The sequence below is a fragment of the Amphibalanus amphitrite genome, unplaced genomic scaffold (genome assembly GCF_019059575.1).
Source record: "Amphibalanus amphitrite isolate SeventyFive unplaced genomic scaffold, NRLGWU_Aamphi_draft 000375F_arrow, whole genome shotgun sequence".
Classification (NCBI taxonomy): Eukaryota; Metazoa; Arthropoda; class Thecostraca; order Balanomorpha; family Balanidae; genus Amphibalanus; species Amphibalanus amphitrite.
This window is the reverse complement of record NW_024881869.1, coordinates 257,280-369,496: the sequence shown is the minus strand read 5'-3', so window position 1 is coordinate 369,496 and position 112,217 is coordinate 257,280. Positions and strand designations below refer to the sequence as shown.

Here is a 112,217-nt window from a genome sequence, read left to right as displayed (position 1 = left end):
CCCGGTTTGCGAAACACCGGTGTCGCCATGCCCGTTTCTGGTCAGCTTCAGAGCCTTATTTCATGAAGCGAGCCAGGAAATAGAGTATTGAATCTCCGAGGAAACATAAGCAACATAATGATTTACTGATCAGAAAGTCTCCTGACATGTTTGCACCGTGCACGCATCCATTACGAAAATAAGGCTCAGCTGCTTGAGCGCGCTAAGCAACAGCCCGTTGTAATCCTTTGATTCGTCGCATTATTATGGTGCAAAAACAAATTTCAACCCGTCGCAAATATATGTCGCTAATATTATGTCGCTCACTTCAGGGAAAAAGACTCTGAAGCTGACAAGAAACGGGCATGGCGACACCGGTGTTTCGCAAACCGGGAGATCTTGGCGGCAGCGAAAGACGTGATCTCTCGCGCTCGTTCTTGTGCGACTCACAACGGGGGGCCACCTGACTAAAGTGGTGCTCTACGCATAAAAATACAAAATTTCAGTTCATTCTCTTTCGTTTGAGGCATGATTCGCCTTAATCGGTGGCATAGCAAGGTCACACGACAAAAATAAAAAAGCTTCAAGACTTCTGGGACACCCTGTACTTGTCCGAAAGTTAACGGGTGACAGCATTCTACCACCAATTTTGACGGCTATAATCTTTTAACTCAAGAGCCGCCTGTCTTGGCCGATCGAAACGAAAGTGTCACGTGATCTTAGGTCACGTGACCTAAGGTCAACTTTTGACCTTTCGACCTTTCGAGGTCAACATACATATGTTTCGATGCGGATCGACGAGAGGATCACGATGGTGCTATTAGTTTGTTCCTAGCTGGGATACTTTGAAAGTTATTCGAGAAAAACTTCATATATATGTAGAGCCGCTATTTTGACTTCCTTTTTGCTCCTGTGACGTCATCTTTGACCTGACCTGAAAATGGCCTTGGTAAAAATTATAGACCTTATCCGTGTGTACCCTGTACCGTTTACCGCTTGTCGCTATCTTGCTTTATTCTCGAGATCTCGCTGTCGCTCCCGCTCGTAATAATGGACAGGTCATAAAAATGACCTGACCTGAGGTCAACGCAGGGCGATAACCACTTTTTTATTATCGCATATGAATGACACTTGAACAGGCTTTAATCGTCATCAGACAAAATTTTAACTTTCAGTGGGGAAAATATCAAGGTCACTCTTCGAAAAATATGTCAAAAGGTCACGTGATCAAAATTTTCAACAATTGAAAATCCGAGATAGCCAAAATGTTTGTTGGTTGATTGTGAGTTCAACCATATAAAGTTTTTATCGTAGAAAACCAATAGTTTCTGAGTTATAGGCCGCCAAACATAGGGCTGCAGCGCGACCTCCAGGAATTGCCCGAGGCTATATCTCGGAAACCGTTGTTCGAAGAAAAAAAATCCTTGCCACAGCTGGCCTCCCCGCCCATCACAACCCATTAGACCAATTTTAAGCAAAAATAAAATATGACGGTGCAGGGCACTTGTCGATTTGTCGTCACTGGCGGATCCAGGCTTGCGTTTTGGGGGGGGGGCCAACTCATGCAGGAGCCAAACCTAGGGTACCCCCAAATCCTGTTTTCTCATCGGATTTAGGCCACTTATTTTTCGTCACAGCCCTGACACTATGAATTTTTTTAACTAAAAAGAAAAATATATAAATGGTAGCCCACCCGACCCATGCCTTTATATTACTTTGTAAACACTTACCATTGTTTTTATCGACCAGTTAAAGGGACCCTCCCACCTTAACATTAGATTTGAGCTGAGATAGCCAAAATTGGGTCCCTGGCTCACAATTACCGGTTTCGGCACGCACTCACAACATCGAGAAATGCCTTAAATCGGAAATATTGAATTTCAAAATTGCAGCATTTTGATTCAGAGGGGCTAATGCTTTTGGATACCCCTCTGAATGTGTGACGTCAGCGGAGATCTAATGATTTTTTAATATTTTACTAAAACGTTTGGTAGCATGCGGTGGCTGCTTTGCGCGCAACAAATGCCGCACTTTCAAATAAAGTCGCTAGGAACAGCAGCGGATATCCCAAAAAGTAAACAAAAATAAAAGTCTAATCTCTTGAAAACCGGTGAATATTTTTCGATAAAATTTGGTAGATATTCGTTTTCGCCCTTTCTGAACCTAGCGACATCACTTTCATGCCAATTCATTAACTTTTTTGAAGGTGGGAGGGTCTCTTTAACCCGCTTCGAGTCAGTGCTTGGGTCCCTTTGCGGGCCGGGAGGTGGTAAAACAGCCCTGTCTAACTCGGCTCCTGGGCCACGCCCTGATTGAACTATGTTTCATTATCGTTTGGGGGAGGGGGGAAACGGGCCACTTTAGGCCTCTGGGAAGGGGGCATGGCCCTAAATGCCCCCTCCCTGGATCCGCCAGTGTAAGAAGAGACCATTGGAGCTGCAGTTGGGTACCTCAGACATCAGGGTACGCCCTCAGATGTATGTATAGGACTCGCATGGAGACCTCTTATGCTATAGTGTACTGAAAGGACCCAAAGGAGCCTGTCTATATGGGCTCCCGGAGATAGACGTGGGCCCTCAGGAGCCCGCCAGAGCCCCAATGAGGGATAAGTGAGGGATACCAAGTGCCTGCAATTGCATATTGCATAAGCCATAACGCCTTTACAAATCAATATATTATGCATCAGTGGCAGATCCAAGGGGGGCCACATGGGTCATGACCCCCTTGGTGCCCGGGGGCACCACAGGCCTGTCAGGGGCACCACCGGCCTAGTAGGGGCACCACCAGCCCGCCAGGGGCACCACAGGCCTAGCAAGGGCACCACGGGCCTGTGACGGGTCCCACAGGCTTGTCAGGGACACCCCAGGTCTGTCAGGGATACCAGAGACCTGCCAGGGGCGCCGCCGGCCTCGCAAGGGCACCATGGGCCTGTCAGGGACACCAGAGGCCTAGCAGGGGTACCACAGGCCTTACAGGGGCACCACCGGCCTTGCAGGGGCACCTTGGGCCTGTCAGGGGCACCACAGTCCTGTCAGGGCCCAGGGGCACCAGCGGTCTAGCAGGGGCACCACAGGCCTGCCAGGGGCACCACCGGTCTAGCAGGGGCACCATGGGCCTGTCAGGGGCCCCACCGGCCTCGCAGGGGGCACCACCGGCCTCGCAGGCATTACGGCATCACGCAGGGGCACCTTGGGCCTGTCGGGGGCATCACGGGCCTGTTGGGGGCACTTTAGGCTTGTCAGGGGCACCACAGTCCTGTCAGGTCCCAGGGGCATCAGCAGCCTAGCAGGGGCACCCTAGGCCCGCCAGAGGTACAGCCCACCGCTAAAGTAATGTAGGGTTTTACCAAACTCAACGGTTGGCTTTGACTGGCGATTGTTTAATGCGAAGTGATTGAAAAGAAGATGTCAATAGCTAAAGTTGCAGCTGCAAGGGTGACGATACATATAAGCTACATTCAAAGTTTCATTGTAGTCTGGCTAATCGTTCCTAAGCTTCAGAAGCAGAACATACCCATGACTGAAACCCCACATTACTTCTGCTGTGGACTGTACCACAGGCCTGCCAGGGTCCAGGGGCACCACAGGCCTAGCAAGGGCACCACGGGCCTGTCAGGGGCACCTCAGGCTCCCGTGCCCCCCCCCCTCCCCCCAGATCCGCCAGTGATGCCACACCACGCGAAACACCGCCAACTACCAGCTGCCGCGCCATAAACACGTGCCAACAACAGTCTTTTTTTTTAAGGTCGACTCCGCTCGCGCAACTTTTGACTGACCCTCACTGCTACTATATTGCTTCCATATTATGCTGTGGAAAGCTTTACTTCACCAAGTGGCTAAAAACCTCCATCAAGGTAAATTTTCTTAGCAATTTTTCTGGCGTTTTGGGGGGGGGGCCAAACAGGCCACTTTAGGCCTTTGGGGGGGGGGGGGGCCATGGCCCCCGTGCCCCCCCCCCCTGGATCCGCCAGTGTTTGTCGTGGAACGCCCCAGTGGCGCCATCCGACTGTACCATATGCTTTCGTCAGGTCAGCGGCCAGCCGCTATGATATGGTGATCTGGGGTGGCCTCGGTGACATGGAGAGGTCTGAGGTTAGGTTAGGCTAGAGGTTAATTCTGTATTGCAACCAGCTAATAAATCGGCAGACGGCAACTATAGGTAGGGACGGTCGTTCGAAACGAAAGTGACGCAATTCGATAGTTACCACAGTTTAAAGGGACCCTCCCACCTTAACATTAGATTTGAGTTGAGATAGCCAAAATGGGGTCCCTGGCTCACAATTACCGGTTTCGGCACTCACAACATCGAGAAATGCCTTAAATCGGAAATATTGAATTTCAAAATTGCAGCATTTTGATTCAGAGGGGCTAATGCTTAGGAATATCCCTCTGAATGTGTGACGTCAGCGAAAATATCTAACGATTTTTAAATGTTTGACTAAAACGTTTTGTAGCACGCGGTGGTATATGCTATTTGCGCGCAACATCTGCCGCAAACGCCGCACTTCTAAAATAAAGTCGCTAGAAACAGCGGAGATCCCAAAAAAGTAAACAAAAGTAAAAGTCTAATATCTTGAAAACCGGTGAATATTTTTCGGTGAAATTTGGTAGATATTCGTTTTCGCTCTTTCTGAACCGAGCGACATCACTTTCATGCCAATTCATAAACTTTTTTGAAGGTGGGAGGGTCCCTTTAAGTAGGGGTAGCCGGTAGGGGAAAGTGGGATGAGACGGCCAGAGTAGGTAAGACGGCCACCCCTCTACAGACCTAATCAGCGGCGCTATGGGCCTCGGGCGAGAAAAAAAAACTAGGAACAATGCTGCCTTCCCCATCACACACCACCTTTGACGCCTGGTGAATTTGTGTTCAGCCATTTATTTTTATTTCGATATCTTTAAAAACACCCATTTCATTGACAACATCGAAGTGTATTGTTTAAGTTTTTGTGAGCAGCACCATGGAGTTAAAAACTCGTGATCCGTACACCCAATACCCATATGCCACCATTGTCCATGCACTGTCGTCTGTTCTGCCTCCATCAAATTGTTCTCGGAGAAGAGTCGCGGCCGCGCTGAACTTCTGACATTGAGTTTGAGCCGGTAAAACGGTCAAGTAGGATCAAATGGGTTAAATTGATAAAACTATTTGGGTCTGCTGTGAAAAAGGAAGGATTTTTGGTGAAAATATGTTCGATTTTTATGCGTAGGTATACAGACATATGTATGTACATACATACTCATAGTAGGAATATTCCTTCGGTATAATTTATCCTAAAGCACGGAAAAATACGGCTATGCAGAGCTTCTAAACGATATGTATGGCCTATACACATTAGGTAGGTATACAAGCATGCATGCTTATTGCTAATCCCGCACGAATCTTTGCTGTTCCCAAGGCACTCCATGGACCAACGAACGACGATGCACCAATGCGGCTAGTCTTGAACGTTTATTACCAGCTGTGCAGGTCGGGGAAAGAGTTTGGCCGTCTTGCCCAAACTCTTGTTTTGATGAATATGGCCGTTTTATCCCATAGCGTGGAGTAAGCCAATTTTTTGCAACGTTTTGTGAAAATTAGCTACAATTCATTTGCTGCATCAGTCTCATATCTTCCTGCAATTGGCAGTAAAATGTCTAAAGAACGTTTCCACTCAGTTTCACGTATCCGTGTTATTTCAAAGTAGCCGTAAATGGCTCAAAAGTTACGGTGGCCGTCTTATCCCACTTTCCCATACGGTTGCATACATGCAATTTCATCAGCCGTCCTAAAAAAGAAAATGGTGGCCTCACGTAACCTCGGCGTCCTTTAGAGGTCATTGGAGAGTCCTACATAAAACCCAGTAGCTAGCTTGGGCCAAGAGAGACGAAAACGTGACTATTCAATTCGCCGTATGGATTTCGTCGTGCGTTCTAAACATGTTGGCCTCCAGGATTCAGTGACCTCCAGTGTCACCGAGGTGTGCCTGGCCTACATAAAGTAGGTATGCTGAGAGACCAGAGAGAGTATGAACAATACTCCTTGATGGGATGACCTTGATACCAATAATTGATGGAATCTATGACTTTTACGTCACATCACATGGGTGATCAGAGCCCCCACCACGTGTGGCTATACGGCCACTAGTCACCACCCCACGATGTCCGTTCCGCACGTGTTGTGATGACACCCGGACTGTCACACGTGTAGAGGCTGCTGGCGTCACCATACGCTACACACAGTTACACGCGCCTCTATCCTGGAGGATGTGGTTGCACCGTCTGTCACCCCCCCCCCCCTCCCCTCCGTCGAGACGGTGGTTATCTCTAGGCTGCCCTCCCACTCGCGTGCAGCTGCTCGCTCGTGCTGGGCCGTTATACGGTGTTTATGGTGTTTATATGATGACTGAGAACGAAGACGCAATGGTGACAGACGACCTCCAGCAGATGTCAGTGGACCGTGACCTATGACGTCATAATGGGCTACCCACGGACTGCAGGTCACTGGCCTCAGCTGAGTGAGCAGCAGGGGGTGACAATGCACATTGCACACACACAGCGGTTTTTTTCTTCGAGATGACCAGGAAACACTGGCAATTTGCATAGCATTTTAGCATTTGCAGTTATAAAGATACCTGTAAAAAGTCATTTTATTCGTTGACTGGATGAGGCTGCTAGGTAAATGCTAAAACCTAACTGTCACCGGAGCCGGACCATTCAGTTTTCTACATACGTCCCGGTCGAGCGAGGGGAGGGGGATGCCCAGCTAACAGGAAACGTTAGTACAACGTTGTCACAACGTCGTGTTTCGGTAAGTTACGAAATTACGTTTTAATTACGTTGTAGCAACGTTCTGAACGTTGTGAAGCCATGGTTTGGTCCGAACGTTGTGGTAAAACGTTGTGACAACGTTTTATTGCTACGTTGCAGCAATCGCGCACTTGCAACATTATATTTTGATAATGCATGGTGACATATAAGGCCATATAATGCATTTCCTTTGACTTTCAATGCGCATTTTCAGTTTTCATCGCTAAATTTGACACGTTTTAACACTAGGACTGTTCACGTTGTCAGCTGGTGGTCGCCAACACGTTGTTAAAACGGTTTGTCACAACCTTGACATTATAGGTACTGAATAATTAGCGGTGTTTTTACAAGTAAATTCTGATACCTCTCTCTAATATATATATATATATATATATATATATATATATATATATATATATATATATATATATATATATATATATATATATAACATATAGTTAAAAGGCGGGTGGGTTAATTTGATGGTGACTCCGGTAAGCCAGTCTTTGCCGTACGCTCCGGAGGTATGGTTTCGGACCGCCAAGTCCGGCACAAATCCGGCCCCCTGCCATCCAAACAATATGCCCGGTTACATAGCCTTTTTGTCGGGGCCGTTGCTCACTTCTTCTGCGATAATTTTAATGCAGTACTTTTCGTATACCTATTCAGATGAGATCATTGTGTTAATTACAAAGCGTCATTGGTATGTTTTGCAACATCACAGGCGGAGCTAGAGGCTTGCAACTATGATCCCTATGTAAACGCGCCTGTTATCCGCGGCTGCCAGCGAGCCACGCCGGCCGCCAGTGTCGAGCGGTGGCTCGCCCTGACCTCGCCGGAGGGGCCGTGACGTCAGTGTCACCGGTCGGCGTTCAGAGCCAGCCGGCCGAGCCGCAGTCTGCGCGGCGCGAGCGAGCAGTGAGGGCCGGCGGAGGGCGCGGTTGAGATAGCTGGAAGATGAAAGATAGCGCCAGTTGTCTGCGTTTGATGTGATTATTGCTTTGACTGGTAAGTCAAAGTACCATTTACGAGTAGCATTTGCAAGATTGTGCCTTGTAATATCGTGCGGTCTAGGCTATAGTTCATTGTAGCTCTAGCCTCTAATGTGTTGACATGTTTGATCTAGCCTGTCGCACTGTTACGGGAAGACTGGTGCAGGTATTTTTTGTGATTTTTTTCATGAATTGAATGTCTGATTTTCCCTCATGTCTTCCCGCAGACGTCCTGCAACTCGTCAGCGCGCCTTGTGGCAGGCGCCAGGCCTACTGTCGGCAAGGCGGTAGCCAAGTGGCTGTTCGGAAGCTGCGACCGGAACGGGGGGCGCGCAGACCGTCTGGTCAGGCACTGCCAGCTGCCTAGTGACATCGAGGCCGCAAATGAGCCGGTGCCTAACGGTCCGCCGAGTGATCAGCGAGGGTTAGTGAAGAAGTGAACTTCCACCAGTTCTGGCGTGCTAGCGGCTAGCGCTAGAGCCGGTAGAACCCAATTCCGTCCCACGCCCCCATGGGGGCGCCCCTGGGCCCCATGCCCATCACCGATGCCGCCGCTGTCGTTTTTTTTTTTTTTGCAAATTGACCTGTGTGATGTATTGAAATATACACTTCTTACATGCCTTTTTTACAAGTCTAGAGAACGGGAAGAGAGCGTCGGAAACACATTCTGAGTATGTTGCGAACACGTTGAGAGGACGTTGCGAAAATGTTTAGGACGTTTACTCAGGGTCGCAAAAACGGCAATACGAAGTAGCGACAACGTGGTGCGCACGTGATAAAAACGTTCAGAAACGTCGCAGAGACGTTGCCAAAGCGTTCTAAACTCCTTGTAGTCACGTTGTGGAAACGTGGTGACAATGTTCCAGAAACACTGTTGGCACGTTACAGAAAACATTTCATAACGTTGGCGGGACGTTGTGAGAACGGTTTTGGGACGTCACTGTCACGTTACAGAAACGTTGTGACGACATTCAAATGCATGGTCGGATGACGTTGTCACGCCGTTGTCTGGAGTCTACAAAATTACGTTGTCACAACGATAAATCGGAACGTTGTGGTAACCATTTGACAACGTTTAAACGACGTTGTAACAACGGCAAATTGTTAGCTGGGTGAACTCCTCGCCGTTTTGTCCATAATTGAGCAAGGAGCGTGAGGCTGTTACGATCTCTTAACGTTGCGTCTCGACGCAGCGACTGATACACTATTTTTAGGTCTAAAAATAGCCAGTGACCTCTGAGGTCAGGTAATCGAAGTGCCTCAAGGTAAGACGTTCGGTTTTTGTTTTTTGATGAATAAATTCGCCAATAAATGGTTACAAAGCCGCAATTCCAACATCATCATGATTCAGGGCGTATTTTAAGGGATTTTCACTGGGTCGGCAATCACAATTAGGGGCGGCATTTTGCACTCATAGGGGCGGCACTTGGCATCTGAGGGGGGCGGCATACCTACCTACTGATATTTAATGACCAAAAAAGAAACGTTCGACGGTTCTTTTATAGCTCCTTCTAAGTAATGATTTCAGATTCAACCTAAGCTCAGCGGTATTATGTTTATTTTCCGGGATATATGTATCTCTCGTCATAATGCGATAAATGAACTATAATTTGACTTTACAAATATTAATTTAAAATTTTTACCTGAGGTCAAGTTCATGACCTCACCAGAAATAAAACATGTTGCATACCAGTCGATTCGTATCGTCAAGCTTAAAACATTCGCGGTGTTTTATGGCTCTATCTATACATAGAACAGTGGTCGGCAGGTCGCACGAGTGGTGTCCACTTTATGGGCGCTGGACGGGGCCATTACCCCCACTAATCATACCCCATTGCTTACACAGCAAGGGTCGCTGATATTCGGCCATACCCTTTGACGCATCTATTTTTCTGCATATAAATAAAATGCAACACAATTAACTCTTTTTTATGGAGAGGGAGAGCGGGTGGAGTAAGGATGAACTCATACATTTTTTATTTATTAGTTACTCGCGTGATGAACAGCGTATTGCAACGATACGTTCATCCCCCCCCCCCTCACGTTAATGAATGGTATACCTACCTACTCAAATATTTTCGTGACCCCAGTGACATTTTCATTGAGTTTTTGAAATTTGAATGAACTTCACTCGGTAACTTTCTCTCCGGCTCGGCCGGCGGACAAAACGCAAGCGAAGACAATGCGGGGAGTCCGGTGCTCTACCAACTGAGCTACGGAACAGGCAAATGCTCACTATAGATACACCGACTGAACGATCCCTTTATAACGTCAGCGATTGATAAGACAAACAGTGTGTAACTGTACATATATATAAAATGTAAGTCTCGAAATTGCTATGTCTTTGACCAAAGGCATGGGTGGAGAACCTGCCCCGGCCACCCCGGCCGTGGCCGGGGTAACTTTCAGCCGACCCCGGCGCGGCCGGGGTAACTTTTTCCACTTTTGTAAATCCTAAAAGCTGTCTCCATACGAAAAAAACTGCCATCTATAAAAGTGTCTCATTATTTTTATCTACCTTGAAAAGTTCTTGAAAATTTACTTTACTTTCATTTTGGAGCTTATGTTTTTAAGTCTTTTCATCGCGGAGCCCGACATGTTTCATCGAACAGAAGTAAATCATATTTAAGGGCCGTTATCGTAAGATGGCACTGTAATAACATCACAAGACAGGACGAGGGTAATATCAGTGAGATGGAAGGACGAGCTGCTGGGGCTCAAGGCTCCCCCAACTTGACCCGCGCCAGGGTGGTGGCCCTATCGTAACACGTTGAGTCGAGAGGTGGGCTTTTCACGCTCCTTCTAACTCGGCTACTGGGCTACGAGGCGAGAAGCGGAACGACGTTTGAAAGAGCGACAAACGTGATCAGAGAAATCTGGTCATGTTTTAGGCAAGCTCAATAATAAAATCACCATAGGTCATCAAAAGCCAAATTTCTCTGATTTTAGCGTTCTCCGACAACTTTTCTCACAGTTCATGAACATAACGGAGGTTAACTCGCGCCCGGCTGGGGGTCCTGGATTTCCACGCCCTGCTGGGGGGGGGGGGGGTGTTTGAACACCCCCCCCTTAACACCCCCCCCCTTGTAACTCGGCTCCTGGGCCACGTAGCGATACGCGGAAGGCGGCGTTCGAAAGAGCGTCAAAAATAATGACGAAATCACTTCGGTCAATTTTTTGGTCAGGTCAAAGGTCAGGTCACCAAAGGTCATTGAAGGCAAAATTTCGCCGATTTCCAGGTCGAATGTCGAAAATTTCCAAGAAGCCAACGCATAACTCGGGAACCAATAGAGCTACAGCGCCGCGGAAAAGCGCATTCGATAGCCCTATTAACGCCCTTTCTGAGTAATTCTCTCAGATTTGACCTAACGTCAACGGTTTTGCCTGCAGGGGGCAAAAACTGCAAAAATAGCCGATTTTTTTCAGAAACAGTTTTTCTGCAATAACTTTTGACCCAAGCCCTGTACGAGCTTACTTTTACCGGCATCGTGTTCCTCTTGTCAAGACGCATCGAATGAACTATAACTTGACCTTGAAAGGTCAACTTGAAAATTTGACCTCAGGTCAAGGTCATGACCTGACCGGCAAGGGTCATGTTGCATATCAGTCGATCCGTATCGTCGAGTTGAACACATCTAAGGCGTTTTCATCGCTCTAGCATGCCTCTATCAAAAGTTATTTGCGAAAAACTGTTAGATACCATTTATGACCTAAGATGACCTCAGGGCATAAACAAGGGTCACGGACACCATTTTCATGTTCAGTGTATCTAAACCACTTGTAATTCGGTGTTTGGGATTGTTTATAATGTCTTTTGTCCAAAAGAGGCGCATTTCAATTTTCTCCCATTGACTTATAATGGGAGGTCGCAAAATTGACCTGACCTTAGGTCATCGATATCGAAATTCTGAGATATACATTTTGTACATGCTATTGCTCTTGACAATCGCTAAAAGTTTCAAAGCGATCGGTCGCTCGGTGTAGCTATGACAGACATTGAAACTTTTTATGAGGTGAGGTCACTTCAAGTGACCTGGTGACCTGACCTTGAATGACCTTGGTCTGACATTTTCACAACATGTGTAGAATTGATGTATGATAAGGTGTACCAAAAACGGCGGCACTCCGCGCCGCCGTTTTTTGAGATATTCGCGAAAAACCACAAGGGGGGGGGGGTGTTCAAACACCCCCCCCCCCCCCCAGTAGGGCGCGGGTTAAACACTGCAAACAAAACATTCGATTACTCGTTTAAGCCTCGGTCGCGAATAATATTTCAGGTGCGAGCTCAAATCAATGTTCAATAAGAGCCAAGAGGGTCAAAACGGTCAAATTTGACATTTTGTTTTGTGTGGGAAAGGTTGCAACTTCCACGGAATAAGTTTTGCAAAGGGCATGATTACATTTTTAGCACGGTCATCCAGCAAATTTGACCTAATGACCTGACCTATAGCACTAGGTGACATGCGTCCGAAATTTTACGTCGTGTTGCAAAATTGTTGTTACAATTACGAAATCTTCCGCACCTGCGTACAGCAGTTTTCCCTAAAAACGTACAAGCGGCAGACATCCATTATTCTATGCCACAGAATAGGGGTTTGTTGATAACCGTTGACAAATATTTGAGCATTATTGTCTTTCTGACTTTCGGTCGCCGGCCGGGGTAACTTTTTCAAACATTCTCCACCCGTGACCAAAGGTAAGGACAATTTTGCGACCCTTCCAATAGGTATAAGGAAATGGGAGAAAATCAGGGCATGTGCCTCTTTTATAGGTAGAGAAATGTCAAAGACAAAGTTAACGAATTTAAACATCATAAAACAATTAAAAATGACATACTTAATCGGAAAATTGCCACCCACGACCACGACCCCTCGTTATGTCCTTGAGGTCATGTCAGGTCATGGAAGGCCTCCAGCAGTTTTTTCAATAACTTCTGATAGAGACATGCGACATGCCTGAGCGATGAAAACACCTTAGATGATTTCAGTTTGACGATACAAATCGACTGATATGCAACATGACCTTTACCAGTCAGGTCATGACCTGGACCTGAGCTCAAATTTCCCAAATGACATTTGAATGTCAAATTATAGTTCATTCGACGCATCTCGACGAGAGGAGCACAGTACTGAAAAAACAATGTCATAACTTTCGTGAGTCAATAATTATAATAATAATAATAATTATTATTATTATTTACTGTAATAATTATTACAGTAAAAAGGTTCTTCATTAAAACAGCTCAGTAGAGGGGTGGAGGGGGGTCCACTGTCCACTCCAACCCTCCCCGGCCCGGCACGGGTTAAACTAGTTGTGCTCTGGAGGTTAAGCCGTTGATGTTAGGTCAAGTCTGAGGACTTTATAGGAACGTTGAAGAGCTATCGAATGCTTTTTTTCGCGATGCTGTAGTTCTATTCTTCCCCGAATTATACGCCAGTTTGTCAATAAATGTTGAAACAGACAACATTTCACCCACATTTCACCTTTGATGACCTCTGGTCACCTGATATTTGACATTTGACTTGACCTAACCAAAGTACGGTTAACCACCAACCCAAGTAGTTTTTGACACTCTTTCGAATGCCGCTTACCGCGTGTCGCTACGTGGCCCAGTAGCCAAGTTATAGGGGTCGGGAGGGGGGTTCAAACAGCCTCAGCCCGGCGCCGGTTAAGGGAAGGCACCATCATTTTGGGGGCGCTGCAGATATGCTAAGGGACGACAGCATCATTTTGAGGCGCGCCACCAACTTTTTTTTAGGGCACTTAAACCACTTTGAGGGGCACCACCGACACTGTGAGAAGCGCAATTATCTCTTTGAGCGTTGGGGGTGGCAACATTACATTGGAGGGCGCCATGTGCGTAGTGATGTGGGGCAAAATGACAATGAGGAGTGCCTCCGATACTTAAAGAAGAGACGCCAACATTACTCGGGGGGCAACATCACTTTTATTTTGAGGACACCACCACATTGTAAGGGGCGGCACTGTAACTTTAAAGGAACTATCCCACCTTCTAAAATGTTGTTAAAACCAGTTAAATTGTGCCCGACTTTATAGATTGGATGACCAGGAACACGGTTCTGGCATTTATTTTTCATTAAACATCTTAGGCTTCCCATATTCCAAACACAAACTTTCAAAAATGTGACGTCACAGCCCAAAATTACCTCCTTCCTCAGGCCACATTACTGTCATAAAGCTGATTCTTTTTACTCTGTAGGCACCACAACAAAGTTCAGACCAAGTTTTAAGCGATTTTTCAACGAACAAACCCATTTAAATCAGAATGACTAAACGAGGTGACGTCACACTAACGGTCGCTCCATGTTGAAGATAGGGCCTTGTACAAGGCCCATTTTCAAATGAAGGGAACGAATTTCTTAAACACCAAGAGGCCGCAGGGGTTGCAACCTAGATAGATAGTGGTTTCTGAACCTCGCCGCAAACTTTGCTATCTCAACTCAAACCCCATGTTAAAGGTGGGATAGTCCCTTTAAGGACCACCGCGGATACTTTAACCCGCGAGTTGCTGGGGGGGGGGGGGCGTTGAACGCCCCCACTTTTTTCGCCGGGTCATACCATAAAAACGGCGGGCCGCAGGCGCGCCAAATTTTGGGTACCTGTAGGGAATTGATTGAAGGTCATTTTGAAAAGTTTCAAAAAAATCGGTCGGAAATTTTTGAGATATCGAGGTTTTAGTGACGTGATGATTTATGAGTTTATGACCAAAAACGGCATATGTTCAAAAAATCATATAAAATCACAAAATAGACATACAGACATGTCGTAAACGCCATTAGACTGCCAATACCTTGAACAATGAAATAGCTATTTTCGATTATTGATTATCGTTCCGCATTTTCCAAAATCTTGAACTGAACCTTGGCAATTTCTCGTGACTTCTTCACGACCATGATACATGCATTTCTCGAACTGAACTTTTTGAGCCAAACACGTACACATATGACAAAATGAATGTCACCATCGTGTTTTACGCCCCAAATTACCCATAAAACATGTGTCACAGGCTGCGAATATCAGTTTAGATTTTCGGGGATATGTGCCTACCCGGTTGACCTGACCTTGACCCTGACCTATGCTTGACTGACCCCTACATGGAGCTGACACTCTTGTAGACCTTATTTGATGGCTTGTGCACCGTTTTGACAGAGTTTATGACGAGAGGCGCCCATTGCGAAGTCCTGAAGTCCATGCTACTGAAAGCCCGATTTTAGGTGTTTAACCTGACCTTGACCCGATCTGTGACTTCAAAATTCAACTTTAAAGTACTCAGCTGAAGCTTCTCGTCGCGTTTTTTCGTTTGCCGCCTCGTGCAGTTCGCTGCGCCTATTGGTTCTCCAGTTATCGGCTGGGGGCGTTTAACGCCCCCCCCCCCTCCCCCCAGCAAACGGTGGGTGGCGAAATACCCCAGCAACTGCCGGGTTAAGGGGCGGCTCCATCATATGGAGGGGCGCTACAGATCGTTAATGGGCGGCAATAGGTATGATATTTAGGAACTCCGATACTTCGAAGGGCGCCACCCTTTGTTTGAGCCTTGAGGGTGACATCATCACTTTGAAGGGCACCACCGATACTGTTCGGGGCGCCATCGACGCTATAAGGGGCGCCACCGACACTGCCAGGAGCACAGTCATCACTTTGACCGGCGCTTCTATCACATTTAAGGGCGCCGTGAGCATATTGGGGGGCGGCACCATGACGTGGAGGGGCGTTACGGAAGGTTTTAGGGGCGGCAACATGACATTGAGGAGCGCCTCCGACAATTCGAGGGACACCAGTATATCTTTGAGAGGCGGCGCCTTGACTTTTGAGGAGACACCACCGACACTGTAAGGGGCGGCACCATCACTTTGAGGGGCGTCTCGGATGGTTTGAGAAGCGGCACCATTATGTATGTATATGGAGGGACGCTACAGAAAGTTAGAGGGCGGCAACATTGTATTGATTAGTTCCTCCAAAACTCTGAAGGGCGCCACTGACACTGTAAGGGGCGGCACCAGCACTTTTAGGGGCGGCAGCATCATTTTGAAGGCCGCCACCGACTCGTTGACAGAAGACACCATCACATTTAGGGGCGTCACTGGCACTTTGAGGGAGGCATCATCACATTGAGGGGCGCCACCGATACTGAAAGGGGCGGCATCATCTTCTTGAGGGGCGGCATCATCTGCTTGAGGGGCAGCTCCATCACAATGAGGGGCTATGTGGATACCTAGAGGGGCGGCACCATTATATTGGTGGGTTCCTCTGACACTTCGAAGAGCGTCACTGACACCATCAGGGGCGGCACTAACACTTTAAGGGGCGGCAGCATCATTTTGAGGGGCGCCACCGACTCGTTGGCGGGCAGCACCATCACATTCAGGGGCGCCAACGGCACTTTGAGGGCGGCACCATCACATTGAGGGGCGCCACCGATACCGAAAGGGGCGGCATCATCTTCTTGTGGGGCGGTATCATCACATTGAGGGGCTCCATAGATGCTTAGAAGGGCGGCACCATTACATTGAGTGGGGCTACTAACAGGTTTAGGGGCGGCACTGTCACATTGAGTTGCGGGATCATCACTTTCTATAGACGGCTGCTTCACTTTAAGAGGCGGCATTATCATTTCGGAGGGCAGCAGCCTCACTATGAATGAAGGCAACTAGCCTGCATGTGCGTGCTGCATCCTAGAGGGGGCGGCAACTGGGTCGGCAAACGGCTGTCACTGGGTCGGCATTCTCCGTGACTGGGTCGGCAATTGCCGACCCAGTTAACATGTTAAAATACGCCCTGTCATGATTTTAATGACCAGACGCGTCCAATAATATACCTTTTGGTTAGGACTGGTCAGCTTAGGGTGTTGACTGTTGACCTCAGGTCAAGGTCAGGTCACAGCCTCTCAGGTCACGATTTTGGCCAAAGCAGGTAAAATCGCATAGCATTTGATTCGGCAGGTCATCCTGAGTCCACTGGTGACTGTTCGGACTTGCTAGCTCAATTTGATCGGGAGATATTGCCAAAAATCCCCGATGACCTTAGGGACGTCATATATGACGTCGCTATAGTCAACGTAACAAAATTCGAGCATCGGACCTCGCAAAAAGTGCATAAAATCACGATTCCACGTGATAGTCCTAGATCATTTCCGGTGACCCCCCCCCCCCAAATAACAGCTTTCCCATTGATTGATAATGGTGAGGTGATGATCGTCTGATCGTCCTGATATCGGGTAGCACTAACTAAGCGGAAATTCAAGATGTTGTGAGGGCTTGGGAGGCTACTATTTTCCGTAATTTTCATCTCCTGTGAAAGAGCCTTTGGCACTGGGAAGTGCGACCGTTGTGCTGCGACATTTTAGGACCGTGTAGAGACTCACTTTTAACTTCAAAGGTCAGTGACCTGACTTGACCTGAAAATGCCGTTGGCGTCACAAGATCTGTCGGGAATTAAAAGTCAAGTGTGCGACCATTCAGCTCACTATTGCCGGCACGTTCCGAGCAATCGCAAAAAGTGACCGTTTGATACCAATGTGCTATTTGGATAAATCGACATAAGTATAGGTACATATGCAGCGCTGACGCAGATGAATCAGGCGACAGTTTTGACACGGCCTGGGGCGGCGTGAACCTGGCCACTGAAGGAATCAGGTATTTGTACGAAGCTGGTTTAACCCGGCAGTTGCTGGGGTATTTCGCCACCCACCGTTTGCTGGGGGGGGGGGGGGGGCGTTAAACGCCCCCAGCCGATAACTCGAGAACCAATAGGCGCAGCGAAACGCACGAGGCGGCAAACGAAAGACCGCGACGAGACGCTTCAGATGAGTACTTTAAAGTTGAATTTTGAGGTCACAGGTCGGGTCAAGGTCAGGTCAAACACCTGAAATCGGGCTTTCAGTAGCATAGACTTCAGGACTTTGCAATGGGCCCCTCTCGTCACAAACTCTGTCAAAACCGTGCACAATCCATCATATAAAGCCTACAAGAGTGTCAGCTCCATGTAGGGGTCAGTCAAGCATAGGTCAGGGTCAAGGTCAGGTCAACCGGGTAGGCACATATCCCCGAAAATCAAAACTGATATTCGCAGCCTGTGACACATGTTATATGGGTAATTTGGGGCGTAGAACACGATGGTGACATTCATTTTATCATATGTGTACGTGTTTGGCTCAAAAAGTTCAATTTAAGAAATGCATGTATCATGGTCGTGAAGTGGTCACGAGAAATTGCCAAGATTCAGTTCAAGATTTTGGAAAATTCAGAACGATAATCAATAATCGAAGATAGCCATTTGATTGTTCATGGTATTGGCAGTCTAATGGCGTTTACGGCATGTCTGTATGTCTATTCTGTGATTTTATATGATTTTTTTAACATAAGCCGTTTTTGGTCGAAAACTCAGAAATCATGACGTCACTAAAACCTCGATATTTCAAAAATTTTCCGACCGATTTTTTTGAAACTTTGGCACAATAAACTTCAATCAATTCCCTACAGGTACCCAAAATTTGGCGCGCCTGCGGCGCGCCGTTTTTATGCTATGGCCCGGCGAAAAAAGTGGGGGCGTTTAACGCCCCCCCCCCAGCAACTCGCGGGTTAAAAAAAACTAATTAAGCACTTGACGCTTTAGGTGCCATGCGGCTCAAGTTGTCCATGGGAAGGGGTTCACTTAATTATGTAGCTAACGCTTTGAACATCGTACCTTTCAGGCACGTAGCCAGGATTTTTCTCAGGGAGGGGCCACAGGTCGCGGCCTAGTGTCGCACGCCTTCCAAAAAGGAAAACTCCTCGGATTTGGCCCACTATTTTTGGGGATGTGGTGCAGCTGTTTTAACACGCGCAGTGGAAGGGTTGCGAGTACTACGCCCAGTGGAAGGGGGGGGGGGCGGATGTCGCCCCCCCATAAGATCTCGGCTCCCACTGGACCTAGAAAAACGAAATTTGGAGGGTAGGTGGGGGCCATGGGGAACTCTGTTGTGTGTGAATTTCATGACCCTAGGTCAATATCTTCAAGGTCAAATGAGGTCAAATGTGGTCAAATCTACCATATTAGCGACTTTTTTGCGTTTACACGCCGATAACTCAAAAAGTTACCGGCCGATTTTTTAAAATCTTTCACTATACGAAAGAACAAACATTTGTGAGTATTTATAGAGAATTTCTAGATAATCCAACAATAAATATGGCAGTTAGAAGCCTGCTAAGGGTAAGATGTCGCCGGCTGAAGCGGCATCGGCCGACGCGGGAAACGCGGCAATCACAATTTTGTGTTTACACACTCATAACTCAAGTTGTTACCGGCCGATTTTCAAAATTCTTTGATCATATGATTGCCTGTACATTTCTCAGTCTTCTCACCGAATTTGACGCAAATCTAATATAATCAGCGGTAAGGAGCGCGATGTAAAGACGGAACCGTCCCGCCCCGGCACAGTCTACAATTCAGGCGGCGCGTAACGGCTAGCGCCGGCCGCCGCGCCGCGGCGCCGCCGCGGCGGCAGGATGTTTGACTTTACACCGCTATTACTAGAAAAGTTGTGAACCGATTTTCTTACTTCTTGCACGAGAAGATCCGCAATTCAATTCTGGACAGGTAGCCGAAATTTCACATTGATATTATGCTTGCGGCGCGAGTTATTGGCGAAAAACAGGAGGGGTGGGCGAAATCCGCCCCCCCCCTTCCACTGCGCGTGTTAAGTTATTTTATTTTTCAATTTTATTTCATTTTATTTTATTTTTTGCCCTCGGGAGGGGGGTCATGGCCCCCGTGCCCCCCCCCCTTTGGCTACGTCCCTGGAAGCTTTTGCAATTTGTTTACGTTTTATCTATTTTTAGTCATGCTGCAAAACGTTCGCTTCTTATTCATGTTATTTGTTTTATTAGCTAATTCAGGAGTGTGAAAAACATCTTCATTTCCTGTTGGCCGTCGATCAGGCACACTAATTTAGATTCCTTCCTTCCCGCCATCCGTTTTAATCGTCGTACGCATCTCCTAGAAACAAAGCAGAAAATTTCGGAGCATGCCTGAGGAGCTCGCGCAATGAGCAGCACGTGCCGCGATGCGGTCTCCTCCCTCGTCACCGCCGCGGAACACGCCCCACCCTTCCTCACAAAGACGGAGAGCGGCCGCTCCCCTTCCGTCGGCGCCGACGGCCTCGTCCGCGGCTCCTTTGATGTCGTCGACGCGCGGGGACGACGGCTGTTTTTGCCTCGGTACGGCCTCTGGCGCCGGGTCGGAGTCGGTGTGAGGCGGGTTGTGCCGCGCTGTGGTGCAGGATTTCTATGCCGGAGGGTGTATGCCGCTGCACGGGTGTAGTGGGGGTACAAGAGGTCGGTCGAGTCACTCCGCGGCTGAGCGCTCGCGAGCAGGACGCACAGGCGGTGCATTGCTGAGATCTACTACGATCTCCGACGGCACGACACAACTTCAAGGTTAGTCTAGCATCATTTTTCCGTCTAAGATAAAAATATTTGTAGGAAGAAACTCTTCAGCAGTTTCCGCATTTCCTGTATGTTTGATGCAGTCTTGCAATGCAATCCAGCCATCCAAGAAACTTTGCGCGAGACGTTTTCTTGGATGGTTTTCTTGGATAGCTTGATTTCATCGAGGGCTTCTGTTTTAAAGAAAATTTGTAAGCTTTGCTGCACTGTTCAGTAATTAGAACTGCCAGTATTTCAGTACCTAACGTGTAGTTAATGTTATTGTATTTTATTTATGCATATTTCGGCCTTTTTTAAGCAGATAACGAGCGATATTAAGAAACATACAGGAAATAATATCTAGGACTCTACCGCGACCAACCGCGACGAAATATTTCTATCTCGAGTTTTCAAAGAATTTCATGCACTCGGCCAAGGCCTCGTGCATGAAATCCTTTGAAAACTCTCGATAGAAATATTTCGTTTTCGCGGTATCGTCCAAGAATGTATATTCGAGTTCAGAAATTTACTAGTCATTTCACTTCATATTTCTTTGTAAATATTAAGCTTAAACGCCATTATTTTCTTGATATTTAACTTTGGTTTCTCAGCTAAATGATAGTCGCAAAATATTGCTAACTTCTTTGCTAGTTTATAATGATAAGAACAAATAAAAGAACAAAAAAAATGCAGCATTTTGCCGATACTCCTCCATATACCTAATGAAGCGAAGGGCTGCATGGCGCAATACACTGAATAGATTAGCACTGTCTCTAGCTAAATTAGCCCGTCGACGTTCAAAACACTCCAACTTAATTTCTTAGTAAAGACAATTAATGGCAACACGAAATTTTTAAACGGCAAACTCAGCATTGCTTTCGATAGACATGGAAAGTGTAAAAAACATAAGAAAGCAAGGAAAATGATTTTATAGCTACATCTTACTCACTCACGATTCTTATGAGCAGGTGTCGGTCATTTTCTTCATTTTGGCTTCTGCTCCATGGACCTCTGGTTCACATGTTTTCTGAATGGTTTGACTTTTGACAGACATAACTTGAACCATAAGCTGCCGGTTATTTTCAGTCCTTTGTGATTTTCATCCCGAATGTTTTATGCACGTCATTTTATGTAATGAGTTTTATTATGTATATCCCACATAACCTTGACTTCCTTTGCCCACAGGTCAACGTCTCGGCACCACTGAATCAAGATGCTGCGCTCACTGCTGGTGCTGGCCGCGCTGCTGCACTGCGGAGCGGCTGTGACCTCGTAAGTACCGATCACTGACACCGCCCGTTACATCTCGACACTCAAAACAAACCAGCATGCACCTACAACAAACCGGTGTGTGATCAGACAGTGCACCCTCTCCAGTAAACCGATAAACCGGGGCACTAACAGACAATCGAATGGACACAAACCGACACAAACTAACATACAATCACATGGACAGACAAGTACACGAAGTGGCTAGGACGGCAGGACGGAACTGTCCACTATGTGGTCCTTCCTTATCAGCCTGCCGGATGCGTGCGTCCGTTTGTCGTTGAAAATGAGACCGCTTCCATCTGTCTGTCTGGCACCGACAGTCGGCCGACCAGGGTCGGAGATGGGGAGGGGAGGGCAGGAAGCTTGTGTTCTTTTTATTTGATAATATTTTGATGTATAGAGTTGTTAATTGTCTTTTATTTTTTTCGACAAATCTTTATAACTTTTCCGATTTAAAAGATGCATCGGGTTCTTTTATAAGAAAATTGTTTTGAATATTGGCCAACGCATTTACATATTTCAGTTGCACCCGATGACGGGCTGAAAGTCAGTACCGAGATATCAATCTATTTACTAAGATATACGCGGGTGCTTCATAATTCATTTTTGTTTCAGAGTTATGAGTTTACATGAGCTTGAGCCCACGTTTTTAATTTCTTCATGTTTTGATAATGCCATGCCTACATTCAGAAGTAGACATTGGGTCATAACTACATGAGGTTTTACCATAAGCAATGCGTCGATCCAAATGTTTAGAACGAGACTGATCTGTTTACCAATAAAGTCCGGGACGGTAAGAGTAATAAGAACATGCAAATAACAATCCACGATCTCAGTGTCATTCATGTAAACGGATATTATCATAAAACATACCTCATGCACTATTTATCCTACCACGGCAGTAGGAATAGCACGCCTGACCGCGTTGGCCTCCTTTGTGTTCGGCGGGTCTGCCTACCTCCGCAGGCCGTGCATTGCGGGCCTGCCTACCTTTACGGCGTTCGCGGCGGTACGAGAATCACGTTGACATTCGATGCGTCAGTGGTATTTAGGTATCGAAGTTCGGTAATTGAGGTTGAACAAGGCATCAGATCCTGGCTCGCAAGCCGTAACAGCTGTTGTTGGCACATGAGCTGTGAAAACAGCCGGCTACAAGAGTTCCTTGTGCGGTGCGCCAACAGGTTATTCAAACGGACATCATCTGACCGCCCTCAGTCACATGAAAACAGTCTGTTTTTAAGCATCAGTAGTATCAAGCTTGATGGGTCATCTCTTCGAAGTTGTATGGGGCTGTCGGAAGCAATTACCGTTCCATAAAGACCATATCTTTCTTGAACGTTTTTCGGGGAGTCCGTCTTTGTGACGTCACGTACCCGGTCCATCAGTTCTGACAGACGTCAGCTGGCCATTAGTCGGGGAAGGGGCGCCAGGGGGCCAGGGCGAGGGGAGACACCTCTCTGTCTTTCTCTCACCCTCCCTGAAAGGGTCAGTGGCAGTACGGTAAATATTTATCTCCGCTCCCGTCCGGATATGGCTGCATAAACAGCAACTCGGGAAGAGGGCGGGTACAGGGGCCTCTTCCTTGCAGCAAGAGGGAGACATAGGGGTGTCATTCGTACGGGGAATCACACTTCGGCTTTTAGTTTTCGGGAGGAAAATGTTCTCAAAAAAAGTTCTTAGAGAGTCTGTTCCTGTCTTGATGTCTTATTTTAATCCGCTTGAAAGAAAAGCTGTTTCGCTTTTCATGAGCAGCAAAACAATGCGAAAATAAACTCACCTCATTATACTCCAGAGGCGGATCCAGCTCAGAGGTTTGGGGGGGGCAAACCATAAACATTTATCGACTCTTTCCATGCATCGTCCATATAGTCAGGGGAAGGAGGCCCAATTTCGGGCCGAATAACGCAAAATTGGGTAGAGCTTAGCAAAGGGTGGTTTCTGGGACAAAAATGACCGCTGAACCCGAATCTGACCGGTGCGCACCTCTAACTAATGTTGCACCACTTCCAGAGCACGTGCAACTGCGTGAATCTTCTTTTTTGAAGAATGGTACCCTTTTTATATATTTTAAAATAAAATTAATAGTGTAGTTGTGTTGTATTCCAAAACTTTAATGTTGTAGTCAAAATTCATTGCATAAATGAAAATCCTAGTTAACACATATCGCAGACAATCTATGACGTCACTGTGACGTCATTTATTCGTAAACTGACGCGAAAATGAGGTGTGACAACAAAACATTTAACTTTATTTACAGGATACGCTCATTGACGGGTTTAAAATGCATTGAGCATGCTCAGAAAATATCTCGCCGTTGCAAAAAGTAAAAATCGTCTGAATGGAGGTACCATTTTGGCCTACAGGGGGCGAAATCCGCGGAGTGTGCGTTTTTACCCCAAATAGTTTTTGTGCAATAACTTTTGATACAATGCTTGCATTTCGTCCATTTTACCATCGTTGTGATTCTCTCACCGAGACGCATCGAATAGTATGCAAATTGGCTTCGATTGGTCAATATTATATTTTACCGCAGTTCATGAGCTCAGGTCGATTATCACGCTAGTGAAGGTTATGACCTGACTGGAATCGGTCATGTACTTTACCAATCGCTTTGGATTATCAAGATAATCGCATAGAAAATGCTTTCATTGCTCTTATGTGGTTTGATCAAAAGCTATAGCTGAAAAATTAGCGGTGGCTCTGTCCTTGTGAATCCTTCCTATCAAAAGGTTCGGACTAAATTAAAAAAAAAAAATGCTGATGACGTTTTCAGGACGTCACATGACAAAATTCAAAGGTAGGTATAGAAGTCGTTCATAAATGTATTGGCGCCGCAAAGCATTCGTAAGGCATGCAGTATGCTTGCGAGATTTTAGAATTAGATGTGTGCTAACAGGCGTAGTTTTAGTTTATTACGTTGGCATACGTACCTAATAAGGTGGGCGTAAATTTCGTCACAGAGGGTTTCACATGTGTTATGTCCCAAGTTCTCATCAATGTCTTGTGGTTATTCATGTTCTTAGACGTCCCATACCCGAGCATTGAAGAACACGCAACAACTAACCGGAGAGAATTTGATTCATCTCTTCTGTAACTATACACACACACGCACAGGCGAACACACATATTTTAGCACGGCTATTATCGGGAGGCGTTCGGCTGCCGGCCGCCGGCACGGTGACTCTGTGCACCCTGGCCGGTGGCCTTCGCCCAAGACGTCTGCCTCGTCCATCCAGCGGACGCGTCTCGTCGTAATGGTACAAAATGTTCCGTCCCATTCTATACAGTGTACAGTACACGGCATATGTACGCACATAGGTAGTATCCCGAGTGATTGGCACCGCCGTTAAGTTGTACGACGCCAACCAGACGGTACACTCGGGGGCAGATGGATTTCCACCACTCCCTACCCATCGGGCTCTCATGCCTCAGCACTGGCTGCTGCCAGTGTTGCCTGCCCTCAGCACTGCTCAGAACTGCCTGCCAGTGCCAGTGCTGCCAGTGCTGCCACTGCCAGCAGCCAGTGCTGAGCCATGGGAGCGCGATGGGCGATGGGTAGGGAGTGGTGGAACATCAATCTGCCCCCGAGTGGAAGTCGCCGGCCAGGTCGACGGAGCAGAGCGACTGGTTGTTCTCGACGCAGGACTCGGATAGATGCGCCTGTTCCGATGCGTCAGCCGGCTCTCCCTTCTTCTTCCGCGCACTGCCGGTCGTGACCTAGGGCGCGGCAGACCGGGGCTGGTCCACAGGTGGCGTGGTCCACCCCACTCGATCGAGGAACTCCGTGACGTATTTAGCCGGCCCCGAGAGCACATCCTAGAGGGTGGGGAGCGGCCCCCAGAGCCGGGTTCGCGTTCTTGCGCGGCCGGGCACTCGCATAGCAGGTGCGCGACCGTGTCCTCTTCGCCGCACTGTCCGCAGAGAGGGCTGGTGGCCAGGCCAATCCTGAAGAGTGTGGCCCGGACCAGGGGTGAGCAGCCGCTGCGGATCTGCGAGACAGTGGTCTGTCCCCATCGGCCGAGGTCGTCGTGGCCAGGGGTGTTCTCCAGATGTGGGTGGTGCTTGGAGTGATCGAGGGTGAGCAGGCCGGTTCAGTGTCTGATGGCGATGCGCGCACAGGCCAGGTCAACTGGGATCCGACGCTGGTCGCCTGATGTCGCCGCGATGTTTGCTAGGCGGTCCGCTTCTTCATTACCCTCGACCCCCGCGTGGCCCGGGATCCACTGGAGGCTGATAGCTCTGCCCCCGGCCGCGGCAGAGTGCAGGAGAGCCCAGATGCCGTGTCAGGGCCGATTCCTGCGCTGCCGGGCCTCGGCTGAGCAGTTGGAGGCCAGACAGGGAGTCCGAGTAGAGCAGGACAGACCGAATGGCAGCGGGGGATGGCTCCGGCTGTCCCAGGAAACATTTTAACGCCTCCGCCATCGCCGCCAGCTCCGCCTGCATGCTGCTGCATACGACTTCTGCCGGTGCGGTACATTCGATCTTGCGCCCCTCACGGTGCAGTTCGAGGAGGGCTCCTCCGCCGCCTTTCTAGGTACCGTCTAGGGCAGAGCCATCAGACCAGATTGTGAGGTCTGGATTTGGGTAAACGGCCAGGGCCTCCAGGGTTGCAGCCTTCCGTAATTCTGGTGGGTCAGTCCTCTTGGTAGGTTTCGGAAGCTTCAAGCCGAAGTGGACGTTGGTGTTGTACTGCTTCCACGGCGGTTCTCCCTGGTGCAGTGTTAGTGGGGCTACGGGCACTCCACCCAGTCCAGCTTCCTCACACACCCACTTCCCCACTCGTCGGAAACAGGGTCGATGCTGGAGGCCAGCAACGTCCTCATCTGGCGGCGACGGCGCCGGCTTTCCCACCTCCTGGGCTTCCTGTTTCTTCCGCATCCAATGGAGGTGGGCTCTGTACTGCAGTCTAGGTGGCGGTGTCTTATCAATGAGCTTCCGGGCGGGATCGTCCGGAGGGAGTCGCGTCAGGCGTCCGTACTCCCGGCCTGCCAGCTCCTTGGCCCGTACTGCCAGCTCCGGCTCTCCCTTCTCCAGCAGCCGCATGCTGGTACTATTCAATCTCTTTTGGACTCAGACGGGCGAGTCGGGAGAGCTCCATATTCAGCTCGTCGTGCCCGTCATCATCAATCTGCAGCTTTGTCTAAAACGGTTCCATGTGTGCACCAAGAGCATCTGATAGTGTCGAGCCGCATGCATGCTGAAGGTGTCGCCAAGCTTCAACTTTATAGGGTAATCACGAATCCATGCTCCTTAACCCGCGCCCCGCTGGGCTATTCAGCCATACGCGCCCTGCTGGGGGGGGGGGGGGGGCAGATTCTGCCCCCCCTGTCTAACTTCCGAACCGATGGTCGTAGAAAGACGGGGAAAACGGCAATCGAAAGCTCTCAACAAGGCGGACCTAAAGAGCCCAAATTTTTTTGCTTAAGTAGGTCAGAGGTCAGGTCAAGGTCAGGTCAAGGGTACAAAATGCAAGTTTCTACAGTATCGGCCTTGCACCGTAGTTGCCGAAGAATGGACTGAGACTGATTGCCCAAAACGTGTTCTTAGACTACCAAGACAATATTCGTTGCATGCGATGTCATTCAAAGGTCAAGGTCAAGGTCAGGTCAGGTCAGGTCACCAAAAACAAAATATAGAAAAGGGCATGTGCGACACATGTTTTATGGGTCATTTTACTCATAGAATTCAATAGGCACACTCAATAAGTGATATGGACCACCTCTGGATGAATTTCAGGTCGAGGTCAGGTCAAGGTCAGGTCAAGTGAGGTCAAATTTTGAAGTTGGTTGTTTAGGCCTAAAAAGGTGTCTATCCGATGCAGTTTTTCACGGCGAATCGAAAGGTGCTATTTTTGTTTCCGTACGAGGTCTAGAACTTCCAAAAAAATCATTTTTCAAAATTTGTGTGTGTCGTGACGTCATAAAATTTTGAATAACTCCCACATTTTTGAACCGATGCTTCTAAAAATTGGTATGTAGGTGCACATGGACTACTGCTCTGACATATATTCCGGTTTTTTCGATACATTAAAAATTTTCGATTTTATCATTATTTTCCCCAAAAAGTCAGTTTTTTGAAAAAATTTGGGCCAAAATCCAAAATTTTCAAAAAACCGAGATAGCCATTTGATAGACAAAGTAGAATCACGTATAACCTTTTTTGTTGCGTCTTGATTCCTTTAAAAATGAAGATGTTAGCGGCGTTTGAAATTTTGCCGTTTTTGAGGCGAAAATGGCGAACATGACGTCACAAAAACGTCAATTTCTCAAAAAAATTCCAAAGGATTTCGCTCACATTTTCAGGGAACGTGTCAAATTGATGTATGATAAGGTACTGAAAGTTTGACGTCGCTGGCGTAACGCGTTTAGAAGTTATTGGCGAAAAACGGGAGGGGGGGGGGCAGATTCTGCCCCCCCCCCCCAGCGGGGCGCGGGTTAAATGAATTTTCACTTGCAATGTAGTCCCAAGAAAATGCACTTCACGCAAAACAGGTTTACGAGGAGGCATTCGGTTGTCAGATCATTTTTGTAGGTACTGTTTTGTTCCTGCATCGTCTATCGTGTGGTCTCGCTTCGATCTTAGATTGTTTTCCTCAAATATCCAAGATATTTCACTTTCGTACAAAGGTTATTTTTGCCCTTTTGATAAACCACAGCTGTTTATTTTCTTTCCCAGTCTTCATGACAAGCACAATTCTGGATCATTTTTTATCGCTTGCCAAACGCGCGTAACGACTAGGCTGAACCCACGCTGACTTTCCGTTATTCATAGGAATGGTTATTTACTTGAAATAAATAAAAAAATATACAGTTTGAACTATAAATAAGACCAAAGGAACGATATTTAGTCAATTCAACGCCAACAGCATTTTTATTTAAATGCCGTCGCAGCGCCAGAACACGGTAAAAATGAGATAAAGATATCCTGTTTCACGTGATTTATCAATCTGCTGTACTACTTCATCCAGTTTGACCAAATCTGTCAGGTGGTGACTTGGACTGTCACGTTCTCAACGTGACTCACATGTACCTCTGCGAAAACGATTTTAGCATGATTCGACTCAGAAATGTTCATAGATCATGTTTGATTATTTTCCCTTCTCTGATTTGCATACGACTGGAATAAAGTTAAATGCTTTAAGGACAAGACGACTTTTTCAACTCATTTATAGGTAAATGACGTCACGGTGACGTCATCGGCTGTCCAAACATTGCAAAACTTCAGCTTCCAATTACGCCATGTGTTTTTAGCACAGGGACAAAATCTCAAAACAATATCTCAAATATCAACAGCGTTACACTGCAATTCATTAAAAAGGTACCATTAACCAAAAAAGATGAACCACGCAGTTGCACGTGCTCTGGAAGTGGTGCAACATTAGTTAGAGGTGTGCACCGGTCAGATTCGGGTTCAGCGGTCATTTTTGTCCCAGAAACCACCCTTTGCTAAGCTCTACCCAATTTTGCGTTATTCGGCCCGAAATTGGGCCTCCTTCCCCTGACTAATAGGCGTAATGTTAAAATCATGCCGTTTGGGGGGGCAAATGCCCATTTTGCCCCCCCCCCCTGGATCCGCCACTGTTATACTCCCCGTTATACGGCTGCAAACGAAACATTGCGTCGCTTTAGTCGGGAAATTTGTCCGTTACTGGACGGAGACACATATGCACATTTTTTTTTGTGTGCATTTTTGTGAAAGTTTAGTCTCGTCGTAATCTTTGTTTGGAAGCTCATATCTTGATCCTCGCACTTCATGTGAAGGGATTTGCACCGAACATAAACAAGCCGTTCGTCAAGCCGTCTATGCAAATCATGTAAGTTTATGCAAATCATGACGGCTGTCTGTCATGATTAGCGAGCGTCGAGCTCCACAACTAAAGCGAAGTCCTTTTGTTAGGTCTAGGCGCACTTTACGTCTTTACCTCACTTTGCATGTGCGTATTGCGACTATTGTGCAAGACGACTATTGCGACTGTTACCTATCAACACAATTCCAAAATATTTGACAATACCATACCTACCTTTGAATCTGTAGCTAGGTGGTCAATGGGACCGATGTGAGTGCCAAAGGCACGCGCTATACAGAGCGCTGGACGAGGGACTCCATGTTTAACAAACAATGGCGATTAAGTGCCTCAAAATTGCCTTTAAAATCGGTCTCTAAGCCATCAATTTATCCTTCGATAGCTAAAAAAGAACGTCAAACCGGCAGGGGTACACAGCAGGCTGAAGATACATTGCATTTTCCAACTTAGCGAATCTCTGCCCCTTCCAAGTTGCTGGCCACCAAGATCATTCACCATCTCTATCTCAAACCGAGAGACCGGCTGCGCCCGTTGCTGGGCGTTACACTGACCGTTGACCCCGGGTCTTTGTTTCGACACACTGCTTCCCGTGTCAGACCGGTCAAACGTGCTGCTGTACCAGTCTGCAGAAAGAGAAACTCCGTCAGTCAAAACGGGACAGAAAGTGCAGGTGTGAGGGTTTACTGAACTGTTCTCTGCAGTCTGCATGCGTGTTCATCTGTCTGTCTGTCTGTCTGTCTGTCTGTCTGTCTGTATGCTTGTCTGTCTGTCCGGGGGATGATTATGATAAGGACGTGGTCGAGATTTTCGGAGTGTTCCGAGACTTATTTCACACATGCAATGTCAAGAAGTTATTTTGATTACAACAAATCAACTTTATCGAAAGCCGTGGCACTGTCTGGCGATTGGCACCGAGCTGTTTGGTGTTGCTGCGGTCTGGACTACCGTCATCATTGACAGCAGTGACAGAGCACTGACCTACTTCAACTGACACGGTGTGACCTGTTGCTGTTGCAGTCTGCAGGACATGGAGACTGCCATCGTCGGATTGGACACAAAGATGCGGATGGTCGCCAACAAACTCCATCGCCACGAAGCCAGGTAAGCAAGGCCAGTGTGCCAGTCGCGAAGCCTATCGGAAGGCCAGCCACATTCATTACTCTGAAGCCAAAGTTTCATCTCTCAGCCTACAGCACAGGATCACTAAAATCCTATATCCCGCCGTTTGTCTGCAGATCACGACAGGTGAATGACGTCACCACCAAAACACTGCGTGCCATCGTCACCCAGACCGCCGGTCAGAGCCGAAACGTGGAGAGCATCGCCGTCTACATGGCCAAAATGGAGGCCAGGCTCATCAAAATGGAACAGGCCCTGGTCAAGGTGAGCTAAAAACATAGACATTTTTACAAATGCGCTGTTTATGCCTGGACATTCACTAGTCCCGATAGGGATCATGTCGGCGAGTTATAACTTATATACGTACGAGTCGTACGGTTACTTCTTTTCCTTTATTCGTGTAGTGCGTATTTGAAAACTGGATTGTCAGCTTTTATTTATAAGATAACTCAGCGAATTGATATTTAGGTGTGACAGGGCATTGGGGGGCGGATATGTGAAACGGCATTGAAGCCATGGATGGAAATACAGGCAAACAGACAGGCACATTCAACTTACTACCATTCGACAGAACAACATTCATCCGTTCAAGCCCCAATTCTCTGTTCTGCAATCACCAAAAGGGACTGATGCCCAGTGCCTGTCCGTTAGCCACCACATGATGCTAATTGGTAACACGAGAAGACACCTAACCGCAACGACCAGCGCCCTCGCTATCAAGTTTCCAAATCCTGTTCGTCCGCCCGTCTTCACGGGAACTGCACATCACTCACTGGATGCAGCGTCTCTTTGTTGATGTGCCGCTCGCCCTGTGGCACGTGCCGCAGGACACAGAGGTGACCTCGGTGACCCCTGATGACGTCAGAGTGCGGTGACGGTTGAGAGTCATGAGCAGGAGTTGTCGGGACAGGGACGGCCACTGATGTCAGATCTGAGAGATGAGAGGCGCCGTTATCTGCGGACATGAGGTGATGATTCACACAGGATGAGTCTGTTTGTGTAGCTGAAGAGAGTAAGGGAAGGCGGGCGCTAGCTGACATGCAGAATGCAGATGATCTGGTGGTCATAGAGAACACATGACCTCAAGGTCGTTGCTTAGGAGTTTATTTTTATTTGTGCTTTCTGCGGCTCAATGACTCAACCGTGCACCGTGGTGTGTTTATTCGATGTTAGTTATGCCACATGATCTCAGACTGACAAATTTGTTATATAAGTTTATTGCCCGGGGCTCCTTTACAAAACAAATTTATGAATGTGTTCGCTGAGAATTAGCTTCCATGACACGTAAAACGGTATTACAAGTGGAAACGGACGATTTTCTTTCTGCGACGGCTCAGGCACTTATCCAAATACGGGAACTAAAGTCAGGTAATTACTCGGGATAATTCTTCTAAGCCTGCATGAATTCTGCTGGACTTTGATCTTGCTGCATATACCAATAGTATGAGCCGTTTCTGGTTTTTATTATGATATGGGCTCATATAGTTCGAGCATAATAAACAGATATGCATCACTGCAGCCCCACTTCGGTGGGTCACATGAGACGAAAGATGTGGCTGTCATGGTGTGGTCACATTGTTCGTTGACATGGTATGCAAACAAGACGTCAAAACGGCGTCAACATACTCCGTCATCGAACGGCTCAACCGTGACACTCAACTTTGCAAGGATGACATCCGAGTTTGTCCTTTGTGTCAGGTTGTTTGTGTTTGTTGAATGCTGCTTTGCTTAGCTGAACACGTTGGAAGACTGAACTCTGTTCCACTGTTTGACAACAAGCCTCGTGTTGACGATGCCTCACAATTTGCAGCGTCTTATTTTCATTTCCATTTTTCCATTTTCAGAACGACCGTAAGATGGACCAGCTGTTGGACCTGGTGAGGGAGCAGGGCACTGGAGCGCTGCAGGCGAGGGCCGGCAGGGGCTCTGACACCTCGGATGAGGTGATGACCAAGCTCACCACCCTGGACGGCAACCTCAACCACAGGTTAGACTGATAAAACGGCTCGGAGATCTGTTAGACAGCTTCCGAATTCATGAAGCTATGGGAACTTTGGGTATCTTTTAATTGCTACGTTATATCGAGAGGGCATTCGAGCAGTACTAGCTGGCTATAAATATTCAGTTTTTGTCATTATTTTTTTTTAGTGAGATTTATTCACGAATTCACATCCAACATATCTAATTACTTGGTTTGGGTCACGTTCTTACGTTAGTTTTAGCGTGATTTTTAGACGTTCATCCTAGCTTATTTTTTTACGTCTCTCCAAAACAGGATGACGGCTCTGTTCAACGAGGCCATCACGTCGCGGGAGACGGTGATGTCGCACCTGGAGAGGCAGGACGTCATGATCAACGACCTCAGCAACAGCCTGGGCAGTGCGTCCGGCTTCAGCTCGAACCTGCAGAAGACGTCTACCTCCCTGCTCGACACCGAGGCCAAGCTGGCCAAACACACCAAGGTAATGGGGATGAAATCAGGAATGGGTCGCCAGCATGTCGAGTTCTAATGAGCTAACGGCGGTATGTTTAAAACTTGATTAAGGACGATTAATTCGAAGGATTGATAAAAATTATCGCTTAAATTGTGCAATTCAAGGGATTGAAGAAATGACGAGCAGCGCTCATTTTCAAGCGGGATATTTGAATAATAAAATCAAATTTCAAATTTTATGACATGACCAGTGAAACGACCCTCACGATACAAGTATCAAAATAACTCGCCAGGTCCAACTCCGTTGACTCCAACCCGTCCCCTACCGACCCTCATTCAGCCCGACCGCCCCGTTTGACCCGACCTGACCCCGGTCACTCGCAGGACGCCGAGATGATCCTGACCCAGTTCTCGGTCGGCGTCGGGGTGCTGATCGACAACTCGCACAAACTCGGAAACGACAGCCGCCTGGTGGCTGACGACGTCAGCGCTATTCGTCAGGACCTGCAGCGTATGGAGGAGCAGATGGACGCACGACAGGTCAGTCAGTCTGTCTCTGTCTCTATCTCTGCCTCTATGTCTGTCTCTGTCTCTGTGTCTGTCTCTGTCTCTGTCTCTGTGTCTGTCTCTGTCTCTGTGTCTGTCTCTGTCTCTGTGTCTGTCTCTGTCTCTGTGTCTGTCTCTGTCTCTGTGTCTGTCTCTGTCTCTCTGTCTCTGTCTCTGTCTCTCTCTGTCTCTGTCTCTCTCTGTCTCTGTCTCTCTCTGTCTCTCTCTCTCTCTCTCTCTCTCTCTCTCGCTGTCTCTCTCTCTCTCTCTCTGTCTCTCTCTGTCTCTCTCTCTGTCTCTCTCTGTCTCTCTCTGTCTCTCTCTGTCTCTCTCTCTCTCTCTCTCTCTCTCTCTCTCTCTCTCTCTGTCTCTCTCTGTCTCTCTCTCTCTCTCTCTCTCTCTCTCTCTCTCTCTCTCTCTCTCTCTCTCTCTCTCTCACTTACAATTTTAAATGTCTTAAATAGTTGCGAGGAGTTGGTAAAAAAAAAAACGCTCATGTGATACTGATCACTAATTTATGATTTCTTCTCTAGGTGGAGCTGTTCAGCAGCCACTACCAGACGAGCAGCAGTCAGAACGGAGATCTGCAGTCGCAGTTGCAGCAGGAGATCGCCACGGTCGTCAATTCAACCTCATCCGAGCTGAGCCAGCTGAAGACAGAGGTGAGCTTCAGAGCCTCAGAGCTCCAGATTCTCAGAGCTTTAGAGACCTAGAGCCTTCAGTTTTCATATCATCTTTCAGAAGAGCCACAGATCCTCTTTGAGTGTCCCGTGATTTTCCTGCCCAACTCCTGCCTCAGAGTTGCGGTGGCTGGCGACGGGGATAGGTATGCTGTGCCGGAAAGCACGCGTGTCGTGCGGAACAGTCTACCTCTCCTGCACAATCTGCTGAGTGCTGAATCGGACCGGGTCGAGAAAATATTGTCTCGCTTGCCCGGCTCATGAGTCAACTCATAAGCCATGTCCGGATTCACTAACTATAGTAAACTAGAGAGTTGCGGCAGGTCAGCCGAGGCGAGCGGACGTGCGCGCGTGCGCTCCGCGCGTGCCGTCAAGTGAGAGCAGTGAGCGCGAGGCAGAGTGAAAGAGAGTAACCAAAGTGCTGTGGTTTTGGTTACATGTTAAAGTGCCTACGGTGACTGGCCGTGATGACAAAACAGAGGAAAAGAAGACACGAATCGGGAACTCCGGAGAAAGAGGAAGGAACGATAGAAGAGCTCAAAGCCTTCATAGAGGAGAAAACCGGTGAGGCTGTAACGGAGATCAAAAGAGCTCTTGATGAAAGGATAAAGGCAATAGAACAATCTTTGAGCTTTGCATTGGAAACGATTACGGTAACGACACAAAAGGTGAACTCGCTGGAAAAGGCGCTAGCTGAACTGCACAACGATTGGCAAAATCTCGCGTACAGAGTGGCCAAGCTAGAACAGGAAAAAGAGGATAGTGAGAAACTGAGAAGAAGAACACAGCTCATTTTCTCAGGGAGGGACTTGCATATCCCACAAAATGAACGCGGAATGATAGCGGCAATGTCAGCGATGATAAATAGAATGCTGGAGCTCGAAGTACACCCAGCTCATATCATTTCCGCAAAAGTCCTGCCACGAAACCGAGTGCTGATCACTTTTGCCAGTGACGAAAGGGGATCAATCAGAGATGAGATATTTCGCAACAAGTACAAGCTGAGAGGTCACAAAGTTTTCATTAATGAAAACCTGACCCCGATGAGGCAGGAGGCGTTTCAATTACTCCTCCAAGCGCGAAGGGAAGGAAAAATCTCAACGGTTATAACCAGAGGAGGAGAAGTGCTGTTTGCAAGATCAAAAAATGAGCGACTCATGCGGGCCAAAAACAGAGAGGAAGCAGAACACTTCCTGGCACAGCTGGTGAGAAATGTCTCTACAGAGCCGGTGCCTCCCCCAGCGGCGGGTCCTGGGGTCGCCCCTGAGACCGACCGGCCTGGGTCACGTGACCCTGGGCGAGCGGGTGAGCTGCCCGCGGTGTCCGGTCCCTCCGTGCTGGGAGAGAGCGTGGGAGCCGAGCGGACCACGACTCTGCCTACGTGCGAGCTGGGTAGCGAGGCCCGGGAGCCGCCTCTGCCGGAGCAGACGAACGCCGCGGCGGGCCCCCGGGCGGACCAGCGGGATGTCGACATGCCTGACCCGTCTGACGGGACCGCTGGGGCGGCGTCTTTGGTCGGGCATAGGAGGAACGGCTCGGGGTCGCACGGAACCCCTGGCCTGGAGTCGCCTCTGGCACGGCGTCCCGGCGGCCAGGGGGAGGTTAACCAACGAGACGCCGACATCGACAGGAGAGAGCAGCCGGTGGTCAACGGTGAGCCGTCCGGCCGGGGCAGCGCGCGCGCCCTCCCAGTGCACCTGAACTCACCTCCGTGTGGGGATGGGAGCTCGGGTCAAGCGAGGGCCAGAGGTGGGGTGGCTGGGGCAGGGAAGGGGAGGGGGACCGGTGGTGTGCGCGATAGAGTGGTGAGGCGGACTACAAGCGTTCCTCCGGGACAGAGGGACGATGGGAAGGCGCAGGCAGAAGTAGAACGACATCTTTCGAGAGAAGGAAGAAGTGAGGGTCAAGAGGGCGCCTACCAACGGGCCCTTCTAGCAAAACAGGTTTATCAGACTGATAGAGATAAAGAACAACGGGAAGGTTTGGTGCGAGGGGAATCGGGTTTGAGGAGAGGAGCATCTGATATACGCTCCTACCTGAAATGAGGTGCCATTCCAAGTCAATCAAGGCGGTTAGGCTATATATGGATAGGATAGGGATTACCTGTATAGAGTTGTGGGCTAATGGGAACGAGGGAACGAGGAACACATGTCAGTTGCTCTTCATACAACCTTTGCCATGGCATACACTTTCGCATGTATATTGTATTTGTCTTAAACGACAGGCTACAAGGTTTGTACCATGTTTGTTTGCTACCATGTTTCAATGTACCATCGCGCTTAAGCGGAGTCTCTGTGGGTCAAGGCAAGTTGTGCAAAGGTCTGGAAATAAGAAAGGAACGCAAAAACTTCACCATGAGTGCAATTAGATTCGCATCTTTTAATTGCAGAGGGTTAGGTGATTTCAAGAAAAGAAAGGATGTTTTCCAATATCTAAGAAACCAGGACTTTCATATTTGCTTCCTACAGGATATCCACTGCAAAAAGATAGGGGTGCCTTATTTTAGGAACGCTTGGGGATCATCAGTCATAGTAGCACCATACACGCACAATGCAAGAGGAGTCGCAATACTTACGAAAAACTTAGACGTAGAATTCGGAGAGACAATGATTGATGAAGGAGGAAACTTCATCATTACAAAGGCAAAAATCCAGAAAGAATTCGAATTATGTCTGGTAGCAATTTACGGCCCGAATACAGACGAGCCCAATTTCTTCGAACTTTTGAGCGAGAGCATTAATGCAACCATAGAGGACGCAGATACACCAGTCGTTATCGGGGGTGACTTTAATGTAACTCTAAATCAACAGTTAGATAACTTTAACTATAGAAGAGAAAACAACACTCGAGCTAGAGAAGCAGTAAAAGCAATGATGGTACAAAATGAATTGATAGACATATACAGAGAAAAAAATCCTGAAAACCGAAGATATACTTGGCGGGTTGGAAACCCAATAGTAAAGCAGGCGAGACTGGATATGTTTCTTACTAGTGCTGCTCTGGAAAGTTATGTTGATGAGGCGGACATTCAACCAGGTTATAGATCGGATCACTCCATTATTACATTGACGGTGGACTTCTCAAAGCAGCCGAGGGGAAGAGGACTCTTTAAATTCAATGCATCATTGTTAAGAGACAAAAATTACGTCAAAATGATAAAAGATACAATAAAGAGTACGGTAGTAGAATACGCTCTTCCCGTATACGCACATGACTACATTTTGGAGACCTCAACAAAGATAGAAATGACAATTGATTCATCTTTGTTTTTTGAAACTCTGATGCTGACGTTAAGAAGAGAAACAGTCTCTTTCGGCATTAGGAAGAGAAGGGAGGAACGAAGGCGAGAAAACCAATTGGAAAGAGATATACTTCTTTTAGAGAAAGAGCTTGACGCTTTAGGTACTCACTCATTGTACAATCAGATACAAAACAAGAAAAAGGAATTGGAAGACGTAAGGAGGATCAAGTTGGAAGGGAGTTTGGTTAGGGCGAGAGCTGTATGGAGGGAAAATGCGGAAAAACCAACAAAGTATTTTCTTACATTAGAAAAAAGGAGGTACGAAAGTAAGAGGATACCATGCATCAGATCGTCAGCAGGCTGCACAAGGAATCAAATAGAATTTCTTGATCTATTCCGTAGATTTTATCAAAAAACGTTCAAAAGTGAGGATGAGTTTTTAGAGGGAGTTAATTACGATGAATATCTATCAAACATGGATATTAAAAAAGTAAATGACCATGACAAGCTCAATCTAGATAAGCCGTTGAACATGCAAGAATTAGGATCAACGCTACAGAGAATGAAAAATGGAACGTCTCCAGGTAGTGACGGTTTTTCCGTAGAGTTTTATAAATTCTTCTGGGCAGACTTAAAACACTTTTTTCATGCTATGGTAGTTGAGAGTGCCACAAAGGGTACAGTTCCTCTAACTTTAAAAGAAGGAATAATCGTGTTGTTACCTAAGCCAAATAGACCCAGAGATTTGATCAAGTCATATAGACCAATAACACTCCTAAATACTAGCTACAAAATCATTTCAGGTGCTATTGCAAATCGATTAAAACTCGTGCTAAGAGACATAATCATTCGAGGATTGCCAGTCTGCCTATTTAAAAGGGAGATTTATTGGGGACAATCTATATTATCAGGATGATTTACGACGTTATCCAACTCTTGAATCAAGAACAAAAGAACGGGGTCTTAGTAAGTCTGGATATAGAAGCAGCTTTTGATTCAGTCAGTTGGACTTTCATTAAAAAAGTCCTGGAGCAGAAAAACTTTCCGCATAGTATTACACATTGGTTCAACACACTGTATGCTGGAGCTTTTTCCAGAATTTTGTATAATGGTCATTTGTCGAGTAAAATAATGCTAACAAGGTCTTGTAGACAGGGGGATGCGCTAAGTTGTTACTTGTTTATTCTTGTGATGGACGTTTTAGCGAAAAAGATACGAGGAAATGCAGCTATCAAAGGAATTAAAATAGACAATGAGGAGCACAAAGTGCTCATGTATGCAGACGATACGATTTGTTTACTCGAACCAGAGAAAACAAGCATGATGGAACTCTTCCAAGAGATAGGATGGTTCGCGAAGTATTCGGGACTAAGTCCAAACCTCGATAAGACTCAAGCTATGTGGATAGGGAAGGCATGCAGAGAAAATCGTTTTCTTCAGAGAAATTTAGCTGTAAAGTGGAGTGAAACGATTAAAGTCCTAGGGGTCACTTTCGATAATGAACTGCAAAAAGTAACAGAACTGTACACAGAGAAGGTAAAGGAAATCAAAAGAGAAATAACGAAATGGAAGTTCAGAAACGTATCACTGGAAGGAAAAGTGGTAATAATAAAATCGATGCTGATCTCCAAGATTAGTCACCTGCTCACAACGCTCCCTGACCCATCAAAAAAAAAATATCAAAGATCTTAACAAGACTCTTTTCAGCTTTCTGTGGCATGGAAAAGGAGAAAAAATCAAACGGGAGTCTTTGATGAAAAACCATCTCAATGGAGGAGTGGACATGGTTGATTTAACAAGTTATATGAGAGCCTTGAAGCTATCTTGGATTAGGAGGTGCATTGTAAAGCAAGGAATATGGAACGCAGTTGCACAGAAAAGTACGGGTAAAAATATATATTTCTGGCAAATGGGTCAAACAGCTTTGAAAAGAAAGGCATCTCGTACTAAGAATCTATTCTGGAGAGACGTGATGATAGCATTAGCAAATTTCAGGGAAATATGCTCACAGAAGCTAGGTGTCGTGGAGCTAAACTCCACAGCTATCTTTTTTTCTGATACTACTAAGTTCAAAACTTCATGGATTGAAGAATGGTATGTCAAAGGCATCAGATCGTTGAATGACTTATTAAAAACAGATGGATCTTTACTAGGTTTTGAGGAATTAAAACGGACCTACAACATTACAACCACTTTTCTGGATTATGCAACACTAATAAGTAGCTTACCTAGAGAATGGAAGGAATCGGGAGAAAAGGTGAAGTTATTTGGACCAAGTATAGATCCATTAATAAGCTTGATTATTTCTAGAAACACGGGTACATCACATTTAAAAAATGTCTTCAGACAGGAAAGAGTGAGAGATGTCAGAAACATATGGGAAATGTCCTGGGAGAGAAGGCTGGGTCAAATCGATTGGCAGCAAATATACAGAAGTCTCAGGGGCACTCCACAGCAGTATAGAGCAGTTAGGTATAAAATCATTACAAGAACAGTAGGAACAAACAGCTTTCTGAACAAAATTGGATTAATGGGAACCGATTCATGCAGTTATTGTACGGAGCGTGAAAATATAGAACATAAATTCTGGTATTGTTCGAGGATTAAGGCTTTCTGGGACAATGTTGAAGCGTGGTTGACCAGAATTCAGATAAACACACCAGAAAGGATAACCAGGGTGAAGGAGGTAATTCTAGGCGGCACAGAAAATGCGATTATAAACCATATTGTTAGTGTAGGCGTGTACATGATTTACTCTGGGAGGAGACTTTCGGTAGACACACTTATAACCATACTTACGATAGATCAGACAAGTGAGATGTATTGGGCAAAGGTGAACAATAAAATGAACTCTTTTAATGCTAAGTGGTCGACAAGAATAGGTCAGAGAAGGGGCGAAACCAACTGGCTCCTTGGCTCGCCTCGGCCCACAGAGCATACCGCAAATATATGATAGTGTGTGTGTGTGGTTCACGGTGATTGTATAAGAAATGTATGGAAAAAACTGCAAAAAATCAGCCACCGCTCCCATGACCCATCCGGGCCAACCCGGGACCGGCCTCTTTGACTGGGGCCGGTCGGCCGGCCGGGCGTGCGGGGCGCCGGCCCTACAAGTCGACGGCTCGCATGCCCGGCCGGTGGATAGGGGGCGCCGCCCGCGATACCCCTTCGCCGGGCGGCGCGGGCGGTGGCTGATGGCCCGCCTGGAGCGCCGGGGAGGTAACCCACAGCTCTCCCCGGCTGGGGAGGTATCCCCCAGATCTCCCCGGGGCCGGGGCGTTTTCTTTAGTCCATGATGGGACAACGCCCCGGCTTGGCCAGGCGGGCCACACCGCGTCGCGTGGTGGTGGCGGCGAGCTATAGGTATTTTTATAGCTCGGCCGCCGCCCAGTCAAAATGCAGCTGAAATGTGGCTTCCGTTTTTGTGTATATTGCCAACACTGTATGTATATGCCAGCGTGTACGCTTGCCAAATATTACTCGCACGTTGTGGGGGTTTTGAAAGCCCTATTGTGTCGGTGCATATCAGGCGTTTGCGAGTTTAAACGCCTCAATCTGGGGCGCTTGTTTAGCATAGACGGAAAACCGGCGTCAGAAACCATGACATGAGATTGTCCTTGTTGGGCTGGAGAGCCTTCGATTATTATAGATGTACTTGTGTCATATTTGTACGATTTGTCAATAAAAGTGAAAAAAGAAAAAAAAAACTATAGTAAACTAAATTGTCATACATATTAAACGTTGTTACAACTAATACACAGGATGGTGTAAAAAAAAACGTTTTAAATTTTGACCGACTGTATGGTCTCCATGTCTTGTTTCAGCTGAAGGAGATTGGCGAGGAGCGTGACCGCATGGTCAACACCCAGGTGGAGACGCTGAAGGAGGGCCAGGCGCAGCTGACCAACATGGTGCAAGAGTCGATGGTGATGGCTGAGGGCCTGTACGACAGAGTCAGCCAGGGATACGACGAGCTCAAGGGAGAAATCCAGGGTACGTATCGGCTCAGTGGGCGTGTGGGCCGGTCAACCGTCAGTGGCGGCGGAACACCTCAATTAAGGGGGGGGGGGCACTGCCGACTTTTGGTCCCATTCTTTCCATGCAACGCCCATAGGGCTAATGTTAAAATGCCAAAATCAAAGGGGGGCACGGTGCCCCGGTGCCCTCCCCGTTCCGCCGCCTATGTCAACCGTTCTAGGATTTCAGTTAAGTTATTGAATAAGTATGATTTTGTGACTCCGCAAGAGAAACTTCAACTTTTATAACGAACTCCCTGCAAACGTTTCTTTATGTTTAGTTGTCTATCCGCAGTTGAGTGTACTCCTTCCTCTGCTCCTTGCTCTGTGACCGCCTTGGATGACCTTTGATGACCGTTTCCCCTGCTCTGCGGCAGGTCTGTCCAACCTGGAGGAAGTGATGGTGGACACGGCTGACAGCGTGCTGGACACCAAGCGGCGACTCGAGTACGGCGTCCAGCAGATCCTGCTGGAGGTCGAGGCTGCCGTCCGGGCGCAGGGCATCAAGATCAACGGCACCTTCTCCTCCAAGTTCGGCACCATCTCCGAGGAGATTCTGGCCAGCCAGTCGGTGGCGCTGAACAACATGACCAAATCGATTGAGTCAGAGATCGCTCAGGTGTGGCGTCAGATTGGAGTTATGTATCAGACCCTCTCCACGTCTGCTCAGGTGCTGGACAAGATTGACGACAAGACGACGCAGTATGTCAACGGCACACTCGAGAAGACCGAGAAGGTAAGATATAATGTATATTATAGCAGCATAGCTAAACGGCAGCGAAATTATAGCGGAATTATTTAATCATATCTGCTTGAATGCTCGAGCTGTTGCTGAGTCTTGAAATCGGTGAACTTAGATATTCATATTTTTTAGCTGTTTCGTTGAGATTTTATATCACAATGAATATTAAGATTATTCAATAAGCAATAAAATTGGCTGAGACCGTTGACCCGTTAACCGATGTAGCCCCTCTCTGCGCTTGCCCAGGTGGACGGCACTGTCGGCGACGTGGCCAAACGGGTCGGCGAGGTGGAGGAGAACCTCAACTTCCTACTGGGTCGTCTCTCGCTGGTCGTCTCCGAGTTCAACCAGATGAAGTCGGGCATCGGCGCCGAGCTGGACCTGCTGCGCACCAAGTTCAAGTCGTTCGGCCCCGGCAAGGAGGGCGAGTCGGAGCAGGCGACTCCCGACGTACCGGGCCCGGGCGATGAGCCCAGAAAGGTGCCGATCGTCTGAGCCGGCGGCTATAGAAGAGCTTCCAGCGGAGCAGAGCGTGTAGCAGGGCGATGGTGAGGTATGAGTCGTTGAACCGCTGCAGTTTGCCGGTGTCAGTGTAACTCGCGTGCCTTATTTGGCTGGCTACATCGAGCAGAGGTCAGTGTCAGGGATTGCGGCTTGCGAGAGGCCGCCGGCTGGTGCGCCGCTTTTACGAGGTGCTTTTTGTACATCTGCTGGGCGCCAGATGGTACATTTGTAGATTCTGGACTCGGTGAAGCGTGGTTACGGTTTTAGTTGCCGAGGCCTTAGCAGCGACCGTTTGTGCCTTATCTCGTTATTTACGTAAGTTGATGCAAGCGTGCACCACTTTGCTAGACGTTAACAGCTTCAGTATTTTTCCTGTAAGGGATACGACGTAACACGATCTTTTCTCGTGCTTTTAGGAGGCAGTCTCTAGACACATGTCTCGTTTTCACGGCTGCCTAGCATAAGTGTGTGCTGTAATACGAGTGCCATATGTTTTGCCGTGAGTCAGTAGTGTTTGTGTTTCTGTGTCGTTTTGGTAGAGAGTGCGGTCGTTTGAGGTCACCGAGCCGTTTTGTTAGTTCGCTTCATCTCGAAGGCTGTCGTTTTTCTTGTTTCTCGTGTCATTGTCCTGAGTTTGGTAACAACGTCCCTTTCCCTCTGCTCGAACTACGCAATGCGGAGGCTGCAACTGGGCACTCGAATGGCGTCTTATTAAAACCTTCCCCAAACATACGCCAAATAGTTAACTACTCGTGGGCATGATCTTCAGTACTGCAAGCAAGCCTGCCGGCTGCCGAGCTGTCAGTGCAGGACGTTTACACTGCAGCGAGTGGGGAGCGGTCTTGCGGAGCGGAGGGGCCCGCGTGCAGTGTCCTCTCTTTGCTAAACTGTGTATATACAATCATTGTCGGTTGTCGGTCGGCGACCCCTCTGCCCGTGTGAGATGAAATATACACAACCATGGCTCGTTGTCACGCCAGAGGGTTTGTCTGGACAGAGACGACGGACGAGACGGCGGACCGAGACGAGGCCACCAATGGATGGGGCTATTCAGAAGGCATATAATCAGTGGCGGATCCAGGATTTCGTCAAGGGGGCATACGGTATTGTGGTGCCCCCTGGCATTTGGTGCCCCCCCCCCCTAAAAAATCCACGAATTTCGGCCACTTACTTTTCGGGATGGTGCCCGATCAGACCCGGGGATAGTGCTCCTTCAGATCTCGGAGTTCGGAATGGTGCCCCTGGAAAGTTGGAATGGTGCCCCCGGAGACAGACTTCAGGATGGCGCCCACGGAGACTTCGGGATGGTGCCCACTCTGCCCTCAGACCTCGGGATGGAGCTCCCGTCGGTGACCTCAGTGATGAATTAAAAAAAAAACTCCGTGATGGTGCCCCCGGGAGGCCCAAGGGGGGGGGGGCATCAGGCATGGGCCATGGCCCCCATGGCCCCCTCTGGATCCGCCACTGCATATTGATATGATACGCCCTAGGCTGGGATGAAAATGCAGGAGGTAAGCGGACCGGGCAGAGGGGGATATCAGGGAACGGATGGAGAGAATAGACGGAAGGGGAAAGCTGGCTAAATCGGTAAAACTGCCTTGGCTAAATCTAGTTAGGCCCGAGTTTATCGCCTATCGGAGACATTTGCCTTACCTTTTTTTTTGAAGGACCCTCCCACCTTCAAAAAAGTTAATGAATTGGCATGAAAGTGATGTCGCTCGGTTCAGAAAGAGCAAAAACGAATATCTACCAAATTTCATCGAAAAATATTCACCGGTTTTCAAGATATTAGACTTTTACTTTTGTTTACTTTTTGGGATCTCCGCTGTTCCTAGCGACTTTATTTGAAAGTGCGGCATTTGTTGCGCGCAAAGCAGCATATACCACCGCGTGCTACCAAACGTTTTAGTAAAAGATTTAAAATCGTTCGATCTCCGCTGACGTCACAAATTCTAAGGGGGCATACGAATGCATTAGCCCCTTAGAATCCGAAAACTGCAAGTTTGAAATTCGATATCTCCGAATTAAAGCATTTTTCGATGTTGTGAGTGCCCAAACCGGTATTTTCAGGCCATGGCCACCAATTTGGCTATCTCAACTCAAATCTAATGTTAAGGTGGGAGGGTCCCTTTAAACAATAAACATGCTGAGTTCCCACGACCTTGAAACCTATCAAATCAAGGCATTTGAAAAGGATGTTTCAAATTAGAGCACATAGCACAGACTCTAAAATACACCATTGAAATAGCTGTAGAATCTAGCTCAGCTCTGTGTCTGCATGGCTGATTGCTGAAGCAATATCGGTTTGTTATTGGTTCGACAGTGTCGTGTTCACTTGTTCAGGGTAGTGGGGCTGTAATTTTCTAAATTTTGAAGTCAAAGCTGCTCTGAAGTGATTCACTTGAATGTTGTAGCAAAATTTTAAAGCAGGGGCGGATAATTGTCATAATCCCAGGGGGTGCTTTTCTAGCATCTGGCGAGTGGAAGCTTCGAATTCTTGCGTAGAAAAGCACGTGTAGGTACGTTTTCCAAGCAGCATCACTCACCTCGCGGCTTACGCAAAGCAGTTTGTGTCTCAGACGTAAGCTAAGCACTCCTGGAGCACTATTGCACGGTGACTGTTGAATTTCAGGGGGTGCTTGAGCACCCCCAAAACCCCTAATTCTCCACCCCTGTTTTAAAGCACAGGTTGCGATAAAATGTCAAAAATATTAATTATGAACACTGTGCATACGTGTCGAATCCTCTATGGTGATTTGCTTGTGGCGTCTTATTCTTTTGAGGAAGACGCTCTCGCCGCAGCTGTTTCGAAACGCGCCATCGCCGGTCGACGCGCTCGACGCGCTCGTTGACAGTACACAGGGTATATTGAGTGAAGACAGTACACACCCAGTACACACCAAGGCCCTAAAACATACACACGTTGCCCGGGGGACGTGCGTGGAAGTAAACGATTCGATACTTCTATCCGGAAAAAAACTCTGATACTTTTAAGAACTTCAACGAAGTCAGCATAATGCTATTCTTCGAAAAGCTGAAGATAACCTCTTGTTAACGCTGGTACTTCTTTCTGTAAACGCGAGGGGCTGTGGCCTCTCTTTACTGTCACTGGCACGGTTCTGCATCAGCATCGCTGCAATTTACTCGAATAAATAAGTTGGTAAGAACTGTATTTAGGTCTCACCATGGCAGGAATGGATAACAATCGTCTAAGATAAAAACAAAGTATCCCGTTATCCATAGGTTTTGGTGTGCTTGCTGGTTACTTCTGGTTCATTCAGTTTGAGTTTGTCTTCCAAATCGTTCTTTTTCTGTATCTAAGTGAAGGAAGATTATTTGCAGTGAGCTGGTATTAGTGTCAACTGTCAGTCCAGACTGAGCTAGCATTGCAATTTCTCTAAGATTTTATCAATGTTGAGACAATTGCAATCAGCTGTTGCACAGACAGTGTGGATTTATTGCGGTATGTTGTGGATTTTGCACGGATCTGCCATTTGTGGCTTAAAGTATCAAACATTGGCACGTTGGGGATGGCTAGAGTTTAGGGTATGATTGACATTTGATTGCAGTTTTTATTAGCATTGCCACAGGGGGCAAGCAGGACAGCTTGCCTTACCCCCCCCCCCAACCTTGGACCAGGCACCCCCTGAGAGCAATGCAGATGTGATGAGATTTTGCAATCCATAAAAATGGGGGTACCTTTCTGAGAATACCTGTGAAGTCGGTCCTGGTTAGGGCATGTAGTTCCTATCAGAGTTATATTTGGAGTTGCCAAAATCTTCAAGATTCCTACTCATACTCCAGAGTAGAAAATGTCAACATTTTGATTCAGGTTTTTAAATTAAAAGTGTAAACATTTATTTTGTTATAAAAACTGTGAGTTAGTCTTATTCAGCACAGACTGGTGCAGATTTCTTGTCCAGTGCATGACGTAAGCTGGTGCACATTTGTCACTTAAGCTGGTGTGGCTCATCAACTGTTGCCACACTTCAAAATCTGGGTGTCAGTTGCAGTATATATATTTGGTGCTATCGTCATTTAGATCGTTTGACCAGATGGAGCAATGGAAGTACCTATTTTAGCCTGATCGTGCGCTCTCCCCTTTTTCAGGTCACTAGGACAACTCTCCAGCCATGTCTGCCATGTATTCGATCCACAAGACGATGCACCCTCCGACGGGCATCGAGCTGAGCCTCTACTGCAACCTGATGGGTCAGGGGGACAAGCAGCTGGTCGTGGCCGGCTCCAACATGCTCAAGGTGTTCCGCCTGGTGCCAGAGCCAGAGGAGCTCCAGTCCTCAGAAAAAGGTGAATTGGTTGAAGACTGGAGCTGGTATTTGTATGGGCAATGACTAATGACCTCATAAGCTGTTCTTTTAGTGTGTTTTTGGTCTGGAGATTGCAGTTATAAGCATTTTGAAGACCAGGATCCTATTTCATAATGATAATGCTTCTTCAGAATATTTTTCATTTTTCTTTTTTTTAGCATTTATTTCTAATGCATTACTCATGAGTGTTCATTTCCACTTTTCAGGCGAGTGTCCGAAGACTCGGTTGGAGTGCCTGCTGTCGTTTCCTCTGTTCGGCCGCGTGGCGGCGCTGGCGTCGGCGCTGCTGCCGGGCAGTCGGCGCGACTCGCTACTAGTCGGCTTTGACGAGGGCAAGCTGTCGATCTGCGAGTACGACCCGCTGCGGCACGACCTCACCACCGTCTCCATGCACATGTTCGAGGAGGACGAACTGCGGGTGAGCACGGGAGAGGTTGGGGCGAGAGTGGAGGAAATGGGGAGGGATGGTTTGGTGAAGAATATAGGACAGATGAGGCAAAGAGCAAAATCATTGGTTGCAGACCAAGAATTACAGAAGTAGTACTATGGTGTGCATTTTTTTTTTTTGCCTAAATAATGTTAGGAAACTTTCATGTAGCTCGTAAATGTTGACTATTAGCAGTTGAATTCGATCTTGTTTGTTTCACCGTGACTGAGTTTTTCTCTCCATTTGTCGCTCAGGGAGGCGCCACTGAGACCATCGGAATGCAGATGCGGGTCGACCCGGAGAGCCGGTGTGCCGCCATACTCGTCTTCGGAAAACGCATCGCCATTCTACCGTTCGGTAGGGAGGTGAGTGTACCATTCTACCGTTCGGCCGAGAGGTGGGTGTGCTATAAAGAGTATTGTTATTCTTTCGAAAATGTTGGTGTCCGTTTCTAAACTGATTCTCCCCACAAGACATAGTACGGTTTCACGTACAAAATTATCTCGATTATTTTTTGATTTTACTTGTTTCATGTAGTTCGGTCTTATTCCAGTTCTTTTTTTGTCATTGTTTAACAACCCTAGACTGTAATTGTTGCAGAAGCTCTATGTAGGAAGGACACTGTATATCCGCACCCTCCCACCCGTGCCCACCTGGCGTGCCTCAGTAGTTCCCCATCTCTCCACCAGGCGTCGGTGGACGAGGAGACGGGCGCCCGGCGCGCGCCGCTGCTCCCCTCCTACGTCATTAACCTGCGAGAACTGGACGAGAAACTGTGCAACGTGGCCGACCTGCAGTTTCTGCACGGCTACTATGAGCCCACGCTGGCCATCCTATACGAGCCCATCAAAACGTTCTCCGGGTGAGTCCGCACTTAGCTGCGACTGTGGACTGCTTCTGACAATGGCTTTTACGGTCGTAGTTCGACTATCACTCATTGGCGTTAACCGAAAAAAAACTTTGTGAGTTTTGCAGCCGGAACGCCGTTTGGTCAGTTGCGTAGCTCTTTCGGCGCAGACCAACTCGTACTGGACCTGCTCCTTACCAGATAGCTTTCTGTGGCATATCAGTCGGTCAGATCTTCATGTTTTTACGTTTCCTAATGATGAATGCTTCTTCTAGTTTTTTGATTGCTCTTTTTGAAGTGTGAACTAGGTTCAATATTTTTCGTAAATGAGCTCATCCCCACGTCGTCTTTACCTTCTCTCGCCCCTGTTTTACTCACCCCTCTCCTCCCCCTCACAGTCGTCTGGCAGTGCGGCGCGACACCTACCAGCTGGTGGCCATCTCGCTGAACGTGGAGCAGCGCGTACACCCCGTGATCTGGACGGTGACCAACCTACCGTTCGACTGTCTGAGGATCGCGCCCGTGCCGCGACCCATCGGAGGCGCCCTGGTACTGGCCGTTAACTGTCTGCTCTATCTGAACCAGAGCGTACCGACGTACGGCGTGTCGCTGAATACGCTCACTGAGACTAGCACACGGTTCCCGCTCAGTGAGTTGGGGAGGGAGTTGGGGAATGAGGGGTGACCGAAAGACGTGCTCCAAATAATACTTTGTCAAAGTACATATATTCTAGAAATTGTGAGCAAATATTGCTATTGCTGATGATAAGACGACGTCTGTGAAATATCGTGTAAATGCTTCACTGTCACTATCCAGTTTTTCATGGCCATTTTTCCATTTGTCGTACTTCTCGTCATAATTAAAGGCATAATGCATATTTATGCGCCACTTTGAGCACTACATACTATTCTGCGCTTGCTCATCGTCTGCTGGCGTCTGTCCCGGCTAATAATAAGCCACCCTACTCCGCCGCGCTCTATCCTCACTCGTCTTCCCTCTCTCAGAGCCCGCCGAGGGTGTGAAGATGTCTCTGGACTGCGCTCAGTCGGTGTTTGTCACATCTGATCAGCTGGTCGTCTCACTACGCACCGGAGAACTCTACGTGGTCACCCTGGTGGCTGACAGCATGCGGAGTGTGCGCGACTTCAACTTTGAGCGGGCCGCCTCCAGTGTGCTGACCTCATGTGTGAGTAGCGATGGGTGTACTCATTGTGTTTGCGAGTAGGATGCTGATTGAATTATCAGTGGGAGCTAAACGTCGGGTTGGAGTTGGCTAGGCAAGGGATTGTTCTCTTGTTTTTATAAAGCTCTTTTTCGCTTTTGCTTCAGACTGTATTTCTTCCTTTTGTGCTCATTTTTACTAGAGCTCTTTGAAGCTATTCAGTGACTTTTCATGAAAGTCAGTGCCATTGGCTACTGGGTAGCCACTCCTTCATTTTGAATGTTTTTTTTTTAGGCCTAGCCAGCTCTTTTTATATCTTAATGGCTCCTAAATAAAACATATCTTTAGGCATTTTTTTTTTTTATTTGGACAGCCTTCCATTTACTAGCTGATGCTGTCGCCTCAATGTTTTGCCACCTAAATCTATCGCTACTATTATATAGCTTTAGTTTTCTGCTGCCGCTGACCCGTCCCCTCCCCTATGTCTTTATCAGATGACCATGTGCGGCGACAACTACTTGTTCCTGGGCTCCCGGCTGGGCAACTCTCTACTGCTGAGAGTCCAGGAGAAGAAGGCCGCCGGCGAGCGGGACGGCGAACCGTTCGGGAAGAGGCGCCGCACCGACGGACCGCTGGGTAACGTCGAGAACCTCGACCTCGAGGAACTGGAGGTGTACGGCAGCGAGGACATGACGCAGACACAGATGAAGCAGTACACGTTCGAGGTGGGTGGATAGGGCGAGAGGGTATGTACCAAGGGGTGGGCTATCGGGGTGGGCGGCTCTCGCAAGGGACTATGAAGATACGTGTCTGCACTATGCAGTTTCTCTGTAGTTAATCGGTTTATAACTAATCATATGCATTATTATTGAATGATTGCATTGCTAATTCCAATCTTCATTGAGATGTTCAATCAAAGATAAAGGATGATGTGCGATGTATACATAATTATGCAGCCTATTAGTTATTCTGAATATGTAGTGGTCATGTGTGTTGAAGTTAGACTGTAGTGTAGACAAATTCTTCTTAAACGTTGCTACGTTTATTGTGGCTCACTAACGATTTCCCTTCATATCCGCTCTCTCGTCAGGTGTGTGACAGCATCCTGAACCTGAGTCCATGCGGCCAACTCTCCATGGGACAGCCGGCCTTCCTCTCGGAGGAGTTCACTCTGGAGGATCCGGATATCGAGCTGATCACTACCTCTGGTCACGGGAAGAACGGCGCACTGTCCGTGCTGCAGCGCTCTGTGCGGCCCCAGGTGAGCCGGGTAGGGAGAGACGATGGTCAAGAGGACTAGCGTTTGGGTTGTTAACAGGTCATTAATACATCGCTTCTCGGCCTTTTGGCTAAGATCAAAGTGTAACAGCTCGTCATCATTTTTCTGGTGCTATGATCGTTCGCTTTCTATGTTATTTAAATTTAATTCACTTGATCTTGCTTTTTCTGCTTGTTTACTCATTTGTTCCTTTTTTTGCATTTTGCTTTAAAATATTTTTGGTCGGTATTGGCTTTTTAGTTTGATCTTTCATTTCTAAGTTCATCCTTCGGGTTTCCGCACGCTCGTTCGCTTTTCATTCAGTCATCTGCTCTAGTTCATTTATGTGTTTATTTGTTTATATATTTGTTTGTCCCATGTTACCGCTATTCAGTTTTCCGTGTGTGCATCGCTGTTTGTAACCGTAAGAACCTTTTACGTTTACATTTATTCACCATCTATTCCCAGGTGGTGACGACGTTCCCGCTGCCGGGCTGCCTGGACATGTGGACCGTGCTGGGTGCCGACTCGGGCTCCGCCAGCTCCGGAGACCAGCACGCCTTCCTGCTTCTTAGTCGAGCCGACTCCACAATGGTCCTGCAGACCGGCGAGGCCATCAACGAGCTGGATAAGAGCGGCTTTCAGACGGCAGAGAGGACCGTGGTGGCGGGAAACCTGGGCAGCAGGAAATACATCGTTCAGGTGAGGAAAGCCGTGGGGTGACTGTCTGAGGTTAGCTGGAATAGGTAGGGAGTTAAAGTGCCAGAGGTTTATAGTATGTTTAGTTGATTTTGAATCTGGGCAATGAAGTTATGTTATCCGTGATATTCGGACGCTGTCACAGTACACGAATGAAATTTAAAAACGGTATCAAAGCAGAAACCATGGAAGGAGAAATAATGGATGAATATCGAATAGAATATTGCCTTAAGCACCTGCACCCAGCATTTAGGGATTATGATTTTTGACGACTTGCCACCGCGACGATTCGCTGCTCGAAAACTGCTTTTGAGAAACTGCTTTTTCTACTCAGCCATGTCTAGCATCACACTTGCTATGACTACCCGTCGCGACTCTATGGTCGTGACTCGTCTCTCCATCCACCTAACTCATGTCCTGTCCTTCAGGTGACCACGTCGTCAGTGCTGCTGCTGAGCGGCTCAGTGCTGGTGCACTCGCTGTCCGTCAGCCTCGGATCGCCGCTGGTGGCGGCATCTATAGCGGATCCCTACGTGGTGGTCACCTCTGAGAGTGGACAGGTGGCGCTGGTGGCGCTCTCCGGCGACCGACTACGGCTGAGTGTGCCGAATGTGGATACTGAGGGTGAGTGTGACACTGAACGTAGACTAACGTAATATATCGACTCTAGTGGTGTTTGGCTCTAACTAAAAAACTTTTCTATGTCACAAGAAATCGGCATTACACATTGGTACCGGGTGCATTACTTAGTACGGAGGTATCTTATCCTCCATCCTGTCGACATGACTGACCCTTTGTTGCTGGCTGCTGAGTGCTGGGTGCCTTGGTGTAACTCCTCTCCCTCCGACAGACCTGACGCTAGCCACAGCGTTCGTGGACCGCAGCGGCCTGTTCACCTCCACCGTCCCCTCGTACGTTCGCGACACCGAGGAGTCTGGTGACTTGTCTGCTGAGCGACTGCAGCGTCAGCGACAGCAGGAGCTGGACGAGGAGGACGAGATGCTGTACGGAGACTCTGTGGCCTCCATGTTCCCCGCTCCGCCGGCCGCCGACAGCGAAAAGTCTGCCGGTGCTGAGGGAGAGCCGCCCAGGTAAGGCGGGGAGAATGAATAATGGACTGGTTGGGGAGTAGTCTGGTGGCGATGACACGTGTGGAGACATGCTTTCGTTCAAGGTCGGCAAATGATTTTCGCTGTACTTTGATTTATTCTGGATAAGTTGTGCGCTTTTTTGAAGCCATGCTTTAAACAGACTTACAACGTAGTCGGTTTGTTTTGCGAAGTTGGCTTATTTGAGGAGTGTTCACTGATAAGTATGACATAAAACGCGACAGTTATAATATTTCCTTCGAAAATGTATGTCCCGTCTGCCACCCGTGACCCCCAGCTGACCCCACCTTCTCCGCCCTCAGCTGGAAGCGTTGGCGGGAGCCGCCCCCCGCCTCTGCCTGGCTGCTGCTGGCCTACGGCTCCGGCGACGTCTCGCTCTGCTCCCTGCCCGACTGCCGACCGTTACTGGTGCTCCGTGGTCTGGCGCAGGGATGGACTGTGCTCGGACACGATACGGTGCCGCCACCTGTCGAGTGAGTCGGGAAACTACGTCATACGTGCACATTTAGTTGATATCTAGATGAAAGCGCTCTCTCGATCTACTCTTTGTACAATATAATCCGCTTTTGTTTTCTTACTCTTCCTTGTGATAGCCTCACCGAAGGGGCGTTAAGCATTTGAATGATACTTCTCAAAACCGTTTTGGAACATGCATCCTTGCAAATAAAAATCACTGGCATTGAACGCGTTTCTGAAATGCATATCAGCTGTAGGTTCATGTATCTACCGTTTCCTCCTACATCATGTAGGCTAGTCCGTGAAAACATCGCCTAAGTCCCCAGCCTCCTATTCCCTCCGTAACCTTCCCCCTCTCGCTGCGTTTTCTCCACAGAGGTGAGCCGGCGCGTCCCGCTCCGATCCGCGAGCTGGCCATCACCTGTATGGGCCACATGCTCTCGCGTCCCGTGCTGACGGCCGTGGTGGCCGATCAGCTGCTCATCTACGAGGCGTTCCCCTGTTACGGGCTGCCCGAGAACCAGCTGAAGCTCAAGTTTCGACGCGTGTCGCACGATGTCATCATACGTAGCAGGAAGAGGTAGGTGGAGTGTGGACGGATGGTTTTGGAGAGGGGGCAGGGTAGGGATTAGGCTGTTGCCAAGCGGTGCCACAAGGGCGAAGGTGGCGGTGGGACGTTTTTATCGAGAAGGCTTTGGTTCGTTTTTACTCTTGCTGGGTTTTTGGTACGTGTTCTGACGTTACTGCCAAGCCCGACGATAATGGGAGAGCAGCCTATTGGTTGTTTGTATAATGTTACCCGGTACATTTATGTGTTTTTATGTTGTTTCTTTGACCATGTTATGACTGAAACTGACTACCAAAGCTTCTGTCTATCAAGGCTTATCAAGGCTATGCATCAATCACGTCTACCCTCTGCCAGGAATGTTAATTATGTTGACCAAAGCCCTGTGTAGTAGATAGTGGGTCAGGTACCTATATCGTTCTGACCATGTCCCGACCTGCCCCGACAGTAAGACCCGTCCCAGCTCGGAGACAGTCGAGCAGGGAACGCCGCTGCTGCTGAGGGAGTTCCACAACGTGGCGGGATTCCACGGCGTGAGTTTGTGGAGGGAAGGTCCGACGTGTGAGGATGGGTTAGTGTGAGTGTATGTCTGTGTGTGTGTGTGGGGGGGGGGGGGGGGGGTATTGGGAGGAGAGGAGATAGACTTGCTCTTAGCATGATGTGCTGCAGTTCTCTAACAATTTCACCTGGCCTGAGTGTTGAACTCATCGGGCCTGTCATTAATATGTCTATCCTTCAATTGACGCGTCTGATTCCTGGTGAGTGGTGAATGCCCCGCTGATGACCTCTGCTGACCCATCTGACCCCATCCCCCACCAGCTGTTCCTGTGCGGCCCGAACCCACACTGGATCCTGATGACGTCACGCGGCGAACTGCGCTTCCACCCAATGACCATCGACGGCCGGCTGAAGAGCTTCGCCAGCTTCAACAACGTCAACTGCCCGCAGGGCTTCCTCTACTTCAACAAGGAGGTAAGTCAACAGCGTAAACCCTGTAGCGGTTCCTCTACTTCAACAAGGAGGTAAGTCAACCACGTCCCGTAAGGGTTCCTCTACTTCAACAAGGAGGTAAGTCTTCAGCGCCAAGTGCACGTAGGAGTTCCTCTACTTTAATAAGGAGATAAATTGATACGGACCTTGTGAGCGGATTGGGGATACTGGAAAATCTGTTCACTTGCTGAGCTGATAAACTTTCAGGTGACGGAGTGTCTTCACTGAATCGCTATCAGCTACTACACAGTTCCAGCTACCATTAATTTTTACCAGTTACCAGTTTGGTAGCGATGCAGTGACATTTCGTTGGCAGTCGTCACACCCCAAACAGCCCTGATTTTGATTGTGTGATGATCAGAGAGCCGTTATTCGTCCGTGGTCCATTAACACTGATGGTGTCCGAGAGTGTTCCTGTTTTTGAGTTGTGTTGCTGCTCTACTATCGTAAAGTGGTGGTGATTTTGCGATAATGAGTGTAGGCGAGACAGTTGCTAACAGCTCAGGCGGCACCGACGCACAAAAAAAAAGGTACAAGGTTAGATCCGGTTTGAAGACAGTGCAAACCGATTTATGATGATTTGTCATTGGAATATTCTCGGAACATGATCATTTAAGTTGCATATTAACAGACAGAGAACAACAACATGCACCAACGTTAGAACGAGTTTAAAGGCATAAAGCATCCAGCCACACCCCACCCAGCCGGTGATGTCCTGTAAATTGAACGTGTAGAGCACGCACGATAGTTCGAACTAGCTCGGCCATGTCATTAATCTCCACCCGGGTCGACGCTTTGGGCCCCAATCTAAACATAGGCGCTGTTTATTTCGGTTTCCCGTACTCGCTAGCGATCGCCGGATCAAACGGCGAGTGTGGCATGTGTTTATTCCCAGTAACTCTTCTGCGCCTTCTCTTGGAGCGTCTCTGCGAGCATTTCTTAAAGTATTTTACGCCGCTTTGGAAGGCGTTATGTCTTCACGGTCGTGCGCACGTTGTAGCCGGGCCGATCATATTCATACTGCAAAATTCATCATTATGAAGATTGTTTAGTTGAATGCGTTAGTTGAATGCGTTTGGGGATTTTGGGTACAATAAACACTAGACATTTGACATGGCATTTGGAGAGATGTTTTCATTTTAATTTCGATTGCCATCGCATATTTCCTTCACATGAAAATAACTCGATATAGATCAGAGCGATACATCCAAAAGGAGTCATGTTCTCGCCTGTTCATTGCTCATCCCACCATTCTTTTACCACTTATGGGATGGTCCATGGTCAGTCAGGGCATAATCATTATACTCATATCACCATTCAGCTAAGCCCGCCGGCAGGCCGTGGCGAGCGGGAGCTTCGCCAGCTCTGTGCCGGTGCGGCGTAGATCCCCTTGGCAGGGGTGGTCGCTCTGCGCTGGCCCACGCCCACCAGCGGCACGGGCGGCGCCAGGAACCGAACTGGGACGGTGGTCCCCCGTTCCGCTGGCCTACAGCCATTTATGGCAGGGGCGCTTTCAGGAACTCGGATAGAGGTGCATCAAAATGGATTCAGTCCACAAAGAAAACTGTATGATGATGAATATCGGAGAATAGTTTTCACAATATATCTTTTATCAGAGTTTTATTTCAGCTAAGTTCCATTTCGTATGTATAGCCTCTCTTCATTCTCAATTCCCCGCCCATTTTCCGATCTGTTGGCTGGGCTCGCGATGACCGCTTGGCTCCCGATCTGGCTCCCCCACCTCCAGTGCTGACACGGGGCCAACATACACCGACCGACCGACGGCGTGCCGGAAACCGGCGGGCGCCAGAGCCGCCGCCGGCCAGCCGGAATTTCAGAAATTAATTTACAGTAGCCCGAGCTGAGCTAGCACATTGAGTTGGTAACGGGTGCGGGATGCGAGTTTTTGTGAGGTTGAAATGGGTGATCTGGCATGAGTTAGGCTTCATGCTTTTAAAAACAGCTCGGCGAGACGATTATGTCAAGGAAAAGTGCACAGTAGGCAGTCGGCATAATTTTAACGCCCTTTTCTGAGAAAGCGTATAATTACGTTGGCACAGCGCCCTTGGTATTGACGTCATGCCTGTCGCGAAATCTTTCATCTTCTTGTGGTTGTATTTGACGTGATGACATTTTTGGGAAGTCGTCAACCATATTTGTCACCACGCCTGGTAACAGTTATCTTTAGAAGACGCACATCAAACCTGGCCGCAGTCACTACGCCCACCGAGCACTCTGTCTTTGCAGGCCGCGTTCGGCTGTTACTTTTAAGTGCTGGTTAAATGTCAAATGGTTCACCTTAGTCATGTCAGAACGGGTCTGTGAAATGGGAGTTCAGGCTAGAGCACTTTTGCTTCCATGCCGAGAGTAGGTCAGCTTAGGCTGCGTGGGCGCATTCTAGGAGCAACTGTTGTAACTCCAAACTGTAAAATTTGCAATAAGCATCAACAACTTCAATCTAAAAGGCGAGCAGTTTCGACTTCAGAGAGGAGGCGTTTCATGAATAAAACTTAAACGATGTCCGGCACAACACTGGCTGATGTGCAAAGTGCGCTCCCTGTACCATATCCGTGCAGCCGCCCTGCAATCTGCATTCGGCTACAATCTGCACCACCTACTGCGTCGCAGCGCGACTGAGAAATACCACCCGTCTCTCGAACGGTTCGTGTATTGGCACCATGGCTGGCCAGTACCCGCGCCCCTGGCACGTGGCCCCGACACGTGCGGCGGCGCCAGGCCGGCAGGACACGTGCGGGATACACATGCGCTCACGTGTTGCTTCTGTATGTGACGCCCGGGCTGCACATGGGTACATGACCGTTCGCAATGCGCAGTTTCTGTTCAAAGTACGGTCAACTCCCTGGTTTGTACCTGTCGCACACAATCACAGCAACATCAGTGGTACCGTAAGCGCCCCGCCCATCCAACCTCAAACACTCAAAGCGACTATCTTGGCTACGAAAAAAAACTGAAACCCGGTCTACTATGCATTAACCCATCCTGTGTTTATTCAGATCGTGCTTGCCCGCTAACCACCATTGTCCCGCATCAGTCACAGCCTGGCCATGACCTGGCCACCGACCCTACCCACGCCCCCGCGATATGTGCCCCTGCACTCAACACATCACCATCCGTACTCGATATGTGTCATCTCTTCATTATATACATTTGCACTGACATGAGCAGTGTCGGTTGACTTCGAAGCTGGTCGTGTCCGGCACAGACGCCACTTTGTATTCCGTTCCCGTCTAGGGAATTATATTCCCGGTGTTGAATATCTTCCCGATGCATGTCAAGAGGTTATCACTTGCAGAGGACGCCTCTCCGGCCAAAAGTAGCGGTACGGGACCGTTTCCTTGCACAAAACCATGGCCTATGGAGGGTGTGTTCGCTGGCGTCGACCTCAGCCACGTGCCAGTAGGCCCACAGTGACCTCATCGCGTGTCCACGGCCTCACAACTGACGCCAGTCATGCTGGCAATGTTATTGAACTGAAGACGTGCAGAGGCCCGCTCTCCGCCGCCGCCCTGTGCAGGTATCTCCGACCGGAGTCGCAGCTCACGTGTAAAGCGTCTGCTCGATGTAACAGGAAGTCATCACCACGCCGTTTTGGCCCAGCCGCATTCTGTTGCGCGCCTTCTTGGCCCGACTGCCGCTCGGCTCATCCTCAGTCCTCTTGGCCCCCTGTCCGCCGCCGTAGGACGGACAGTCGGCTCCTCCGAGGCTCGGAGAGGGCACGCTGAAGCTGCAGGAGTGGTTGACGGCGGCGTAGCTGCCCCGCCGCGGCTCGGGCGCCGCCTGAGCGGCCGCTGCTGCTGCGGCCAGGGCGGCGGCGGCGGCAGCGGCGGCGGAGACGGCCGGGGCAGTTAGAGCGCGACGCTCCGGCAGGGGCGTGGCGTCCGGGGTGGGCGGCGGGTCCGGCGGCCGTACGTCCAGCACAACCTTGCGCCGCGACCATGGCAGGTCGCCGAGACTCAGCGAGCGCATCTGGTGGACCAGGCTGCGCAGCCGCTTACTGGCCGGCTCCCAGGCGGAAGAGCTCTGTGACGCAGAGAAAACACTGGTCAGGGTGATGTCTAGGTGTAACGAAGCTGAGGGTACGGCGCTAAGAACTAAGAAGAGAGAGCTACGAAACGTATCGCCTCTGTGCTCACTGCTCAGCTTAGCAGCGGAGGGCACCAATGCGCCTTCCATTGGCGTTTTTCCTGGGGCACTGCATAAGTTGCACAGAGAGCCGCTTCCGACAGGCGAATTACGCCGCAACATTAATCTGTTTATATTCATCTGCATCAATATCTTTCTGCAAGGAGCTCAATCTAGGATGTCAGTGTAGGATATTTAGACAACATTGGACAACACGTGAGGCATTCCGGGGCTTTGAGATCGGCTGCAAAAACACTGTGTCATTAGAGACGTGGGGCCCAAAGACCTTCATGTTTGGAAATCGTTAGATATACAACTTCTCTGGTATGCCGGTGTCATGGCGAAACTGTTTTTCAAATGTGTCCCGGCTGACCGCTGGGTACAGGGTTGTATCCAACTGAGGGGTCCTCCCTCCCCCCCCCTCCCCGCCCAGTGACATGTTTTCTGCGAACCGGCGCGCCTGTCGCTGAGGCAGACTAGGTCGATGACCAGCCGAGATATGCGTTTGTTGATATTTCTCATGTAGTCTAGTGAAGTAATCTTGGTCTAGTGCTGGTGAGCGGGTGCTCGAATGATCACAATTCTTGAAGTCGCGAACGTCTGCCGCGATTTACGTAGGTGCTTGGTTCTAATTTCGAACTTTACAGGCGCGTCTTTTAATAGACGGGTTAGCTTAATTGCATCAGCCATAGTGACAAGTTGCGTCAGGACAGGTAGTTTGAAGACTCTTATGAGGCTGTCTCTCTCCCTTCGAATGGCTGACGTTCAGCCCCTCTGTCCAATCTTTGGACGGAATGCCAGACGGTTTTATTCTGGGCGATGACGCTACTGGGGCAGATGTGGGGAGGGGTGTTAAGAAGGGGGGGGGGGCTCTTGGCTCTACCATACCGGAGCTCTCACACCACTGATTCGCAGCGGTTTTGAAATACGCTCGATGTGAATATGGTTCAGGATGTGTGCTATTTTAGTCACAGTGGTTGGGGTTATGGCATTTGCGTATTGCCATTTACGGCTTAGTTCTATTGTTGGCACGTAAGCATTGCGAGTAGGGGAGAGTGGGGTAATTTGGCCGGTGGTGTAAATTGGCCGCCCCCACCTGTACGAAAGCTCATAAAAGTGAATGAAATAACTTTAGTCTCTATTCATTTGTCATCGGCAGAACTAACTCGAGAACAAATGTCAAAACTTTCCCCCTCTTAGTTTTATTCAAAATTAATAAAAGGTGAATTACGTTAGAAAATGGTAACTTTTACTTCCGTTTAAAAATTTGTATAACATGTAGTATTTGGGCTGTAAACGAATTCGAATATTATAGCGCCATTTTTGAGGGTGTTCTGCGGTTCCAAGAGCAATTTCATCTAGTTCTGTACAGCCATGACGACTTTATAGACAAAGATTTTCAGAATGGCAATGTGGGGTTATTTGGCCGGGACTAGCGGGGCAACTTGGCCGGTGCGCTCAGAGTCACTATGCTGGGTCGGCCGAGTTGTCATGGTCAATTATACCATAAAGGACATAATTCATGACCAACTTTGACTACCTTGATGCCATATTTCCTATTGGACAGCTGTAAGGGCATGTGACGTCATCAAAGGTTACCTAACGCTTTTTTGCTAATAAATACTTACAGAAAAAAGATACAGCCGCGCAAATGGTCTCATTGTGTTCAGCTCGTCAAGGCGCATCGAATGATATACATGATGACCTTGAACTCACGTAACCTTGAGGTCAAGCGACCTGAGGTAACGTGACCTGAAGCCAACCATGACCTTGACCTTGACCTTGACCTCTCGAGGTCAACACATACATGTTTCGATGCGGAATGACAAGAGAATTACGATGGTACTTTTAGTTTTGGCCTAACTTGATTACTTCAAAAGTTATTCGTAAAAAAACTGTCATCGCATCTAGAGCCGCTATTTTGACTATTTTCGACCCCTGTGACGGCTGAGTCAACCTCCAAAATGCTTCAAATGCGTCGTAGGACACGCGTCATTGCTGAATGTGAAGCTGACTCGCCTATAACAAAAATCATGGCCTCAAACTAACACCGGCCAAATTGCCCCACACCTTCGGCCAAATAACCCTGCTAATGGGGTAATTTGGCCGCTTTGCAGACCTTTGTAATACGCCACAATTTCAATATAAGTAGTTACTCAATCATTTCAAGTTTACAGTCCAAGAAAGTAGAATGTATGCCACACCTGTCAGCGTTGAGAAAATGCAGAAATGTGTTGTCGATTTTTAGTTACATCGTTTTCTAAAAAAAGCGGCCAAATTACCCCACTCTCCCCTACCTATCTTCGCCAAAAATACAGGTATAATTCGTTTTTTTCATACACTGGTAATAACTAATAATATAGTCCAATGCTCGCTAGTGAGAATACTTTACATGTTTGTGCATTGTGCGAAGCACGTAGAGCATTGAGAAGAAACAAATATCTGCCAGCATTGGCGTGGAAGGTGTTTGCTCGACCATTTTTCTGCACGTGTACCAGTTTTATGTGGCATGCAGTCCGAGCGCCCTTTAAACTTGCATTTTTCGATCAACGATCTTTGGCATTTCGTCTGCATTGTCTTTGCTCTGTAGCATCTGTCACAATCACTGAATACAATGTCTCCGATTCGAATCCTTTCTCACATATGTTCTCCATTCTCTAAAGCTCGTCGCACCGTCTTCTAGCTATGGTTATGAGACAATGAGTTACAGCCATACGACCTCGCTGCCAGCTGACGGAGGTGAATGTCGGGTCATTCCACCCCACCATTCCACCCCGCTGTTATGACCTCGCACGGCTCTAGGTCAGGGGGACGGAAACACTGCGGGAGAGGGGCGGGGCGGGGCTTACAGTCGTGCCTTATCAACGCGAGCCGTCAGCAACAGTGGTCTATTCTCCGCCATTGTAGGGGGGGGGGGCGTGTCAATATTGAAATGCTACATTGTGAACATACTGCGCAGTGGATAACGTGTTAGTATTATGATGTTCACACCAAAGAAGTACTATGGATTTGCATTTTAATCGCGGTTGGGGCTGGAACGGGCTGGGTCGGAATTGGTTATAAAATTACCATTACTTCTACCCCCTATGATGTAAGGGTGAAGCTCCCCGGTCCCAATCCTCACCTGGGTCTCCTCTCGGCAGCTGGCGCTGCGTTTTCGACCGTACTGGCTCATCGCTGCCTTATCAGAGGCACTCGCGCTGTATCCGGGGCTGTCAGACCTTGGTCCGCCTCTACTGCGCACCAGTCGCCACCGTCACTCCTCGGGTGCTCCCAACTCCTCGTCGTCGGCTCTGTCTGTCCTGACGACCAGCGTCCACCGTCTGTCTGGCGCGGCGCACTGTCTGACGACGACACGCCTGCGCGTCGCCGCCTCCGCTGCGCGTCTGCCGTCGTCTCCGGCCGCCGCCGCCGCCGTCGGCTGTCGCGCCGTGCAACAGGCGCTGCGCCGCGCCGCCGAGCCGGCCGCCAAGGTCAGAGCGGTGCGCCGCCGGTCGGCCCGCTCGCCCGGTGACATGGCTGGTGCCACTGGTGGGCCCGGCCGGTCGGTCGGTCAGCGAGGGGCACTCCAAGGGGCAGCGCGCTGCCGCTGGTGGGCCGCCGTGGCCCCCGGCCAGCCCCCCGGACACCGGCCGCCGCCCCCCGACTATGTTTAGACTTTGGTGGCCGGCTGCAGCGGCGGTGATCGGTTCAGGGGGCTGGCCGGGTGCCGAGCGGGGCGGTAGGGCGACTGCTGACTGACCAGCGGACCGCCTACCCCTGGCCCATACTCCGCCCCCGGTGCGGGAGGCCGGCCCGAGTCCCCCCCCCCCCGCTGCCCACTGATCGTATCTGGGTTCCCCGTCCAACCAGTCCCCCCACATGCACCGTTCACTGCCATTATCGCCCTGCAGTGAGGCGCGTCACTCAGTATGCTACTTGCAGCTTATGCCCCTCAGGGTGACCGAAAGCCACATCATTTCGAACCTCATAACAGCCAATCGAAGAATCCTTCACATTTTTGTTTGCTTCCGCTTGACAGCAGTAAAGTGATGTTGGTTCCGCATAGCTCATTTGTATAATTAGTTTCACATCATTTTCGTTATATATAGCTTTTCCTCTGTGGCCTGATTTGGGCCCCATAAGCCCCTATCTGCCCTTGCCCTTGCCCTCGTCTTGTCCTGTCAACCTCGTCCCCTAGCTGAACTGCTCAGCGTCAGACCCCCGACAGTGAAAGTCCGGGTCTGAGTCGCTCCGAGCTGTTTCGTCGCTCGATACATAAGAGCTGAAAGTGCCGCGGGGGGCTGGTTTGCGGTTGATGGGAACGTCTGCGGCCAGGTTCAGTCAGTGAGTGGGACGGACCGTGTCCGGCTGCGTGGGAATGCTGAACTTTGACTCAAAATTCTCCCGAATATCCATAAGTCTCGGATCGCAGTTCAGAGTCCGTGGCCTGCGCAGCAAGCTCGATTGGCGCCCGATCTGGCGTCGTTTATCTTTGCATGCATGACGTACATTTCTGCTAAATTTATGAATCGAATTAATTTTGGTCACCATTCCGCTCCGTATTTCCACCTCAATTTTTTCATGAACTTCTCTGCTCCCGTCTCGCCTGCTTTGCTCTCCTATATCCCTTGCTCCTCTCTGCCTTCTTCACCGCGCCCTGATCTCTGTTTGCCCCGCTCTGGCCTGGTCTCTTTCCCGGCTAGCGGGACGCTGAAATGGCCCTGGCCCAGTGAGGAGGGATGGACTGTGGCCTGTGCTGGACTCACTAGATTGGCTGCTCAGTGCACATTGCACGGAACGAGGCTTCCGTCCATCTGGGACAAGGTTCTGCAGGCTTCCTGGTCTGAACGTTTACGAACAGTGCAGACCTCTGATGGAATGTCGATGATTTCTTGTTTATTATGAAGATATGCTGTAAGTCAGCAGACCCTGTTAAATTAATTGGAGGGCAGTAGAGAAAGACATCAACGATGTCATTTTTGTAAGTTATGATGCATTGCCGTTTATTTCGCGTTTGTTTCCGATTGATTGAACTTTTGATGTTGGAGCGTACTGAACAATTACACAGCGTCATGTATGACACACTCACTCTCTTCCTCCCCCTCTCTCTCGCTCCCTCCCTCTCTCTCTCTCTCTCTCCCTCTCCCTCTCCCTCTCCCTTTCCCTCTCCCTCTCCCTCCCCCCTCTCTCTCTCCCTCTCCCTCTCCCTCCATCAGCCGCTGACACGGTCGGTAACTTTCCGCCCCGTTCCACGTATCGCGTCCGCCGGCCGGAAGAGCACAGTGCTGTTTGTAGCTGGACCTGACGGTGCTCTGGTGCTCCATCGGTGCTCCATCGGTGCTCTGCCGATGCTTCTGGTGCTCTGCCTGTGTCGTCACATCCGACAGAGCCCTCTGGTGGTCCTGGCATCGTGCCAACTCAGCAGCTCATCTCGCACCTCCCTGTTGTCAGGGACCCACGGCCTCACTGAGTTTGTTTGGTTTATTTTTTCTTCTTCGCGGTCATCATTTGTGAGAGGATGTATCGCTCCGAGGGCTCAGGATCCGTCAAGCTGTTGGCTAAGAGTGTTTCTGTTTTTGGAAGGGTCACCAAAAACCCGAACACTGGAGATACAGTTGCGAACACGATACAAGTGATCTGGACGCAGAATGACATTGATTGGCGCAATCCTCCGCAATGTTGGTTATAAGCAGCGGCAGACTTGGGCTCAAATCACACATTAGCTTCGTTGTTAGCGTTGTATACTGTAAGAGCGAAAGTGAGCTCTTTGTTTTCGAAGCAAGTTGAAAAACTGAGTCGTTTTCTTGGGGAGAATGAATATATCGTCGACATGCAAGTATGTGTCGGCAAAGTTGGCTTAACCAGTAACCTAATAGTGCTGTCCATGAGCGAGATGCCGCTTCCATAACGGATTACATTACGCTTTACTTAATACCAATACCAACGAGGCTAATGCTTTACCACACTTGCGATCAAGGTGTGATCGAGCACCCCTTGATTGTCATTCCTGGATTGCCATTGACTGAATATGACAAAAGACTTTCTTTTCTCCTGATCCACCCCGTCAAGAGTGAAGGTCTGGTGGATCCGCACCTAAAACGGATCAACGAATACGTGGCCGGCAATGTCAGGAGTACTTTGACCAGGCGGAAAATAACAATAGAAGTCTATGCAAGCTTGAGCACCACTATGTAAACAAGGATCTTAATTCTAATCATGTCCCATTCTGGAAGGGTGAGATGTGGACTTGCGTGTATGGATATTTTCCATAGAAGCAAGCGTGAGCGATGTGTGGATCTGCCCCTTCTCTTACAGGGTTAGCTGCGGATCTGTTTGACTGACCGCGCTCTTGTGTGGTTGATGAGTGATGTGTGGAACTGTATCCCTCGCTCGGCAGGGCGAGATGCGGAATGCGGATGTGCGTGCTGCCGCCCCATCTGTTGTACAATTCGCTGATGTGTGTATCTCTCCCCTCTGTTCCAGGGTGAGATGCGGATCTGCGTGCTGCCGCCCCACCTGCTCTACGATGCGCCCTGGCCGATCCGAAAGATCCCACTGCGCTGCACGCCACATATCATCTGCTACCACCTGGAGACCAAGACGCACCTGGTGTGCTCGTCCAACGCCCAGCAGTCCATGAAGGTCTACAAGTAGGTAACACGTGCTGTGCCCAACTCTTCTGGTTCCTGTCCTTGCCCTTAGTCCTAATTAATGACTGTGGAGTGTGGAGTGAGTTCGAGTGTGGTTTCGAACACACCAGTCATTATGTTTACACGTCTTTCGGTGCAGTTATGGTCCTTCATTTTTTTCTCACAGACATCAACAAATGCCTTTTTACAACACCAAGCAACTAACCAACGTCAGCCAAATCACTCGGTAGCATTTTTCTGCCAGCGATGGAGTTTCTTCACTGCTGCAGTCCTGTTTTAACTGTATGACAGCAAATTTTAATTCCATGCCGCTCTGTCTGGTCCGGCGTGGGAGCAGACCACGCCACCTACCTGCGTTAGAGAACCCATACGCCCCTGCTGTTCAGTTCTCCGAACATTGTCCGCATCAGTAGTGTGTTCGGGAACACTGCTGGTGGGGCCCGCGCCCGCCCGCTGTCTCCTCGGGCAGTCACCAGGTGTCTCTGCTGACGTCGATAGCTGTTTCTCTGAGCAGTCGCTGGGTGTCTCTGCTGGTGCCGATAGCTGTTTCCCCGAGCTCTCACTTAGTCTTTTACTGGTTTTTCTAGCGATCTCTAGGTGTCTCTGCATCTATGCATCTACGGTCATTGCTTGTTTTTTTTTTCGAGCTTTCAGCAGATGTACTTACATGTTCTTGTTCATCAGGCATGTTCATCAGGATTCAGAACTGTTACTAAGTAATCTTTCCCAGTGATTTTCCGACCTCTCGACAAATTGCGATGCCCCAGAACAGCGCAGCTGCTAGATACCTATCTGTCATTGCCATTTTCCACCATGTGTCTAGCTCACTAGAATACATTGTCTCGCTGTTTCCCAAATCGCTCACTAACTATCTCTGCCGTCGTTTCCCGTTGTCCCCATTGCTAACCACATGTCTCCCCTGCGGCAGGTTCACTGGCGACGACAAGGAGTTGAGTGTGGAGGACAGGGGTGACCGGTTCCCGTACCCGTACCAGAAGGTGTACACCATCCAACTGTACTCGCCCGTCTCCTGGGAGGTACGTAACATACAGTGTACAGGGTACAGGGTGAGAGGGTACTGGTACACTGTATAGTGGACAGGGGTGACCGGTTCCCTTACCCGTACCAGAAGGTGTACACCATCCAGCTGTACTCGCCCGTCTCCTGGGAGGTACGTAACCTACAGTGTACAGGGCACAGAGCAGGAGGGTACTGGTACACTGTATAGTGGACAGGGGTGACCGGTTCCCTTACCCGTACCAGAAGGTGTACACCATCCAGCTGTACTCGCCCGTCTCCTGGGAGGTACGTGCATACAGTGTACAGGGTACAGAGCGGGAGGGTACTGGGCGGTACACTGTACAGAGGTGACCGGTTCCCGTACCCGTACCAGAAGGTGTACACCATCCAACTGTACTCGCCCGTCTCCTGGGAGGTACGTAACAAACAGTGCACAGGGTACAGAGCGGGAGGGTACTGGTACACTGTATAGTGGACAGAGGTGACCGGTTCCCGTACCCGTACCAGAAGGTGTACACCATCCAACTCTACTCGCCAGTCTCCTGGGAGGTACGTAACCTACAGTGTGCAGGGTATAGAGCGGGAGGGTACTGCACTGGTAGTACTGTACTGGTACACTGTATAGTGGACAGAGGTGACCGGTTCCCGTACCCGTACCAGAAGGTGTACACCATCCAACTCTACTCGCCAGTCTCCTGGGAGGTACGTAACCTACAGTGTGCAGGGTATAGAGCGGGAGGGTACTGCACTGGTAGTACTGTACTGGTACACTGTATAGTGGACAGAGGTGACTGGTTCCCGTACCCGTACCAGAAGGTGTACACCATCCAACTCTACTCGCCAGTCTCCTGGGAGGTACGTAACCTACAGTGTGCAGGGTATAGAGCGGGAGGGTACTGCACTGGTAGTACTGTACTGGTACACTGTACAGTGGACAAGGGCGACCGGTTCCCGTACCCGTACCAGAAGGTGTATACCATACAGCTGTACTCGCCCGTCTCCTGGGAGGTACAGTGTACATACACTCTACAGACTAGTTACAGAGTAGCGTGTGTGCTGGCCCGTTGCAGGGTGGGGAAGATGGGGAGGAGTGAGGTCGATAGCGGTGAGAACTTAACAGGACACTGGTGGTCTGCATCTGAAATGAAACTATTTTGGTGTGTAACATGAATGATAGTGGATAATGCACGGTGAACAACGTCTTTATCTTTTTTCTAGGCTCCATCAAAAACAGTATCACACATGGTATACGAATTCCGTTGTTTGGAATAATCATCACATTGAATTATGTGTTGCTCCCTCACGTCACCTCCTTCATTTGGCTCCTCTACATCACCCTCCCATTTAACACTTCATTTTACAATAATTGTCCACTCTTCCCTGGATGTCTCCCTCTAACCTCTCCCCCGTCCCCCCCCCCCCCCATTTCTAGCCGGTGCCGAAGGCGTCCATCGAGTTCGAGGAGTGGGAGGTGGTGACTGTGCTGAAGAACGTCAGCCTGCAGTACGAGGGCCACCGGTCCGGTCAGCGCATGTACATCGCCGTGGCCACCAACCACAGCTACGGGGAGGACGTCGTCTGCAAGGGACAGGTGGGCTAACAGCTGTCGTGGGGAAGTTTGAAAGGGAAATGTAGGCCGCCGACCGTCGGAAAGGGGTCGTCTGTAAGGAAAAGGGCCTACGGGAGCAAGAGGTTAAGAGTAAACGGGGTAGACTGGTGTTACTTCTAACGGAAGTGGAGTAAGTACGCCCCCTGTTTGCTGCCAAATTCAGCGGCTTTAACCCTATTCCTGGCGGGCTCCGCCGGGACAAGAAACTGGCGGGGGGGGCGGATGACCGCCCCCCCCTGAGATCTCGAGAACGAAGCAAGATAGCGACAAGCGGTAAACGGCAAGGGATACGTACGGACAAGGTCTACAATTTTTACTGAGGTCATTTTCAGGTCAGGTCAAAGATGACGTCACAGGGGTCAAAAAAGTCCAAATGGCGGCGCTAGGTATGGGGAGTTTTTCTCGAATAACTTTCGAACCAGTCAATATAGGAACAAACTAAGGGCATCATCGTGATCCTCTCGTCAATCCGCATCGAATGATATATATGTTGACCTCGAAAGGTCAAGGTCAAAGGTTGACCTCAGGTCACGTGACCTCGAGGTCATCATGTATATCACTCGATGCGTCTTGACGAGCTGAACACAATGAGACCATCCACGCGTCTGTATCTTGTTCCTGTACGGAGTTATTGGCCAAAAACCTTTGGTGACCTTTGATGACGTCACATGACCTCACAGCTGCCCAACAGCAAAACAGACCTCAAGGTAGTGAAGGTTGATCGTATATGAAGTCATGTATGGTATATGGGGCCATTCCGACCCGTTTTAATGGTAAAAACAGGGAGTTGATTTTTCCCCCATTGACTTATAATGGGGAGGTCGCGAAACTGACCTGACCTTAGGTCACCGATATCAAAATTCCGAGATATACAAATTGCACATACTGGTACCCTAACTAAAGCCTGAAGAGAAGAAATTGATCGGTCAAAAACTCTAGCTCTGGCGTGATTGCAAACTTTTCTGAGGTAGGGTCACCAAACCGCCTCTGGTGACCTGACCTGAAGTCAGATCAACTCAAAATTTTCAGACATGTTGCGTAGAAGCCTTTTAGGAAAAGTCCGAAAATTTGAGCTTCCTAGCTCAACGCGTTTGGGAGAAATAACCAAAAAACCTCAGGGGGGCTCCTGAGGCCCCCCCCCCCCCGCCAGGAATAGGGTTAAGAGGCACATCTTCATCCGTCTTCTCTTACCCATTGACTTACAATGACAATGCACTGCTTCAAGTTTCCCTGTTTGAAACCGCTGACTTTAAATGTGCTTATCAAAACTTGTTATCGTTTATGTATCCTTGCTCCCCATTCCCTCGCTTCCACTGGTACGTACCACATTATTGCCTGAGTCTCTAGTCCGGTCCCGTGTTCGCTCTCACGCTTCCCTTCCCTCCCACCACTCGCTCGGTACTACATTGGTCCCAAGTCTCCGATCCATCCCCGTGTCCGTATTCTAACGCCCCTATCGCACGTACCGTAAAGTGGGGCTATTTGAAACGGATTTTAAAGTTTTTGGCCTCTCCCTTTAAGACGGCTCATATTTCTTATAGCATGTAAATTGCAAAAATGTAGTTCTCTGTGAGCTCTTTCATATAGGTGTATTTTGGTTCAGCTAGTAATAATGACTGAGGTTATTTTTTATGTTAAAGCCTGTCTCAAATAGCCCCATAGGGTGGGGCTATTTGAGACAGTTTTAGTTGCAAGGAAATTAAAGAAAATCAGTGACGCTAGAGATAATTTTTTAAACTCCAAGCATTTGGAAATTGAATTTTGATCATTTTGGCAAAAATTGTTTTTTTCAAAGACTGTTATATGACCTTTATATTCAATCTTTTCCTTTTTCGTAGGACACTTCATTTCGGTAGGGTATAAAATTGCATCACTATATGCTAAGGCTATCATAATATGATGTGACCCATAGCTTTCAAACTGACAGGATGATCATCAAGGACTATTTTAAAGTCATCGACAGTAAAATTTTGAAAGTAAGTTTTTGTATATAGCCCCGGTGACGTGAAAACAGATATACCGAAGGTCGGTGGGGCTATTTGAGACAGTCTCGCTGCCTTATGAAGCACACTGTAATGAATCAAACAAGGCAAAAGGATTCCCAAAACATTTGAGTGAATGGTCTGCATGATTGTTTGTTCCATTGTACATCTCCATGCGAAGAAATAACAGAAAAATGTTAAACGGTTTTGATTTTATGCCGATTTTCCTCGATCGCTGCATGCCGTATCAATTGGCCGGTTACCCTACCACATCAAGTACTTGTATAGGCTCACCTAACAGTACGTTCATGCGTTAAGTAACATTCGATGGTGTTTTTTGGTCAACCAAGGTAGACATATGTTGATTGTCGAATGAGTCAGTGACTGATGAAGCACATTTTAAGCACATATTCATCAGAATAACTAGTTTGGTCACCAGCTAAAGGGTTATTATGTTACACTACGAACATGTAAATATTGCTTGCTGCTAAAAGGACCTACCATGAACCCACTGCACGTTTATGACCACGACCGATTCACCGGTGTTGCTTATGTCGAACGTTCGATGCACTTCAGGTAGATGGCGGTAAGTCTTCTCGGGTGCATCGCATCACCGTTATCATCAGCTATTTGGCATATCCGTTGAGGTTTGACCAGGTGGGCATCATCGGGATTCTGAGGCAATGGGTTGCGCAATCGGCAGTACCGTTAACAATATATAATATTTTCATGAAAAATGTGCTTAACCTATAAGCAAAAAGGTAGTAGCGATAGATACAGTGGCGAAGCTGTTAAAACTTCAACTTTTTTAAGCTGCAGGTAGGGGTCCTTTTCGAGCAACTTAAATTGTGCGTTTTTCTGTATTTCGTATTTTATTGCAAATTTCTTTCAGAACTTTTCGAAATTTTCAAAAAGGTTATTCAGAGCATTCATTGTTCAATTCCACATCAGCTTAAGCAAAAATGACGAAAAAACATCAAACGGTTTTCATTTTACAGCGATTTTACTATACCATTACCTTACTGTCTCAAATAGCCCCACTGTCTCAAATAGCCCCACTTTACGGTACTCACAGCTGATGCTGATGGACGTCATCGAGGTGGTGCCCGAGCCGGGCCAGCCGCTGACCAAGAACAAGCTGAAGACGCTGCTGACCAAGGAGCAGTCGGCGCCGGTCACAGCCATCAGCTCCGTGGCCGGCTTCCTGCTGGGCGCCGTCGGACAAAAGGTGCGGACCGCAGCTAGATGTGAAATGAATGGGGCCTCAGCCTGATCAAGACAGTTGCTAATGCTGTGCATCTTTTGTTGTATTGTTAATTTTGCAAGAGTGCTATTGTATGCTGTTATTCTTTTGTGTCTTCGAACGATTACGGCCACGATGTCCACTTTTCAACTCTAGAAATGTTTATATGAATTGGATTTGAGAACCACAACGAACTACACGTCCTATTAAACAACATGCGTCTTTCTTTCAACGTCCTCCCTCTTATTTATCACGCTGACCTCCACAACGTTCAGTTCCCAACGACTGTCCTCACCCCTACCCACCCCTCCCTCGCCACACATTAATCACTGACACCTTCCCCCTCTCGTCACCAGGTATTCGTATGGACTGTCAAGAACAACGACCTGGTCGGTCTGGCATTCATCGACACCCAGGTGTACATCCACGAGCTGCATGCCATGAAGAACATGATCCTGGCCTCGGACGTCTCCAACTCAGTGTCGGTGCTGCGCTTCCAGCAGGACTTCCGCACCATCTCCCTCCTGGCCAGGGACTACAAGCCCAGGGACATCTACGGCGTCGAGTATCTGGTCGACAACACACAAGTCGGGTAAGAGTAATTAATCGAAGGATTGACTTTTGATATCGCATATGACGATGCTAGAATGATGTTCAGTTAATAAGAACAGCGAATGTGCTGCATAGGTGGACGCCCTATCACATTCAGTTTGGCTCCTTTTCCTCCGATTCTATTTCAGCAGCGTACCGGATCTATCGGAGTGCGCGTAGATTAACCCGCGCCCGGCTGGGGGTCCTGGATTTCCACGCCCTGCTGGGGGGGGGGTGTTTGAACACCCCCCCTTCTAACTCGGCTCCTGGGCCACGTAGCGATACGCGGAAGGCGGCGTTCGAAAGAGCGTCAAAAATAATGACGAAATCACTTCGGTCAATTTTTTGGTCAGGTCAAAGGTCAGGTCACCAGAGGTCATTGAAGGCAAAATTTCGCCGATTTCCAGGTCGAATGTCGAAAATTTCCAAGAAGCCAACGCATAACTCGGGAACCAATAGAGCTACAGCGCCGCGGAAAAGCGCATTCGATAGCCCTATTAACGCCCTTTCTGAGTAATTTTCTCAGATTTGACCTAACGTCAACGGTTTTGCCTGCAGGGGGCAAAAACTGCAAAAATAGCCGATTTTTTCGGAAACAGTTTTTCTGCAATAACTTTTGACCCAAGCATTGTACGAGCTTACTTTTACCGGCATCGTGTTCCTCTCGTCAAGACGCATCGAATGAACTATAACTTGACCTTGACAGGTCAACTTGAAAATTTGACCTCAGGTCAGGGTCATGACCTGACCGGAAAGGGTCATGTTGCATATCAGTCGATCCGTATCGTCGAGCTGAACACATCTAAGGTGTTTTCATCGCTTTAGCATGCCTCTATCAAAAGTTATTTGCGAAAAACTGTTAGATACCATTCGTGACCTAAGATGACCTCAGGGCATAAACAGGGGTCACGGACACCATTTTCATGTTCAGTGTGTCTAAACCACTTGTAATTCAGTGTTTGGGAGTGTTTATAATGTCTTTCGTCCAAAAGAGACGCATTTCAATTTTCTCCCATTGACTTATAATGGGGAGGTCGCAAAATTGACCTGACCTTAGGTCATCGATATCAAAATTCTGAGATATACATTTTGTACATGCTATTGCTCTTAGCAATCGCTGAAAGTTTCAAAGCGATCGGTCACTCGGTGTAGCTATGACAGACATTGAAACTTTTTATGAGGTGAGGTCACTTCAAGTGACCTGGTGACCTGACCTTGAATGACCTTGGTCTGAAATTTGCACAACATGTGTAGAATTGATGTATGGTAAGGTGTACCAAAAACGGCGGCGCTCCGCGCCGCCGTTTTTGAGATATTCGCGAAAAACCACAAGGGGGGGTGTTCAAACACCCCCCCCCAGCAGGGCGCGGGTTAACCCGCGCACCGACGGGGGGGGGGGGGGCGGATATCCGCCCCCCCCCCTGAGGTTTTTCACGAATAGCGGGAAAACCGCGGCGCGAAATTTGGTATGACTATAACCTCATCAATTTTACACATGGTGTGCAAGTTTGAACCTCCTACCTTTTAAGGTCAGGTCACCAGGTCACTTTGAATGACCCAACCTCAAGTCACTTTTTTGCAACTTTGTCACCGTGCCAGAGCTACAGTAGATGTCGGAGGCCTTTGAAAGTCGCAGGATATTATTAGGTCATTAGTAGCTACAATTTGTATATCTCGGAATTTCGATATCGGTGACCTAAGGTCAGGTCAATTTCGCGACCTCCCCATTATAAGTCAATGGGGGAAAAATCAACTCCCTGTTTTTACCACTAAAACGGGTCGGAATGGCCCCATATACCATACATGACTTCATATACGATCAACCTTCACTACCTTGAGGTCTGTTTTGCTGTTGGGCAGCTGTGAGGTCATGTGACGTCATCAAAGGTCACCAAAGGTTTTTGGCCAATAACTCCGTACAGGAACAAGATACAGACGCGTAGATGGTCTCATTGTGTTCAGCTCGTCAAGACGCATCGAATGATATACATGATGACCTCGAGGTCACGTGACCTGAGGTCAACCTTTGACCTTGACCTTTCGAGGTCAACATATATATATATCATTCGATGCGGATTGACGAGAGGATCACGATGATGCCCTTAGTTTGTTCCTATCTTGACTAATTCGAAAGGGACGCCATTTAATTGCGTCCCAGAAAAGCTATTTCTGGCACCTAAAAGCTGACTCGCCCCAAAATTGGTCCTCAGCATCTATTTGGTGGATACCAGCACCAATCATGGAAAATGACCTTAATTAGCTGTTTCTGGCACCTATTCAACGGTACAGCTTACTCTTTTTTCTGAATCTGGCACCTAAATGCTGAGCGTAGCACCAATCTAGTAGAAAAATGAACTACTGGCTGGTAGAATCATGTTGTTCTGGCATAATGACCCCTGGAGTCTAGCCTAAAGGTTGCCAGTGCAGCTTCACTCTAAGACAGCCCCGTAGTGATCTCAGCATTGTATATGACGTTAAAGTAAGCAAATAATATTGATTTGTTTGAAAAAACAATGTCATTTAAATATTTAAAAGTATTTATTTGTAATGCTTAAAGGGAAACATTTTTGTGAGTAATTGTCTCCATTTTGACCATTAAAACGGGTATTGTATTTTTTTGACGTCATCAAATAGCTCCAAAAAAGAAATGTAATGTTTTCATTCCGTTCAAGGCCGCTGAAGAAACGCGGGATCTTGCGTGGGACATTATCCGTTGTTTGCCGCGCAGAGTTGTGCCGTGGTTGTGCCTTTTTCATCCGTTTCTTACTTATGTCATATGTGTGCATGAAGCTTTGATTTTGTTTTTGGTTATTGTGTGGCCGGTCAGTCAAACGCCCCTGTAGAAACCGGATGCTGCGTTTGATCGAGATGGAGTCAGACGATGATTGCAGAAAGCTAATAATATTGAAAAGAGGGCCGGTTGCGTGGCATGTCTGTTCAGAGTTGAGATTTTGCTTTACTCCAGTTTATGACCTGAGAGCCTGGCTGGAAGTGACGGATCCAAACTTTTCACGTTAAAATGGCTGGGGGTGCAATAATCTCTAGTCTCTACATAGCGGGCTGGCATAGGAGCGTCTTGCTATGCTGCACCATAGCTGGCTAGTGATTCTCTTTTGGCTAGAAATGGCATTAACCATTATCTCCACTGGCGAAAATGGCACTTGACATCACCGAATGCAACGTTCATGTTGTTAGGATGCATAAAATCAGGAAGATTACGCGAATTAGGTAGGCAAACGTGGAATAAAATAGGTGCTGGATGTTTTGGTTTTGGTGCTGAATCAGCAAACAGCAAATACGGAGTTCAACTAGACGATCTGGCAACTTTAGGCTGTGTGGAAGCAATTAGGTGCCAGATTCAGATATTAGGGTCGAATAAGCATTTTGGGGCTGATCAGCAATTAGGTGCCAGAAACAGCTTTTTAGGGACCAGAAACAAATATTCCCCATTCGAAAGTTATTCGAGAAACACTCTCTCCATATCTAGCGCCGCCATTTTGACTTTTTCGACCCCTGTGACGTCATCTTTGACCTGACCTGAAAATGACCTTAGTAAAAATTGTAGATCCTGGCCGTGCGTATCCGATGCCGTTTACCGCTTGTCGCTATCTTGCTTCGTTCTCGAGATCTCAGGGGGGGGGGGGCGGTCATCCGCTCCCCCGTCGGTGCGAAGTTGGCGCAGACCCCCGTCGGTGCGCGGGTTAATACGTTGGGGAAACGCAAGTCGCTTAAAAACAATATCTTCCGGCGCTTGTCATGGCGTTAGGCTACTAGTTACTACCGCCACTTAGGCATATTTCTGAACCGCTCATCTTCACACTCCACGCCCCGCAGCACATGCCTACAGGGTGGAAAGTAATTACGCGAACATACTTTTTCGTCTTCTAGTAATGAAAAAACGGCGGTGACATAAACAATATATGTTTTACTTTATCCTTATCTAGTTGCGATGCATTGACATAGGCGTTCCGGCATGATTTACATCAGCATGTGAAGATCTGTTGGCCAAAGCTCAGCCCACACCTTATGGAGCTGTCCAGTGAGGTAATCGGTATTGGTGGCTCCTTGCAGCTTTTAGACGGTCTCCTGAGGAGTCATCTGGAGATTTTTAATCGAATTGAGGCCCAGGCGTTTCCCAGATCAGCTTTTGTATGTCCTGAAGAAAAACAGGTTCTCACAGCACCAGTATTGCGTTTTGTTGGCCGTGAATATAAGGATTTCACCAATCACGAAGAGCAGTTTCTTTGCGTCAGGCAAAAAAGTGCGCTCAGTCATTTTGCCCCTTTCGTTGCACGGTGGATTAGACAGAGACACTCGTCTTGGATGATGTTCCACCGGTTGTATACTTTATTTTTAGTGACCTTTTTTAGCGCTACACGCAATTCTGACACCACCCGGGGGCTCGTGACCCACTGATGTGTTCCTTTGCCGGATGTTTGAAGGTTGGGACGGACGGGACATAGGACGCAACAGCAGCCCTCAGAGCAGTTGTTCTGCAGGTTTGACGGATGAAACAGTTTCACAGATGTCTCACCCAACCACAAATCCAGCTGCCTGTCCTCCTCTGTCCATCTTTGATTGTCTTTGAAAAGCTTCAATTAACAATTCTGCTGTTAATTCGTGAATTTGGTCATCCCGAGGGTTTGTACGACTTAATTTTCGAATTTTTGCGTATTAATGTGCGAATCGTGATATCCTAGATCGGGTACCCGGCCAGAGTAAGCTATTTTGCCAGTTTTCGGGTCGACTGGCGTCGTTTTGTCGCCGACATGGTGACCACCCGCCCGGCGACAGAATTCGCCGAGGGGTTGCTGCCGCGGACGGCTTTGCTTTTTAAGTCCTCTCAAGTGTTATGTTTAAAAAAAACGTATAATTGTGCAATGCTGGTGCTGAGACCGCTACGAATCCCTTCTCCGCCAGTCCAGCGAAAATAATCACAAACGCTTTCCCTGGCAGCTCCAAATTGAGCTCTTTGCCCATTTCGGTCTTGTGCAGCGTATGGTGTCTGCACCATTTTAACCCGCGCCCCGTAGGGGGGGGGGCCGAAACGGCCCCCCCCCCTGTCCTTTTCGGTCGATATCTCCTAAACGGCTGGAGATATCGCCACCAAACTTTCAGGACCCCTCCGAGCATCAATTTTACACATTGTGACCAAAAATTTTTCCAGAGGCTATGATAGGTTGGCCACAAATGACGTCAGAGTGACGTCATGTTCTGTCATTTTCGACCGAAAAAAGACCTTCGCGAGAAGACCTGTCAGGACTACAGCTTTGAAGATACAGAAAAATAATCAGACATAAAAGGTGTAGAATTGAAAGGGCTACAAAACTGCTATCTCGAATTTTTGAAATTTTTGAGTTTTGACCCCCAAAAATCAAAAAAGCATTTTTTTGGATATATTCGCCAAAAAATCCAAAAAGTTTTTTGAGTTTCGAAAAAACCGGAATATATGTGATAGTGCCTACCGTCTTCTATCTACATACCAAATTTCAGATCGATACCTCGTTTTTTGGCCAAGTTATAGCGAAAAAACTGTTCAAAAATGATGACGTCAAATTTTCAAACTCAATTTATGGCAATTCTAGAACTCGTAGAGCAAAACGAAGACCACCATTAGACTCCCCGTGACGAGCTGCATCGAATCGATACCCATTTTATGCAAAAATATCAACTTTGAAATTTGACCTAATTTGACCTGACCTTGACCTGACCTTCACAAAAACGTGACCTAGGCTGGCCCCAAAGGCTGCCTAACCCACATAATCGCATTTGTCATGTAAAATGGACCATAAAACATGTATCACACGACACATTCATATTGTGACCCCCGGTGACCTGACCTCGCTGTGACCTGACCTGGTATCAGTGACCTCAGATAGCAAAGTATGTGTTTGACGAACAATGTACCATCGATGGTTTTCAATAAATTGCCAATTTACTCGCTTTCACAGCACATTTCTTGAATTGCCTGTGAACGGTGAAAATCTGACCTTTGACCTGACCTGTGACGTCATCGGTTTGACCTAGGTCAATGAAATTTGGTCACAAGGTAGTTCCCGGGTGGGGCTATCGAACGCCGTTTGAATTTTGAAAATCGGCCGGTAACTTTCCGAGATCTTAGGGGGGGGCCGAAACGGCCCCCCCCCCCTACGGGTGGTAGGGTCCGCCGGTAGCCCTACGGGGCGCGGGTTAAGTGGAGAGGTGTTTAAGACCTTCCAGGTCATTGTTCAAAGTTAGGTCACTTTTGGTAGATGAGGTGACAACAAACAGGACCAATTATGTTCCATGACAGCCCGTACTCATAAAAATGCTCTACTGACGGTGAAAATTGTAAGAAAATACATGTTCGCGTAATTACTTTCCACCCTGTACCTGATCGCTCTCCTCCTTCCACTTTTGACAGAGTTCTGCGTCTCTTCCTCCCCAGGTTTATCGCGACGGACGCCGAGGCGAACCTGGTGGTGTTTCAGTACCAACCGGAGGCCCGGGAGAGCAACGGAGGACAGAGACTCATGCGCAGGGCAGACTTCAACGTAGGTGTCCGACGGAGCTCCAGGGGTGGTGGCGAGAAGGGTTCACTTGGGGTGTGTGTGACGTGTGTGTGAGTGAGTGGACGTGGCAATGTTTTTTTTTTATTGAAGCTGTTCGATTCGTTGTGCTTCAACTGGAAGTTTCAGTGACAGCGTCCTTTCCCTGAGATTTATCATTGTTCAATATTCATGATGACGATTTCATCAACAGAGTGCTTGCCGCTGAGTCTGTGGGCCAGCATCTGATACCGGATCATAGTCTATGACCCGGTGTCAGATGTTGACCTGTGTGTTCGCAGGGTATTACGTTATTCTAACGTCTAATCTCGACTGCTCTGTTGACAGCTGTGCTGCCGTGTGACCACCATGACACGGGTCCGGTGACGTCTTATACTGACAATTTGTGTTCTGTTGGCAGCACTGTGCTCATGAGCTACCACAATAACTCGGGTCCGGTGTTTGATGCTGACTGCCTGTATTTTGTTGACAGCTCTGTTCGCGTGTAACCACCATGACGCGGGTCCGGAGACTATTGCTGACAGTTTGTATTCTGTTAACAGCTGTGCTCGCTTGTAATCACAATGACCCGGGTACGGTGTGCTCTGTTGTTGACAGTTTGTGTTCTGTTGGCAGCCTGTGCTCGCGAGTGACCACGATGACTCGTGACCGGTGTTTGATTCTGACTGTTCTGTTGACAGCTCTGTTCGCGAGTAACTACGATGACGCGGGTCCGGTGTCGTCTGAAGGATACTTCGGGCGAGAGGAAGCACCCGCCCATCGTGGCCAAACGACACATGACCGTTTACGGTATGTCGTGAGGGACCATTGTTGGATAGCGTCTTCATTCATACTGTCGAAATAATACAAGGGCCATACCGTCACCTCAAACCGCCGCGCCGGAGGTCTTGATGTGATTGATGGCGAAAGTGCATTATTGAGAATGCAACTGTTCCGAGCTATGAAGACCTTAAAAGCTGTATGTACATTTTTATTACTACGAGTGACCTAACTCCTCTGGGTGGTGTGTTATACGGAACCTCTGGGTTATATACTAACACACCTCTGGGTTATATACAAATTTCAATGACCTTATCATGATGAAACGACATTTCATCAAGTAACCCAAATTTGTCATGCGAGGCGTATCGAGCAGATTGCATCTACCGAACGCTGACTGCTGGATCTGCCAAACACGCATCTGCCAGATGGCGTGCCTTAGCCTACCATCTGGCGTTCTCTGTTCGGTCGTAACTTGTGAACACTTGCGACAGCTCGAGCAGAGCCGTGATATTCCTAGTCGGCTTGGCTGTGCGCGGTACATTGGAACATATCGTTTTCCTTGAAGCTGTAGTAGTGTTTTTTTAGTCATCTAAATACACTAGCTTATCAGCGGTTCTGGGCGACTAAGATAATTAGCAAGTAGCAACCTGTCTCTCACTCAGCGTCTTTACTAACTTCTCTTTCTTACCACCGGCAGCTTCGCTGGACGGCGGACTGGGCTTCCTCCTTCCCCTACCGGAGAAGACCTACCGACGGCTGCTGATGCTACAGAACCTGCTGACCGGCCAGCTACCTCACAGCCTCGGCCTGAACCCCCGCACGTTCCGCGCATACCGCAGCCAGAGGCGCGAACTGCAGCCGCCGGCGCGCGGCGTGCTCGACGGAGACCTGGTGTTCTCCTACCTCAACCTGCCCGCGCCAGAGCGGAACGACGTGGCGCGAAGAATTGGCGCCAAAACCGACGAGCTGGCTGATGATTTGATGGATATCAGTCGGTTCACGGCTCACTTCTGAGGAAAGAGGAAGACTGGGGACTGGGGAGGGATCGGGAGGGTGGAATGTATGATAGGGGAAGCGTGAGAATAGGTATGTGTGGCGAGGATGGACAAGTGCATGAGAAGGGGGATTTGTTGAGTAGCCATGCCGGGCTTTCAAGGTGTCCGCAATGGTACAAAGACTAGTTTGCTAGCACTGGTCCTGCTCCAAGTGGAGTATCGTGTAGATTGTGATACACGTGTTGTGTCCCAGGCTGGAATGGTTGTGTGAATGGTACGTTGTATTTGTATACAGTTGGTGTCAAACCGACAATCGCCGTAGTTCATGTCGCCTTTTGCCAGAAGCGTGCTCAACACGAAGGGCAGTGCCCTACGTACCCAGGGTCGTACCCGTTCGAGCTCTCATGTTTCGCATGTATGTACATACAGTCGCGCATTGTCAACAGCAGTGTATTTCATTCCGTCGTCTCAACCCGTGGCTGGAAGCGGTGCATTCACACCGGGGACAGCTCCGGACCTGTGTCCATCACTCGGCGTCCCTCCCGTCCCCGGTATAAACCATCCATAAATACACCTCAGTAATCCTCCATCATCTCCTCCGTTTACCGGGCGGACACGGCACGCGCGCGTTACAGGAAAAGCGTCCAATCGGCCACACAATCACGGTCGCGCGCGCTGGGGAATGTTAGGTAAGTCACCGTCAGTTGATCGTAATAGCTACCAGCTTCTTGTCATATCACAAACACCGATCGTCTCGCGGCGCCGCCCGACGGTCCGGCAGCTCAGTCGCAGGGTAAAACACCGTCCCGTGTCGCCGCTTGGTCCCGAAAATCGCAGCACAGGCAGAGGGAAGGGCACTCTGGAGAGAGAAATACAGCCCAGCGCGGCGGTCCTATCGCGCTAATACATGGTTACGCACACTACCAGTCAAGATTACTTCAATTAGCTGCCGAGAACGACTTCGTAAAGCTCTCCTTTCGTCCAACGCGCGCAGGTATAAACCGGTATCAACATCTCCGTCTAAATGCAGGCCTGTAACAATCTCAGACGCGAGCGGGATATTCCTAACAATACTAATTTACGGCCCTGTAGGCCCGGTACATGGATCACAAGGGAGCTAGCTGCCTCTCCTACTTTGATACGTTTATGCGGAAGACAGGGTGACCCTAGGGCCGCGGACATATGGGCATGTAACGAGCACTTTATAAGGACGGCTTTATGTGTAAGTATAGGCGACGCCACACTAGAGTGGCAGGTTTACACCGCTCGTAGCCCGGGGAGGGCTTGCTTCTATCGCGCCAACGCGTGAGGGATAAAATAGCTGCAGTTTAACACGGAATACACGCCACTGCAGCTTGTCAGTGGAGCTGCCAGTTTCCATCAAATATGCGCCACAGCCACCGGTGGCCGGTAGAGCTGCAGTTTAACACCCGAATTCACGCCACATCACCGCCGGTGGCCAGTAGAGCTGCAGTTTGCACCCCAGTACACTCCACAGCTCTGGGAAGGAATGTGTGTACCGTGCAGCCGCCACCCTCTGGCCGAGGCACCAAAAGCTCGGCAATCAACAATGTCAGTCCCCAACCCAGACGGGCTGGGCGGGAGGAGAGCTGGGGTCGACTGGGCAGTCGCACACTGGGGCCGCGTCAGAGTCGCGACCCCGTCTTCAGCTCAACAAATCTCATCACGCCGCGGGTAAAGTCCGCTAAGTCACACGTCCTGCTCACTTCGCGTCATACATTCGGACAAACACTCAGTAAGCATGGTTCACGCACACACACACTCCCACGCAGAGTGCATACCCCACATCGTCCCCCTCAGCAACAACTGTCCTCTATCTCGTCTCCTCTCTCCCCTCTCATCCACTTCTCTGTCCGTCCCTTCAACCTTCCTCCCCTTTCTCTTCTCAGAGATGCAGCACGCCGTCGTTCCTGCCGGCCAGCAGTCCGCCACTCAGATCCTCCGGACCGGCTCCTCCCGAGTCGGAACTGCGTGTGGAGCGGCCGGACTGAGCCGACACACGGCTCAGCTGGGACGTGCGCGCGCTGCTGCCCCGCTCCGCCTCCAGCGGGTAGCGCTGGTTGGCCGGTTTGACGGTGACGATCAGGTTGGAAGAGTTGGCCACCATCATGTCGGTTACCTGAGGAAGGTGCAGGGTCAAGGCATGTGACACGGTTCAATGCAAGGATGAAGGCATGGAGTCACAGACGCATAACAGAGAACGTGGCAGGGGCCGGGGCTGTCAAGGACGACAGTGTGCAGCGATGAAAAAAGATTCACGTGGTTTGCATTTGTATAAGTACAGCCCAAAGCCCCAATAAAAAGAATACCTATCACTGCGTGGTAGGTATTCTTTTTTTGACAAAAACGAGAATAACGCGAATACTGTGCTATTGGTCACTCGGAAATCGTGACAGCAAGACGCGCGAGACTCCGCACCTTAAATTGGCATCATCACCGTATTCATTTTCCATCTAGTTCGGCAACAAAACCCAAAAGTTTATATTTGCCCCCAAAACAAACTTGCATTTTGTTGCCACACAAGGCGTTTACCTTGTTTAGTGATAGACCTAATCGAAGGAGTGGAGCATGGTGCATCTATTTGCAGTGAGTTCCGACCGACTGATAGCATAGCCTTTGAGTTATTATCGCTTTTGTCGCATAAAGAATACCTACCACGCAGTCTGCTGAGGGCTGTACATTCATCAGGAGAGCAAGCTAAGGAAGCCTGAATAGTGACGCTAATTCAAAATGTGACTGCGAACAGGCTAGAACGAAAGTTAAAGACAAATTGAAATATCGTTCACTTAAAAAATATCAAACATTTTATCAGTGACAGGCCACCGGATTCCATCTCGGTCCCGGCGCGACACAAGCTTAGCACATACCTGGTCGAGTGTTTTGCCGGCCACCTCGATGCCGTTGACCTCGAGGACCTCATCGTTGACGGCCAGCAGACCGGTACTCTCGGCCAGGCCGCCCGGCACCAGGCGGGAGATGAAGATACCGGGCACCTGGGGTCACAGGGCAGCGATCAGAACGTGTAAGAACTCAGAATTCATAAGTCAGAAGAATGAAGAACTGAAGTTAAGAAGTCATAAGAAAGAAGAATTGAATAGCGGGTCATGTCGTTTTAACTAAGGCTATATCATTTTGCTTTTATTTAAGCGTCATCTAGGATTCGTTCATCAGTAAAAGTATCGCATGAATCCTATCGACAATCGCCATGAAGACAGCTCAATCCTTACCACCTTTCAAATAACCTTATTTGAAAAAAAAACACCTTCTGACATCCCAAACATTAGCAATCCCATAAACACCCCTTAGGCCAAAAAGAAAAACTTATCTCTCTATCCACACTTAGGCCCACGCAAACTATCTCATCTTCCATAAATCCTCTGAACATTCCCATATCCTCTCCCCACCGACCTTCTCCAGCCCTGTAGGCGTGACCCGGAGACTGGTGCCGTCTCGGATGTAGAAGCCCAGTGGTTTCTCCGAGCCGTGTTTGAGGAGCCGTACTCGTCGGCACCGCTCGGGCACCGTGTCGACGTCTATAATCTGAGCCACCTGTCGACACCGACGGACTGTCGTCAGAGGAGACAGAACGGAAACGGAACGGAAACTGAGGAAACGGAGCGGGAACCAGAGGAAACAGGAACTGGAAGAAACAACAAGAAACAGAGGAAACGGAGGGATAGACAGGAAAAAGGGAACAGAGAGCTAGATGTACCTACAGGGTTGGGCAGATAAATTGGGACAAAATACATATTTGCATTCAGAACGCCGTAGCTTAGAAATTTGTAAACGTAGGCATTTCAAATTTGGATCACATATTGTCACACCAATTTTACACATTTATCATCAAATATGATCACTGTGGTCCACCTGCATCAGTCCTTATCGGTGCCTGGACTGGCCGCACGCGCGGCGAGATCTCCAGTCTGAAATGGCTCGTAATTGTAGCCAACTGGCACTGCTGAGGCTCACCACAGTCACATGGGGACGTTCGTTAGACTCGGCCGCAAAAACGCCTCAGCAACCAGAACTTGTGTGGGCTGAGGTTTAATGAGGGAGGGGGCATTTAGCCTTGGGTACAGTTTGCGGGATCCTCCGTTTCAGGAGATTTTGTATTTAATTTACTGTATGCCGGGGAGCTGACTCCTCGAAGAGCATCACTCCATGCAGGATGTTGCCTTCTTCCATCTTGTTGATTCGAACTGCCGGAATAATGGTTAGGTACGCTGTAAGGGCGAACCCCCCCAGATTCCGTAAAATAAGGGGGCCCCACGTGGCCGTCAGAAGTCACCGAGTGGAATGCCATCACCGAGGTGTGCTGCATGCTTTTTGGAACTAAGATCACGTCTTCTGGGCTGGTTGCGATGTTTCATGGTGTTTGCGGTTGTTCATATGTTCGGTTATGGGGATACCATCGTCGAAAAAGACCTGCACGTGCATGCTCGCTTCTCCAAGCCCTTCAAGAGGAAACAATCTTTATAACGTCACAGCTGCTTCAACATCTATGTTAACAGGTCGATATGCATCAATGCATAAGAGTACATGTTTGAGGTGCTGGTATATCGCTTTCTCATAGCGCGGCTACCTTCGTTGTAAACTCGCGCCACTGTTTTCGCGAGGGTCCTCTGATTTAACTGAATTTTGCCTTTTAGCCCCCCTGGAAAACCGGGGGAGCGGCCGGTGTCAATGCAATAAGTATGTAAGGATGAGTCAACATCTTCTCTTCCTCCAACGTTTACGTCTGTTCGATACACACTACTTTCAGCCATTTGATGGAGCATAATTAGAGTATTGGCATGCATGTGGGCGCGGACTAAGTTGATAGTCACTTGCTTAAGCCCACGTTCTGTGATCAGCCGATTCAAAATTACAACGCAACCTGCATAACATGGAAAAGTATTCATTAGCCTATATTTACGTTCAAAAATTATCTTAATCACTCAAAAAATAGTCGTTTTAGAGGAAGTTGAAATTTGTCCCAATTTATCTGCCCAGCCCTGTAGAGCTCATGCTTAATGGATGCATGAAGAGATGAACGGATAATCCACTTGAACCCGGACTTCTTTATTTAGAACACGTGGCAGGGCATCTGAAATACAAGCTGAACGTTTTTTTGGGCATGGGAAGTGGGAATGGTGGATATTACCATTGAAGAAGAACAGGACGCTGGTAAATATCAGGTATGTGATAGTCGAGTAATCCAGCGGTGAATGAAACCGGGATATTCATAGTGGGACGGAAACGGACAATCGGAACAGATACGAGCCAGACGGAAATGTTCAGATAAAGATCAGACCGGCCGAACGATTCGAACATCAAACAACAGATTCGGCATAGCGGCAGGCCGTCACAAACAATATGGGTGCATACACGCAGCACACATGCTATTTCCTATGCCCTATGTGCTAGCTTACACGCAAATTTTTCCTGCCAAAGTCTCTGCAATGCATCATATCCCACTCTACCTGTCTGAAATCCTCCGGGTAGGAGATGGGAGGCTTGACTTTGGGCGAGCCGATCAGCTGCGGCAGAAACTTGGTCCGCTTCATCGTGTTGGCGCCACTAATGTCCCAGACGCTCTCACCCGGGGCTCCTGTGGGCGGACACGAGACGGCTTTCAGGCTTGTCATGAGACAGGGGGACTGGGGAGGATATAGATTCATGCTAAACTTGCAGCTTGTGTTTGGTTTACTCTAAAAAACATGTTTGAATAAATGAATGCCTATCTTTGAATGCATGCTGAACTACAACTGTCCGATTCAATAAAAATATAAAAGCCTTGTAGACTTAATCAACATTTTTCCCAAATAAAACTGGCTTCTAAATTTCTATGCTTCACAATCCCGCCTAGCAAGCATTCCACACTCACTGCGCTACCTCCACCAGCCTGTATGCATGTCTCGCACCGCGCCGCACCTTTCCTCTGAAGAATGATACGCAGCAGGGGCCGGGCGCACTCGAGCGACTTGGCGAAGTTGTCGTCGTTGTTGATGGGCAGCAGGTAGCCGTCGCGCGGGTCTGTGTAGCTGATGGTGAATGGGATCTCCTCGAGGAAATGGATCCGCTGAACCAGCTGATAGAGTTCATCGAATTTCTTCATCTTGCCGCGCTCTATGCTGTAGCGCCGGAATTCGGCGTCGAACTGTTCAGGGAAAGGTGGAATGGGGGGGGGGGATAATTAGAGGGAGGGCTGTGAACAATGACAAGCAGGAGAGTGCCCAAGGTAGGCGATGAAATGAAACAGCAATATCTAATAATCAAGAACAACACATCTAATATACTTCAAATATAACATTCAAAATCATATTTCCATAAAAGCTGGAAAGCAATGGTCAGGAGTGAAGGTGAAAGAAAAATATAATTATATAAGAGAATACGTGTGTCACTGACAAGTGAAGAAAAATGATGAATTGATATCCTATAAATACCTTGGATTTCACTTCAATCAATGGAGGCAGGGCTGTGTTCGACTGCATTTTGTGATTGTAGTGTTTAGACATGTCTTCTTGTAGAAAATGACTAGATGTTCAAAACCTGAAAAAGGCATTTGCATTTGTCCTAAACACATTTCAAAAATGGCAAATGACTCGGTGCACACATGCCCACCCCAAGACAAATCTCTTCCTATTAGATCTCCATTCTCACTTACAGCAAATGACTCGGTGCACACATGCCCACCCCAAGACAAATCTCTTCCTATTAGATCTCCATTCTCACTTACAATGTCTAATCAATAATGGCAATACTTCAGATGCATACCTAATGCTAATCCAAACAGCTTTTTATGCCTGGAATCAGCTGTTCCATCTCAGATTAAGTACACAGAAAAAAACTTGAAAATACTAAAAAGTATTTTAAAAGTAAAAGAAAAGGTAAAAGAAACAGTAAAAGAAAACACTAAAGTACTAGATTTTGATCATATTCTGACTTGTTTGAAAGACAATTTGATGATTCCCATCATTTCACTTATCATTTATCAATCAAGTTTTGCAGCATTTTCCTCAAATTTATTATCATGCCACACTTAATACCTTTCCAGCAAAAACATCAAAATAACATAAGTCAGTAACTTTGTACTTACCTAGCAACCAAACATTACGGTAGCAACATTTAAGATTAATTTTTCAAATTTAATTTATAGAAAATCATATCAATTTCAGCATTTTTGCGAAGGTTCGCAAAATATTAAATGCTCATAATATACGCCCTAACCTCACTTAACCCAGCCAAACCAAATTTGATATGATGTAGCCTTAATTTGACCCAATTTGAGTTTCCTGATCAGGTTTGTTCAGTTATCAAATTGCAGCTATCAGTCAGTTCCTAGAAGTAATAAAACATGTTTATGTATATTGCATCCTGCTTTGATATCCCAGACTAAGCTCATCCTATGTCTATCCTCATGCATGGAGCTCGATGCAGGGGCGGATCCAGGAAAACTCCAAGGGGAGGGTCATGAATCGAAGTGGTGCCCCTACCTATACCCAAAATTAAAAACTCAACGGATTTCGTCCACTTCATTTTGGTGGTGCCCCCATTTTCAGTTTTTTTCTTTTTATTTTTTATTTTTAGTCAGTATCTTAACTCTTAGCCACAACCACATTTACCAATTGTAAGCTATATATGAATGTGCTATGTGCATAGATGCTATGTGTATATATGTTGTGGACGCTGAGTAGTGAGTACTTAGTACTTACCAGGAACGTTATCAGGTAAGCAAATCGTTGTCAGTCCGACGAACTTGACCCTGGCGTCTAAAGGGTCTGTCCTTGACACTTCAGGCTTGTCAGGGGCACCAAAGTCCTTCCAGGGACACCACAAACCTTTCAGGGGCACCTACGGCCTTGTAGGGGCGCCACAGGCCCGCCAGGGGCACCACAGGCCTGCCAGGAAGTGGGGCACCACAGGTCTAGCAAGTATACACGACAGGCCTGTCAGGGGCACAACGGACCTGTTGGGCCCATGAGCACCCCTAGGGGCAGGGGCACCACAGTCCTTCCAGGGGCACCGCAGGCCTGTGAGGGGCACCAGCGGCCTAGCAGGGGCACCAGTCAACACAGGCCTGCCAGGGGCACCACAGACCTGCAAGGGGCACCAGAGGTCTGCCAGGAGCACCACCGACCTCGCAGGGGTAACTTGGGCCTGTCAGGGGCCAGGGGCACCACGGGCCTGTCGAGAGGCACTTCAGGCTTTTCAGGGGCACCATAGTCCTCTCCGGGCGCAGGGGTAGCAGGGGCACCAGAGGCCTGCCAGGGGCACTACAGGCCTAGCAAGGGCACCACTGGTCTATCAGGGGCACCACGAGCCTGTCATAGCCAGGCATCTCAGGCTTGTCAAGGCCCAGGGGCACCACAGGTCTGTGAGGGGCACCAGCGACCTAGCAGGGGCACCAGTCAACACAGGTCTGCCAGGGGCGCCACAGACCTGCCAGGGGCACCACCGGCCTCGCAGGGGCACCTTGGGCCTGTCAGGGGCACCACGGGCCTGCCGAGGGGCACTTCAGACTTTTCAGGGGCACCAGTCCTCTCCGGGCGCAGGGGTACCAGCGGCCTAGCAAGGGCACCAGAGGCCTGCCAGGGGCACCAGCGGCCTAGCAAGGGCACCAGAGGCCTGCCAGGGGCACCACAGGCCTAACAAGGGCACCACGGGCCTGTCAGGGGCACCTCAGGCTTGTCAGCGCCCAGGGACACCACAGTCCTTCCAAGGGCACCGCAAGCCTGTCAGGGGCACCAGAGGCCTGCCAGGGGCACCACAGGCCTAGCAAGGGCACCACTGGCCTGTCAGGGGCACCTCAGGCTTGTCAGGGCCCAGGGGCACCACAGTCCTTCCAGGGGCATTACAAGCCTGTCAGGGGCACCAGAGGCCTAGCAAGGGCACCACAGGCCTGCCATGGACACCACAGGCCTGCCAGGGGCACCACCGCCCTTGCAGGGGCGCCTCAGGCCTGTCAGGGGCACCACGTGCCTACCGGGGACACTTCAGGCTTGTCAGGGGCGTTACAGTCCTGTCAGGGCCCAGGGGCACCAGGCCCGTGGTGTCCCTGCTAGGCCTGTGGTGCCACTGGCGGTCCTGTGGTGCCCCTGTCAGGACTGTGATACCCCTGATAGGCCGGTGGTGCCCCTGGCAGTTCTTTGGGCCCCGGGCCTCAAGGGGGGGCCATGACCCATGTGACCCCCCCCTTGGATCCGCCCCTGGCTCGATGAGATCAGGACCCAAACAGACCAAGTTTGGCCATCTAAATTCCTGTACCTGGTAAGGTAAGGTAAGGTAAGATATTCACAGTTATGTTTGACATGTTAATTTGGTATTGCAACAGTTGGTTCTTTGGTAGGTACCTACCTACTTACTTAAAAAATCGTTGAAAACTGGCAATTGGCAACTGGCAGCCAGCACTCTCACCTTGTTTACTCACCTTGTGGGGTTCCTCCACTTCCCAGCCTTACAGGACGGGTGTAGGGAGGGAGAAGACTGAGAAGAGGAACCCGGAAGCACAAGACACGCCAGTTCTTCAATGCTAGAACTAATCCTGGCAGTAACTACATATAAAGGTTACAAACCAGAAAAGTGTGTCTGCATTGTGTCCATCATCAATTTGGGCTGTGTATCCCAACATACTGTCAATGTAAATGTGTTGTTTTACACAAAATCATACAGCTCGTCAGAAACGGAGCTGTATCCATAAAATCCATGGAACTCAGCAGTCCTGTTTCTTGCTACTTTCAATAAAACCCTCCCCAGTCTCTACCTCCCGTCACATTCATCCACGGATCAAGGATGTCATGGACTTACAAACACATCAAACAATCTTAAAAAATAAAAGTAAAAGCAGTAATTCACGAAACAAACCATCAGGGGGGTTCGCTCCCGTGCCTTCAGCATTACGAAAAATGGAAACAACCCGTGAGCAGCATCAGCTGCTCACGTATATGTTCAAGGAAAACAACATGTAATGGACTGCTGACGACGGCCCTCTCCACCAATCAGCGCTCGGCATCTCGAGCGCTGATTGGCTGGTAGCAAACGCGTCATATGTGGGTCTCATTTTTTTGCGATCAGTGAACGCGTTATTTAATACACAGTGGCCTATGGAGAATGGCACGCGGAACTGAAGGCCAGTGTTATATTGCTTCGTACATGCGAATGGGGATATTTGAGTGGCATTTGACACCATTTTCGAAATCTACAGTGAATTTCTGATCGACTCATGTATATATTTTTATGAGTTTGACAGTATTAGTGCTACATAGTCGGTGTTTTATGTTGGTGTTGTTTCTCTGGACGTTTGTCTTGGACTTTTATCATATTTTTTCTCGAAAATGCTTGCCATGACCAAGTCTAAACTGTATCTGTATAAGAGATAATTTGTGTGGAATATGAGGAGAAAGAAGTTATGACCATTCTGCCCATCAAACTGCCAGAAGGTGTTCTTGTAAGGTGATTGAAACTTCAGTACGGGTTGCAGATGTGGGTTTGACATTAGTATTGTTGTTGTAACACCACTTGCTCTAATAAAATGGAAACATGGGGTTATGTACCCACTATTGCACAGCCTGGTATCAAGCTGGTTGATATGTGGAGGATAATGAAAGCATAAACACTTTTCTTAAGTGAATAGGAGTGTTGCGTCTTGTGACTTTGTCAAGTCATTTTAAATCAAATGATTGTGATTGTAACTTTTACTTCAATTAATTATTGTTGCTAGTTTTGACCTTTTTAATCATCAAGTTTTATGTGTACCAATTTCATATGCTTGTGTAATGTCTGTGCGGCTTTGTGCAGTGTGGGTGTCTTGAAACAAACCAATTTATTTTGTATCTTTTTGTACTTCAACAAATGTATGTCAAAAGACAAAAATGTCATGTCTATTATCATTGACACTACTACAGCTAACTTTGCCTATATTCCTATCTTTCAGAGGCATTCAATTCAATCTGCTTTCCAGTGCAGTACCTAGGAGGCTGCAACTGAAACTCGCACAAAGAGTAAAGACAATCAAGTGTCACTTCATCAGCCTACAGTAACAGCCCATCTGTAATCAAGATATGGATGAAGTGGCATAGAAGAACAACCAATTCAAACAAGAAAAGATTGTATTTTGTTTTGGACTATTTTTAAGCATAACAGAACACTACACTTGCTGCTTTATGTTTGCCCTGTGTGCAGTTTTGAATAATTCAACTATGAAATGCTTTTGCCCACTATTCTCTTTAGATAACCTTCCTTTGTAATGCATTTTGAGCTTACATGCATGATGTAGGCATATTTCCCTTGGCTTCATAAAACTACTTGCAAGCTTTTGTTATGGACATTGGTGCTAATATGATGCTTCAAATGTGTCCAGTAGTTGGTGAAGGGAGAAGAGAAGTAGGACAGCTGATAGCTATTACCAAAAATATGTGCTTGTCTGCACTTCGGGCTGTTCCATCATATGCAACCTCTTTTTACCTCCTTGAGTTAAAAACACCTCATCTTTTGTTTCTTTCCTGTGTGCCAATTGTTTCCGTGGTGCTATAAATGTCAAGTTTGAAGTTGGTATCTAAATGAGCTCTGAGCAGAATGTGCATTATTTCAGTCCGTCTTGAATCATTCGTCTTGAATTATATCCCTAACTGACATCCTGTTATTTGTCCTGCAATGTATGTGCCTGTATCCGCCCTTACCTCCGGCTTTAGCCTCAAACCAGTCCTGCTGAGCTCTGTCGCCGGCGCGGTGTGTCGCAACGGCTGTTTCTCCACTCAAGCCGACAGCTGCTAGGAATCGTCCTGTACCATGCGCCATGCGACACAGCAATAGTAAGCTTCAGGTCACATTCGGACTGATTGGCTCCGCGTATGTGCATCCGGCCGGGTGCTAGTCGATATCAGGGACGTGGGTCGGACTGTTGTGGCGGCGTGCACTGTGGTGGTTGAAGTTGTTGTATTTCTGTCAGTGAAAAGCATTAATACATAACCGTGGCCGCAGCCCAATGCTTTGTGGATTTCAGAGGGAGTGGCCAGTCAGGAGGGCCCCATGTGGGTATGGATCCAGTGTCCACATGGGATTGGCTAAGATTTCTGGCGATTGATAAACGCTTCTATGAAAGTAAACCTATTGAGTTATGAGGGGACGTCACGTGACGGACCTGACCTTACTAAACTCTTGTGAAAACACGATACATACGAACGATAAGAAACCGACAGCTCTTTTTTCTGCCAAGTGTCATCTTTCTGTGAAGGATTTCTTGGCACTGAGTGTTCAGAAATTGCATTGTTTTCGGACTGTGCAGAGGCTCACGAGCGACAACATAGGTCAACAACCTGACGTACCTACTTTAAAAATGCGACCTGTACCAGAAGATCCAGCTTGATCAAAAGATTGGACGAGTCAAATTTCAGCTCTTTAGCTCAAAAGAATTTTGAGCTATCGTAAAAACCGTCAGTGTGGCACCATATCGCCTCCCCGCGCGGTCGGAAGGTAAAAGTTCGCCGGCTCAAACTAAACAAATACGCGTCGCATCAAAAATTCATTGACGGCGTTCGAAGCGTCGTTCAATTTACTTTCGAAACATAACCTAACATTAACATTAAAGGGACCCTCCCACCTTCAAAAAAGTTAATGAATTGGCATGAAAATGATGTCGCTCGGTTCAGAAAGAGCAAAAACGAATATCTACCAAATTTCATCGAAAAATATTCACCGGTTTTCAAGATATTAGACTTTTACCTTTGTTTACTTTTTGGGATCTCCGCTGTTCCTAGCGACTTTATTTGAAAGTGCGGCATTTGTTGCGCGCAAAGCAGCATATACCACCGCGTGCTACAAAACGTTTTAGTCAAACATTTAACGGACGTTCGAAAGCCTGATGACGTCATCAGATTCCCGTAATGGTTAAGAGATAGGGACCACGCTGGTCCCACCCTGCAAGTAAAGGGAAGAAATTTCTTGAACACCATAAAGCTGCGGGGGTTGCGACCAGGATAAATGGTGGTTTCTGAGCCTGGCCGCAAACTTGGCTATCTCAACTCAAAACTAATGTTAAGGTGGGAGGGTCCCTTTAAACTGCCTAGCGCAATCTCCAACAAGCAAAAGTTCCGTGCACTCATCCTCATACAGTGTTAGCGGCCGCCGGCCGCCGGCCGCTGACCCACATTCGCGTCATCAGGGAATGCTGCAACTAATTTATTGTTTCCAACTTTTTTCCCGGAGCGTTCTACCTGGTTTATATAGCCTTGCAAACCATACAAGTTCCGCCCACAAGGGACGATATTTGTTGACGTAGACAAAAATGGTGTGCAAGCTACAAAAATAGCGCTTTCTATGAATCACTTGCATAAAACACAGACAAACTTACTAAAGAGCAGACCAATGTGGCAGACGGGCCCGTTCTCCGAATTTGCGCAATCGATTATAATATTGATTACATTTACAATGTTGCACACGAAACATTCATTTCTTAAAGTATTTTGCGTACCTTTGAAGCAATCGATGGACCAAAGTGGCCGAAACAAACCATTGAAACATCAAACAGTGTCGGCGGGAGACGTTTTAGATGGGGTGCAAAATTGTCTCCAGGGGCCCTCCAAATCGCAGGAAGGCCCCTCACTTTTTTAAATTTAATCAATGATTGTGACAAGCCGAAGTTTGCGAAAAACATTAGCCATTACCTATACACAAAAGCCGTCGCAAGGCTCTTAGAACCAAGGGAGTGGGCCCCTGGACCTACGTTTGGTCCTGTCGTGGACCACGTTTAGAGCTGTCGTGGGGGCCCCAGAGACCGTTGTGGGGCCCTCGAAGTGTGGCCACTGGAGCCTCCGTGGAGGCACTCAGCTGTCGTCGTCAGGAGCAGGACCCTCAAAGGTCGTCGGGGAAGGGGGGCAGAGGTCGCTAGTGAAGGCCCTAGGGGTCATAGAGGTCATCGTGAGGGCCCTTGGAGGCCGTCATGGGGCACAAAACGTGGCTTGGGTCCTAAAGCCGGCATGGGGACCCCAGAGTCGATCATGGAGCTCTCCTGACGGAACTTGGGCCTCCTGTGATCCTATATCGATTTTCGTTTCCCGATCATTAGTTTTTAGGAGGAACTGTACTGAATGGCTCGACGGGCCCCTTTCACGGATTTTGGGGGTAAAAAAAGATACGTTTGCATCCCCATATTTTGGATGGGGGTGCAGTTGCATACCCTGCAGCCCCCTTCCGCCGCCCTTGAATGGAAGTAAATTCGGTTGCAGGTTTCCCATTGGCTATCGGTTTCCTCCAAACCTTCCCTAATTCCTGTCGATATGAACGATGATTACAGAGGCGCCACCACGCTCAACAGAGTGGTGCGGACAAACTGTCTTGGGAGGCACCATCCCTCAAGAGGTGTCATAAAAAATTGAATGGGCGTAAAAATGCGCTCCTTCCCCCCCCCCCCGCCCCCCATCCAGCACGGGGCGGGTAAATCGCCGGACACCTTCAGTCATTTCCCACCCATTCGATAATGGAGACGTATACATAAAGTTGTAACTTACTCAACACAGCATTTTTCAGCTACCTACTGCCGAGAGCCGAGTGGGAAGGTAGGCGGCTAGTTGGTAAATTTTACCTATTTTAAGGAATTAGGAGCGATGGCAGCTGTTTTCTGAAAAAGACGACTTTTTACCGCCTTTGACATTTGCAGCTTGCAAAGTCAGAAATATGGGCATAAGCAATTAAAAACGCAACTTAGCAAATAAAATAAATGAGATAGCTGAGCTGCATCATGCGAAGCAACATAACCAACTAGTTGTTAAAAAGTGTTCTTTTTATCTACTGGAATTAACTTCTGAATACCCCAAATGCTTACCTAAACAACAATCATGAATAGAACTAAACGTTGATTTGAGAACCGTTACAACATTCGCAATGGCGTATACTTATGTCTTATACCTAGGCTGGTGGCAGCTGCAATCGCACTGGTTAACCTTCCAGGCGGTGGGGGGGGGCAATTTTTTGCCCCCCTTTACTTTTTTCGATATATCTCGAGAACCGCTGCGCTGATCGTCACCAAACTTTCAGTACCCTCCCGGGAGCAGCTAGCGCACATGGTGACCAAAAATTTTTCCAAAGGCTATGATAGGTTGGCCGCTAATGACGTAAGAGTGACGTCATTTTTGCCATTTTCGACCCAAAAAAAGGTTTCGCGGGAAGAGCTGTCAGGCCTACAGCTTTAGAGATACAGAAAAATGTTTTAGGCATAAAAGGTGTCGAATCAAAAGGGCTACAAAACTGCTATTTCGGTTTTTCGAATTTTTTGAATTTTGACCCCCAAAAATCAAAAAATAGATTTTTTGAATATAATAGCCAAAAAATCCAAAAAGTTTTTTGAATTTCGAAAAAACCGGAATATATGTGATAGTCCCTACCGCCTTCTATCTACATACCAAATTTGAGATCGATACCTCGTTTTTTGGCCAAGTTATAGCGAAAAAACTGTTCAAAATTGATGACGTCAAATTTTCAAACTCAATTTTTAGCAATTCTAGACCTCGTAGCGCAAAACAAAGACCACCATTAGACTCCCCGTGACGAGCTGCATCGAATCGATACCCATTTTGTGCAAAAATATCAACTTTGAAATTTGACCTTTTTTGACCTGACCTTGACCTGACCTCCACCAGAAAGTGACCTAAACCGTACCTGATGGTCTTATGACCAACACCATTGAGTTGGAAATGAAAAGCTGGCCATAAAACATGCATCACATAACCTTAGTAAAGTTGGGCTCATGTGGTGACCCTTGGTGACCTTTGGTGACCTGACCTGTGACCTGACCTGGTATGACCAGTGACCTCTAATAGCAACATATGTACTAGACAACTGACGCCTTATCGCTGATTTTCGACAAAATGCGTTTTACTCGGTGTTATAGCGCTTTCCCTAGAAGCCCTGTGAACGGTGAAACATTTTATCTTTGACCTGACCTGTGACGTCATCGGTGACCCCGAGGTCAATGAAATTTGGTTTCCCTCGACAAATTTGACAGGGCTATCGAACGCCGTTTGAATTTTTCGGATCCGTCCAGTAGTTTCGGAGATACGGGGGGGGGGCAAAAAAGTGCCCCCCCCCCCCCCACCGCGTGGAAGGTGGCTGGTAGGCCCACCGCCTGCCGGGTTAAAGACTAGCATTTATTTTATGATGCATTATTTTATGGTACTTTTACCGGTAGTACGTAAAATATCATTCGTAAGCATCGCCAAACTCAGGAAACGTCAAAAACATTGTTGCTAAGTGCTAACAAATACCTACGTAACAATGCACGGCAAGGAATCCGTGCAAATTGCATTCGGGGCTATCAGCGTATTGATACCTAATAGCCGTTTTCACGACGGGCTATCCGGCGAATGCACCTGATTTGACCAAATCTGCACCTAATTTCTTTTACAGCAAATATCTTCATTTTATGAATTTATATTAGTGTTTTAATCGATGATGCTCTCTGATAATATGAATGACAAAGCAGGCATATAAGCAATTAGTGCAGCCCTAGCTGATAGCTGCTAAGAGACACACTGAACCTGATTTGACCAAATCTGCACCTAATCTATACAAGATGTGCACCAAATGTGTACCAGATGGCCGTCGTGAAAACGGCTAATGTAGCCGAAGCGGAGCCTGTAAGTCTAAGTACGAAATTAAAAAGAGCAGACACCTAACCAGTACGAAACAGCCATTGCAAAATACATGGTGGATCTTGACACAATACAATTGCACTATAAAAAGATACCTTGATAGTTGATATTGATCGGTAAATCTCATTCATTCAATATCAAAGTCCACAATGCCGGGTGAGAAGAGAGGCGTTGTAGCGTGGGAACTGAGAAGCGCAACGTTCAATGTGCAATGTCCATTGTCCCGCGGAGCCTGAGATCACTGTCATATAAGCTATCGATGAAGTACCGTTCATTCTTGTGCGCCTCATAGGCGTAAATAAAACATCACTTTCCGTTGGCACTGTGCCAGAAGGCGCTATCAATTTCGAGCGCGCACTCGTTGCTTCCCGAAGAAGCATCTGTGCATTGCGCAGTGGCCTCAGCAACCGACCCCCCCCCCTCCCCTCCCCCCCTGCAGCCACCCCACATCATATCCCGTACAGCGCTCAGCTGTCCGATAGCTGCACTACCGACGCCAGCCCGGCCGCCACGCTATCGCATGCCATGCCGGGCACTTGGCACCATTTCAACACGGCCGACCGAGATGCCGCCTGCCGCCGTCGCGGTTCAGGAAGTGTTTCGAAATCGTCGCGCCGCGCGGGTCTGCAGTTTAGGTTTGGGAGAATCATCCCATATTTCGACACAGGCTGTTGAACCGATAATGTATCGATCAAGTGAAACGCTCATTTGTACGAGTATTGCTTGTCTTGTTTCCAACCCAACCCGATTTAGGCACTCGTGATCCTGTCATGTTATTGCATATTAACCCACGCCGGACCGTGGCCGGTTCTTGAACCCTTTTATGCATCTTCCCTGCAAATGTTGCGAAAAGTTCAGACCCAGGTCGCCTTAGGTCAGGTCACCAGGTTACGTCAATTCAAACTTATCTACCTCAGAAAAAGTTTAAATGCTCACCTCACCACAGCTACACCGACTGAACGTGATTGCTTTTTTATAAGTGACCTTATATATCCTCGGCCTCGCGAGGAGGAGGCTCTTCTGAAACTTGCATTGATTGATAAGGCTAACAATTTGTATGAAACGTTCATAAATACCTACATCTCGGAAGTTAGATATCGGTGACCTAAGGTGAAGGTCATGTTAATTTTTCGACCTTTACATTCGAACTTCTTTGAAAAAATGAGTTTGGAAGTTCTCTTCTCTTCCGTTTTGACGAAAGTCAGGAAACACTCTACATAAAACATCGAGTAACAGGTCAGCATAACTTAACCCTCGCCGGCACAGGGGGGGGGGGTTGATGCAACCCCCCTAAGGTTTTTCGCAAATAACTCGCGTAAAAAGCGGCCGATCGCGACGAAACTTTCAGTACCCTCGCATTGCTCAATTTTACACCTACCCTGAAAATTTCATGACCCTGACCCAAATGACCTTTGACCTGTGACCTCTTTTCCGAGACCATGTTTGGCCGGAATCGCGATTCCGCGTATGTCGGCTCGCATTAGCCGCGCGTTTGCAAGCTTTTCGTGGTTTCAAACGTTCAAATGTGATTTGATGTTGCTCCCATACATTAGGGTGGGTGTCAAGGTCACCTGAAGGTCAGGTCAGGTCATTGACCTTTGGTGACCTCGGGTGACCTCGGTTCACTTTTCGAGTTTTACATGTTTCTAAGCTAGTTTTTGGAGCTGAATTCGAATTTAGCAACCATTTGAACATTTACGAAGTAGTTTTGGTGCCTTCGTAACATGTTACGAAGCTGTCAAAGGCGGTTGACACGTATTACGAATACCCGTCACAACCCCTACCGGTTGACCTGACCTGACCTGACCCGACCTGGTCTAAATGCTTAAAGACATCATCTCTGATCAAAACTAACACGATATTCGTGATCAGCACCCCGGAAAACCACATAGCAGCCACACTTTACGACTTTCTAACATGTCCCGATTTTCCCGGTTTTCGGGTCATTGACCTGACCTGGAAGGTCACCCGATGACCTAGGACCTTAAAATTGGGTATCATCGGTTTCGTCTCCTGACGGGCAACACGCTCGTTTTTTCCGCGAAGCTCTAGCTCGATCAGGGGCCAAACGCGAGGGGGGGGGGGTCGTACCAACTTGTGCCGTCGAAGGACGCAAAATGGCCTGTGCCGGCGAGGGTTAACTTTGAAAAATTGCACCTGTGACCCCCTTTATGCCCCTGAGGTCATCTCAGGTCAGGTCATGAAGGGCCTACAGCAGTTATTGAATTTAACTTTTGATAGACATGCAGTAGCGATGAAAGCACCTCGGACGTGTTCAGCTCAACGGTACATATTCACTCGTATGCAGCGTGACCTTTTCCAGTCTGGTCATGACCATGACCATGACCTGGGGTTAAATTTAAATTTAACTTTTCTCGGAGCAAGCATGCTTTTAGTTGCTAAAACGTTTAGGCATCAGGCGAAATCATGGCTTACGCCAAGGTGTTTTGCTCTGCGTTGCGAAATAAGCACGTATTTTTCCGCTGCTCATATCCCCTTGGGCGATGACAGCATTTCAATTCACACGCTGCCCTGCAATCTGCAGCTGATCTGCGTTCCTCTCGGCCAACTGCGCAGTTGAAGATTGTACACACGTCAGGTTACTACGCGGGGTGTACAGAATCAGCTCTTCACAGGGTCCAAAGTGCGGCACTGACGTGAAATACAAACCCTGGCTCGCGCTCCGTATAAATACAAGTTGCGCAGGCCCGCCGTCTGTCAGGGCATGGCACGTAGCTAGTTTCTAAACTGAAATATTGAACGCAGTTGCCACTTGAGATATGCTCCTTCAAAGAAATATAAAATCTTTCACAGACCTATCAGTCATATTAAGAAATAATAAATGAATCACTATTGCCTCGGTCAACAGAAACCTTACTGTCCAGTGTCAGGAAGTGGAAATAATGAATTAATCCCGAATGGCACCAGACACCACAGCAACAAGCAGGCCGAAGTGTCCTCGAAAATCTGCATGTGTCTCTCCGTCGCTAACCAGCAGAAGTGCAAGCCTAACATGTGCAGTGCGCAGCTGTACCGCTATCTAGTCTCCCAAAGTCGTGCAGGTCAGTTACGTTCGCACTTGCCAGGCCTACAGCGCTTGACCATTGGTGGTTGCAGGGCCCTGAGCCGGCCCAGTTTGAACGCCTGCTGTGCGTCTTACATTGAAAGCATGTCTAACTTTCCCCAGTTATATAGCCGTCTATTGACCAAGCGTGGTACGAATACTTATTATTCAAGACAAGCATATTGCATGGTCACTTAGAATTATTTTCTGGGCCTACCGCCCGAGGGTCGTTAGTTTTTTGACGGGCGAAGCTGGGCCCAAAAAGTGTCGTAGTACATACTCCATTCATGGTAATTGTAACATTCATTTAAAGACATCAGTGTCTGCGAATGTTCGGAGAAATTGATAACCTTATAAAAAAACGACCTCTTTGGCCATAAAAACACGATACTTTGAAACGCGTAAGAACATTTTGCGTTTGGTAGCCGCTTTCTCAGCAGCCGAACTTCAACCAGTGCTGTCAAATACCGAAGGCGCAATGCAAAAGATTGGGCTCCGCGCCCAGTTCATACATAAAGAGCCCCTTTGCTGCTAAGTGACACTTATTGAAAAGCGCGAGCCGCGACCCTACAGATGAGTTCATATAGCCACCCTTACACACCGGTACCAATGTTCCCAAAAGTGTCCCTTTGATAAATGACACTTTGGCAAAGTGACACTTGCCGACTGGTTTTTCTATACGAACTGGACCCCGGTCCCGGAGCTGGATTTGGTGGAAGTCAACAGTGGTGGCCTCAGTCTGCGTTTCAGGTGCGCTTTCCTGTGTGCTCCGTGACCTGTACGGAGACCTGAGTGCGCCTCTGCGGTATAGCCCCCGGGTCGTTTGGTCACGTGGCTCGGTTCGCTCCGCATGTGCCTCTCGGCGGGAGGGGAGCCACGACAGAGCTTGAGCTGGGACAGGGTCGGCTGGCCGCGTCAACATGACGCTGTGACTGTGACTGTCGCGGGCCGCTTGGCTGAGGGCACGGATAAGGGGTGTCAGACATTACTCATTTTTGGTGACTGCGGCTGAACGGCGCGCTCTTAAGACTTCGTTGTGCTTGCACCGGCTGTGAGTGTGCTCCATGCAAAACCGGAGAGGAACAATATCTGGTACGCATTGCTTTGATTTGTTTGACGCATTGTTTTGAGCGTTGTTGAAAGGCGGGGGTAGGGGAGGGGGTGGCATTAAGCGTCTTTCCCTTTCAGTCAATGGTGGGTTTAGTGCTCCAAGATGGGATTTAACCTTCGAGTTGCTGGGGGGGGGGAGGGGCGTTAAACGCCCCCACTTTTTCGCCGGGCCATAGCATAAAAATGGTGCGCCAAATTTTGGGTACCTGTAGGGATTTGATTGAAGTTTATTTTGACAAAGTTTCAAAAAAATTCGGTCGGAAAATTTTTGAGATATCGAGGTTTTAGTGACGTCATGATTTCTGAGTTTTCGACCAAAAACGGCATATGTTCAAAAAATCATATAAAATCACAGGATAGACATAAAGACATGCCGTAAACGCCATTAGAATGCCAATACCATGAACAATCAAATGGCTATCTTCGATTATTGATTATCGTTCCGCATTTTCCAAAATCTTGAACTGAATCTTGACAATTTCTCGTGACTACTTCACGACCATGATACATGAATTTCTTAAATTGAAATTTTTGAGCCAAACACGTACACATATGATAAAATGAATGTCACCATCGTGTTCTACGGCCCAAATTACCCATAAAACATGTGTCATAGGCTGCGAATATCAGTTTTGATTTTCGGGGATATGTGCCTACCCGGTTGACCTGACCTTGACCCTGACCTATGCTTGACTGACCCCTACATGGAACTGACACTCTTGTAGGCCTTATATGATGGATTGTGCACCGTTTTGACAGAGTTTCTGACGAGAGGCGCCCATTGCGAAGTCCTGAAGTCCATGCTACTGAAAGCCCGATTTCAGGTGTTTGACCTGACCTTGACCCGACCTGTGACCTCAAAATTCAACTTTAAAGTACTCATCTGAAGCGTCTCGTCGCGTTCTTTCGTTTGCCGCCTCGTGCGTTTCGCTGCGCCTATTGGTTCTCGAGTTATCGGCTGGGGGCGTTTAACGCCCCCCCCCCGCCCAGCAAACGGTGGGTGGCGAAATACCCCAGCAACTGCCGGGTTAATATGTCTGTCCAAATTTCAATCTAGGGAATACATTGCCTCTGCGCTCTGACTTCAATAGACCCATTCGGAATGAAATCGTTCACTTTTTCATAGTCGGCGGAACGGGGAGGGCACCGGGGCACCGTGCCCCCCTTTGATTTTGGCATTTTAACATTAGCCCTAAGCCCCTATGGGCGTTGCATGGAAAGAATGGGACCAAAAGTCGGCAGTGTCCCCCCCCCCTTAATTGAAGGTGTTCCGCCGCTACTGCACTTTTTATGACTACTTAGAAGCAAAATGTTTGTTTCCTCTGAATATTTTCCCGGAAATATTCCACTTTCAGTATGCCTTTTGAACTGACATAGCAAGCTTTTAGCTTGGAGCTGAAAAGATTATTAAGCAGCGCGCCGGGCCGGTGCTCCGCGACTTCCGCGCCGGGCCGGGAGTGTGTCTGAACACCCCTTTCTAGCTCGGCTCCTGGGCCACGTAGCGACACGCAGTAAGTGGCATTCGAAGGAACCTCCAAAAAAGGAAGAAAACACTTCAGTCAGGTCAAAGGTCAGGTCACCAGAGGTCACCAAAGGTAAAATGTTGGCTATCTCAGCATTTTGGAAACTGCCAACGGCTAATTCGGGAACCGATAAAGCTACAAGCGCCGCGGAAAAGCGCATTTGAGAGCTCTTTTAACACTCCTTCGCTAATGGTCTTCAGATTTGACCTCAGGTCAACGGTTTAGCCTCCAGAGGGCAAAAACTCCAAAAGTAGCCGTTTTACGAAAAGTGTTTTTCAGCAATAACTTTTGACTAGAAAAAGCCACGACATTTCTGTTGCCAGCATCGTGTTCCTCTCGTCGAGACACGTCGAATGAACTATAATTTGACCTTGAAAGTTCAACTTGAAAATTTGACTTCAGCAGGTCAAATTTTGATTAACCTGATGATCGATTAACCTGACCGGAAAAGGTCATGTTAATTATCAGTCGATCCGCATCGTCGTGCCCAATACATCTAAGGCGTTTCCGTCGGTCTAGCATGCCTCTATCAGAATTATTAGCGAAAAACTGTTAGATACTATTCGTGACCTGAGTCCTGAGATGACCTCGGGGACATAACGAGAGGTCACAGTTGCTATTTTCCGGTTCAGTGTGTCAATTTTACCTGCATCCCGATGTTTGAGAGTGTCTAAAATGGCAGAGCCTATTTTAAGGGAATTTGACTGGGGGGCAACCTGGAAAATTGTCTTTAATAATCCATTAACCCTCGCCCGTATTGGTGTTTCCAGTAGCGAGCGTATAGGGGGGGGGTCCGTTGGACCCTCCCCCTTGCCGTTTCGCCCCTGATCGAGCTAGAGCTTCGCGGAAAAAACGACCGTGTTGCCCGTGATGAAAGGAAGCCGATTATACCCAATTTTGAGGTCCTAGGTCATCGGTTAACCTTCCAGGTCAGGTCATTGACCCAAAAGTCGGGAAAATCGGGACCTGTTAGAGCGTCGTAAAGAGTGGCTGCTATGGTTTTTCGGGGTGCTGATCACGACTATCATGTTAGTTATGATCATAGATGATGTCTTCATGCATTTAGGCCAGGTCAGGTCAGGTCAGGTCAACCAGTAAGGGTTTTGCCGGGTATTCGTAGTAGGTGGCAACCGCCTCTGACAGCTTCGTAACATGTTACGAAGGCACCAAAACTACTTCGTAAATGGTCAAATGGTTGCTTAATTCGAATTCAGCTCCAAAAACTAGCCTAGAAACATATAAAACTCGAAAATGTGAACCGAGGTCATCAAAGGTAAATGATCTGACCTGACCTTCCGGTGATCTTGACACCCACCCTAATGCATGGGAGCAACATCATATCCCATGTTTGAACGTTTGAAACCACGAAAAGACTGCAAACGCGCGGCTAATGCGAGGCGACATACGCCGAATCGCGACCTCGGCCAAACATGGTGCCATGGTGCTAGGCCGCCGGTGCATCTGAAAAAACTGTGGTGCCCCTGACAAGCCTGAAGTTCCAACGACAGGCCCGTGGTGCCCCTGACAGGCCCATGATGCCTTTGCGAGGCCGGTGGTGTCCACGTGAGGCCGGTGGTGCCCAGGGGCGCGGGAACTACTTTCCGACTGGGGGGGCACACCATAATAGAGATTAACCTAGGGTACCCCCAAATCTAGTTTTCTCACCGGTTTTAGGCCACTTATTTTTCACCCCTCGGCTTTTTCAACAAAAAAGAAAACATTTGCAAAAAAAAGTGTGGTATTCCGTCTCAAAGCTATGGGGGCACCGCCCCCACGGCCCCAGAGTTGGGGGGGCAAGCTGCCCCCACTGCCCCCCCGGCTCCCGCGCCTATGGTGGTGCCCCTGGGCCCTGACAGGACTGTGGTGCTCCTGACAAGCCTGGAGTGTCCCCGACAGGCACGTGGTGCCACTAACAGGCCCAAGGTGTCCCAGTCCCTGCGAGGCCGGTGGTGTCCCTGCCAGGCATGTGGTGTCCATACTAGGCCTCTGGTGCCCCTGACAGGTCCGTGGCGCCCTTGCTAGGCCTATGGTGCCTCTGGCAGGCCTATGGTGCCCCTGGCGGGCCTGTGGTGGTACCCCTGACAGGCCCAAGGTGGTGCCCCTGCGAGGCCGGTGGGGCCCCTGGCAGGTCTGTGGTGCCCCTGGCAGACCTATGGTGCTCTTGCTAGGTTGATGGTGCTCCCAACAGGCCTGTGGTGCCCCTGACAGGCCGGTGGTGCCCCTGGCAGGCCTGTGGTGTCCCCGGGCCCCAAGAGGGTGGGGGGTCATGACCCATATGACCCACCCTTAGATACACCACTGGTCATTACTTACAGACTGACTCACTTGACATCCATTGCAAAACAAGTCACAGTAGTTACGTAGTATGTTTGTCACCCTGTTCCTTTATGCCCATTTTTATAGTGGGCAAATCTCGACGACTAGGGGGGCAATTCTGTTGAGTGCGGGGGCATTTGCCGCCCCCCCCCCCAGTTAACATGTTAAAATAGGCCCTGTAAAATGGCGTCCGTGCAAAACATACGCTTTTCAATATTCTCCCATTGACTTATAATACCTAATGGAGAGGCCGCAAAATTGGCCTGACCTTAGGTCACCGATATCAAAATTCCGAGATACCTATACGTTTTAAAATACCTGCTGTTACTTTTATCAATTGCTGAAAGTTTCAAGGCAATCGTTCAGTCGGTGTAGCTGCTATGACGAGCATTTTTTTCTGAGGTGAGGTCACTTGGCGTGACCTGGTGACCTGACCTTGAGAGACCTGGGTCTGAAATTTTCACATGTGCGGAGAAGATACACGTGCAGGAGCGCCGCCGTTTTTGAGATATCTGCGAAAAACCGCAGGGGAGGGGGTGTTCACATCAGTCACCACCCCCGGCCCCACCCCCCGCCCCGCCGCGGGTTAAACCAAAAACAGTGTCCATGTAGCCAAAAATGTTTTGTATTTTTACCCGATTTGAACAGATATACACTTTCTAATCATAGTATTTTTCCTTAAGTTTAGGGAGCATTCCACTTTTAGCATACGTATGGAAATAGCAGTTTTGTAGTTTGAACTGAAATAAGACCATTCTGAAGCTATCAGGCCCAATATTGCAGCAACCATCTTAGCAAGGTAGTAGGTAGGTATAAAGGTATATTTCACTTTTTAGTTCGGAACAAGATTCTTACAGATAATTCGGAATTCATTGGCTCATTCAACAATGTTTTGGTTATTTAGACGTTTCATTCAGAGTGTACGTTTCCAACCAACCAACCAAGAACATCGCCGCATCGGCTGGTTGAGCTCAAGAAAACGCTGCATAAAATTGAGTGGTTTAATAAAAGAATTATGTGTGTATTTTCGTACACATTTCCAAACACATATTTTAATTTCACAAATATGTTATGAAAGTGAACTTTTCTCTCCAAAACTATTTTTAAAGTTCTTGATTGTAGCAGAAGTTATCATCCTTCAACAGCTGTAAACAAGCGCGTCAAGCTTGTTCGCGGTGTGGTGTTTTCCGGTAAGTCGCGAGAAAGGTACGCGGAAATTCATATCTCAGGTCTTCTTTCGGGCAATATTTTTGTGTGATTTATCCTGTGGAACGGTGCTACAAGCTTGGAAAATTTAGTGTTGCGCACTTATTGGGCTATGGCCTCGTATTATCAAACCACATAGGGTCGTGCGTAATTCTGCATGCCTCATGCGCCCCGTCACCTCTCGGCCATGCACTTGATGTCAGTTGTCAAAATTCAGCGCCATTCTGGATAGGACTGGTGCGAAAAATTACGGAGCAGGCTGTCATCCTAAACATCTCTTTGTTGGCGAATCTTTTTGATGGCCTTATCCTTGCTTGGCTCTACCAGGGGCTGGAACAGGAAGGGGCCGGGATTTCATGCCTCATTATAGCGGGATATTATATTTGCACAATCCTGCACACGCATTATAATAAAATCAGGTCTTCGAGGGGGTCATGGTCACGTGCTCCTCCCCCCCCCCCGTGGCACAAGGAGGACTACCTACTTCAGGTGAGGTAGGTAGTTCGTACTTCGTCATGCAGTCAAGCATGGTCAATAGCATTGTTGATGGAGTTAAGTGCTTGTACGAGGAACATTGTAATAGTTATTTGAAAATATATAAGCATGACCTTTCCTCGATATTGAACAAAAAAGTGGCGAAAAATGTACTTTATTAATATACTTAAATCACATATTTTCTATTAGTGAAGTACATTTTTCGGCACTTTCGGTAATAGAAAATATGTGATTTAAGTACCTATATTAATTTAGTACATTTTTCGGCAATTTTTTATTCAATATCGAGGAAAGGTCATGCTTGTATATTTTCAAACGGTCAATAGCATGTTAAAAGGGAAATGTGTAAGGCTGTTAGGCCTCGCGGAAATAAGAAATACATGTATCCTAGGTAGCAAGCTTATTGCGTAGGCTACCTACCGAAGTTTCCTCTGCGCAGGGAAGCACAGGTACGCGGCCCTATCTTGCAGAGCCCTCTATGAAACCTATGGGGCATTCCGTATTTCCCTAATGTAGTGGGCAGCACGGTCGCCCCCAGTTACTGCGACGTTCCGCCAACGCTACGCAGCGCCTGCGCAGGAGCGTCGCTATCTCTGGGTCCAGGGGGGCACGACGCAGTGCCCAGCTGCCCCCTAATCACGTGATACCTGGGCTCGCGCTTGATGCCTCCGGCACATTCCGTTGACGTCAGTCACAGCAGGCACCGACCACCACGGCGCTGGCCAATCAGCGCGGCGCATTTTGTCTACGTCACTCCCATATGACGTATGACGTCACATGTGTGGCTGAAATAGACAATGGGCAGGAAAATAGTTCCGAGTAAAATTGTTATTTGTGGCTAAGCTAAACCATCTTTTGGTGCATAATTTTACCAAATCAATGAAAATTAGAAGTGGTTTCTATCTGACCGTGTTTGGTAAAAGTTACAGTCAATTTGAAGCGACTTAAGTTCCATCCGCGCGACGACGGCGAAAGGACTGGTATATTAGTCGGTGTTGCATCATCCTCCGACATTGTGGTTACAGGTCCCGAAGGGAGTGGTGTGGTGGCAGTCCTGTGTTGAGCTATACCGAGCGAGGTGCGCGAGCGCAGCGGTGCTGAGAGAGAGTGGGAGCAGGACGGAGCGCTGGCAGACCTGTGGCCACTCGGTGACGGGCAGTCGGCCTGTGCGGACGTGCCCGCCGTGCTGGAGAACAGTGAGGCCGCCTCGGGCGATGGCTGGTTGAGCATGGAGTCGCCTCAGATGTACGACCTCAGCGACGCGGTGGTGAAGCCCAACTTACTGAACCTGCCCAACAAGAGCGGAAAACTGGGAGGCCCCTACGGCGAGGAGTTCGGGGACTTGGCCGACCTCGGTGCCTCCGAGGTGTCGCTCGACCTGCAGGCGTTCGTCAACGACCCGCACTTCAGCGATGGCATCTTCCCGGACATCGTGGACAAGAGCCTGGGTGTGGGCCTGGGCAGCCGCGCCACACCGGCGGCCACCTGCTCCTCGGGTCTGACCTACTCGAGCGGGGGCTACCTGCCGCCGGCACAGCCCGTGTGCTCGACAGCACCGCGGCCGGCGGCCGGCGCGCCGCCCCAGGCCCAGCTGCCGCCCGTCAAAAAGGACCCGGACGGCGGCGAGTACCAGCCGTACCGTCCGCCGGCCGGCTACCCGGCTGTCACCGCGCACGGCCCGGCCTACACGAGCCTGACACCGGCGTCCACGCGGCCGGCGGTGGCGCCGGCCGCCGCGGCCGCCCCCAGCCCAGCGCCAGCCAGGCCGGCGGCCAAGGGCTCCGGCGGTGGCGGCGGCGGTGGCGGGTCCAAGAGGATAGACCGCTCGTCAGACGAGTACCGCCGCCGCCGTGAGAGGAACAACGTAGCCGTGCGCCGTTCCAGAGAAAAGGCCAAGATGCGTTCCCGTGAGACGGAGGAGCGAGTGAAACTGCTGACCAGGGAGAACGACGGACTCCACAAGCGCATCGAGATGCTCTCCAAGGAGCTGGGTGTGCTCAAAAACTTGTTCGCGAATGTGGGAGTGCTGCCTGACCAGTTGCATCGCGAGATTGCCAAACATCTTGGCGAAGGATTCAACCGTGGCCAGGCGCCCTCCGGCTTGTGACAGTAGGGCCGTGCGCTGTTGGGGCAGGACAGCCAGGAGCGGCCCGCGTGGCACTAGTCTTGCTCTGCTTGTTTGGCGTGGCGACCGTGGTTGTTATGCATGCGTTACCGGACTATTACGAGTCACCTGTACCTGTGTCGCGTCCAGAGTGGATGGATGTTAGTCGCCCGTGCGGTGCTAATATAGTGGGGCCCATTGTTCATGTCTTTCGTCGCGCGGCGCGCCGAGCCGTGCCGTGCGCGTGCACGTCTGCCGGCCGTGCCGGTGGGCCGGGTCACGCCGAGCGCCGGCTCTGACTCATTCCGGCGAGAGAAGGAGGGGGCGCGGCCAGCTCTCACCAAAGCTGGACTTTGTGATAGCTGGCAGCCAGGGAGCGCGGTGCGCGTGGCCGCTGCCCACCTCCGATGGACGGAAATTGGCCGCCGGTGCGCACACTGTGCAGTAATTATGTGTTCATGACGCCGAAATCAACATATTTTAATAAAATGTTGTACTGTGTCCATGTGCGTTTTCTGGTTTGTGAGACTGCAACGTTCCTTTTTAGAGATGGAAGAGGAAGGGGGAGGGGAGGCTGAAACTTCCGAGACGCATGAGAAGGAGCTGTGTGCTGGGATGGTCACTGATCGCCCGAGAGCGGCTGTGGTGTATGTATAGGCACCACAACGAATGTAAACGTTTATGGCTCTCCTAACGTTATTGCGGATACACCTAGGTACACATCAGAATCTAGTTTTCATTAGATTTAACGCATCGTTTTAGGCTGTTCTCAACCAAAACATAAGCCGGCTACGGCTACGTAAAGCAATATTGTGATACAGCAAGGATAAAATTTATAGCTATTCAAATTGCAACATCTCAGGAGTTTCAGTGTTATTCTTGTGCCCATCCATTATCAATGGAACACAAATAAAACTCCCGGATCTCGTCCGCAGCTGATGAACGATCTGTACCATTTTCTATTTATTTCGGTGCCCTGAGGCACTGTCGTATTGCGCAGTTACCCGGCGGTACGGTTTGAAGTACTAATGTTGCTAGGACCCGGCACTAGACTGGTGCACGCGCCATGGTGAGTGGTGATGCAACATCGGCTTCCGCTAGGCCATCAAACTCGCCCGGTTATTCGGTTAACCTACGGGGCCATCGCACGCCCCCAAGGTCTTCATATACCTACAACTCACGAAACTCGCCGTATTCGAGTTCCATAGATGTGGCGTCTGACCTTCGACCGGCCACTATATTTGCTCCGGCCGTCTCATGATCAAATCAATCTGTCGCCGGCGTCACTAGCGTCTGCGACGCAGCAGTTTTCGTCACCGGATGGAGGCTCAGTTACATCCGCCTACTTCCATCGTCCGCCGGTTCCGCATTGCACCGGAACCGGCGGAACCGCCCCTTCCCAGCTACCACCCCTTATAGCGGGCGTCCTCCCCCTCTCTCATACATAGCGCCTATCTCATCGGCGACACCCCTCGGCCGCGGCACCCGTGGGCCCTGCCCTGCCAGGAACACACCCCCCTCGCTCCGGCGCAGCCAGCATCCAGGAAATAATAAATAGACTAGCAAGTTTCTTCAGCGCGGTAGGTCACCGCTTTGACCTTGATCCACAGCCAAGCCGGCGCGAGGGCGCGGCTGGCGGCGGGTGGCGCGCGCATGGGCAGCATCGGTCCACGCCGTCGGCACCGCGTGGTGCGCCGAATTCGGCGCAGCGGCGCAGCGATGACGTCGCGCCGGTCACGTGACTGGGCGAGAATCACATGAGCCGACGATCGATTCGGTCGACGGCAGCGACGGCGAGGGCCAAGGCTGCGCCGTCGCCGTCGGCCGCTGCAGCTGGCCCCGACAGCTAGCCCGCCGGATCAGCTGACCGCCCCCTGGAGGCTTCGGGTGACCTCTCGTAACCTTCCGACTTGTGCCGGCTAGCCAGAGGTTGTTGTACCCCGGGGGAGCCGACATCGGGGGGGGGGGGTCTGACACTGGGGCAGATGCTCAAGAGTCAAACACTGGCACATTGACGAATACTGACAAATTGACAAACACTGACACATTGTCAAACACTGACACACAATCACTGGCGCATTGCAAACAACTGACAGACATTGCACGGTAGAAGTCTGACACATTATGGTAGATGACTGACGATGATTAGTCGAAAGGGCATAGTTATACTGGGGCATTCCATGTCAACCGGGACAGCCAAAATCGGCCACCTCTGCGATTTTGTTCAAACTTGGTATACTTATTGGCTATTGGGTGAAACCTCTGAGGGTGAAAGGATTTTGTCATATGCGATATGCCCTCGGGCTACAGAGATACAAGTCGCTAAACTTCTGCTTTTTGAGCAGAATTGGACGTGTATTGCAATCTTGAAAGATCTATAGCTTCAACATTTTTGAAGCTATTAATGTCAAACAAACTGAAACGTGTACATAAGGAGTTATGCAAGAAAAATTTGACAATTTTTACATTTTTTGGTGATTTTGAATTTATTTTATTTTGAATTAATTTCTGAAAATGTAATTTGTGAAAAATGGGTACCCTTCGATTTTGCTCAAATTTAGATATTGTCTTCCACTAGACGTAAGGCACACGTGCTGAGAAAATTAGAGTGGGCCAACGATAACTTTGGATGATATAGCAACAAGTAGTGCAACGTAGCACGGGCGGTGGAAGGGGCCGATTTCGCTAACTCCACCTGTTTATCGCCAATAACTCACGCCATAATTATCATATTAACGTCAAACTCTAAGTATCTGTCCAGAATCGAATTGCAAATCCTCCCGTGCAAGAAATAGGTAAATCGGTCCACAATTTTTCTAGTAATAGCGGTGTAAAGTCAAGCATTCCTGCCGGAGCGGCTCGGCGGCCGGCGCCGGCCGGCGCCGCCTGAATGGTAGACTGTGCCGGCGCGGGACGGTTCAATCTTTGCACCGCGCTTCTTACCGCTGATTATGATCGATTCGTGTCAAACTGTGTGTGAAGGCTTAAAAATGTACAGGCAATCTAATGTTCAAATAAATACGAAAATCAACTGGCAAAATTAAATCTTTAGGGTGCAAACACAATATGTGACTATGACGTTTCCCGCGTCGGCCGATCCCCGCCACTGCCGGCGACATCTTACTCTTAGCAAGCCACTAACTGCCAAGCTTATGGTCAGATTAACTAGAGATTCTCATAACACTACAAATGTCGTAAAAAGGAAGAAATAGGAAAATCGGCCAGTATCTCTTAGAGCTATGGGCGTATAAACGCAAAATAGTCACTATAGCAAATTTGATCACGTTTAACCTCATTTGATCTTGAATATATTGATCTAGGGCCATGAAATCGGCACACGATAAAGTTCCCCACCGCCCCACCTACATTTCAAATTCCGTTTTTTTTATACCTTTTTTGGCTAAACCGGGCTTTTCTCCCCTAGCGCTGGGAGAGTCAGGCGTATTTTCTTTTTGCAACCAAAGAGAGGCGCTGCCCGGAGAATGCCCAAATTCATCATTAAAAACTGGCTTACGATGACCAGCTATCTTCGTGGCTTAGTAGTAAGTGCGCCGAGTGTACCCACCTCGAAATCTAAAGGTCGCTGGCTCGCAGCGGGTCAGCCTGAAGTGTTCAATACGCATTTGTTTTTTCAAGTAGCATCTGGCCAGCCGGCAACTGTCGTAAGGGCTAATGTTCGTATCTAGGTGGCATTTGGCCAGTCGGCAACTGCCGTGAGGGCTGTACATATTTACGCGTGTTAGATTAGGTCAGGTCACGTCAGGTCAGGTTAGGTTTGCTTTGGTTTGGGGTAGAAAGAAGCATCTCCGGGTAGCGCCTCTCCTTGGTTGCTAAAACGAAACACGCGAGTGCCA

The 112,217-nt window shown here is 48.6% G+C and overlaps 5 protein-coding genes across 16 annotated transcripts; 3 read left to right on the top strand and 2 right to left on the bottom strand.

Moving 5' to 3' along the window:
• Nucleotides 1-19,822: 19,822 nt before the first annotated feature.
• LOC122389895 lies at nt 19,823-43,515 on the top strand. Its single transcript, XM_043382366.1, has 11 exons — nt 19,823-20,190; nt 21,364-21,450; nt 30,272-30,355; nt 30,490-30,637; nt 32,218-32,360; nt 32,649-32,835; nt 33,192-33,347; nt 33,887-34,015; nt 41,099-41,267; nt 41,668-42,026; nt 42,279-43,515. Exons 2-11 carry the CDS (start codon nt 21,392-21,394, stop codon nt 42,525-42,527), a joined length of 1,683 nt encoding a protein of 560 aa, XP_043238301.1. The 5' UTR covers nt 19,823-20,190; nt 21,364-21,391; the 3' UTR covers nt 42,528-43,515.
• A 1,833-nt stretch (nt 43,516-45,348) lies between these two features.
• LOC122389862 (cleavage and polyadenylation specificity factor subunit 1-like) lies at nt 45,349-80,494 on the top strand. Its single transcript, XM_043382317.1, has 24 exons — nt 45,349-45,696; nt 46,647-46,844; nt 47,071-47,282; nt 47,546-47,656; nt 47,981-48,153; nt 48,537-48,787; nt 49,143-49,324; nt 49,795-50,025; nt 50,391-50,561; nt 51,027-51,260; nt 51,686-51,881; nt 52,108-52,348; nt 52,669-52,839; nt 53,199-53,402; nt 53,836-53,920; nt 54,207-54,359; nt 64,986-65,152; nt 66,081-66,189; nt 67,605-67,763; nt 70,839-70,991; nt 71,363-71,598; nt 78,025-78,130; nt 78,826-78,934; nt 79,605-80,494. The coding sequence occupies exons 2-24, from the start codon at nt 46,670-46,672 to the stop codon at nt 79,919-79,921; spliced, it is 4,146 nt and encodes a 1,381-aa protein (XP_043238252.1). The 5' UTR covers nt 45,349-45,696; nt 46,647-46,669; the 3' UTR covers nt 79,922-80,494.
• Nucleotides 57,028-62,090, bottom strand: LOC122389867. Its single transcript, XM_043382327.1, has 2 exons — nt 61,645-62,090; nt 57,028-58,418 (listed from the first exon to the last, which is right to left on the bottom strand). Exons 1-2 carry the CDS (start codon nt 61,693-61,695, stop codon nt 57,936-57,938), a joined length of 534 nt encoding a protein of 177 aa, XP_043238262.1. The 5' UTR covers nt 61,696-62,090; the 3' UTR covers nt 57,028-57,935.
• On the bottom strand, nt 80,337-93,194 carry LOC122389865 (partitioning defective 6 homolog gamma-like). Of its 9 annotated transcripts, XM_043382319.1 has the most exons (8): nt 89,614-89,631; nt 89,268-89,312; nt 86,349-86,454; nt 85,837-86,062; nt 85,386-85,513; nt 83,332-83,472; nt 82,791-82,916; nt 80,337-82,042 (listed from the first exon to the last, which is right to left on the bottom strand). In XM_043382319.1, the coding sequence occupies exons 3-8, from the start codon at nt 86,418-86,420 to the stop codon at nt 81,809-81,811; spliced, it is 927 nt and encodes a 308-aa protein (XP_043238254.1). In that variant the 5' UTR covers nt 86,421-86,454; nt 89,268-89,312; nt 89,614-89,631; the 3' UTR covers nt 80,337-81,808. The 9 variants fall into 9 exon arrangements, with proteins under 9 accessions (XP_043238254.1, XP_043238253.1, XP_043238259.1 ...); XM_043382318.1 differs by lacking the exons at nt 89,268-89,312; nt 89,614-89,631 and adding an exon at nt 93,137-93,194; XM_043382324.1 differs by lacking the exons at nt 89,268-89,312; nt 89,614-89,631 and adding an exon at nt 93,142-93,180.
• Nucleotides 93,195-100,426: 7,232 nt separating this feature from the next.
• Nucleotides 100,427-108,864, top strand: LOC122389861 (CCAAT/enhancer-binding protein alpha-like). 4 transcript variants are annotated; one of them, XM_043382313.1, is made up of 2 exons: nt 100,427-100,701; nt 107,285-108,864. In XM_043382313.1, exon 2 carries the CDS (start codon nt 107,488-107,490, stop codon nt 108,364-108,366), a length of 879 nt encoding a protein of 292 aa, XP_043238248.1. In that variant the 5' UTR covers nt 100,427-100,701; nt 107,285-107,487; the 3' UTR covers nt 108,367-108,864. The 4 variants fall into 4 exon arrangements, with proteins under 4 accessions (XP_043238248.1, XP_043238251.1, XP_043238250.1 ...); XM_043382316.1 differs by having other exon boundaries at nt 100,465-100,510; XM_043382315.1 differs by having other exon boundaries at nt 100,488-100,543.
• Nucleotides 108,865-112,217: the final 3,353 nt, after the last annotated feature.

What these genes read in the sequence shown, in the direction of transcription:
- LOC122389861 (XM_043382313.1), top strand. Translation starts at nt 107,488, where the DNA reads ATGGAGTCGCCTCAGATGTACGACCTCAGCGACGCGGTGGTGAAGCCC.
- LOC122389865 (XM_043382318.1), bottom strand. Translation starts at nt 86,420, where the DNA reads ATGTCTAAACACTACAATCACAAAATGCAGTCGAACACAGCCCTGCCT. An exon ending in TGATTGAAGTGAAATCCAAG is followed by an intron (nt 86,063 to 86,348) that starts GTATTTATAGGA and finishes TTCCCTGAACAG; the next exon opens with TTCGACGCCGAATTCCGGCG. An exon ending in CCGGCAAAACACTCGACCAG is followed by an intron (nt 82,043 to 82,790) that starts GTATGTGCTAAG and finishes CACCTTCCTCAG; the next exon opens with GTAACCGACATGATGGTGGC.
- LOC122389895 (XM_043382366.1), top strand. Translation starts at nt 21,392, where the DNA reads ATGCTGCGCTCACTGCTGGTGCTGGCCGCGCTGCTGCACTGCGGAGCG. An exon ending in TGCGGAGCGGCTGTGACCTC is followed by an intron (nt 21,451 to 30,271) that starts GTAAGTACCGAT and finishes TTGCTGTTGCAG; the next exon opens with TCTGCAGGACATGGAGACTG. An exon ending in CTCCATCGCCACGAAGCCAG is followed by an intron (nt 30,356 to 30,489) that starts GTAAGCAAGGCC and finishes GTTTGTCTGCAG; the next exon opens with ATCACGACAGGTGAATGACG.
- LOC122389862 (XM_043382317.1), top strand. Translation starts at nt 46,670, where the DNA reads ATGTCTGCCATGTATTCGATCCACAAGACGATGCACCCTCCGACGGGC. An exon ending in GCTCCAGTCCTCAGAAAAAG is followed by an intron (nt 46,845 to 47,070) that starts GTGAATTGGTTG and finishes TCCACTTTTCAG; the next exon opens with GCGAGTGTCCGAAGACTCGG. An exon ending in GTCGACAACACACAAGTCGG is followed by an intron (nt 71,599 to 78,024) that starts GTAAGAGTAATT and finishes CTTCCTCCCCAG; the next exon opens with GTTTATCGCGACGGACGCCG.
- LOC122389867 (XM_043382327.1), bottom strand. Translation starts at nt 61,695, where the DNA reads ATGAGCCAGTACGGTCGAAAACGCAGCGCCAGCTGCCGAGAGGAGACC. An exon ending in GCTGCCGAGAGGAGACCCAG is followed by an intron (nt 58,419 to 61,644) that starts GTGAGGATTGGG and finishes TCTGCGTCACAG; the next exon opens with AGCTCTTCCGCCTGGGAGCC.